The sequence below is a fragment of the Pyrgilauda ruficollis genome, unplaced genomic scaffold (assembly GCF_017590135.1).
Source record: "Pyrgilauda ruficollis isolate IOZ18807 unplaced genomic scaffold, ASM1759013v1 scaffold159, whole genome shotgun sequence".
Taxonomy (NCBI): Eukaryota; Metazoa; Chordata; class Aves; order Passeriformes; family Passeridae; genus Pyrgilauda; species Pyrgilauda ruficollis.
Genome location: NW_024514654.1, coordinates 443,518 through 578,979, shown reverse-complemented (window position 1 = coordinate 578,979; position 135,462 = coordinate 443,518). Strand labels below are relative to the sequence as shown.

At 57.2% G+C, this 135,462-nt stretch overlaps 11 protein-coding genes across 17 annotated transcripts in view; 3 read left to right on the top strand and 8 right to left on the bottom strand.

Moving 5' to 3' along the window:
- Positions 1-5,244, top strand: part of ADAM11 (ADAM metallopeptidase domain 11) — a 12,050-nt gene extending 6,806 nt beyond the window's left edge. The window contains exons 17-27 of the mRNA XM_041462018.1: positions 1-67; positions 172-252; positions 333-383; positions 987-1,050; positions 1,119-1,218; positions 1,292-1,411; positions 1,712-1,880; positions 1,955-2,069; positions 2,523-2,613; positions 3,073-3,303; positions 3,392-5,244. The exon at positions 1-67 is cut by the window's left edge and continues 26 nt beyond it. Coding sequence (XP_041317952.1) covers positions 1-67; positions 172-252; positions 333-383; positions 987-1,050; positions 1,119-1,218; positions 1,292-1,411; positions 1,712-1,880; positions 1,955-2,069; positions 2,523-2,613; positions 3,073-3,118 — 904 coding nt within the window. The 3' untranslated portion in view covers positions 3,119-3,303; positions 3,392-5,244. The remainder of the gene's footprint in view (positions 68-171; positions 253-332; positions 384-986; positions 1,051-1,118; positions 1,219-1,291; positions 1,412-1,711; positions 1,881-1,954; positions 2,070-2,522; positions 2,614-3,072; positions 3,304-3,391) is intronic.
- A 9,642-nt stretch (positions 5,245-14,886) lies between these two features.
- Positions 14,887-40,914, bottom strand: GJC1 (gap junction protein gamma 1). Of its 3 annotated transcripts, none has more exons than XM_041462015.1 (4): positions 40,880-40,914; positions 21,224-21,337; positions 19,144-19,216; positions 14,887-19,013 (listed from the first exon to the last, which is right to left on the bottom strand). In XM_041462015.1, exon 4 carries the CDS (start codon positions 18,992-18,994, stop codon positions 17,813-17,815), a length of 1,182 nt encoding a protein of 393 aa, XP_041317949.1. In that variant the 5' UTR covers positions 18,995-19,013; positions 19,144-19,216; positions 21,224-21,337; positions 40,880-40,914; the 3' UTR covers positions 14,887-17,812. The 3 variants fall into 3 exon arrangements, with proteins under 3 accessions (XP_041317949.1, XP_041317948.1, XP_041317950.1); XM_041462014.1 differs by lacking the exon at positions 40,880-40,914 and adding an exon at positions 38,776-38,900; XM_041462016.1 differs by lacking the exon at positions 40,880-40,914 and adding an exon at positions 38,776-38,900 and having other exon boundaries at positions 19,144-19,213.
- A 3,754-nt stretch (positions 40,915-44,668) lies between these two features.
- Positions 44,669-66,620, bottom strand: EFTUD2 (elongation factor Tu GTP binding domain containing 2). Its single transcript, XM_041461985.1, has 28 exons — positions 66,483-66,620; positions 66,159-66,264; positions 65,356-65,521; positions 64,844-64,922; positions 62,697-62,772; positions 62,094-62,159; positions 61,804-61,839; positions 60,894-60,984; positions 59,944-60,026; positions 59,309-59,475; positions 58,181-58,305; positions 56,539-56,602; positions 56,095-56,185; positions 55,173-55,308; positions 54,766-54,893; positions 53,563-53,756; positions 53,311-53,422; positions 52,928-53,068; positions 52,383-52,484; positions 51,833-51,915; positions 50,098-50,184; positions 49,717-49,843; positions 49,183-49,270; positions 48,719-48,837; positions 48,228-48,322; positions 46,828-46,981; positions 45,788-45,895; positions 44,669-45,222 (listed from the first exon to the last, which is right to left on the bottom strand). The coding sequence occupies exons 2-28, from the start codon at positions 66,261-66,263 to the stop codon at positions 45,127-45,129; spliced, it is 2,919 nt and encodes a 972-aa protein (XP_041317919.1). The 5' UTR covers position 66,264; positions 66,483-66,620; the 3' UTR covers positions 44,669-45,126.
- A 439-nt stretch (positions 66,621-67,059) lies between these two features.
- Positions 67,060-70,323, top strand: CCDC103 (coiled-coil domain containing 103). The gene is made up of 3 exons (XM_041461986.1): positions 67,060-67,315; positions 68,150-68,282; positions 69,773-70,323. Exons 1-3 carry the CDS (start codon positions 67,107-67,109, stop codon positions 70,238-70,240), a joined length of 810 nt encoding a protein of 269 aa, XP_041317920.1. The 5' UTR covers positions 67,060-67,106; the 3' UTR covers positions 70,241-70,323.
- Positions 70,324-72,701: 2,378 nt separating this feature from the next.
- LOC121350567 (glial fibrillary acidic protein) lies at positions 72,702-77,962 on the bottom strand. The gene is made up of 9 exons (XM_041461988.1): positions 77,442-77,962; positions 76,915-76,975; positions 76,469-76,564; positions 76,242-76,403; positions 75,856-75,981; positions 75,439-75,659; positions 75,270-75,313; positions 74,534-74,619; positions 72,702-74,230 (listed from the first exon to the last, which is right to left on the bottom strand). Exons 1-9 carry the CDS (start codon positions 77,891-77,893, stop codon positions 74,189-74,191), a joined length of 1,290 nt encoding a protein of 429 aa, XP_041317922.1. The 5' UTR covers positions 77,894-77,962; the 3' UTR covers positions 72,702-74,188.
- Positions 77,963-82,275: 4,313 nt separating this feature from the next.
- FAM187A (family with sequence similarity 187 member A) lies at positions 82,276-83,520 on the bottom strand. The gene has a single exon (XM_041462007.1). The coding sequence runs from the start codon at positions 83,518-83,520 to the stop codon at positions 82,276-82,278; it is 1,245 nt and encodes a 414-aa protein (XP_041317941.1).
- An 893-nt stretch (positions 83,521-84,413) lies between these two features.
- KIF18B (kinesin family member 18B) lies at positions 84,414-91,836 on the bottom strand. Its single transcript, XM_041462006.1, has 10 exons — positions 91,649-91,836; positions 90,520-90,905; positions 88,928-89,082; positions 88,370-88,474; positions 88,000-88,110; positions 87,207-87,392; positions 86,950-87,126; positions 86,477-86,589; positions 85,824-86,242; positions 84,414-85,069 (listed from the first exon to the last, which is right to left on the bottom strand). Exons 1-10 carry the CDS (start codon positions 91,834-91,836, stop codon positions 84,414-84,416), a joined length of 2,496 nt encoding a protein of 831 aa, XP_041317940.1.
- A 4,405-nt stretch (positions 91,837-96,241) lies between these two features.
- On the bottom strand, positions 96,242-101,932 carry C1QL1 (complement C1q like 1). The gene is made up of 2 exons (XM_041462011.1): positions 101,339-101,932; positions 96,242-96,488 (listed from the first exon to the last, which is right to left on the bottom strand). The coding sequence occupies exons 1-2, from the start codon at positions 101,897-101,899 to the stop codon at positions 96,309-96,311; spliced, it is 741 nt and encodes a 246-aa protein (XP_041317945.1). The 5' UTR covers positions 101,900-101,932; the 3' UTR covers positions 96,242-96,308.
- Positions 101,933-108,105: 6,173 nt separating this feature from the next.
- DCAKD (dephospho-CoA kinase domain containing) lies at positions 108,106-117,307 on the bottom strand. Of its 2 annotated transcripts, XM_041461964.1 has the most exons (6): positions 116,801-116,900; positions 116,514-116,676; positions 113,678-113,795; positions 111,485-111,688; positions 109,600-109,687; positions 108,106-109,176 (listed from the first exon to the last, which is right to left on the bottom strand). In XM_041461964.1, exons 2-6 carry the CDS (start codon positions 116,562-116,564, stop codon positions 108,891-108,893), a joined length of 747 nt encoding a protein of 248 aa, XP_041317898.1. In that variant the 5' UTR covers positions 116,565-116,676; positions 116,801-116,900; the 3' UTR covers positions 108,106-108,890. The 2 variants fall into 2 exon arrangements, with proteins under 2 accessions (XP_041317898.1, XP_041317899.1); XM_041461965.1 differs by lacking the exon at positions 116,514-116,676 and having other exon boundaries at positions 116,801-117,307.
- A 2,583-nt stretch (positions 117,308-119,890) lies between these two features.
- On the top strand, positions 119,891-133,239 carry NMT1 (N-myristoyltransferase 1). The gene is made up of 13 exons (XM_041462005.1): positions 119,891-119,919; positions 120,020-120,032; positions 124,487-124,631; positions 124,688-124,741; positions 126,726-126,844; positions 127,320-127,411; positions 127,999-128,115; positions 128,836-129,006; positions 129,336-129,444; positions 130,436-130,606; positions 130,838-131,005; positions 131,657-131,794; positions 133,219-133,239. Exons 1-13 carry the CDS (start codon positions 119,891-119,893, stop codon positions 133,237-133,239), a joined length of 1,347 nt encoding a protein of 448 aa, XP_041317939.1.
- Position 133,240: 1 nt separating this feature from the next.
- Positions 133,241-135,462, bottom strand: part of PLCD3 (phospholipase C delta 3) — a 12,948-nt gene continuing 10,726 nt past the window's right edge. For 3 of the 4 annotated variants that reach the window (XM_041461963.1, XM_041461960.1, XM_041461962.1), the window contains 2 exons: positions 135,399-135,462; positions 133,241-135,319 (listed from right to left, as the gene is read on the bottom strand). The exon at positions 135,399-135,462 is cut by the window's right edge and continues 86 nt beyond it. In XM_041461963.1, the coding sequence (XP_041317897.1) occupies positions 135,231-135,319; positions 135,399-135,462 (153 nt within the window). In that variant the 3' untranslated portion in view covers positions 133,241-135,230. The remainder of the gene's footprint in view (positions 135,320-135,398) is intronic. The other variant, XM_041461961.1, reaches the window with a different exon arrangement.

Here is a 135,462-nt window from a genome sequence, read left to right as displayed (position 1 = left end):
CTGCAAGAAATGCACCCTGACCCACGACGCCATGTGCAGCGATGGGCTCTGCTGCAAGGGCTGCAAGGTGTGGGGCTGGGAGCGTCCAGTGGGCTCGAGGGGCAGGGTCCAGATGTGGATCCACCGGGGTCCTGTCCCGTTCCTGCTGAGTTGGGTTTGTGTCCCGGGCAGTACGAGCCACGTGGAGTGTCCTGCCGGGAGGCTGTGAACGAGTGTGACATCCCCGAGACCTGCACCGGGGACTCCAGCCAGGTGAGTGGGGCCAGGGGACACGGTGGGACACATTGTGGGGCCTTGTGCCACCACCCAACCTCTTCTCCATGTCCCCACAGTGTCCCCCCAACCTCCACAAGCTGGATGGATACTTCTGTGAGAACGAGCAGGTGAGTTCAGCCCAGCCCGACCTGGGCATATCCCCACAGGCTCCAGCTCTGGGCTTGTGCATGTTAAAAGTGCATTTGGGACTGTCCAAGGCCCTGCTGGACAGGACTTGGAGCAGCCTGGCCTGGTGGGAGCTGTCCCTGCCCATGGCAGGGGATGGAACTGGATGAGCTTTGAGATCCCTTCCAACCCAAACCAGTTTGTGACTTTTTGTCAGCAATCACAGCCACAGCTGAGCCATGCACACACACCTGTATATGGGTTTTGGGGTTTTGGGGGGCCCTGAGCCCCTGGGTGTGGGTTTTGGGGGTCCTGCTGTCCCCTGGCTGTGCACACATGTGGCTTCTGGTCCCTGCACCTCACAGCTGGGGCAGTGCTCCTGGGACCAGGCATGGGGGGGATGTGGGTGGGGGCTCATTGTCCCTGCAGCACCTCCCTGCAGGGCACCTGTGTGAGCCCCTGTCCAGCCTTGTCACCCCTCCCCAGTCCCCTGACTGCTCTCCTGTCCCCTGAACATCCTCCAGGATCCCTGACCCCTCTCCAGCCTTGTCACCGCTCCCCAGTCCCCTGAGCCCCCAGCCCTGACCCCTGTCCCCTCCCCGCAGGGACGATGCTACGGCGGGCGCTGCAAAACTCGGGACCGTCAGTGCAACGCGCTGTGGGGCCGCAGTGAGTGTTGGCCGGGGGCGGGAGGGGACGCAGGGGGTGATGAGCAGGTGACAATCGCTCTCTGCCAGGCTCGGCCGAGCGCTTCTGCTACGAGAAGCTGAACGTGGAGGGGACGGAGCGGGGGAACTGCGGGCGCGAGGGCCTGGGCTGGCTGCAGTGCAACAAGCAGTGAGTGACCCCTGTCCCCGCGGCCCCTCCCGGTGCCACCCGCCGCCCTGGTGACACCACCGCTGCCTTGAAGGGACGTCCTCTGCGGCTTCCTCCTCTGCGCCAACATCTCGGGCTCGCCGCGGCTGGGGGAGCTCAGCGGGGAGATCGCCACCACCACCTTCTACCACCAGAACCGCTACGTGGACTGCAGGTACTGTCACCGCGGGCACTGCCACCGCGGGCACTGCCATCACGGGAACTGCCACCGCGGGTGCTGCCACCGCGGGCACTGCCACCACCGGCACTGCCACCGCGGGCACTGCCACTGCGGGTACTGTCACCGCGGGCACTGCCACCGCGGGCACTGCCACCACCGGCACTGCCACCGCGGGCACTGCCACCACCGGCACTGCCACCACCGGCACTGCCACCGCGGGCACTGCCACCGCGGGCACCGGCACGGCTCGGCCCCCAGCGGTGCCCGTGTCACCGTGCGGCTGTCCTGGCACAGGGGCGGCCACGTGCAGCTGGTGGATGGCTCGGACCTGAGCTACGTGGAGGACGGGACGCCCTGCGGGCCCGGAATGCTCTGTCTCGACCGCAAATGCCTTCCAGCCACCGCCTTTAACTTCAGCTCCTGCCCCGGCAGCTGGGACGGGAAGATCTGCTTCGACCACGGGGTGAGGGGCGCGCCGGGGACAGGGGGACACCCGGGCACTGTCACGGTCGCGGCGGTGACGCCGTCCTCTCACAGGTTTGCAGCAACGAGGGGAAGTGCATCTGCCGGGCGGAGTGGACAGGGAAGGACTGCAGCGTCTACGATCCCATCCCGGAGCCGAAGCCGACGGGGGAGACGGAGCGATACAAGGGTCCGTGTGCCCGCGGGGACGAGGCTCCCTGCTGTCCCCAGGCCACACAGCCCGGGCTGTCCCGCTTTGTCCCCAGCCACACCGCGGCTCCAGAGTGCCCCCACACCCTGGTGCCGCAGCTCAGCTGGGCAGGGCTGGCTTTGTCCCCCCTCCCAGGTCCCCACAGCTCTGGGTCATGCCTGGGGCTGTGTCCCCATGTCCCCGCATCCCGTCCCCACTGAGGTGGGTCCCTGTGTTGGGTTTGCCTCCCTCCCGGGTCCCCACAGCACTGGGACTGCCCTGGGGCTGTGTCCCTGTGTCCCCCTGTCCCCTCCCCACTGACGTGTTCCCTGTGACTGGGTTTGTCCCCTTCCCGACTCCCCGTGGCCCTGGGGCGTCCCTGGGGCTATGTCCCCATGTCCTCTTCCCACTGACGTGTGACCCGTCCCCTCCTCCCTGTCCCGTCTGTCACAGGTCCCAGTGGCACCAATATCATTATCGGCTCCATCGCGGGGGCCGTGCTGGTGGCTGCCATCGTCCTAGGGGGGACAGGCTGGGGATTTAAGTAAGCAGCCACCGCATGGCTCGTCCCCTCTGCTGCTGTCACCGGCCACGTCCCCTCTGCACAGCGTCACCGCGCCAGGGCCGGGCCGTGCCCTGCCGGGGCACTGCAGTCCCCCCGGGGCTGGGCGTCCCCGCGGTGTGGCCTCTGGTCCCCTTGGCCCTGCCTGGCCCCCTGACCCTGCCTGGTCCCTTGTCCCAGCCCCTGCCTGCCCCCCGGCCCTGCCTGCCCTGCCTGCATGTGCCATTGGGGTGTCACTGTCACCCGGACCCCATGGCCGTGTCTGTCCCCAAGCATGGGGTGCTTGGGCGGGGCCCCCCGTGTGTGCTCCTGCCTGGCACTGGGACACTGCTGCTGCCTGTGGGACCAGGGACACGGGGTGGGGGCACGCACCAGGGGGGACAGCGGGGACACGGGGGTGGCACTAATGCTCCTCTCCTCTCCCCCTGCCACCCCCCCAAGGAACATCCGCCGAGGAAGGTACGACCCGGCGCAGCAGGGAGTGTAACCGTGTCCCCCCCATCGTCTCGTCACCGTCCCTGTCACCGTCACCGTCCGGCAGCCTGACGGCGTGGGAGCCCCCGGGCCCGTCTGTCCGTGTGCTGTGTGTCCGGCCGTGCTGTCTCCATCTCTGTGCCCCCAGGGCTGAAGGGCAGCAGCGGCTGGGGGGGCCTGGCAGCAGCCCCTCCCCCGGTGCTGGCTCATTTCAGCTCAGTGTCCCCCCATGTGTCACCCCCCTGTCACAGCCCCCCACTAAACGCACCCCACTTCTGTGTTGCAGGTCCGGGGGGGCCTGAGCGGGGCCGCTCCGCCCCACCCCCCCAGCGCCTCATTAACAGCAATTAAATGGGGCGGCGCTGCCGAGGGTCCGGCCGAGGAGGAGAGCGGGGGGGGCACCCGGGAGCGCCCCCCGGCCCCCCCGCAGCGCCACGAATGTACGGGGACCCCCGGCCCCCCGGGCAGGCGGCACTGGAGGAATGAATGTACCTGCGGGGCCAGCGGGAGCCCCGGCCCACCCCCCCTGCCCTCCAGAGCATCTTCCAGCCGGGGCCCTGGGACCCCAAAAGGCAGCCCAGTGTCCCCAGCACGAGGCCAGTGTCCCCAGGACGAGGCCAGTGTCCCCAGTACCAGGCCAGTGCTCTTCCCCAGTTCAGGGCCTGGAGTCGTGTCCCCCCCACCCAGTGCCTGGGCTGGGTCCCACGGGGGACAGGTCCTGCACCCCCAGATGTGCCTCCCCACCCCCCAAAGCAGCTCAGCAGCCCCGTGTGGGGTTTGTCCCCTCAAATTCTCCCCCCATCCCCCAAGCCATGGGACCCCGAAGTCTCTGGTAGAGAGACAGGCACCCACAGGTGGCAGCTCTGCCTCAAGGCTTCCCCCACGTCCCCAGCTCAGGCAGGTGAGCCCCAAACTGGTGACACTGGGGTTGGGGGGGACAGAAGGGCCCCCAGGGGGACCAGGGTACAGGGTGAGCCCTGGGCTGGGGACACAGGGCTTGCTGGGTGACACTTGTCACCCCAGCCCCAGGGCTTGTGGCACCTGTTCCCCCCGGACTGGCTGTCCCCCACCCCCATGGCAGGTCGGGGGGGACATCACCCTTTCCCTGTGGCACGTGGCACATGTCACCCTGCATGGGGTGGCTCTGCAGAGCCACTCAAAGCACAGCACCTCGGAGCACTGGGGGCCACGCTGGTCCCTTTAACCACTGGTGACACTCAGCATGGAGGGGACATCCCTGGTGACACTTGGTGACACATCGTAGTGTGTGTTTGTATGGATGGGGACACTCCTGGGGACACCCAGCACGGGGACAATGGGGGATGATACCTACTGTCCACGGCAGTGTGGGGGTGTCCCCTCTGTGTCCCCTCCTTGCCCAGAGTCCCTGCCCACCACCAGGTCCCTTTGCCATGGAGACAGAGTGACCAAGGGTGTCCCCAAGCCCAGACATGACCAAAGTGTGGTGGCACCCATCCTGGTGTGACAGCCCCTCTGGACACCCACGGGTGCTGTGGCTGTGGTGGCACCCCAGGGGACAGAGTGGGAGGTGACAGCAGGACAGGGGTGGCTGGACATCCCCTGGCTGGGATCTAGTGGTGGCTGCTTGTGTGACATTGGGCTGGGACACGTGGGGACCTGGGACCACCGTGGGCATCAGAGGTCTGGGATCAGCCCCCATCTCTATCACTGTCACCACAGTGTCCCCACAGCTGCCACAGCCACAGTGCCAGGGTGCTCCCTGCGGCGAGGGGACACCCCCTGTTCAGAGCAAGAAGCCACCATTGTCACTGGGTTTGGGGACATTAATATACATATATATATATATATAAATACTGGGATTTTTCTTAATGATTTTAACGCTGTCAGGGCGGGAGGGCCCGCGGCGGGGCGGGGGGCACCCGGTGCTTCCAGAGTCAAGACAGCAGAGCCCCCCCGGCCCCCGCTGCTCCCACGGGCCCGGCCCGGCCCGGGGACGGGCACAGCGGGGCGGGGTCCCCGTCCCCCGCTCCCCGCACCGCCGCCACCCCGCACCGCCTGCTCCGCTGCCGCCGGCCCGCCCGGCCCGAGCTCCCGCTTTGCACGCGCTGGAGCCGCCGCTCCCGGTTCGGCCCCGGCCGCCTCCTGCAATGTCGCAGAATTTATTTACAATAAAGATTTGGAAAACGATGGGACTCCGCTTGTCAGCCGCGTGGGGAGGGGGGGACGGGGCCAGGATTTCATCTGTGAGGATGCTCCGGTCCTTGCATCCCTCCAGCTCATCCCACTGCTGTCCCCCGTGTCCCACATTCCGCCCTGGCCTGTCCCCCACGACTGCCGTGCTGAGTCTGGCACAGCCGGTATGGCTCCAGCATGGAGAAGATGGCACATGGTGAGTGTCACCCAGCTCCCTCCCTGTCAGCTTTTGCCTGGCTGGGGACCCTGTCCCACCGTGGGGACCCGTGGCTGCTCCTCGTCCCATCACAGGGGTGCTCAGTCCCTGTGCAAGGACAGGACTCCATAGCTGTCCCAGCACGGGGACACGGCTCCATCGCTGTCCCAGCACGGGAACACGGCTCCATCGCTGTCCCAGCACGGGGACACTGCTCCATCCGTGTCCCAGCAAGGGGACACGGCTCCATCCCAGTCCCAGCACGGGGACACGGCTCCACCCCTGTCCCAGCACGGGGACACCGCTCCATCTCTGTCCCAGCGCAGGGACACCGCTCCATCCCTGTCCCAGCGCAGGGACACGGCTCCATCTCTGTCCCAGCACGGGGACACCGCTCCATCTCTGTCCCAGCGCAGGGACACCGCTCCATCCCTGTCCCAGCGCAGGGACACGGCTCCATCTCTGTCCCAGCACGGGGACACCGCTCCATCCCGGGGACACCACCCTCAGCTGAGCGAGCACCCTGGCAGCAGGGGATTGGGGACATGTCCCCAGCCCGCAGAGGGACCCTCGAGGACGGAGCACGGCACCAGCCCGGGGGGAGCTCCGCTGGGCAGCGCGGTCACCGGGCACGGCCGGGCTCGCTCCCCGGCACAGCCGCTCTCCTCGCACACCGGCCAGGAGAGGGCTCTCCCAGCACGGCCCACGGGCGCGCAGGAACCGCTCCGAGCTCCCCAGGACGCTGCAGGGCCACGCGTGTCCCCGCGGTGCCAGCCCCGCACGGGGGGAGCGCATCCCTGCTCGGGGTCCTGCGCTGCTCAGGGGTCACCACACCAGCGTCACCCCCCTGGGGGAGCCCTTCTCTGCCCGCCGGGGACAAGGGGCAGCATTCAGGACAATTCCTGCTGTGCCACCTCCCCCAGAGCCCCCAGAGTGGGGCTGGCGGTGCCCCCTCCCTGCGGGGCCCTGGAGGGACTCGCTCTGGTGTCCCCGGGGGTGGCAGGAGAACGCCCGGCCCCAGCTCCCGGCGGGGATGAGCTGAGCTCCAGCCAGGGCTGCTGGGGGTGCCTGAGCCCCTCGGGGTGCTGGGGGTGACTGGGCACCTCGGGGTGCTGGGGGTCCCTGAGCCCCTCGGGCTGCTGAGGGTGACTGGGCACCTCGGGGTGCTGCTCCCTCGGGAGGACACCCAGCCCTCTCTGGCTCCAGCCCACCTCATTGAAGCCGTCACCATCAGCCTCGTGCTCTGCCCCCGTGGCTGGACAGGGTGAGGGGTGAGCAAGAGGTTGTGGTTCCTCTGGCTGTGGCAGTGACCAGGGGGTGGGGGGGTCTGCACTGGACCTGCTGACCCCTGTGTCCTCCTGGCCAGGCCAAGGCTGGCAGCAAACGGGGCTGCTCCCCCCGGGGTGGCTGCAGGGGCAGCTCTGCACCCCGTGAGGGGTTTGATGCAGTTTTGCTCCATCCACAGCAGAGCTGTGCCACAGCGCGGAGTTATTTTGGGCTGGTGTCGAGATACCAGCGCGATGAGTGAGTCAGAAACATTCCAGATGCACTGGCTGCTTCTGAATCTTGAGTTATTCAAAATCTTCGGGGTCAGGAGGGCAAAAAACAGGAATTCAAGAGGGCCCAGCTGAGCCTGCTGCCCTGCAGGGTCACACAACACCCACAGCTCTTGATCAGGGCAGGGTTCCTCTGCCAGGAGCTGGGACACAAGGACACCACCGTGTGTTGAATGTGCCTGGCAGAAGGGAGATGGTCCTTGGCCAACTGCCCAGGGCCACAAAAGCTGCAGGAGGCAGCAGGTCTGGTGCCCAGAGACACACAACACCCCAGGCTGCCCTTTCTCTGCATCACAAACTTTCTTTTCCAGCTCCCCCCGTGGCTGCTCCAGGCACAGAGCATTCCTGCCTGTCCTCAAGCTCCTTCCTCCTCCTAATTCACTGGTTCTGTCAGGGACAGCCCCTGTGCTCAGCTCTGATCTCCACTCCTCACCCACCTGCCGAAGGTCAACCACAGAGCCCATGGGAGAAGCCACTCTCCTTTTCCTGTGCTGAAATCAGAGAATCGGGGAAGTGTTTAGTTGGAAAAGACCTCTAAGATCATTGAGTTCAACCACTCCCAGCACTGCCAAGGCCACCACTGCCCCCTGTCCCCAAGTGCCACATCCACAGGTTTTTAAACACCCCAGGGACAGTGACTCCACCACTGCCCTGGGAAGATGTGCCAATGCCTCAGCACCTTTCCAAGAAGCAATTTTCCCGAGATCCAGCCTAAACTTCCCCTGGCCCAGCCTGAGGCCATTCCCTCTCCTCCTGTCCCTGTTCCCTGGAGCACAGCCCGACCCCCCGGCTGTCCCCTCCTGTCAGGAGCTGTGCAGAGCCACAAGGGCCCCCTGAGCCTCCTTTGCTCCAGGCTGAGCCCACCCCCAGCTCCCTCAGCCCCTCCTCATCAACTCCTGCTCAAGACCCTGAACTTGAGAAACAGAATCCCAGCAAACCCCTCATTATTAGCAAACCCAAAGCAAGAAGAACCCAATGCCTCCCCCACGCTGTGTCTGTGCCATTGCATAATGGGAAACCCTCGAACCCGAAATATCCCTGCTCCTCTGGTTGTTGAAGCTCATGATTGACCATCTGGCTGCGATTTCCCAGCTCTAATCTGACGAGGCAGGAGCTGTTTTGGGGTGAGCACGAGGACGAAAGGCCCCGAGGAGTCCCCGGGAAGGTGTGGTGTGAGGATGTGCTTGTGGGTCCCAGGACGAGGGAAGAGATGAATCTGACTCCTTATTTCTTAGAAGGCTGATTTATGATATTATGATATTATATGATATTAAAAAGTGCTATACTAAAGCTATACTAAAAGAATAGAAGGAAGGATTTTCATCAGAAGGCTGGAAAGGAATGAATAATAAAAACTCGTGACAGACAGAGTCCAACACAGCTGGCTGTGATTGGTCATTAAGCAAAAACAACTCACATGAGACCAACCAAAGATGCACCTGTTGGTAAACAACCTCCAGACCACATTCCAAAGCAATCAGAGAGGTGATTGTTTACATTTCTTTTCTGGGGCTTCTCAGCTTCTCAGGAGAAAATCCCGGCGAAAGGATTTTCATAAAATATCCCAGTGACAGTGGTTGGCCAGGCTGGGGGTGCTGAGGGGGCTCAGGCTGCTCCCCCATCACAGAGCTGGGGTGTTTGGGGCACCTCAGGAGCACAGGACACATCAGATGGTCGGGAAGCACCTCTGCAGTGTGATGGGAAATGTGAGCCATGGGGGACATCCATGGATCCTCGGGGTTACCTCCCAGGAAAGAGCACCCCAAAAAGAGTTCCACAACCACGATTTGCCATGCAAATAAAAGGAAATTCTGAGCACAGAGAGGACAGTGGGATTGCAGCTGAGAAACCCTCCCAGGGCTGGCACCTGCCTGGCACAGAGCTGCCCCTTGGCCAGAACACTCACACCTGGAGTAACGGGTGCTCCCTGCTCCAGGAATGACCCTGGAACACAGCAGGGCTTCATCCAGCTGTGCCAGCTGTGATCCTGGTGAAAAACGAGAGAAGAGGGAGAGGGAGGGGGAGAGGTCACTCTGGCTCTCTCCAGAGTCCCAGCACAGTGTGCCCTGTGATGGAGCATCTTCACCGAGCCTCTCCAAGTCGAGGCCTTTATTTGAGACATGGAAAATTCAGGGAAATTGATGGGTTTGTCACCATGGAGAAGCTCAGCAGGAGGAGTATGCACACCTCAGGTGGAAGCAGATCTCAGCTCTGTCTCGCCTACGATGGGAATTTTGCTTTTTAGGCTCCAGATGGAAACAAGAAACAAACCCAGGCTTGGGGAAGAGGCCATTTGGGGAAAGAGGCTCTTGGTTCCACACGCCTTACGTGGAGCTGACACTGCACAGGGCACCCCACAATCAGCCAGGGGGGAAGGAGAGAGTCAGCACCCAGCTGCCAAGGCTCTGCCAAGCACAGCACAGCCACAGTGGAGGCGGCTCCACCTCTGGGTGCACCAGGAGGAGCCAGGCAGGCTGGGCTGGAAGGGATTAGGAAGAAGGGTCGCAGGAGCTTTAGCAAGGGCTTGTGGCAGCCTGGCAAACCCAGCAGGTCGTGGTGACTGCAGTGACCTCCCAGGCTTCCCCTGCTGGTTGTGCTGCTGAGCCACTCGGGCTGAGCAGAGACTCAGGAGATCGAGCCCATCTCGCTCCAGCCCCCTGCCAGGGGCAGGAACAACTTCCACTGGCCCAGGCTGCTCAGAGCTCCCCCCAGCCTGGCCTCGGACACTGCAGGGTTGGTGCAGCCACAGCTGCTCTGGGCAAGCTGTGCTGTGCCTTACCACCCCAGTAATAAAAACCTTCTTTCTTAAATTTAGTCTAAATCGATCCTCCTCCAACATAAACCCATCACCCCTCGTCCTGTCCCAACAGGCACCACTGAAGAGTTGGTCCCCATCCTCTTATCCCCTTGAGCACTGAAAATCCTGTGATAACACACCAGAGTTCAGGGAATTTGCAGGGGAAAGCCCAGATTATTCAGCTTTTAGGTAAAGACACCTGAGCTGAAACCTTCTGCTGACCCCTGACTCGATTTCTGCCAGCAGAGGGGATCCCCCAACAGAGAGAATAAGGACACCAGCAGAAACTCGGGCTTGCAAGGCTGCCCACAAAACAGACCCAGGTCCAACCCCAAATCACTTGTAGGGATTCTTGGAGCCTTGAGGAGCTCAGCGGGAGGGACCTGCCGAGGGCAGCCCGGCGTGGGAGGCTGGGGATGGAGCGTCCCGGGGCACTGAACGTCCAGAAAAGAGAAAAGGGAAGAGGAGCCGGGCCCCGAGGGCAGCTCAGGGACTGAGGAGGCGGCAGGAACAGCCCCACGGCACCGGGGACACGGCGGAATCCCAGCGGGAACCCCAGGGGGAATCCCAGCGGGAACCCCAGCGGGAATCCCACGGAGCCGCCCGGGGCCAAGGGGAGCTCAGGGGTCACAGCAGCGCCTGTTGGAGCCCAGGTGACCAGGGAAGGAAGGGAAGGGAAGGATTTCCACCAGCCCATGGCCCGCAAACAGGACTGAAGGCTTTGGTGTCCTTTAGCTCGGGCTGCGCGGATCTCCCGGGGAAAACGGGGGAAACCCAATTCCGCGGCCAGAGCGAGCAGCATTCCCAGTGCCCTTTAAGGAGCTATCTCCCGCTGCCAGGCGCTGCCTGCATCCCTCGTAGGTCTTTTCCAGCTCACAGCCCGTGTCATTCCAGGCGCGGGCCGAGCTCCCGGCTCGGTTTAACCCCTGCGCGGCCGCGGCGGAGCCGGCGTGACCCCAGTGCGAGCTGATGGAGCGGCGCGCTTTGTCACGGCTTGTCACGGTTCAAATCCCGGTCAGCGCAGCTCCGTGCGGTCCCGGGGGCCCCGGGATGCCGGGTTCACCCTGGCAGCCGAGCTCGGGCTCCCAGCGGGGCGGCGGCACCCGCACGGCCCGGCCGGAGGAGCGGCCGGGGAGCGGAGGTCGCCGAGTTAAACTGGCAGCTGACAAAGGGAGGGTTTGTTTTCCCATTTCCTGAGCTTTGCTTCCTAGTCCTTGAGAATTTAAATTCGCAGCTAGAATGAGCAGTTTGTTAAATCAGGTTTGAGGTCTCCCAAGGTCCTGGCTCTCCTCTCTGGGATGTCGGTGGTGCTGCAGCCTCCAGGTCAGAGAATTTTATGTAACTCTCTCCTCACCCTGCTCTGGCTATGGCACCTTCTCTGTGGTCTCCTTTCTTCACAAGGATCCTCCCCTTCCTTCACTGGATAGCCAAATACCCAAAAGGGCTAAATTTGAGCACCGCAGAGCATCCTAATGTAGTGTTCTGTCAAAAACCCAGCAGTGCCTTATGCTGCTGCATCCAGCTGGTCAAAAGGGAAGGCAAGAGGGGAAAAGGAACCAGATTTCAGAGGCAACAATTAAACCAGGATTTCATTTCACAGAGTCATTAATGTTGGAAGAGACCTCTGAGACCACCAAGCCCAACCTTGGACTCATCACCCCCTTGTCACCCAGGCCAGTGGGTGACAGTGTCACCCACCCACGGAGTGCCACTGAATCATTAAATCACACCCTGCTGAGCTCCTCCCCTCGAGCCATGGACTGTCCCCCTCCTCTGAGCACAGGGGACAAGCCCCAGGGACAGTGTGACCTCTTGGAGACACTGCCAAGGCAACTTTGGGGCACCTTGGCAATCCCAGGTTCTGGCTGAGCCGAGGGATAAGGCTCTTCCCCTTCCTGTGTCTCTCACCACAAATCCTTTCGGGTGAGGTGGTTGTTTTATTCCTGCAGAGCACCGTGTTCCCAGCAGCATCCACGAGCTCCTGGCTGCAGCAGGAGGGGATTCACTGCTCAGCATCCCCACCCTGGGCTCATCCTCTGCTCCCCTCTCTGTACCTCTCTCCCTGCACTCCACTCAATACTCATTTTTTCTGAGACACAGAGAGTGCATCTGGGTTTGTAGCACAGGAGGTTCTCAGCACTGCCAGGCTGCCCTGACCTGCCCAGCCCCAATCTCCTCACTCACAACAGTTCTTACCTGTCTGCAGCACAGCACTTCTGGTCACCAGCACCTTTCCTGGCACTGGAAGGGTCCCAAACTTCCCACTAACTCTCTCGAAGGCAGCAGCACCTGCAGGAGACCTGGAGATTATTATATTATGTATATTATGTAGATAGCAGATAAATAAAACCATAAAAATCAGGCTGCTTTGTGTTGAAAAGACCTTTTTAAAGAACATCCAGTGCCACTCCTGCCATGGCAGGCCATTCCCCCTTGCCCTGCCACTCACAAGGGCCCTGGTGTGTTCCCAAAGCTCTTTTCAGCACAGAACAGGCTTTTTTAAAAATTTGTTGGTCATGGTTTTTCAGGTGATTTCAATTTCATCAAAAATGTTATGACAAGTCTGGCAAGCATTCACAAATGGGAACATCAATTTTCTAAGATAAATTGATAATAAATCAATTTTTCAGGGGAGGAAAAAAAGAAATAACTCCCTTCAGCCATTATACATCTTTAAATGAGGGTAAGACAAGAGCTGAGGAGCCACCCTGGTGCCTCCCAGCACTCCCAGCACACCAGTGCTTGTTTGCTGGCTGAAGGAATCCCATCCATCAGCAGGGATCCTGAGTGCCATGGGAGCCCCCCGAGGAGTCTCCTGGCTGAGCACACTCCAGACAGCCCCCAGGAGTGCTTCACCCCGAGATCACTCACCTCTGCTGGGGAAAAGTGCCTTCCCTGCTCTGCTCCTGCTCCTGCTCAGCCACGTTCACCCCACAGGGGGAATCCAGGCTTGGGCAGCCACAGTCACAGCTCAGGCACAGGAGAAGGGCTCGGTGCCCCCTCCCCAGGGTCCGCGTGGAAGCAGCCACGGGGGCTCCACTCCTGTACCCTGTGCAATAAAAACAACAGGGAGGAGGACAGCAAAACCTGGCCTGCACAGAAATGGCTCCTAAGCCCCCAAAAGCCCTGTTCAGATGTCTTTAAATCCTCCTTCCAAGGCGTTTTGCCCAGCTATCAACATGGAATTTACACAACAGCGATAATGTCACGCTGCAGAAAACAAAATGTCATTTCCCCAGCAATGATGAACTGGTATTTGGAGCCTCCTCTGATACACAGAAAATGAATGACAATTTCCCTGGGAGCAGAAGCCTCCAGGCTCCTTCCCCTGGTGCTTTGGAGGGTGGATTACAGCGAGTAATGGATTAACAGAACATCTTTTAACTCAATGCCCTTCAGGAACTGCTCCACAGTGTCCCATTCACAGGCATCAGGCACTGAGCACACCTCAATGAACAGCTCCTTTGGATGGAGCCTCACAGCAGAAAATTGTGTTCCTGAGACCAGGAATTCCTGAATTATTAACAAATCAAGCTACAAGAATGTAACACACCTCTACACAAGCAGCTACAAAAGCGTAGCTGAACTCCAGGTAGGAACACTGAACGTTAACAATATTTAACACCCAACCCATGCCTCCAAAGGGAAAATCACTGTGCAGAGGGCATCTCGTACTGGCAATCCCTTACCCTCAGCTCCCAGCAGAGGAAAGCACGTGGAGCTGTCAGCAGGCACCACAAAGGCTCCTCTGGGATCACGTCTAGACGTGTGCTGCTGGGAGAGCTCCTCAGGCACCCCAGGCATCTGCCCGGGGCTGGCAGATGTGACAGGGACCCCTGGGAGCTGCTTTGCTCCCTCCTGGAGCAGCATCTGGAGGCTACACAGACACCCAGGGGCACCTCCAGCAGCTGTGCACATCTGCCCGGGGCGCTGAGCCGAGCCTGCAGCGCGTGTGTGACCCCAGCTCTGACCTCTGCTGCTTCTCTGGAGCACAGGATCAAACACAACCATCTCAGGAGGGGCTTCTACCAGACCACTGCCCCCCAAATGTGTCACCAGGGCAGGGTACTGGGGCTGGACCCACTTTTTCTCTCACTTTAGCCGTGGTTAAAATAATTTCAGTCCTTCTCACTGTGAATTCGCTGTTCAACAGAAGCTTCTGACCCTAAAACCACCAGGGCAAGGCTGGGCTGGGGCCTGTGGCTGCCTGCAGGGACTCACCCGGGGACAAAACCGTGTGTGTAACGATTGCAGGGGGCCTGGGAGCAGCAGGAGCCCAGATCCCGGTGGTCCCTGCCCTGGAAGCTGTGCTGGCCCAGACCTGGCCCCTGTTATCCCTGCACTGGAAGCCTGGCTCAGGCTGGGGCTGCCCTTCCCAGGCACGGAGCTGGCAGAGGCATTCCCTGGGCAGCCTGTGGGCTGCTCGGGTGCCCTGGCAGCGCAGAAAAGAGAAATTGTTGGTGCTGGAGCTGGCCTGGGTGGCCAGCACCCCTCCTGCCCAGCAGCCCGGGAGCAGGGCAGCCCCGCAGCCCTTTCCTCCCTCCGGACAAACAGCCCTTGTTCCAAGCCCCGGAACAAACCCAGCTCCCTGCCAGCTGCGGGCAGGACAAACACTCCCTGCCTCCTTCCGCAGCCCGAGATCGGGCTGGCAGCGAGGGGACAGCAGGGACACTGAGCGGAGCCACCCTGTGAAGGCACAGCCACCAACTGGGGCAGCAAATCCCGCCCGGGTCACTGGGCACGCCCGCCTGCTCCTTCATATGCAGAAATGCAGATTTCCCTCTTTTCCACCCTTTCCGAGGTCTGACTTCTCAACTTGGTGGGTTTTCCCTTTTCTATTTCCCTCTTTTCCACCCTTTCCGAGGTCTGCCTCCCCAGCTTGGTGGGTTTTCCCTTTTCTAATGCCATTGTTCTCACCCCTGCACAGGTAATTCTGAGCCGACTCTTTATTGACATAAACAAGATCACATCCATAAAAATTCTAAACTGTGGCTCTAAGACAAATTAAATATCCCCCATATTCTATTGCTGGAAAAAAGAAGCCATCTCACTCAGACTGGAGTAATCCACTGCATTTAATATAATTTTTTTTTTTTTCCAAACCCAGAGAATGTCACCACAAATCCAAATTCCATCCAGCATTTTTTGTCCCCAAGTCTCTCCTGGATGTTTATTTCAAAATGGTCTAAATTAAGCCAAAGCAAGAACATTTTAAAGCAAATTATTGTTTCTTCAAAAGGAAAAACAAAGTCTGATATTCCAAAACCAGCCACAGCCAGAACAGAGCTGGGACAGATCTCATGACCAGCAACACACTCTCAGCTTCAACACAAATGTGCACTTTGTACACAATGAAAGCGAAAATAAAAAGCAGCAACAGAAACAACTCCATTACTTGGGATTTTCAGAATGAATCCAGCACTGAGATTGGAATATTGTGGACACTCTGCTCATGAACAGGGATTTACTGGATTTACAGGACTGCCCTGAGGCAGCAGCTTCACACAGGTCATTAACCGGGAAACAACACAAAACCAGGGAGCCACAGGTGGGAGCCTGCTTTAAGTCCTCGATAGGAATTCGCTATAGTTTGGGAAGAGAGCAGTGAGAAGGATTTTCCCTGCTCTCACTGGGGAAAGGCTGTTCCCAAAGCAGCACACGGGGTTAAATGTCAATCTGGGACCCTGAACAGGGAAACTGAAGTGCTGGGGGTGATGGGCACTGTGGCCACCAGCCCTGGCTCTCTCCAGGCTCCAATGTCTCTCCCTTGTATTTTCACACCTGGTTTCCACCCAGCTCCCCGGGCACACTCAGCTCACTCTGCTCATCACTGTGACTTTCTTCAGGCCGGTTCAGTGAGAGGAGCACAACTGCTGAGCTGCCCTGGACCACACAGCCAGTCCCAGCTCACTGGGCCAGCCCTGCCCACATCCACTTGCCACACACGTCCAGGGTCACTCTCACTTCCTTGGAGACACCACCCTGGCTCTCCTCCACCTGCTCCCCGGAGCAGCCAGGGGTCAGTGCCACAGGCCAGGGGGCAATTCCCTTCCCAGAGTCCCCACAGTTCCAGAGGGGCTCCCACGGGGGCTGTGCTGGCTCTGGGCACAGCAGGGGCTCTCCAGGTTGCTCAGGGATAGTCTGGAGCCATGCCTGTCCTGCCTGGTGTCCCAGAGGGAAAACAGCAAAACAGCTCAGCACAACACCCGTTCACAGGAGGTGCTCGGGCAGAGGGGAACAGCAAGGACATGCTCATGTCCCCGGAATGAATTTAATGTGGGTGCTGCCCCTGGATGTTCTGAGGGACAGGAAGAGGGCAGGGATTTATCTGTGTCCTCCATGGAGCCTCACTCTTCATCCCTCACTCCTCCCAGGCTGCCCGGAGTAGCTGTGTCTGCCCCTGCATCCCTGGAAGTGTCCAAAGCCAGGCTGGACATGTCTTGGAGCACCCTGGGATAGAGGAAGGGGTCCTTGCCCATGGCAGGGGGTGGAAGGAGATGCTCTTTAATGTCCCTTCCCACCTCAAACATTCTGGGAGGAATCCTGCTCCTGACTCAGCTCTGATGAGGGACAGAGGTAGCCTTGAAACAGAACAGTCCTGCTTGAAACAGGCCCCCAAAAGATATTAAAATGCATGGAGACCTGAAAAAAGAAAGGGAGCAGAGCAAGGTCCTGAATCCCTTATAAATAGCAGCAGAAAGCAGAGACATTTATCAGTGTCTCTCCCAGCCGAGCCGGCTCCTTGCCAGAAAGACAGAGCCAAAGGCATCAGTCCCTCACTCCCCTTCTGCTAATTGTAAATTCAAGTTTAATGCCAAACCCACAGAATGCCAGATCGGACTGGTCTCTCAAGCAGAAAGCTAAATTATACATATTGCTGTGTCTGAACAAAACTTGGACAGCATGGAAGGAAGAGGGGTCTGGAATAAGGCAGAATCATTGATATTCTGAGGGGCTGAGACTCCCCAGGCAGCTGGTGTGTGCTGCTGCAGGAGAGGGAGGGATTCCACAGTCACACAGACTCCATCTGACCCCATTCGTTTGGAAAGCACAGGAATCCTCCCCAAAAGGTACCACTGCCTGCCCTTGGGCACAGGGTGTTACATAACAGGAGGCCTCACAAAGTTCTCTTCCCTTCACTCTCACAGAAACACGTGGATTTACTGGATCCAGTCATTTCTATTCAGTTTTTTTCTGGATGTTTTGCAGGAATTTGAAGTGTCTCCTCCCTCCTGTTGCACAAGGTGTGTGGGGAGCCCTGAGCCTCCTCTGCCCCACAAGTGGCACTCCTGCTCCCTACACCTACATACACACACACACACACCTACACACACACACATTTTTCCTATTAGTAATTTTCCATAGAGGAAAGAGCCTGTAGGACACAGGAGGTTATGGGATGACACTTCCAGGTTGCAAGCAGCACATTAATTTAGTAAAGAAGCACCATTGACAGAGGTTTCCCAAATCTTTCCCCACCCATGAGCTGCCCGGAGATTCCACTTCTGCATGTTCAAGGCACTTTGGAAACGCAGCAGAGAAAAGTTTTATAAAAAGTTTTACTTGGAAAACAAGGAAGAACAATGACATAACTGCAGACAACAATAATAAAATTAACAAAATGCTAACGGCTATCCATTGCTTTGTCCTTGTTGATATAAAAAGTGTAACATCAGATCCAGTGTACAAATACAAAAAAAATTGTGCATAATAAATGTACTATAATACTGTACATACAGCATAAACCGTTCAATGAGAATGAATTAAATATACCTATTTGTCTCCTGACTTGGAAGACAAAAGAATAAAGTTCTAAAGTCCTAGAGTCAGTGTATAAACCTTTTCTGGGGCTGAATCACGAGCCAACGGTATCCCTGAAAATCAGCAGAGTCAAATATTCCCTTAATGGAAGCCATTATTCATGGGACTGCTGGTTATGATAAACTAGGGGAAAAAAAACACAGCCTATCAACTGAGTCAACGTTAAATCCAGACCGAGTTCTTCCCATCTCCTGACTTGCTACTGGCACTGCTTTTGTTTGAGCCCGCTTTGGATTTCTTCCCTCTGGAACTGCTGGGGTTGTTTTGGTTGTTGTAAGCCTGGATGGCAAGGTCCAGGCGGTCCTGAGCCACTTTGATTTCCCTCTGCAGGATCTCCAGGTCGGTGGGAATGTTGCCTTCATTGCTGCCGTACTGCTGTTCCTGAGCTATGTTGGCTTTGTTCTGCTTGTAGGCCATCTTGGCGTTGGACAGCTCCGTGCACTGCATCTGCTCCGGCTTCAGCGCGATGTTGTAGCCCGGGGGAGCCGACGGCGTGTTCCAGGTGAAGGGGTAGTTAAAGGTCCCAGAGTCAACCAGCTCCTTCTTCTTGGCATTCAGCGTGTCCCGGATGGTGCCAAAGCCCAAGTGCAGCATCTCCCAGACGTTGAGGAGCAGACACATGCAGCTCACCCCGTACATTATCAGCAGGAAAATGGTCTTTTCGGTTGGTCTGGAAATGAAACAATCGACGTTGTGCGGGCAGGGCTTCCTGCTGCACACGAACACGGGGCTCACCTGGAAGCCATACAGGAAATACTGCCCCACCAGGAAGCCAACCTCAAACAGGGCCCTGGCCAGGAGCTGCAGGACGTAAATCCTCATGAGCCCGTCCTCCCGGATCTGCCGCCGGCCGTCGTGCTTGGCTTTGGCAGGGCTCTGCTTCTCTTTACTCTCGCGGGCGCTCTCCACCTCGATCTCCGGGTACATCATCGGGTCTTCCTCGTGGTCACCCTCAGCTTCCTCCAGGCCCCGGTGCTGTTTCCAGCGGATGGGCAAGCTCCTCCTCCTGGCTCTCCTGCTGGCTTCGCTGTGCTCCACCATCCGGGCGATTTTATGGATGGCATAGCCTAAGTACAGCACAGAGGGAGTGGCCACGAGAATGATCTGGAACACCCAGAACCTGACGTGCGAGAGAGGGGCGAAGGAGTCGTAGCAGACGTTCTCGCAGCCGGGCTGCTCCGTGTTGCACACAAACTTGCTTTGTTCGTCATAATAAATGGATTCTCCTCCCACAGCAATTAGGACAATCCGAAACACAATCAACACTGTCAGCCAGATTTTGCCAACAAAGGTTGAGTGGTTCTGGATCTCCTCTAACAGGCGGGTCAGAAAACTCCAACTCATGGTGGTCAAATGAGTTTATCTAAAAAACAAACAGAACCCCCAAATATTTATGAGTTTATCAGCTCGAGCCTAAATGGTTCAAACTCAACCAAGAGAGTCTGAAAACTTGACTTTTACACCCAACACACATCCATGTTTGTGACCACCACCTGCTATCGGGATCCAGCTGCCAGAATTTGCTTGAAGATCCTACGTCTCCTCCGCAGGCTTTTGAGGAATCTGCTGTAAGAAAAAGTAGCAGTTCAGTATAATTTCATTTAAAAAGTGCTCCCAAAGCTACTCCCCAGCCCGAGACAGAGACATGGATGTCACAGGTTGATCAAAACATTTAAAGTGAAAGCTGAAGACTCCAAAACACAGTTGATGGGAAGACAAGCGCCCATGAGATTTTTGGGTGCTGTTGGCCACATTCCACCACTGACAAGAGGATTTATTTTAATTTGTTAAAGCCTGGGCTGGTAACCATGGTCTCAGCCACAACCCATGGGACAGACACACTGTTGTGTCCAAGGGCAGTACCAGCTGTCCTCATTCAGGAAGGGATGGCCCAGCCCGCCTGTGATGCAAAGGCAGGGCAACCTGGTGGCCTGAGCAGTGTCACCCTGCAGGGCCAGCCTAAGGACAGGGCTGGGCCAAGGAATTCCTAACTATGCTCCAACCATCCTGTGGATGGATTTGGGTCCAGCCCCTCTGGGAGGCTCAAAACCTTCCTCCCAGGTTCAGGAAAGATTTCAGTGTGGATTTTGTAATGAAAACCTGGCTAGAAAGAGTTACCTGTCAAAACTTTTAGAAGAGCTGCTCCACAGCAGTGAGTGGTAGGTGGCTGAGGGGAGAAGGGACGGCGCTGGCAGGAGCTGAGCGAGCCCGGAACTGCCGGGGCTGGCCACGCTCCCGAGCGGGGCTGGCACAGCATGCCAGGGGCAACCCTGCCAAATTCCAGTGCCTGCAGATTCCAGGTTGCCCAGAGAAGCTGTGGCTGCCCCTGGATCCCTGGAAGTGTTCAAGTGTTCCAGGTTGGACTGAGCTTGGAGCAACCTGGGGCAGCAGAAGGTGTCCCTGCCATGGCAGGGGTGGCACTGGATGGGCTGCAAGGTCCCTTCCAACCCAAACCATTCCAGGACTCCAGGATAAATCTGCAATCCTAACAGTAAAAATCCCAGCCTTGGAAACTCCTGTCTGGCAACACTTTGAACAAACCCCAGCAACACTGCAGGCCCTCCTGGAGCTCCAAGGAGTGAAACTGATAAAACACAGGAAGAACTGTTGGACACTGTTAGAGCAACAGGGGATGAGGCATCTTTAAGACTTTTGATGATGTCAAGTATCAGTTTGACACAAAGATTATTAAAAGAAATTATTACATCAGAAAAACATTTGGTGACAGATCCTTGTCAAAGCTCCAGTCAAAGCTCCAGCACTCTGATCTTAACCTGAAGAAATTGTTATTCTTCAAGAATTAAAAAGTCTTATTCTTAAGAATTCTTATTCTTAACCTGAAGAAATTCCAGGAGACTGGAGGAAAACCAGTACTTGGAACTATTCAACTTCTTCCACGTAACTACAGAGTTGTTCATAGGCAAAATAATGAAATGTGAGGAGATGCAAGCATGCAGAATTAAAGGATATCAATGTGATCTCCCTCTGGTGGAACTCAGTGTTTCACTGAAAAGCCAAGAGCAGGGATATGGTGTGGATGGGGTGTGCAGGACATTTGATTTATCACTTTATGACAGTGGGAGAAAAAAAATTAGCATAGGAGAGTATTAAAAAAGGCCATATTAAGTGATCAGAAGTAACAAAAGTCTTGACAAATGATTCCCATATTAGGCCCAAGATCAGTTCCACAATTACAGCAGTTCTGAAAATCTCTGGCAGCCAGGCTGATCGTCCTAAGCTCAACTGGGGACTGGCTGCTGACAAAATGGGCTCATGGGACATGAGTTTTCAGGCTGGGAACTGGAGATGAGAGTCACCAGTACAGGAAAACACAGATTGCTGGGGAGGCTGAGGCCTCCGGAACAGCCCCAGTGCCTGAACCACACGCAGGGCAGCTCAGGACCAGCAGAGCAGGGTTTTGTAACAGGGGGAGAGGCTGTGGGTGTCAGTTAACAGGGAAGGGAATGAGGCCCCTGAAGGTTCAGGGTCTCAGGGAGAGCTGCTGACACAGTGCAGGTGATGGATTGAGCCCTGGCTGTGTCACTGCAATCAGCGGCCAGGGGCTGATCTTACCTCCTTGTTAGCGAGACAGCCCCGGGCGCCTGCGGCTGCATCCTTCAGCAGTTGCTCCAGCATCAGAGAGTGGGTACAGGAGGCTCAAAACCAGCTGAGGGACAGGGAAGACGCCTAAAAGTGAGAGATTTACAAAGATCAATTTGTTTAGCTGGGAAACATAGGGGGAAAATGAAAGTGAATCCCAACAGCAACGTGTCAGGATCGTGATGTGCCATCAAAATTACCAATTAGGACAAAAATGCCCAGCCCTCACTCAGGTGGGCAGGCCACCAGCACTCAGCCCTGAAGGACATGTTTGAATCAGATGTGTTCCACAGATAACAGCTTTTAGAGGTGCATGCAATCTTCCCAAGGCTTCCATCCAAGCTCCCCTTCAACACAACCCTGCTGCCATCATTCCAGGGAGCACTGGCTGAAATAACACATTTTTAACAAGCAAAGAGACCAGAGGTTCCAGTCCCATTGCAGCTCCTTTCTGCAGCAAGGGCTTGGCACCCCCATTTCAGAAAGGCACCCAAGAGCAGCTCTGCCACTCAGGTTCTGTGTTCGTGGGAGACAGTGCTTCAGACACCCCACATTCAGCATTTCCCACTCAGATTTGGGGTCCAGATGAGGGGCACATGAATCTGGGGGTCCTGCACGTGCCTGAGAAGGGCAATGGGCAGCAAAGGCAGGTGAACCCCACATCTGGATCAGGAGGTTAACAGAGGAGAGGAACCCCAAAACCCCTCTCCCACCACACTGCTCTGCCCATCTCATCACCCTGGGCACCGACAGGACAGGCATGTCCACACTGACACCTCGTGATTCATCAGCTAAAAAAGAGACAAAACCAAAGGAGTTTAAGAGGCTAATTCTTATTCACTGAAAATGTCAGGGCCACACTTTTCACCGAAAGCAAACTACTAAGTAAATTTGAAATTAATTAAACACTGTTGCCAATGTAAATTTGGAGTAACAGCAGGAACCACCCTTTAAATTTTCATATAGTGTCACATTCCTCAGGAGTTAAGGACAGGGAAGCTTGAAATGAGTGCAGATTTCAGTAAGAGAATCTTTACTTTTAGACAAGCTGCTACCTCCTATCTAAGAAATTTCTTCAAGGTACATGCCAGCTTTTCACAGTGCATTTTCTACCTGCAGACAGGTACCAAAAACAACCCAGGAATCATTCCTGTGATTCCCAACCCAAATTCCACCAGCTGTATCAATGCACAGAGTGCCAGACCTATGTTCAGACATATGCTGGGGCTCCCACAGCCCTGGGATGCAGGAGGATTTACCCAACCTGTGGTTAACAACCAGGACCTGCCAATTAGTGGGTCCTGGCTGTGCAGCTCTGAAGCTGCCCAAGAGTTGATTCTCTTTGCCAAGAAAGTGTCACTTTGTCTATTTAGTCCTAGTCCTGAGCAGAGCTGCTGGGACAAACATGGGACGACCCAGGAGCAGGCAAAGAACTTCCTGGTCTTTAAGGAAATGTTTTGGTTCAAGTAAAATGACAGTCATTAAGTCTTGGAAAGGTTCAGCCCATCCAAATTCAATGCAGTACAAACCCAAGAACTTCCAAGTGGAATTCCGGTGCTGTCCTTCCGTTGTGTGGGATCAGCCAAGGTTAGAGGGGCACATTCTGCCTCTCCTCCACGTGCTGCAGCACCCAGACACATCCCAGTAACCTTCACCCAACGTACACCCACGCGCCTGCATCTGTTGTTTCTGGCAACATTTAACTCAATAATTTTCCAATGTTTGAAAGAAAAGTCTATGGACACTGACACGCATCTGAGAAAGGCAGAATGTCAGCAATTTCAGCTAATTTAAGTCATGCCAGAAAGTGCACTTGAGAGAGACTTTCATTTCTTGTATTTGTCATAAGTTCATTTCAGCACTTCCAGCGGAGGAGGCTCCTTGGAGCGGGCAGGATCCATGATGAAATATCAGGAGGCTTATCTCTGACAGTGGGCTGGCTCCTGAATTAAAGCTTTGCAGGCGCTGACATCCAGAGAGAATGAAGAAGAATTTGGAGCAGGTACATGAGAAAAAAGAAATCAGCTTCAGGTGAAGAATTTCTGGAGTTAACACAGCTGGTGTTCACATACAGCCAGGGAATGGCCCCTCACGTGTGTCGCCTCCTCTTCCCAGCCCATGGGGGGTTGGCTATGAATTTAAACATTTTAACATTCAAATTTTCACCTCCTTTCAGCTTTCTCCTCAAACAGCAACAACCTCCTGCCACCCAGGGTGGGAAGAACTGCACCGTGGAGCAGCAGTTACTGTAAAATGCTCCAAATCCAGCCCTTGGATGGGACAGGGACAGCAGTGGGGCAGGAGGAAACTAAAACACTCCAGCAGTGTCCCCATTCCCCTGAGATGGAGGGCACCTGGAGGGCAGGACAGCCAGCACCAGGTGGGTGTCAAGGCAGCCTCATTCCAGGCTGTCGAATCCCAAACACCTTCGGAACCATCTCCTGGCCTTGTCTTGGCACAGCCTGGGCTCAGCCCAGTGCAAACTGGAGCCCCTTGACTCCAGCCCAGTGCAAACTGGAGCCCCTTGTCTTCATCCCAGTGCAAACTGGAGCCCCTTGACTCCAGCCCAGTGCAAACTGGCAGCTACACCCAAAGCACCTGAGCAGGAGGGTGCAGGGAGTGCTGGTTTGGTTCAGCACTAGGCAGCCTGTGAGGATCATGGAGCTGGACTGCAGATCCATGTGAATCCAGTCCAATCCAATCCAAGCTCTCCTGTGATGTTTCTGTGGTACCAGGACTCAGTTCATGTCATTCCATCAATGCCAGAAGTGGGGCTGGGCACAGCCTCAGCATGTCCAAGGATGGCACCAAGCTGAGGGCACAGCTGATGTCCTGCAGGGAAGGGATGCCATTCCCAGGGATCCTGACAGCCTGGAGAAGCAGGCCCATGGCAACCTCGTGAACTTCCACAAGGCCAAAGGGAGGATCCTGGATCTGGGCTGGGGCAACCCCCAACAGCAGCACAGACCTGGGAGGGGGGATGGAGAGAAACCCCGCATGGAAGGACCTGGGGATACTGGAGGCTGAAGAACAGGATGTAAACCTGCAACAGTCCAGAAATCCAACTGCCCCCCAGGCTGCATCCAAAGCAGCGGTGGCAGCAGGCAGGGGGGAATTCTCTGGAGCCCCCAGCATGGGACAGACATGGAGCTGTTGGTGGGAGTCCACAGAGATGCTCCAAGGGCTGGAGCACCTCTGCTGTGGAGACAGGCTGGGACAACAGGGGTCATTCAGCATGGAGAAGGGGAGACCATCCTGTGACCTTCCAGTACAAATGGAGCTTGTAAGAAAAATGGGGACATTTTATCAATGCCTGTAGTGACAGGACAAAGGATAATGCTTTTAAACTGTGAGTGGGCATGATTAGATGGGATGTTGGAGATACTCTACCATGAGAGTGGGCAGGCCCTGGCACAGGGTGCCCAGAGCAGCTGTGGCTGCCCCTGGATCCCTGGAAATGTCCAAAGCCAGGCTGGATGGAGCTTGTCTAGTGGAAGGTGTCCCTGCCCTTTGATGGTAGGAGTGGTGGAGGGTCCCTAAATTTTTATATTTCACCAGCACCTCCTCAGACAAGGCTTCGTAGCCTCAAGGCAGTTGTTAAGGAAAATGAATATATCTACAGAAGACTTTTTTCCTCCCTAAACTATGTCTTCCCAGGTCATGCTAATAAAATTTGATTAATTTAGTAATGATTTATTTGTTTTGTTTTGTTTTTAAGCAGTTTAAAAAGACATGTGCTGAGCAGGGAAAAAAAGAAGAAATGCATGGCAATTCTGTTGTTAATCAAAAGAGGTTTCATGCTGCATGAAAGTAAAATTGGGCCCACAGGCTAATTAAAATAGTATTTGAATTAGGATGAATGAATAATTAGCATTATTCATTCAGATCTCATTTACATTGAAAAGTAAGAAATTACATGATTTACAAGTACTTTTGAGGAAGCATGGGAGTTCTTTTTTTTTTTTTTTTTTTTTTTTAACCTGGAAAACAAGTAAGACTTTACTGCTCAAGAAAGCAGAGAGCCGTGGTCAGACCTGGCACTGGAATGGGGCCAACACATCCTGAACCCTGGTGAGCGTTGTGAGCGTTGTGCTGATGCCACCTGCATTCCCTGAGCAGCAATTCCAGTGTCCATTGTCCTGAGTGACCCAAGAGCAAGGATGTGGGGATACCCCTGGGATAAGAGAACTCACAGTTAACACCCTTCTATCCTCTGTGAAGGAAGTGAGTTCAATCATCACCAATTTGACTCCTATTTTCAGTAATAAAGATGAAAAGGAATAAGAAGAGTGCACTGAATTTTATTTTTAATCTTATAGAATATTTGTGAAGGAAAAGACTGTGACTTTTTGGAGAGCACACTGCTCTTTCAAGTAAATCCTCTGTCATCTGGCAGGGCTCACGTGGCAACAGCAGAGAATGGTTTGGAAAAAGCCACAATGTCAATGTCAATTTGGAAACCATTTCTGAATGGTGCCTTCCAATCCCAGGCATGCTAACAAGGCTCCGCTGATTCCCAGACCAATCCCCCGAGTCTAAAAAACCCCACGCTGAATTATGAGACCACAGATCCTGTGTGGGATATAAATAGAACAGGAAAATATGGGTAAGAGGTAGGGATATAATAAGATTCTTGCGCTGTCAAAAAAATAAAGATGTCAAGTACGTATCTTTTTGAAAATCAACATATACCCACCCGAGCATTCAGCTTACAGATAAACTGGAATTTGCAGCTAAGACATGAACCTCCGGTCGCCTCGGCGTGCCCTCTAGGTACTGCTAACATGGGAAGCCAAGTGACAATTTTAGCAACACTCCCCCGCAGTGACAAAATTCAAATGAAATCACGACGTGTTTTGTGCTGGCCCAAACCAGCTTTTGCTGCACCTACAGCAAGCGTGCTGCTGCGGGAAGCAGCGTGTGCAGGGCGGGCACCCCGGAACGCGCGGGTCCCGGCGGGGCACAACGAGCACAGGACGAGCTGAGCCTGGCTCGAGTTCATCTGAGAGCAGGAGCCTGCAGTGACAACAGGCTCCATGGGAAATGGACACTGGGCTGTACAGTCTCTGTCACCTCATGAGATTTTTGGAGGCCTGTTGTGGGGTCTGTGTCAGGCTGAATCCCTTCACACACGCTCAGCAATCAGCATCCCTTCCGAAGGATGGGAATGAGGTGTTCCAGCTCAGAGACTGGGAGAATGAGCTCCCAGTTTGGCACTTCTTGGAGCCTAACACCAGCCTGAGGCTGCTCCTCACAGCCATCCTGCAGATCCAGGTATCAGGAGGCAGAAGGAGCCCCCAGGTGATGGCAGCGCTGCGGTGATGTGAAATGTGATCAAGGAGGAAACGAAGTGGTCAGAGACCTGTGTGCTGCTTCAGCCTGCACTGAAACCCCAGTTCCCTGGGCAGCCTGGGCCACACCAACACCAAACCCTGGGGATCAGCACAGTGCTGGCACAGGAGCCTGCAGCAGGAACAAATCCCCTCCTCCACAACCTGCTGGCAGATGAGGAATAGTCCAAGGAAGGGCTACTGCAGCTCAGAACCAACCCAGTGTTTACTCCACCAGTGCTTTCCTCTCCCATCTCCTCCAGCCTCACACATCTCACAGCTCTTCTCCACCACAGTTTAACCCCACTAAGCCCAGATGGTTTGAGCAGTTCCTGCAGGAATGGGCTCCTGCAGCACTGGCAGGTCCAGCAGGACCCACCAGGCTGGGCTTGTTTAGCCTGGAGAGAAGGAGACTCGGGGGTGATCTCATCACTCCCTACAGCTCCCTGAAAGGTGCCTGTGCTCAGGTGGGGTTGGTCTCTTTCTCCAGGCAGCTCTGACAGAAACAGAGGACACAGTCTTCAGCTACATCAAGGGAAATACAGGTTGGATATTAGGAAAAACTTTTTTACAGAAAGAGTGATAAAGTACTGGAATGGCTGCTCGGGGAGGTGGTGCAGTCACCATCCCTGGGTGTGTTTAACAAAGCCTGGATGTGGCACTGGGGGCCAGGGTTCAGTTGAGCTGTTGGGGCTGGGTTGGACTCGATGATCTTGAAGGTGTCTTCCAACCTGGTGAATTCTATGAATTCTGTGAAATCAGTAAAGCACAGGAAAGCTTTCCCTGTGTAATTCAGCTGGATGTTGAAAACAAGGAATTACAGGGTAGGTAATTAATTAAAGACAACTTTAATTTTTTTTTAATAATTTGAATCTGAAGTTCAAGCCATACTAGAGAAAACACCCAACACTGCTGCTCTGAAATCAAGACCAAGTGTTTAACCAGATCCTGAGCTCTTGGACTGCCAGCCCAGGCTGTCTGCAAACAACAGGGCTGGGGACTGATACCCTTAAAATCCAAAGATCCAAAGGGCATCCTTGAGAAAGACTGTTCCTAGCAGCTGAAGTGACCATCAGACTGGGTGAGGGTGGCCTCAGTGGACTCAGGTGCACAGAACACTCCGGAGTGTGAGCTGGCAATTCCCGTTCTCCCACGCCACAGGGATCCTGCAGGCTTTTCCATGGTCACACACAACCAGCACTCATCTCCCAAACACCAGAGCTCTCCTTCCCAGGAGCAGCTCCGGGACCAGGCAAAAACATCTAATGAGACACCACTGCTCCTCAGTCTGGGCTACTAAACCCTGGCTCAGACATACAATGAGACTTCTTGACAAAACATGAGACCAAACATCCCAACACTGACTGCTCTGAGGCTCTGACAGCCCCTTTGTAAGTGACAGAGCTTTATTTCAGTCACTTCTGAAGGTGCTTAACCCCTAAGTTCCCTTGTACCAAATGCATCCCTTTCAGACATGTGCAATGTTCTGATAACTGGTAGTTTAAACCACCATATTTTACACCCCAAAGCAGGGTCAACCACAGCAGGTTGGAAGGCCCATGTCCAGCCAGGTTTTAAATAACTCCACCACAAGCTCTCTGGGCAGCCTGATCCTATTAAACACCTCCAGAGACAGAAGCATTGAAAAGTCAGATTGGGCAGTCTGATCCTACATCTGACCACACTCACAGTAAAAAAAGCTTTTCTTATGTTTAAGTGGAATTTTCTGTGTATCAGTTTTACGTCACCATTCCCTGGGCACCATGGAGAACAGTCTGGGCAACAGCAACAGAAGCAAAGCAATTTAGCAATTCTTCCTGTAAGAATGAACATAATGGAGAGGGGACAAGTTGCAGGGACTTGAGCCACATAAGCAAGTGAAACTGTGGTCTGACATCCTCCCTCCTGCCCGTGCAGGACAACTGCCACACAGTGGTACTGGTACTGGCATGATATAACAATACATTATTAAAATATTAAAAATAATGTACTGCTGCCTATTGGGAACCGTGTTCCCAGCAGTTATTTTAACAAGTATGGCAAATGGAAGGGTAAAGATGGAAAAATTGCAGTGAGGAGAATGACAAAAGGCAGGTCCTGAGTGGCCAACAGCAATTCAAGAGAGAGTGTGATGGATCGGGGCTGGCGTTCCTGCACACACCTGCCAACAAATCCCAGGGCTTCAGCCCCTTTCAGGACATACTCACCAGCCTGGGAACAGCAGAGGGAAAGAAAGAAACAAAGAAAGAAAGGGTAGGAAGAGTGTCCTGCTGCAAAAAAACTCTGCCTGAGGACAGCAGAGGGGAAGAAAGAAAAGGAAGGCAGGAAGGAAGGAAGGAAGGAAGGAGAAAAGAAAGAAAAGAAAGAAAAGAAAGAAAAGAAAGAAAAGAAAGAAAAGAAAGAAAAGAAAGAAAAGAAAGAAAAGAAAGAAAAGAAAGAAAAGAAAGAAAAGAAAGGGCAGGAGAGGGTCCTGCTGCAAACTCTGCCTGTGCAGGCAGGGCAGCACCAGCACTGTCACTCAGGGCTGCACCTGGGGACACTCAGGGGTGAGCAGAGCCTGGACAATGCAAACCCACCTGTGGCACCCAGGGAATGGCAGCACCTAGGCCCACCCAAGACTCAGACTATGACCCCGAGCCCTGCAGCAAGGCAAGGAGGAACAATTCTGTTTCCCCAGACAGACCCACAAGGGTCCAAAGGGAAGAAGGCACAGAACACAGAGCACCTCTGGGTGCTGCATCCCTGGGAAGCACAGAGGAACAGGCACTGCTGGGGAGCAGGAGCCCGGGACAGGCTGCAGCATCCATGTGCTTACCTGGATCCCTCCAGCTCTCTGGCAGCAAGGTCTAGGGAAGGCCATCCTCACTGCCATACTGTTCCAGTCAGGCATGAGAGAGACCTCCCTGCCTTGATGTGATTAGTGATTCAAACAACCACAACACCCCTTTAACTACACCCGATTCCACTGCACCAACAGCTCCACAGCGTTTCCCCACCGGGCTCCTCCTCTGCGCTCAGAGGGATGAGTGTCAAAAGAAAATGACACACTGGAGGCAGCTGACCCAAATATCACTCTCACGGCCATTTCAGGAAAGGAGAGAGAAGCCAAAAGAGAGCAATTCTGTCGGCTCCTGTACATCAAAATCAAAGGCTCTCACTTGGCTGAGCGGGAGGCAATCAATGGGGATGAACACCTAATGCTCCCACCACCATCTTATGACAGTCAAGAGAAACCACAACAGTGTTTGCTTCATAGATAAGCCTCAAAAACTACCATGAACAGCTTGTAAATGAAACAGATACCACGCAGCCCGACGCAGTCTGCCACAACCTCCCCAGTCACCCATCCTGCAACATGGCAGCTGCTTCTCTGTGACCTACATTAAAAAAAAAAAAAAAATAGTTTTATTCCCCAGCTCTGTCTGGTCTAGTGGGAGCCACCGCCTCAGCCTGCAACTCCACCAAATCCACATCACATTTTCTACAACAGCAGCTCTGCAGAGAGGGAAGGATGTTCAGAGAGAGAGGAGGACACTGCAAACCAAAGCCTCACCACTGCAAACCCTCCCCACCGTGCTGGGGCTTTCAGGGCATCCAGCACTTGGAACAGCTCTGCCAGACTGGGCCTGGATTGCTCCCATTGGGACACGGAGGAGAAGAGAGCCTTGCAGCCCCTTGTGACTTCACCAAACTCTGCATGTCCCCAGGTGGAGAGCACCAAGCTGAGCAGGACAGCAGCCAGCTGTGCCAAATGGCACAACAATCCATGAGGATGGCATTGGGACAGCCAGCCAAGGACAGCACCTTGCCAGAGAACAGGTCCACAACAAGCCAGCACATCACTCACTCTACTGCTGCTGCAACTTCTCCCAAGTTGCTGGTAAACCACAGAAACAGCTGAAGAGTTTTGTTTCAATAAAGTTGGTTTTACACACAGTTTATTCTGAGACAAGGAGCAGAGTAAGGCAGCAGATTGCCATACTGGCATTAAAATGTTACTCCAGCTTGAGTTCAACAGGAGTCTTAACAGCTTTATTTTGCCAAAGATAAAATTTAGAATATAAATATGCATGGATTCACTAAGAGACTTATTTGTTGAAAAAAAAAATTCCCTGTAATGAAATAAGAAACATAAAACTGTCCATTTCTGAAAGACTTGAATACTTTGAGACTCCCTTGGGAAGAGACCTGAAGCACTGATGAACTCCCTGTGCTCCATCACTCCAGCTGGGAAACACACACACACCAACTGGGGCTTCTCCCCCTGAGAACAGCTGGAAATAACTCCTATTTTATGAAAGGAGGCCAGAAGCCCTTTTCCCAGTGACAGGCACTCTGCACCAAGCACACAGTGGCAGACGGGTCAGTTTTTCCACCTGACTGCTTTCCCTGGCCAAGGATTTAATCTGACTTATTATCGACACAGATCGGGACAAGTAGCAGCAAACTGAAGGCAGAACAGCCTCCCTGGTGCTTGAGTCAGGCGTGAGACTTGACAGGGGAGCACCAAGGGGACCAGGGGATGGTGTGCACTGTGTTGTGGGGCTGCAGGAGGCACGAAAAACCCACCGAGCCACTGCAGCCACAACTACGGTCAGGGCGACAGTGCCAAGCTTCCCCCAGCTTGTCATTCCCAAGCTTCCAAGATTTTAGGAGGCTGGTGACATCTTGTTAATCACGGAGTGAACTCCATGCTCCAACCAGGAGCCAGCAGATCACCTCTGTTTGGCAGGACCAAGGGCTGGGCCACTTCCTAACACAGAGCCCAGCAGGTCTGCCTGCAAAAACATTCTTAAAACAAAGGGTAATTGAGCATCTCCTGTGTCACAGCTCGTTCACTCTCACAAAGGGGAATTAGCTGCAGATAAGATTGCTCCTGATAAGGAACCACTGGCTGTTTGGTGGATTGCCTCATTAAGGCAATCGCACCCACTCTGCCAAACACAATCACAGACTGGTTTGGGTTGGAAGGGACTTTAAAGCCCTGTCACGGGCAGGGACACCTTCCAGTGTCCCAGGCTGCTCCAAGTCCCGTCCAGCCTGGCCTTGGGCACTGCCAGGGATCCAGGATTGGCGCTGCTCTGGGCACCCTGTGCCAGGTCCTGCCCACCCTCATGGTAAAATATTTCATTTTAATGCCCCATCTAACCCTGTCCTCTCTCAGTTTAAAAGTGTTGTCCCTTGTCCTGGCACTACAGGAGACAGCAGAAAGTCCCCGTTTTTCTTCTAAGTCTCTTTATAAGCTGAAAGGCCGCAATAAAATTTCCTCAGAGCCTTCTCCACCTGAACACCTCCAGCTCTCCCAGCCCATCTCCAGAGCTGTTCCAGCCCTCAGACCATTCCCACTTCAGCTGTTCCATTCCCTCAGACCATTCCCACCTGCACCTTGACAGAGTCCCTGCAGAGAGCCACCATCAGGAACAGGCTCACCTTTATTGTCACTAAAAGACGACAAACCCATCCAGGGAAAACGATGTGAGTCCTTTACACACAATTCACAGCACCAGGAACAGTTCCAGGCTCTTTGCCAGCCCTTTCCCCTGGGACTCAATGGGAAACTGGTTCCCACTGCAGGGACTGGAGGGGAGGTTACAGAGCAAAGAGCCAAACTGAGGAGTCACAGTAGGAAGGGCTGGATGGATCCACCAAGGGGTTAATGGAACATGGAGATGGCCCCTGGCCTCGGCACAACCATTTCTAAAATTGTCTTGGGACAGGGAGGCAACTGCCATGTCAACTCTGCAAGACAGGGGTTGTGAAGAAAATCCTGGCAAAGTGTAGTTCTCCAAACCCAACATTCACACAGGACTAATGCCACAGAGCAGAATTAGTGGGCGTTGATTCTCTGTATAAATACAAGAAGTCAGCGTGGTTTCTGGAAAGGCACCTCCAGCCCCACAGAGGGCTCCAGATCTTCTGTGTTTAAACCTCTGAGAGTCTCTCTCATCTGAGGCTTCCTGTAGGGACCCCAAAAGGCCACTGGAAAAGGGACTGTCCCTGTATGGAGACAGATGGGTGAGAGGCAAGGCAGTAGGAGTAAACAATCATTTCCTGCAAGGGAGGGAAGTCAGAGCAAGGGTCACAGCGAGAGGCTGGCTGTGCCAGACTAGGACACTGTCTGGATGTGACCCAGCAACCTGAAGGAAATATTCAAGGGGGGGTGGAGAAGCAACCATGAAGAGCAGCAAAGGGACCATATGAGTCCATGCAACCTGGAAATAAAATGGCAGATGGAATTCCACATGGATAAAGTGATGCATACATTGAATAAAAATAATAAATCTCAATTTCACCTAAAAATAGATATGCCCTGAGATGGCCTCAGCAAGCAGGAGGTCTTGGGGCTGTCAGGCTGCTCTGTGAATGCTCTGGCACAGCTCAGCACAGCCCAAAACAGTGTTTCACCAGTGTCAGAGGACAAGCACACCCAGCACACGTACTGTGCCACCATGTGCCTGTGACATGCATCCATGGCATGTGGCTCTGGTCACTCTGCCATGTCCCCCCTGAGTGCCCATGGCTCACTCACTGTGTGTGGCTCTGGTCACTCTGCCATGTCCCCCCTGAGTGCCCATGGCTCACTCACTGTGTGTGGCTCTGGTCACTCTGCCCAGCTCCTGTCATGGGAAGAGAGAAGAACAGAAGGAGGTGGGAGAAGAGATATGGAGTGGCTGGTGGGGGAAGGACAGTGAAAAAAAAGCAAGAAGGCAGAGGGGGGAAACAGGCAGGGAGCTATGACACCTGGAGCAGCCTGGAGAAGGAAAACCTCTCAAAAATTGAAAGCTGGAACAGTGCCTCAGGCAAGGGTAAGTCTGTAGGCACAAAGCAGTGCATGTTGACAGAGTCCAGAGCTTCTCCCCTGCTCTGCTGCAGCCCCACATGGGACAGGTCAGAAACAGAACTCTGGAGCAGGCAAGATTCCATCTGATCCATGTGGCTGCTCCGAAGGAGCCAGGAGTGAGTGGCTCCAGGTGCTGGGGAAAAAGCCCCTCCATGAACCAGCTGAAAGAGAGGCACCAGCAGACACCAGAGGGAACAGAACTGGTACAGGGGCTGTTAATCACTGCTCAGTTCCAGCCTCCTGGAACTCTGCATGTGCCAGACGACCCCGGGCAATGGAACACCTGAAGGGCAGCCATGATTTATTCCTGTCCACGGCTCTCCAGGGAATCGGATTCCGCAGACGCCCGGATCGATAGGATTTGGTCACAGATTGCAAAGAGAGCAAGAACAGGCGAGGAATACAAACCAAGCTGGGGACAGCACTGAGGAGGAGGCTCCAAGTCAGCTCCAGAAGGAGCAAAGACTTCACACGAACCATGGAATAAAGATAATTTCCATATGGCTCTGTGGAAGATCGCCATGTGCTTCCTCCCAAACACTTCAATTTTATTTTGCTTTATAATATCTCAGGAATCACAGTTTCCACCATGAAAATTCTTCTCCTTTCAAAATAGTTTAACTCCATATCTGAGCACCAGCTGAGTAACTCCTGTGAATTAATCTGCTGCAAGTAAAATTCAGTCATTTCTCAACGACTTCAATGTTTACCCTGAGAATCAGGAGATTTTTAGATTTTTAGGAGGACATGCTGCATGCAGGGCAGCACAGCTGAAAGACACATTAGGAACTTTAACTATTTTAATTTTATGCTATTAAAAATGCACTGACACCAAGGCCAGCCCCATGTGCACAACCTACACCCACCCCCTTGCCTGCCTACAGACACATCTCTAACCTCAGGACTACGCAGTGCTGGGTGTCATCCTTGTCCCTGCATCCACAGCAGAGCCAGGCTTCCAGGAGTTAACAAGGAGTCAAAACTCCCCCTCAAGGGAACATGGGCACACACAAGACATACAATCACCCTTCCAGGCTCTTGACTATTTTAAGCATGAGAGAGATACAGAACTTCACAGGCAATGGCTTGTTCCGAGTCTGGCAGGGCTGCACCACTCACGCCAGGATGTCACCGCGGGCAGGAGCTCCATCCCCTGCTGCCACCAGCACCATCCCTCATCCTGCAGGAGCTGCATTCCCCAGGCACACCACAGCCAGACCCATGCTCAGACCCAGAAGTAATTTTTCTACACTACTTCATCAGAAAAGCGAAATGGACAGAAGCGTCCCCAAGATATGACACTTTTGGGGAAGACTTTGGGGATGTTCAAAGGAGAGGGAATGCTGTGCACAGCCACTTACAAGGCAAACCCTGCACCCCAGGACAGCAGATTAATGGCTGGGCGGGACACCAGAGTGGGGACTCGATGGAAAATAATCCAATGCAGTTGTCAGCCTCCTCCAGTGCCACCGACTGCGCATTCGACATTGGGACTGGAAAGGACACGAGGCACAATCTGCTGGTCATCCATATGGATGCTCCCTCCCTCCCTCCTTCAGTCCTCCTCAGTATCTCAATCGAGGTCAGGCACGCACACTCAGACTTGTTTTCTGACAAATTTGTAACTAAAAAGCTGGAACTAATAACTGTAAGAGCCCAAAGCTGGTTTCATGGATTTGTTTAGGCAAAAAAGCTGGCTGACTCCACCAATTTCCATCTAGGCAAGGTAATAGAGAGAAATCCTTCACTCCCGTGTAAAAATGTAAATCCCAGCTCAGTGAGTCATTTAAACACATGCCTAATGCAAAGCTGGAAACAAATCCCGCTAATAATCCGGGCTGCTCGCTTATTTACAGCTAGGCATGGCTTAAGTACCTGGATGATCTGGAAATACCCCGGAGCCCCCTGAAAAGAGCCTAAACCAGGCTGGTCTGGGAATTAATCACAGTGGTATGAGCAGAACTGCTAATATGAACCGGGGGAGGACTGTGTGTGTGTGTGTGTGCTGAAGCATCTGTTCAAGTTTAGGCATATAAAACATTTTTCAGCCCAATGACTCCAGAGGGAAATGCTTCATACATCAGCTCATCTGACTCAATTTTTCCATCACATTTCCTTTTATACAGTTTTGTCCATAAATACACTATTTGTTTTTTCCAAATATAGATTTTTTATTTATAGCCAGAAAACCTTGTAACTTGTGTTATTGCTTAAAACCCTAGGTTCTGCTTTGAAATGGAATCATACTCTTCCTTGAAACAGAATCACTGAGGAATTACTGGCCAGTAGTGAGGTATGAAACCAAGTTCTCTATATTTGCAGAAGGAAAAGGGATTTGTTTTTGCCATTCTCAGTATTTCCTTCACCAGGAATCACCAGTAAGGTCACAACTGCCCAGCCACACGCTGAGTATGTCAATTATCCCACATCACATGCAGGAACTTTCACCTGAAATCTTCATTTTATGCCAAAACTAAGTCAAGTTTCTAAAAATCCCAACCAGATCTTCCAGGCAGTCCTGAATTTGGGAAGAACTGTGTGTCACTACCCGTGCAGCAATAACAATTCATATTTATGGTATGAGGAGGTCAGAAAAGGAAATGCTAACATTGCCCTTTCCCCTCCAAGAAGCATTTTGGAGATAAATTCCTCTTTGTAGCTTTTAATGGAAAGCAACGAGCCTCCCAAAACCAGGACCAAGAATGGGCAGTGAATGGGAAATTTGGTGATATTGGCATTTTAAAAACACGGGTTTTTTTCAAGAGCGGAATTTACGTACTGAGCGGTACTGAACACAGCAAGCAAAATGTGATTTAATACATTTTGACCATTATTAACCACAATTTGAGTCAATAAAAAGCACAGCCTGTTATTCCATGGCACAAGCACGGGACAGTGGAATTGCACTCCTGCTGCTCACGGGAACTGCCGAGAGCAGCTGCAAACACTGATAAATGCCAGGGGCTCCTGCAATAAAACCTTCACTCCCTTCCAAAGCAGGGCACACAGGGGTGGCTGTGCAGCCACCCCTGAGGGGCTGGCAGCGGGGTCCAGGGGCCATCTGTAACTCTGGGAGTCTCCCTACTGGCTGGGCAGGGATGTGATTCCCTCCGCATGTCAGCAGGGACAAAGTAGAGCCACCGTAAAAATCAGGGAATTGTAATGGAACTTTTTTAATGGCAATAATTTGCCTCCTATTAAGCAGATTAAAAATACATAAATCTGGAGCACAAGTGAACTCTGTGGAGTGGCAGCACAGAACACAAAGTCTGTGAAGCAGGGTGGGAGCAAAGCATCACCTTCCCCCTAATGAGGCAGCAGTGCCCATCCCCCGGGAGGGACAACAAAGGGGTCCATTATCCACCAGGGTTTCACTCCAAGTGTTTAATGATCACCACCCTTGTCTGAGTTCCTGCTGGGCTTCAGGGAATCCTGTCCTGGCAGGAAGGATGAGGCGCAAAAGAGGCACCTTGTGATTTCCACCTTTAAAAAAGGTGCTGAAAATTGAAGTGGTGTAAGGAAAGAGCCCCAAGATCAGCCCCCTCTCCCCAGCTCCATGCTGGTGGTGAGGCTGCAGCCTGACTTCTGAGAATCACAGAATATCTTGTGCTGGAAAAGACCCACAAAAATCATCCAAGTCCAACTCCTGATTCCATCACTTCTTTACTCAACCAGCACCCCTCTGCAGGTGCCAATGACCACAAATCACCAAAATTCACCCGAGTGAGCAGGGTCTGCCTGGGCTCACACACTCTGTGGGGCTCCAGCAGCTCTCCACGGAAAGCTCACCATTCCATGAGGTCTGCTCACTCTCCATGGAAAGCTCACCATTCCATGAGGTCTGCTCACTCTCCAGCATCACAGGAAGAGGCACCACCAAGCCCTTGTGGCTCTGGATTCTCAGCTCCCCTGAGAAGCACGAAGGCACTGAATTTTCAGTGACCCAATCCATCACACACCCAAGGAAGGCACCTTCTGGATTATCCAGCTCCTAACTGGGTGTTCCTAAGCTGCTCTGTTGATCCTAAGTGGCTGGATCACTCCTAGGTACAACCTCAGGCACTGGATCTCATCCTTTTCTTGGCAAAAGTGGTGGATGAGGAAAGTCTGGGGATTTTTTTGACTCACAGAAGTTGCTGGCAGTCAGCAAATTACTAAATCAACAAATTTAGGTGTTAAATTTCATCACAAACTCTCCATCAGTGATTAGATTTCACAGCTTATAAGAAACTGATTCTTGTAAACTCTGGAACCACCCAAACCCAGAAAAGACTTTTTAATAGAAAGTTTCACCTAAGCAGTATAATTTCCACACCAATTACCTTTAGAACCACTGAATTCTTTAGAAGAACTGTGCCTATAATTAAAACTCTCCAGGGTGTACCAGAATATTTGCTAAATTCTTAAAATTTATCTCAATTTCCCCAGCATCTGAGTTTTAACTTTCCCCCTACCAAGGGCTGGGACTCCTAGAATCCCTCACATTCCCAACCCTCTTGGGGCTCCTCTCTGCCTTGTTCAAAGCAAGCACTGTGCTCTCAGTCCTTGACCCAAATTTTCCAGTTATTTACCAGTATTTACATCACTTGCACATTATCTGTGATGACCTGGGTGTTTGCTGTGAAGTGAGGGGCAAAAAAAGACCCTTAATGAACGGCTGAGGATGGTACACATCTAGAAAAGAGGATTTCATGACAATTCCTTGTCTAGAATCCTGCATTCAGACTTGTGAGTTGTTTTAAAAAACCCAAAAATTGTAATATTGTTCTATAAATAAAGAAAACACTTAGATTTGTAAATGGAAATGTTTTCATTAGCAATAACTCAATAGTCTCCTCCATCAATGGAAGGACAAACTTACAAACTCTAGTCTAAAAGCACCAAAGGCAGTCAGACCCTTAGGTAAGGGAACAGCCTGTCAACAAAACGTTTTTAATAACTTTTCATCATTCCAACTGATCCAAACCTTGATAAACTCATTTCAAACAGACACGACGTGCTGGGTGACAAAATCCAAGGAGCAGCTGTGCTTTAGCACAGTCCAAAAAACAGAGACACTCCTGTAAAACAGGAGTTTTACCCATTTCAAAAAGACAAGAGGTGCTGGGTAACAAACTCCAAGGAGCAGCTGCGCTTCCAGCACAGTCCAAAAAACAGAGACACTCCTGTAAAACAAGTTCCATGCAAAGTGAAACCTCCAAAGGGACCTGTCACCGTGCTCCTGCTGGCATTTCGGTTTGGAAATGCCAGACAAGTTCCTAAATCTGTAGAAATACCCTGCAAAAGGGCTCTTCTCAGCAGAGAAAGGCTCAGAGACCCCTCGCTCAGCCCAGCCCCAGCCCCTCAGCTCTTACCTGGCTGCCTGGGTGCCCGCAGCCATGCCCAGAGCCCCGGCCAGCCGCCGTGCCAGCCGCGGGGACAGCCAGCACTCCACTGCTGCAGCCGGTGTCACCGAGGGCCAGCCCCTCGCTGGAGCTCTCGGCGCATTCGCCAGGCAGCAGCAGAATGTGTGACAGCTCAGCCCACCCCCAGGGAGCCACCAGTGACCACAGAGCTCCGTCCCTGCTGCTCCCCAGTTAATGCAAGCGCTGCTGGAATTGCGGGACTTTCCCTCCGCGTCGAACTGCACAGCAAGACTCAAATTCCCTCTTAAAACTCCTTACCCATCCTGCTTTCCAGCGCCGAGCTGACCTGTTCTCTCAGGAAAGCACAAGCACAACTTTGGAACAGACTTGGAAAGTAGCAAAAATACGGAGAAAGGCACCTTGCGTTTTCCTAAACACGAGTCTTGACAGAAAACAACAACTTTTTCCCTTAAATGACCTGAAGAACGGAGGGTTTGGTAACTGCACTGACAGCTGGTTCATTGAACATCCCCAGGACACAGATTTCTAACAGGAAGGGACAGTTTGGGGTTTTTCTTAACCAATTATCCTTGACTTAGAGCAGGCAGGAGACATGGAAATAGTAACAACAATCAACGGTCTGTCAGATAGAAAGGTTTTTCTCTCCCTCTCATTTCCAAATACCAAACACCCAGTGAAAAATCAGAACCTGGTGGTACCAACTGTTGCTCCAGAATCCATATGGTACATCCATGCCCTAATTAATCCCTATGAACTATCTCCTATTTGTAATTAATTTGACGGTGGAACAAAATCAGCACTTCACTGGGAAGCAAGGTCACACTGACCAGAAAGTGTCAGGACTAATTCCTACCAACAGAAATGAGAATTGCCTTTAAAAGGCCAGTAAAAATAGCTGCACAAATGTCATTCCTGTGAAATTTTATGACGCTGGGTGAAAGTTAGGCCCCACGGAGGCCAAAATTCTCATCTGACACAAGAGCAGGATTCTTCTCATGGTGCGCTGCATTTGGGTCAAGCACAGAGAATCACGGAATGTCCTCGGTGAGAAGGGACACACAAGGCCACCAAGGCAAACTGATGGCCCTACACAGGACACCCCCAACAATCCCCCCACGTGTCTGAGAGCTTTGTCCAAACACTCCTGGAGCTGGAGAAGTATTTCCTCAAGCAATGCCAAACCGCACGGCTGCAGCCCGTCAGCTCCAGGCAGGCTGGCTCCAGCTGCCAGCAGCGCTGTGAGCGTTTATCTGGACAAGGAATTCTGAGCAGGAGCTGCTGCTTCCAGGAGCTGACACTGGGGATCCACCGGGAGCCCCGTCCTGCCCGGAGTCGGGAGGGGGACAGGGGTGACACTGGAGGGGAGGTGGGCATGGGGTGACAAGGGAGGAGAGGTGGGCACTGGCATGACACAGGAGGAGAGGTGGGCACGGGGTGACACCCCGGAGTCGGGAGGGGGACAGGGGTGACACTGGAGGGGAGGTGGGCATGGGGTGACAAGGGAGGAGAGGTGGGCACTGGCATGACACAGGAGGAGAGGTGGGCACGGGGTGACACAGGTGGCGTCTCCCGGTGCGATCGCTCCGTTCCCGCGCTCGGCAGCGCGGGCAGCGCTCCGTTCATCACCGAGGGGCTCGACACGTGCAGCCGCGGGCGGGCACGCGGCGCTCCGGCCGGGAAAGCCCTTCGGGCATCGCTTCCCTCGGGATAAACAGCCCGGAGAGGCCCGTCCCGGAGCGCGGAAGGCAGCGGGGAACGGGGAGGACGCGGGGACCCGGGGGGTGACACCGGCCCCTCGCGGCGGCACCGGCGGCGGAGCGCGCCCGGCTCATCCCGGCGCCTCCGGCTCCCCCCGGAGCGCCCGGCTCGGTCCCTCCGGGCTGCCGCCTCCCTCAGCCCGCCGCGGCTCCGTCCCCTCTGGGCCCGCGGCTGCACTCGGGCTCCCGCCTCCCGGTGCCCCCGGAACGGCCGCTCGGTCCCCTCAGCCCCCCGCCGTCTCCCATGGCTCCGGCCCCTCGGGTGGCGCCGCTCGGTGCCCTCAGGCCCCCGCCCGGCCCGGCCCGGTCCCGCCGCACCCTCAGCCCCCACTCACCGGGTCCGGCCCGTGGCGGCGCCGGGGCCCCTCGGACACGGACTGGGGTCAAGGACAAGGACACGGGACAGGGACACAGCGGGGAACAAGGACACGGACTGGGGTCAAGGACAAGGACACGGGACAGAGGCCATGATGGGGAACAGAGACAAGGACACGGGACTGGTGTCAGGATGGGGACAGGGAAAATTACACTGGACTGGGGTCAGGAGAGGATATAGGAACAAGGACACAGGACTTGGGTCACCAGGGGGACACAGCAGGGGACAGGGACAATGACACGGGACGGGTCAGGATGGGGTATAGGGACAAGGACATGGAGTGGGGTCAGGATGGGGACGCAGCAGGGGGATAGGGACAAGGACACAGCAGGACAGAACATGGGGAGCAGGACAGGAAGAGGGAGGAACACTGGAGCAGGGCTGTGGACAAGGACACCATAAACAGGGTGGGGATGAGGACATAGGGAGCAGAATAGGGACAGGAGCAGAGTGGAATGGGGACACTGAGAGCAAGGTGGGGATGGGCATAGCAAGAATAGGGTGAGGACAGGGACACATGGAGGTGGACAGGGCCTGGGGCGGGGTGGGGATGTGGGGACCAAAACAGGGTGGGATGGAGACATCAGGAGCAGGACAGGGACAAGGACACAGGGAGTAGGACAGTGATGGGGACAGTGGGACAGGGCTGTGGATGGAGACCAGGAGCGGGATGGAGGCAGTGGAAGCAAGAACGGGACAAAGATGTTGGGAGGGGGATGGGGACATAGAGAGTGGGACAAATATGGAGGCACTGGGAGCAAAATGGGGGATGGGGACACTGGGAGCAAGATGGGGATGGGGAGAGCAGGAGCAGGATGAGGACAGGAACTGGGGCAGGGTGGGATGGGGGCATCAGGAGCAGAAGGGGAATGAGAACACAGGAAGTAGGATCAGGACAGAGAGCAGGATAAGAATGGGGACACTGGGACAGCAGGAGCAGGATGGGGACACTGGGCCAGGTGTGGGGATGGGGGCATCTGGAGTAGAATGAGAGCAAGGGCATCAGGAAAAGGGTGGGGACAGGGACATGGAGCACAGGAAAGGGACAGGATGGGGACAAGGGACACCAAGAGCAGGGTGGAGGTCTGGGACAGGGATGAGAGCACTGGGAGCAGGATGGGAACAGGGACATGGGCAGCAGAGCAGGCACACCAGGAACAGGATGGGGATGGGGACATCAGGAGCAGGGAGGAAACCAAGAACGTTGGGAGCAGTTTAGGGACAGGAGAAGGGTGGGATTGGGAAATTAGAAGCAGGGCAGGGACACAGGCACTGCAAGCAGGATGAGGTCAAGGACACAGGGAGCAGGACAGTGATGGGAACAGTGTAAACAGGATGAACAACAGGGGCAGGATGGGGGCAATGGGACCAAGAAGGGGACAAGGACACTGGGACATGGGGAGTAGGAAAATTATGGAGGCACTGGGAGCAGAATGGGTGATGGAGACAATGGGAATGGAGAGAGCAGGAGCAGGGTGGGGACAGGGACATTGAGAAGCAGAACAGGGACTGGGGTAGGATGGAGACAGGGACACCAAAGCAGAGTGGGAATCAGGAGCAGGACAGGGACAAGGACACAGGGAGCAGTGGACAGTGGGAATAGGCTGTGGACAGGGACACCAGGACTAGGGTGGAGGCACTGGGGACAAGACAGGCATGAGGACAGTAGAAGCAGGACTGCAGTCAGGGTCCCCAGGAGCAGGATGGAGGCAGGGACACGGCACAGGGTGAGGACTCATCCCACGAGGAGATGGCTGCTCGAGGCGTCAGATCCTGTGGGACCTCCCAAGTCCCTGGGGATGGGGACAAATGGGAACAACTCGGGGGACAGCACAGCGTCACTCATTGCTGATGGCCCTGCTGGGGGTGGGGGCACATCCCTGGAGCACATCCCAAAACTGAGCCCAGCTCGTGTCACAGATGGAGCCCCCGGTTTCCCAGAGCGTGATACCACGTGCCTCAGTTTACCTGCGCCACGGGCCGGGCAGGCACATCCCTTGGGGCATGCGCACAGATCCTTGTGTGGGGAAATTCCAGCCGCACGACAGGAGCTGGGGGCAGGGTCCAGCCGCAAACCCCCACTGCCAGGGCAGAGCAGTTTCTGCGGAAAATCCCCAGCTCCCGTGCGCAGGGCCAGGTTTGCAGCTGGCGGGTCAGCGTTTTCCAGCTGCTGGGAAGAGCCTGCGTGAGAACCGGCTGCTTCCCACGCTGCCCGGCCGTGTCCCGCCGCCCTGTCCCGGGCTGCCGGCCGGGAAGATGCCCGCACTCGCAGGGACCCACCTGCGATCCACCCCGGGCATCGCAGCCTCGGGGCGCTGCTCTCCCAGGGCGGGTGCGACTGGCAGCGATGCCAATCCGCGGTGTCCCCAGGGCCGTGTCCGGCCCCTTATCCAGCCCTGGAGAGCCCGAGGCTGGGATGATGGATGTCTTCTTCCTACAAACCCGCCTAGAGCAGCCGAGCACCCGGCTCCGGAGGCAGGGCCACCCCCGAGCCCCGGGACGGGCAGGGCAGCACCGAGCACCGCTAAGCTCCGCACGCTGATCCCGCTGCAGCATCCCCGGGTCTGCTCCGGGAGACGCCTGGCCTGGTCTCTGCGGGCCCAGTTTGGTGCTGGGCTGTACTGGGAGGTGACAAGCACCCCCAGTGTGGCCATGGTGGTGCCAGGGTTGTATTCTCCTTGCACCAAGCCAGGATTGAGCCCCCCTTTCCCCCAGGACAGAGGGGGAACATGCCATCGGTGAGGCCACAGTGCCAGGGCAGATGGGGGAGGTGAGGGGGACCCTCCTGGCACTGCCCTGCAGGAAAGGCTGAGCCTGGTGACAGAGCTGGAGAAGCAGGACCACATCCCTGGAAAAGCTGAGCGTGCTGCTAGGGCCGGAGCCCGGCACAGTGCACCCTCCTGCTGGGCCATGGGGTGGGGCAGCAGCATGGCCTGGGGGCTGATGCCGATGTCGGCTGACAGGAAATCCTTCCCCTCCCTGCTTTTGATGCTCCACTGGCCTCAGTTATCCCCCACAACATGCAGTTTCCACAGAGACCCAGCACCTGCTGGGATGGCTGGATGTGCTGTCCCATGGACGTTTCCTATCCTGTGCTTATGTCAGCCCAGTGCCTCCCAGTTTCCACCAGCAGCTGGCAGGTTTTGGGAGTGGGGGAGGAGGCTGTCCTCAGCTTTACCCTCTGCTCATGCTGTGCTGCTGCCCCAGGGCCATCTCAAGCCCCTCTGAGCACAGGGATGCTCTGGGACAGGTTCCCAGAGCTGGGATGAACAAGGCTGTCAGGGCCAAACTCAGCACAGCAGCATCAGGGCAGGGCCAGGCTCGGGGCAGCCAGGGGACAGGGAGGGCAGGAATGTCCCCAGGAGACATTCATCCCTGTAAATCAGCCCTGATTCCACAGCACACACTTGGGACAGAACTGGGGCAGAGTTCAGAGAGAGACAGAGCAGGAGAATGGAGAGGGAGCACCAAAAACCTCTCAGAGGATGAGCAGCTGATGAAATCCCTGAAAACTCAGCAAGACTGAGCAAGAAAGGAAAAAAATAGGCCTGGGGGGCTGGTCCATTCACTGGCACAGGCAGGAGTGGGATAGCTGCGAGACCTTGGGAGGGGTACAGTGCTGGGGCCAGGGGGAACTGGGGCTGAGGGTGGGAGAAATCCTGACAATGTGTACTGGAAGCACTGGGAAAGCAGAGCCTCCCCCAGCACTGCCATGTCTAGGCACAATCAGACCAAGCCCAGCCTGGAAGTTTGTAGTAAACGTTTAAAAGGGTTCAAAAAAAGGGATACAGAAAGGTCAAAGCCACATTCCTCCTCCTGGGGAGGCTGGTAAAGCACTGCCCCACCAGCATCCCCCCTTTCTCAGCTGCCTGAAATGCTCGACACAGTTGAGGCCCAGTCCTCAGGAATCTACACTGACACTGCTCAGCTCTGTGAGCTGGAGGAGCCCATCCAAAAGGAAAACCTCCCTGGAGGCAACAGGAGACCAACAATACAAAATGGATCAGGGCTCTGGCTCTGGGCTGCTCCCCGTATGGAAATGCCCACAATTGGTCCATGGAGACTCCTACAGCCATGGAAGTGACCTGAGGAGCAGCTCCCTGCCTGCCCTGAGCCTCCAGGAGCAGGGCTGAGCAAGCAGGGATGGGGAAGAACCAGCAGGTGCCAGCCAGGGCTCGGGTCAGCCCCCATGCCAGGGCAGCAGGGTTACATGGGGTAGTTGAGAACGACGTCCTGCTTGGCCAGTTCCAGCAACATGGGGTCGTCGAAGAACTTGCTGATGCTCACGTCCTCACTCAGGCCCTGCAGGTAACACAAAGCCAAGGTTATTCCCCACACAGCCACTGCCCAGAGAGCCCACTGAAGAGACCTTGTGATCCACAGTAAGATAAATTTTCTTATTTACGCTCCAAAAAAGGTGCTTCTCTGCAGCGTGAAGGCATCTAGCACTCCTCAGGAACCTGCAAACGTGGTTTCTGCTGCTGAGCACATCTACCAGCTCACTGCCCCCCACAGGGGAGCTTGATTCTCTCTGCTCCTCTGCAGCCTGTCAGTCCAGCTCACTAAACCAGCACAGAAACCAGTTCCTGCTGTTTCTGCTGGACAAGGGGGCTACACCAGGCCACTGAGGGCTCAGAGGGGCTGGGGAGGGAGCAGGGCTCAGCAGAGGCCACAGGATGGTGTTTTGGACTGGGGTCACAGATGGGACTGGCAGGCTCTGATGGGCAGCACAGGGGAGGTCCTGGGGCACAAAGGCCATCAGAGCATTCTGGGAACACAGAGGGGATGTGGCACAGCCAAGGGACAACACTGCAACAGCTCAGCTGCTGGGACAGAGGCACAGCACAGGGATTTGCCCCAGACACACCTTCCTACGCCTGGTCTTGATCATGAACTCCCTGGCCAGGTGTGGGGCTGGCTGCGGCTCCAGCGGCCGGATGACGATGCTCTTGTCCAAGGGGTCCCCAGGCACAATCTGAAACACAGAGCCAGGGTGTGAGAGTGATGTTGGGGCTGCTTCAACCTCCTGGAGACACCAACTGCAACAGGAAACATCCCTGGGTCCCACAGACACCCCAACACCCCACCTGCTCTCCTGGCACACAAACCCATGTCACTGCTGGTGATCATGCCTGTGAGAGGTCAATAATACAGTGCTGAGAACTCAAGCCAAGGACATGTCCCAAGGACATATCCCTTCCCCAGGGAGTACTGCAAGACCCCATAACATCTCCTAACAGAACAATCCATGCAAGTCCTGCTCAGCACAACCCCCTCCACAAACCAGGGAGGCTTATTGTGTCAGAGCTGAGCCTTGGGCTTTGACACATCAGCCCTTAGGCTGGGACTCAGCCTGCAGCTGCTGCTCTCATGGAGCTGTACCCCAAAGCACTGTGCACCTCACAACTGTGGCACCCACAGGACCTGATCTGCCCCAGACACAGAAGTGGCCAGAGAACAGTATTTTGTCCCAAACTTTGCTTCCTACAGGTTTAAAGCACCACCTCTGAGAGGCAAAGCTGAAGTGTGGCACAGATCAAACTTCCTATGGCAGATCAGTGAGGCTGAGCCTCACTCCAAGACTTCTGCTGTCCAAGCTACAGAACATGAAGTGGACCCAAACAGGTTCCCTCCTCCCAAGGGGAATGTCCTCTTCCCAGGCACTGCAGGACCCTGACTCTCAGCCAGCAGCAGCTTCCAGGGCTCCCTCCCTAGGACTGGGAGTGATGGGACTTGGAACAAAGCCCCGGCAGACATGGAACAGCTGGTGCACAAAGCCTCCCCAAGATCCTCCGAGGATGCTCTCCAGAGCTTTCCTGCTCTGTTGGAGCTATGGCACTGGGAGTACCCACCTGGTGCCTGATCCTACCTGTCCCTCTTTCCCATCTCCCCAGGGCATGGACTCACCTGCCAGTGGTGGAAGACAGAGAGAGAGAAGGCTTGTCCCTGCGTGTGGGTCCTCAAGTCTGTCTCAAAGCCAAAGGAATCAATGGCTGGGATGAAGGCTTTGATGGTGTAGAGGGGAGAGCCTGGGATTGGAGCATCCTGGGTCACGTGGCCTCTGCAAACACATCAAAGGATTAGCATTCCTAGGGGTCACAGAATCATGGAAGGGACCTCAAATCTGGGTGAGAAGGGACCTCAAACCCCACACAGTTCCACCCCCTCTACCATGGGCAGGGATAACTTCCACTATCCCCGGCTGCTCCAAGCCCGTCCAACCTGGCCTTGGACACTGCCAGGAATCCAGGGGCAGTCACAGCTGCTCTGGGCACCCTGTGCCAGGGCCTCTCCACCCTCACAGGGAGGAATTTCTTCCCAATACCCCATCTAACCCTGTTCTTTGGCAGTGGGAAGCCATTCCCCCTTGTCCTCGTGTGGCAGCAGCTCTCTGGCCACAGAGAGAAACAGACAACTTTCCCAGGCATTGTTCCTGGAAAAGCTTGAGAAGATCAGAGAAAAGAAAGTTCTTAACTTGCTGCACCTGGTATCATGAACATGTGGAATGTGTTATAGAGATTTGTTTACCAAAGAGTGGTTTCTTAATTAGCCACTGGTGATGGTGTTTTAAGTAAAGGACCAATTAAGTTCACCTGTAGTGAATTAGGGTATAAAAAAGCAATGGGTTTTTTAATAAACAAAATGATACCAAAGAGTGGTTTCTTAAGTAGCCACTGGTGATGGTGTTTTAAGTAAAGGACCAATTAGGTTCACCTGTAGTGAATTAGGGTATAAAAAAGCAATGAGTTTCTTAATAAAGAAAATGATCCGCCTTCTGTAACACATGGAGTCTATGTCAATCATTACCCAGCTGGGGACCCGTTGTGCTGACATCCTGGCACTGCAGGCCCTTTTCCACCTCTCTTGGACCCCCTTTAGGCATTAGAAGGGGCTCTAAGGTTTCCCTGCAGCCTTTTCTTCTCCAGGTTGAACCACCCCAGGTCTCCCAGCCTGTTTTTACAGGGAAGTTGTTCCAGCCCCTGAGCATCTTCCCAGCCTTGTCTGGAGCCACAGAAGGAGGTCCAAGTCCTTCCTGTGCTGGGGCCCGAGGCTGAGCACATCCCCAGTGCTTTGTACATTCTCCTCTCTGACACCCAGGAACAACCAGGCACAACCCAAAGGCTGTGTGCGATCCTGAACATCAACATCCCTCCCCACACTGCTCAGGGCCAGGATCAGTCAGGAAGCTCCCAACTGTCACTTCACAGAGACTTCACCCTCTGCACCAGTGCCAGGAATTCTCCAACAGCCCAGATCCCAACGCTGCTGCTTTGCAAGCCCCACTGCTGGCAGCAGGAGCAGCTCACCTGCGCCGGGCCAGCACCGTGTACACGGCAGACACACAGTCAGCAGGGGCCTGGACCTCCACGAAGTAGTAGGGCTCCATCAGGCGAGGGGTGGCCTGTGAGGGGACAGGGACATGAGCACTGAGCCTCTCGCAGCACCAGCACAGCTCAACAGCACAGTCAAACTCACTGCTTGACGAGATTACAAGGATCCTGCTGCCCCATGGCTGCCCAGACCAACAGCACAAACACTGAAAGGGCCTTTTCTCCCTCTGGGCATGAGTCACATGCCTTCCTCTCCCCCATGCCCACCCTTCCCAGCAAGCCCAGCAGCAGCAAGAAGGGGAGAGTGAGCAGATGCACACCAGTTTCCATCCAGGCTGCAATGCAGGCCTGCAGGACTCGTGTACCAGCCCACAAGGGCACTGCAGACTCTGATGGGTGAATGAGTCAGAGTGCACCCACACCCCGGGCAGGTCCGTGGGGATCAGCCAGCACAGGCAAGGCCTCACCATGAGGAAGGCAGAGTACACCACCCTGCGGGCCGTGGGGATGATCTGCCCTCCACCCCTGTGCAAGGGCTCCTGAGCAATCACTGCATCCAGGATCTTGAACTTCACATTGCGGATCACTGCGGAGGGAGAAATGACAGCCTGTGACCCCGGGGGACATCCTCTGCCAGCACCAACCACATCCCCAGATGTCCAAACACCCAGAGCCACCAGCAGTTCTCCTAAATTTAATTCCAGCAGGGAATGCATCACCACATCATAACCCTGCGTATCACAGAATCATGGAGTGATTCAGGTTGGAAGGAGCCTTAAAGCTGACCTAGTCCAGCTCCTGGCCATGGGCAGGGACACCTTCCACCAGACCAGGCTGCTCCAAGCCTGTTCAGCCTGGAACACCTGAATGCTCAGAGATGGAAGAATTTAACCAATCTCACTGTCTCCATTTCCCTACAGATCCCACTTACATTCATCACAGAGGGGTCCTTCCCTGGTCCCCCATTGGAAGCCCTGCACGATGCTGTCCTTCACTGAACCCAACAGAGACTTGTCCACCTAGAGACAGACAGACAGACAGCTTCAGAGACCACACCTCATCACAGCCAGTAACACCCAGCGTTTAAAAGCCAGTTTCCAAAAGAGCAGCAGTGTTCCCCTATGCCCCCATGTCCACCCCTCCCTCTCACGGCCCAAGAGCATCAGCACTATGCAATTTCTAGAGCACTACAAATTAGGAGCCCACATCTTGGGGATCCTGAAAGACAAGGCCATTAGTTGCAAATTTTGGCAAGTTGAGGACATTGGCCCAAACAGCAACACCTGAAAAATAATAGGTGACCTTGTAACCAGTGTAGGATCATTGTGGGGAAAGTACAGCAGATCTGAGGCAAACAATAAGCACCCCAAAGGCACCAGGGCCTTGCTGAAAGTTCTGGGAGGAGTGGGCACCACCTGGCACCATGGGACAAGGGTCTCACTGAAGACTGGCCCCCACTCCTCACCTCTGAGGGCAGTGTGTCATCTACCAGGATGTTTGGGCCAGTGGCATCTGGCCCAAAGGCCCAGATGGAACGGGCAGCCAGCAAATCCCAGTCGTATTTGGTCTGGAAGAATTCACCCAGCTTCTTTCTGATAGAGAGAAAGGGAAGAAGCTTTAGGAAACAAGAATCTGACCTGCACTCACAATGTATTTACAACCCTGTTCCCTTCAGGCACAAAACAGTCTCAGCCAGAGATGCTCACAGACTGGCTGGCAGGAAAACCAAACCAGGATCCCTGCCTAGAGGCTGCTGCCTGATACTGTGCACCCTGCGGATTCCAGCATTCCCTTTTCCCCAGTTATTTACTTCCAGCTGCATTCCTGCCCTCCCAGATTGCCATACCTGTTCCACGTTATCTGCACCACTTCATTCTCAATGTCCTCTGCCAGTCCCTTCTCCAGGGGCTCAGCAATCATTGTGATCTTGTTCCTGAGGAGAGATGGTCACCATCAGCCACAGTGATGGAAATGGGACTAACTGGGAAGACTGCAGGGACTGGTAGCCCTGGAGGGGCTGGGAGTGTCCAGAGAAGGCTCTGGAGCACCAGGAGCAGCTGAGGAGCTGGGGGAATCAGTCTGGAGAAAAGGAGGCTCAGGGGACACCTTCTGGCTTCCCACAACTCCCTGAAAGGAGGGGGCAGGCAAGCGGGGAGGTCTGACTCTGCTCCCAGGGAACTAAGGACAGGGTGAGAGGAAGAAGCCTCAAGTTGAGCCAGAGGAGGTTTAGGTGAGGTATTAGGGAAAATTTCTACACAGAAAAGGCTGTAAAGGCCTGGCACAGCTGCCCAGGGCAGTGTGGAGTCATCATCCCTGGAACTGTGCAAAAAACATGTGCATGTGGCACTTGTAGATATGGTTTAGTGGTGAACATGACGTGGTGCTGGGTTGACAGCTGGAGTTAATTTAGGGTCTTTTCCAACCTTAATAACTTAATAACATTCTCTGAGTCTCTGACTGCACCCAGCTTGGATGCAGTTGGGTTGATGAAGTCACCTGCATCCACTGCTGCTCCTCTGTCCCTGTGAACACAGCCCAGGTGCTCAGCTGCTGCTCCCCAAAGCCTGCTCAGCCCTAGAAGGAGACAGCTGAGGGACAGCATGGCTCCAGCCCTCCTGTCCCACATCCAGCCCCTGTCCAGGGCTGCAGGAGGGAGCTCATGGGCCAGGCAAGGTGTCTCTGGGAGCTGCATCTCACACACCAGAAGCTGTTTCAGAGAAGCCCCCAATGACTGAAACCTGCCCCAGCACAGGTCATCCCATGTGCCCAGAAGGTCAAAGCCTGACCTGACTGAGAACAACCTGCTCTGGTGGAAGCTGTTCCCACCCACAGGAGGACTTGGAACTGGATGGTTTTTAAGGTTGCTTCCAACCCAAACCACCCTGTGATTTAAGGTCCCTTCCAACCCAAACCCCCCTGTGATTCTGTGAAGACTGGAACCTCTCTGTTCCCAGAAATAAGGCTGCCAAACATGGCGAGATTGTCTCAGAATAAAGGAAGGCAAGAAGAACCAGAAACCACAGGTGAACACAGGAGAGTCAACTTCAGCACGTCATGATTTCTGTGAAAACTCAGGTATGGGAACATCCTGTGCACACAGATTTCCCCCATGTTCCCTCTCAGGCCTCCCTCTTCCAATCACTGTGACGTGCTGGAGGAGGGAGATGAGAGCAGCTGCAAGGCTCCAGGGCATCACCAGGAGAACAAATCCAAGATTACATATGGATTAGAGAACACACAGCTCTTGTTCATGAGACTGTTGGGGGAATTACTGAAGGCAGCACTGGGCTCTTTGGCACCTGCTCCAGGATCCCAGAACACCTCTCAGAACTGCTGAGAAGGTGTGACACTTAGGGAAAAAGGAGGATGTGGATCTGGCTTTATTCCCTCCATTCTCAGAGCTCCTACACAGCACAAGAACATCCCTGGAACTCAGGTGTGTCCCTGAGGAGCTCAGGTCAATGGGACATTGTTCACTCAGGCAGGTGCCACTTGGTGGACAACAGCCAGTGGGAACAGCCCCCCTGGAGGGATGGACCCTCCCTCTGCCCCTCCCATCCCAGCTCACCCAGGGCCCTTACTTCTTGTTGGGTGTCTCAGCAAAGCACTTCAGGGAGGATGTTTCCACCACTGTCTCACAGAATGTCACCACTGGATCAGCCACCTAAAAGAACAAAAGGTTTGTAAGGTTTTCAGTACTTTTTTGTTTGTAAAAAGACTGTTTGAAACCTCTGAACACCTACAAGGAAAAACTGGCAGTGTTTTAATCAGGGTCATGTATGAAGCACTGAGGCTTTCAAATGAGACAGGAAAATTTAAATAAAATTCCAGGTATTAAAAATCCTGCTCAATTTATTTGATGCTAGCCAGGCAATGTCTGAAGAACAGGGAAGGCTGGAACATGGAAAACTCCTCTCCAAGCCAATGTGCCACTCTCAGTCCCACTGGTGTGACAGTCAGGCTGTAAGAGGCCCTTTTACACCCTAACAGCCTTTTTTTTACTTTTACAGGAATGTGACAAAATCCATGCAGTATGTTCAGGCAGGTTTTCTTTTTCTCATCCTTCTGAGAGAGGGGACCAAAACCCTGTCCAGGGTTTCCAGAGGGAAAATCTCTCTCTCACTCCCTCACCTTGATGTCGATCTCGGAGTACATCTTCCGCAGGTCGTGCATCACACAGTCCAGGTACAGCTCTCCTGTTCCCAGGATCACATGTTCCCCAGACTCTTCCACCTGGAAGACAAGAGAGGGATGTAGCTGGCAGCCCCCCTGCTCACAGCTCCTTCCTACTCAAGCCTGAGGAAGGATTAGCCTTAAATACACTTGTTAAGAGTCAGAACACCCCAAGGAAAGCTCCCACAGCCTTTTCCAGGAGGAAGTGCTGCTGGGCTCTGCAGAAAGCTGCTTCCCTGGCACAGCAGGGTGTGTGTTTTTCTGCTGGATTTACACTTTTCTGCTATTTCTACATAATTTATAAGATCAACTGAAACAGCATGAAAAGACCCACAACAAACATTAACAACCTGTGGTAAAAAAATGGATTCTTTTGAAGATCAGCCCAGAGGCTGCCCCCAGCACTGGCTGGAAACAGCCACACACACACAGAGAATCACAGAACAGTTACGGCTGGAAGGGACCTCTGGAAATCATCTAATCCAAGTGGCCCCCAGCAGTACCTTAGTTGTAAGTGAGGGGTAGCTCTTGTTGACTTTGCGGAGACCATCCAACATTTTGGGGAGCTCTGAGGGGTTGACTGGCTCCACAGCTATTTTGATAACAGATGTGGTGTTGAACTTCAAGGGACGGAAGATCTGAGCCTGGAATCAGAGAGGACAAAGAGCTGAAACTGCATCCCTGCATGTCCTCAGGGTAATACACAGCCTGTGAAGCTGCTCTCTTTCCCTCAGTGGCTCTTGTGCCCTGGTACGTCAGACAAGGATTCTTTAGCCTCACCATGGGAGCAGACAGGGATTCTTTAACGCCACTAGAGGAGCTTTTGGGCTGTACCCCATCACCCTGCCTCCCTGGAAGGCTGAGCAATGCCAGCCAGGCCTGGTACCTCCTCATTGCCCCGAGGCTCTGTCACAGTTGCTGTCTTCACTATGGGCTGGTCCACGCCCTCAATCAGCACCCAGTTGCCAGCAGGAACTCTGTTCACCTCAATGTGATACCTGAAAGGCAGGAGAGCACCACTGCAGCCTCAGACCTTCCAGCACCTTCCTCCTCCCTCTCTCTGACAGCTCTCCCTCCCTCCCAGTCCCTCACCAGGTGACTCCTTTCCCAATAAACACATTGCCACAGCTTTCTGTACCTTGCAACTGAGATCCAGAGGCGTCCAACGGTGCAGATCTGGGAATCCTCCTCATCTTCCAGGGTGTAGTTCTCCCCAAGGACCTTCACAGGCTGCCCAGCATGGATGGTGCCACTGAGCACCCTGCCAAAGGCGTGGAACTGGACACCATCATCAGTGCTGTACATTTTGGTTGTGTGACACATCAAGGGACCCTTCCCATGACACAGAGAAACAGAAATGAGCTTCTTTCAAAACACAGTCAAGAAATAGACACAGACCTGGCAGGACTGGACTTTGATGATCCTTGTGGATCTCTTTCAACTCAGAATATTCTATGATTTGTGGATAAAAGGGATAAATGGGCTGGAATTTAGAAACAATTGTTTTGATTTGCCGAGTCCTTCAGTTCCTGCCACCGGCAGCCCCACACCTCCTTGCCCTGTATGGAAAGCCCTGGAATGACCATGGTGGACTGTTCTGGAGCTGCTGTAGAGCTCCTATAGAGCAGCAAATGGTGGCTGGGACAAAGCCATGAGGAAAAATGTCACCTGCTGGCCTGCAAACCTGCTCAGGGCAGAGCACCTGAGCTCCCCAAGATCACAGCTTCCAGTGCCACAAGGTCACTCCACACTGGTGATGTGGTGACAGTCACCACTGTGGAGTTTTATGTGGATAATCACAACTCATTAAAATAATTTTCTCTGCAGACATCAGAGCAAAAGTCACAGGCAAATTTCTCACTCAGCTGCCAGCGTTGGTGGCTCCAGACAACTCCAAATGACAGCTCAGTGCAAGCTGTTGGAGGAGGAAGGGTTGGGAGAGGAAAGGTGCTGACTAACTAACACAGGGTTATTTTTATCAGCACCATGCAGTTTTTTAGAGTTTGGAGAGAGAATTAAACTTCAAGGAAAAGGGACAAAAAGACTGCAAAAGGACACAAAACCACCCTGCAGCTCCCACATGCTCTGGAGTCCTGACCTAGACCTGTTCTTCTCTGAACACAGTGAAACAATTCCCTCTCTCCAGGGCTGCCCTGGCAGGCAGCTGAAGCTCCTTGGAGTGAAGAGATTTGTTCCAGTGTCGGATGAGAGGTTTCAGAGTGCTGCAAGTCAAATCTGTGCAGATAGCTGGCTGGGAGGCAGCTGCCCTGGCAGGGCAGGGGGAGCAGAGCCTGCTGGCCTTGGTTCTGCACACTCAGAACAAACACAGGAGTTTCCTTACGTCAGGGTCGCACTCGCTCATGGCCTCCCCCAGGTCGGAGTCGACACCGCCGGTGTAGGTGTGCTCAATTTTTGTCTTGGCCCCCACTTTTGGGGAGGGAATGTGCTGCACACACATGTCCACAAAGCCTGCAACAAGAACACTTGGTGAGGACAGGGTTAACCAGTGTGGAGGAAAGAAATGGACTCCATAAACACAAGGCAAAGCCAGGGTGACTGCAGCACTCACAGCAGCAGGGGAGAGGTGAGCAGTGTCTCAGGCCATCCTGGTGTCATAGTTTAGATTTGGGAAATTGAGCAGGATCTGTGCAAGTTAGCACTCCTTGGCCAAAATATAACCCTTAACTCTTGGTGTGAGGTACTGGGGATACAAGGAGGATTGTGGAGGGGAAGACAAAGAGCTTGTACCTGTGAACTCCCCAAAGAATTTCTTGCAGACGAGTCGCAGCAGGGGCCGGATGTTCAGTTTCAACTCCTCTTTGGTCAGGTGGATGCCAAGCTCATCCAGAGTCCTGGGCAGGGTTGTGTCCACATCCCCCACCACCTGCAAGACAAGTCCCACTCTCAGGTTCACTGTGGGGGTCCCAGTCAGTAGCTCCCCAGGGCACATCACATACCAGTCACCACCCACAGGGAACCTGCACTGGGTTATAGCTCACACAAGAGCCAGATGGGTCAAAAAATCATAGAATTGTGGAATCATGAAGGCTGGAAAAGCTCTCTAAGATCATTCAGTCCAATTATTTCCCCAGCACTGCCAAGGCCACCATCAAATCATGTTAGTCCCCAAGTGCCACATTTACATGGCTTTTACATCCATCCAGGCACAGTGACTCCACCACTGCCCTGGGCAGCTGTGCCAACAGCTGTGGACAACTCGGGGGAAATTTTTCCTAATCTCCAATCTAAACCTCTTCCTGCACAACGTGAGGCCATTTCCTCTCCTCCTGTCTCTGTTCCCTGGGAGCAGAGCCCAACCTCCCCCAGCTGTCCCATCCTGTCAGGGAGCTGTAGAAAGCAAGAAGGTGCTCCCTAGCCTCCTTTTCTCCAGGCTGAGCCTCCCCAACTCCTCCTCATCCAACTTGTGCTCCAAGACTTTGCTCCAAGTCCAAGCACTGTCACTTGGCTGCTAGTAGAGCACACCAGGAAGGGCAAGGATTGCTCTATTCACTGCAAATACAGCACTGCGCTTGCAGAAATAATGATTACTGTGCGCCCCCAAAGCCACCTTGTGCAGATCCCACTGCAGAACAGGACAGGACCAGACCCAGTGCCCAGCCCCAGCTGCTCCTGCCTGGAGCTGTGGGAGGAACAATGACCCATGACAGACCTGAGCCAAGATCTTGTACAGGGGCTCCAGAATGAACTCCACGAAGCTGCGCTGGGAGCTGCTCGTTGGGGCCTTCTTGGTGAACTTGCGGCTGTTGGAGACCAGAGAGGTGAGGAGCAAGAACTGCAGCCTGCCAGCACCCCTACACAGCCTCTGCTCCTCCCAGCTTCTCCTCTCCTCCCTCCCATCCCCTGCCAAGCTGTCAGGGACACATGGGCCAGGCTTACTCCAAATGAAGGCCAGAGTAGCCTCTCTGCTCCTGCTTGTGGGATTCAGGTGTGAATCCACATGGATTAACATTAGGCAGGAGGGCTGACTCAGCCCTTCCCAGGTACTACACCACAGGATCAGAGGATCAGGAGTCACCCTTGGGTCCACATTTTACAGGGAAAGAAGGGAAAAACCCAGGAATAAAACATTAAAACATTTTAAAAGGGTTCTTACGTCTTCGGGTTGAAGTAGATGTCGCCCCAAAGCCGCTTTGCAAACTCCTGGTAATTGATGTCTCCTAAAGGAAAAAGCAAATGATAAAGCCTCTCAGATGTCACTGCTTTTTTCTTAGCTTAGAAATCTTTATATTTTGGCTTTTAAAACAAGCCTGAGGATTCAATTTAATGAACTGATGCTGATGAGTGAATGCCTCGTCCCAATTCTGAGTGAAAGATTAAGCGCTGTCCTGGGGAGCCCAGGCAGAGATGAGCAGAAAGAGTCCAGTGGGGATGTCCCCAGCAGCCCAGGGACACTGCAGCTCACAGACTGACTTCCCAGGAACACTCCAGCTCTCTGCTACCCACGGGGTCAGAGCTGAGGAGTGCTGCAGGAGCCCAACCTCATCTGCTGCACTTCCAAACAGGAATCTGTGACTGCTGCTGCAGTGTCCAGGTGCTGGCATGGCCTCCACCCCTCAGCCCTGCAGGCTCAGCACCAGCATTTTCTGCCCTGCTGAACATCTCCAGCTCCTTCCTCTTTCTCAGGGAGCACACAGCCAAACACCCAGCACTGAAGGCCCAGTGCAGTGCTGGCTGTCATGGTGAATTTACAAAAACCAGGATAGAATGAGAACCTACAGCAGGTTCCAAACAAGCTTTTGCTGTGGGCAGATGTGTGAACACAAGGAATTGCCTCCTGGTGGCTGCAGTCTGGACACTGATGCTGCTCTAACTCCTGTCAGTGACATGTGGTGGCTGCACACACAATTCCTGGTGACCAGAATCCACTATTCCCAACTCCAAACACCCATTCAGCTCCTGCCTTCCCCACCTAGTTGGCATCTCCTGCCAACTGTGCAGTCCTCAGCTCCCTAAGGAGGGGTCTCACCCCAGCAGGCTCTGAGTTAATGCTCTGACACTCAGGGAGCTCATTTATTGCTCCAAACTCTCAGGACACGTGACAGTCCTGACACCATCAGTCCCTGACCTCAACAACTTCATCCTCCCTCAGGCCAAGTTCTCTGCAAGAGCTGGCCCACCTGCTTTACAACCTCCTTCTTCCCCTGCTCTCAGCTCCTACAGATCCCCAAATTCCCCAGTGGGGGACTTCAAAAACCTGGGCTGTGCAGCTGCTAATGCCAGCACGGAGCCCACTGCTACATGCAGCAGATTGCCTTGAGTGGGCACCTGGGGAGCAGAAAATTAAATCCAGGCCAGAAAAAGAGAGTTTCTTAAAAAAGAAAGAGGGCAAGAGTGCAAAACCTTGTGGGCAAAGCTTGTGCCCAGCTGCAGCTGAGTCTTGGACTTTTGGGAAAAGGCAGGAAGAGCTTAACTGCTTCGTTCCTGAGCTGCTGACAGGGAGGCAAAGCACAACACACACACACCTGCCTTCATTTGCTTGTTATTTCTGCTCAGGGTATGAAAAAAATCTTGGCTTCTGACTCACAAAACATTTATCAGGAGAAAATATCTTGCTAAAACTGTGTTTCTGCTTTTTAACCCCCAAGGTTCAGCTCTGCAGCACCACTCAACTGTCAGCAATTCCAGAACACAAACACTGGCCGTGTGCAGGGGAAGCTGAATGGCTTAGAAAACCCCCACAAGAAAGGTTGGGAAATGAGATGTTGAAGTGTACCAGGTTTCTGGCTAATCCTCACCATATGTGTCTGCATAAATCTTTGCAAAAGACCCCAGTGTGAAGCAGATGCTGTACTGAGAGCTGGAGAAGCACACGTTCCCCAGAAGGGGAGACAGCACGAGGTTCTCATCGGTGGAATACATGCTGAGAGGAGAAAAATAAAATCAAATCAATGTTATGAACCAAAGGAGACACTTCAGCCCACTTCCCACACCCTACAGCAGTGACAGGCAAGGAGCGTGCATTGCCAAAAAGCATCTTTAAACAGGCTGCAGCTTGCTTGCCATCAGAATCTCAGGGTCAGGAACATTTTCTGCCTATAAATTTCAAGCATTAATGCAAAGATTTAAAGATCCTAGAACTAAAAAGTTACCAGCACAAATACTTCAGATTTTTTTATCTGAGATAACTTTTCTTCTTCTAAAAAAGCAGCCAAGTTGGTCAACCAAGTAAGGGAAAAGATAATACAGGGGTATAATTTAATCCAAACAGGTTTAATGAGCTCACAGCCACGCTAGGCAGGATGAATTACCCTGCTCCAGCTGCCTGATGCCAGCACACATCGAGCAGAGACATGCCAGGGAGCTTGTGTGCAAACACACACACACCTGAAGGGCAGAATGCTGTTAAAAAATCCCTGGATGCAGAAGAGCCCACAGAAATGTCTAAGACATCCCTCCCTTTCCTGGGCAGGGCTGGCAAGGAGATTGAACTGTGTCAATATCATAATCCTTGTCCAGGAGTTGAGACAGTAAATCCCCTTTTAGTTTTGTAGCAAGTATTTAGGAGCTTTAAGACATCTCAACCTCCAATTTGGGATACAACCTGGATCATTTCAGTGTATTTGAGACATCTGGGAGCACAGATTCCCTGCTCTGGTCAGATGTCCACTTTCTCTACTTTTTAGTGGAAGAAAAATGAAATGGGGCAGGGGAAATGAAATCCCTGGAGTTTGCCAGGAAAAGCCAATCCTCCTAAATTCAATGTATCAGCTGAGATTAACTCCCAGTGGTTCTTCCTGGCCCATTTTCTATGACTCAACACATCAAGAGACAAACTGATGAGTTTTCAGGCATGTGCAGGGCTCACAGAGAGCCACGGGACAGGGACAGCAGCACTAACAATGCAGCACCCCAAGCAGCCTCACCTGATCAGACCATTAACTTCATCTACAATGTGTCTGAGCTTGTAGTAAGCATCTGTGGGGGGCAGTTTCAGCTCCAGGATGAGTCTGTCAATCTTGTTGATGCACACAGTCACTGCCAGCCTCTCCTGCACGGCGTGCTTGATCAGCCTCTCTGTGTTCAGCATCACCTGCAGGGAGCAGTGAGCTCAGAGCCCCAGGAAAGCCTCCCCAAAATGCTATCTGGGGCGTGAGGGGCAACCAGTGACCCTTACTCTGCTGCCAGGCTGCAGAAAAGCCCAAGCTCAGCAATCAGCTAATTCTCCTGAAATTCAGAAATAGGTGCTAACCCAACCAAATTCCTTGAATCCAAGCCTCTGGACATCTCTGATATAAATAACCTGCTCAGTTTTAGGTATCATGGGGATGGAGATGCACACAAGTCAGACAATCAGCCTGCAGGCCACAGCATCACATCAGTCTGGACACAGCAGCCACAGGCTTGGCTGCCTGTTCAGATGGAAAACACCCTCACTTCCCAAGCTGTCCTCCAAAAACCCTTCACCCCAGAAAGCTGAACCCATCCCAGGCCTCCATGCAAGGCAGCAGCACAGACTCCAAAGGGAGGGATGTGAGCCCCAGGACAAGGTGGCACTCACCCCCTCGGCCGCGTCGATGAAGAGCACGACGCCGTCCGAGATGCGCAGGCCGGCTGTCACCTCGTCAGAGAAATTCACATGACCTTCAAAACCACACAAAGGTGGGCAGTGAGAGGCACAAAGGGCCCTGGTGCAGCAGCAGCAGCACACAGGGTGGGAAGCTCTGGGGTTCTGTGGATTCCTGTGGTTGCTGGTACCCAGAGAGGCAGAAGGGAGATGGTTCCTCCTCACATGGGGACCTGGGAGCAGCTGCCAGAGCTCCCCATGGGGATTTAGCCTCAGCTCTAATGCTGTTTTTTGAGAATGTACACAACTTGTTTTACAGGCACTCTTCCTCACATTTGTGACTGTTTTTCTCACAGCTCTGTGCAAGCACTTCGGGAAAAGGAGGAAGATTTCTTCTCACAGACAACAGATGCTTCTCCCCCCAAGCCTCCTCCTGCGCTCTAACCTCCCTCATCCTGAGCTGTGGCTCAGCAGATGTGTCCCAAGACCCTCTTCCCTAAAGTTTCTTACAAGTTGATCTGTGATTATGTTCCCTTCACAGAAGAGGAACTGTCAGAGGCCTGAGGAACTTGCTGACTCTCACTGTGGAGCACCAGCATTTGAGCAAAGCAGGGTCCCCCTGCACATGGCAATATCTGGGAAGGAAAATTCTACCTGTGCTGCTTGAGAAACACCTCTTCAGCCTCACCAACCCTCAATCAGGCCAGGTAATCACAGACATGAGCCTGACTCGCCCCTGCCCATGGCAGGGAGTTGGAACTGGATGAACTTCCATGTCCCTTCACCCCAAACCATCCTGGGTGATTATGGGTCAGTACTGCTGGAAGTGACTTCACAGGAATGAACTCAGATGAAGACTCAGGACTAGGCTGGAGTCAGCCATAAAAAGTACAAAACACAGCTAAGTGCTTCCCACAGCAGGATTTTCAGGACTGCACAATCACCTGGAGTGTCAATGATGTTGAAGAGGAAAGATTTTCCTTTGGTGTCCGGCAGAACAATTGTCACTGGGGTGCTCTTGATCCCCACCCCCCTCTGAAACACAGGAAACCAGGATTACAGGTTAAAAAAAATAAACAAAAGGATCACCCTGTATAGAAACACAAGGAACACCATGTACAGACATAGAAGAAGATCAAGAAAAAAATCAGGAAGATGGAAAGAAGAAAACACTCATCCTGGAAGAGAGTAATAACCTCAGATCACCAAAGCACCCAGCCTGCTCTCCCATCTGTACTGGTCAGACTGGTGAGCCACCATTGCACCCTCCACACCTGATTTCAGCTGAGGAGGTACTACAGGCAACACCTGAGACAGAATGTGGGTGTTTGTTTGTGCTTTCACCCTCTGCTGCCACCAAGTTACGCCTCAAAGCACAAGATTTGATCACACAGAGTATAAACATTGAGAGGAGAAAAAAAAAATGCTTCAAAGCATTGTTCTGGTCATGACACAAAATAACATTCCCACTCATGCCCAACCACATGGAGTCAGAGCTAAGGAAAACAAGCAGAAATGTATTTATTTCGAAATAATTTTTTTCTCTTCTACCACTACTGCAAATCCCCTCCTCCTTTTTCTCTCAAAAGAAAGTAAAAATTATCCCCAAACTGGGGTGACTCTGCTGTAGATTTAACATTAAACAAGTTATAAAATCATACATGGAGATGAGGGAAGGAAGTTGGATCAGGAATCTTCCTGAGGCAAACAAGAGGAGCAGATTGTTTTACTGATAAAGAAAATAACCAAAATGTGGAAGGCACAAAAAGGCATTAAAATGGACAAGGAAACTGCCTACAACAACTGTGAGTAAAGCATGAGACAACTGGATAAAATCACTACAGGACCACTCACCTCCTGCTCTGTGAACAATATATCAGTGTAGCAGAGCTGCAAAGGCAAAACAAAAATCAGAGAGTCTCACATTTTGGTACCAGATACTCAGTTTGAAGCAGGACACAATAACTCAGGCACATCACTAAGGTGACAAGTAAGGGACAGAAGCAGAACTAGGACTGAGCTCTGGCTTCCCAATCCTACATTCCAGTCACTGAAGCACCCTGTCCCCATGCACAGTCCCCCTCCCTCAGGGTGTAGAAGCCACCCCGTGTCCCCAGGGTGGGAGTTCCCAGCAGCTCACTCACATCCTGATCGTCGCGCTTCCGGATTTCCGGGTGCGTCTGCTCTATCAGGCAGTCAACAAAACAAGTCTGGAAGAGAGCACAGAAAGGAGCTGCCTCTCTTCAGACAGACACAAACACAGCCCCATCCCTCCAGCAGCAGCACAGAGCATGCTGAGCAGGGTATTGTAAAACCTACAAATAAAACCTACAAAAATATCTACGCATTTCACAGGGAAACCTAGTGCCAGGACAAGGGGAAATGGCCTCAAGCTGGAGGGCAGGGTTAGGTGGGATAGTGGGAAAGAATTCCTCTCTGTGAAGGTAGGCAGGTCCTGGCACAGGGTGCCCAGAGCAGCTGTGGCTGCCCCTGGATCCCAGAAGTGTCCAAGGCCAGGCTGGATGGGGCTTGGAGCAGCCTGGGACAGTGGAAGGTATCCCTGCCATGCCAGGGGTGGCTCTGGGTGGGCTTTAAGGTCCCTTCCAACCCAATCCATCCTTGGATTCTATAAATAAGTGCATGAGCAGGAGGAGCAGAAGGTACTGCTGCAGAGAACCAGGGGCCAGGAGGGCTGGCAAAGCAGCAGGTCACCATCCCTACCCCTGCATTTTGGACAGTGACAGCACCTTGCCGTGGTGCAGGTGCCCACACAGAGTCACATTCCGGATCAGCTCCGAGTTGTCCATCAGATCTGCCAGGAAACTGCAGGAACAAAACACAAAAGGCTGTTGGAGGCTTCTGCTGCGTCTAAGAAAAGTAGGTGCTGCTTTTCAGCTACACTTTCTATCCAAGGTGCCCCCTGAATCTTTGCCAAACTTTTATCCTGCCAGTGCCCTGCGGAGGAAGAATCCCACTTTCCAGATGGGGAGGACAAGAGAGTTGGAGTCCCAGACAGATGGCAGTGGGTGGGAGGATACAGAGCTGGTAAAGCTGCCAGCAATTGAATATTATTGAATATTTTTCTTCTCTTCTAGTCAGTACTGGAGCAAAAATCACATCCATAGACTCAGATGATGAAGCACTTCCACTCAAACCACGGCAGGCAGGCAGGTAAATCGTGGTGCTGGATAACAAGCACCCCATGGAGCTCTGAAAGCAGCCAGGGGCTCCACAGACCATTAATTCTGATTTTCAAGCCTTAAAACAGTGACATTCCAGGGACTCAAGGAATTAAGTCTTTTTCAAATTAGCAGCTGAGCTGGGTAATGATGAGCTGGTCACTTCTGGATGGATGCTGGCCAAAAGATAATTGAGATCCTAAATTACCACCCCTAAAAAATAATGGGAGGCAGTAAAACACGCAGTCACTGCCAGAGGCCTGCAGAGAGTAAGTGCTGTCAAATAATTTCCTTTTTAAACAAATTAAATTTTCACTGATGCAATAGACTTCTTAATGTAAAACATTTTGATTAAGAGCTAAAAAATACAGCAATCAATACTAATCCAGATTAAAACCTTCCTAATTGGTCTGAAAATAAGGCTAAACGGGAAATCAATACCAAGCTTGCAGGTTTCTGGCTACATCCCACAAGGAATTTCTCGTGGCCCATCCTAACCATTTATATCAACAAATAGGAGAAAAATGAATTAATTACAGATGGAATGAGCAGAGCACACAGGGATCAGGGAAGTGGTGGATAATGCAGAGCCCAGGTCAGGACTGAGCCAAAGCACGGGCTGAGAAAAGCCAGCCCCAGCAGCTCCTGGGCTCTGCTCCAGCTCTGCTGAAGCCTCCAGGCACTGGGCACAGCCCTGGGCAGCTGAGGGAGCCCTGAGCGAACACCAGCTCCAGGAACATCCTGTCCCCTCTGCAAAACACGAGGTGCTGGATGCCAGGCACTGCCCACCACCAGGGAACTGCTGCTCAGCCACAGCTCACCTGGAGGGGAACATTTAAACTGGGAAAAGCCCTGACAGGCCACGAAGTGGAGAGTGGAGAGATGAGCCCAAGGAGACCCCCACAGCTCCATCTGCTCATCCCAAAGAGAGACAACACACACACACTGCAGGTACAGGGTCACAGACCCCCTGCCCACCACAATACACAGACCAAGAGCAGGCTTCTACAAGAAAAAGCCAAGGATGGTTTTTATTCCACAGAAAACTCATTTGATATACTACATCTCCAATTTTAAATGCATTTGGAATTTTTTCCAGGAGGTTTTCTCCCAGCCCTGGTGTCCAAGAAGCTGCTTTGGGACACAAGGAATAGACCCACCCAGCACAGCTGCAGTGTCCTGCTGACTGCACAGCACTCTGCACTCACCCAGCAGCATAAAAATTAATTCCCAATGGAAACTGGAATAGATGGGACCTAATCTGAGACTGGGATCAACCCAAAATGTCCCAGTATGATGTGTGCTACACACTGACCATGTGGATATTTAACAGGGTGCCCAGAGCAGCTGTGGCTGCTCCACCCCTGGCAGTGTCCAAGGCCAGGTTGGACACTGGGGCTGGGAGCAACCTGGGACAGTGGAAGGTGTCCCTGCCCATGGCAGGGATGGGACTGGATGGGTTTTAAGGTCCCCTGCAACCCAAATCATTCCAAGAAGTTTTCCTGAGCCACAAGCTGTTGCTATGGAGCTTGGCCTCAGCCCCTGAGGTGAGATTCCCCTGTTGTGTCCATCCCTACCCTGTGCCCATTTTCCTTGGGGAGGAAAAATGTCTGTGAAATTGTCCTGCACTTCTCTTGTTTTGGGTTCAGAACCTGGGAACTGGCTGCTCTCAGGTCAGTGAGACCCCCAGACGTGCCCCCCAGCCCCACACTCACTCCATCTCGTAGACAGTGACCGGCAGTGTCTGCTCCATCAGGGAGAACTTCTTGGTTTTCACAGGTTTGATAATGGGCTCTGAAACAAGAGACAGAACAACAAACTGTTCCCAGAGCCCCTGAACCAGCAGGGTCAGGAATAGCCCCCAGGAATGAGGACTTTAGCTGACAACCCCTCAATTTTCTGGCTGACAGATTCTCTCAGCTGTTTGTCAAAGCTGCAGGAGATGGTCACTGCAGGGCCCCTAAAGCTGAGCCATTCCAGTATGGAGGGATCAAGGGAGATCACTTAAATGCATTTACTTCTCCCTTAAATAGCTCTCCTACCTCTGCTGATTCCTGTTCTTCCAAAGATACCTTTGTTTGGGTTTGCAAAAACCACAAGTGCCCAAATCTGCAGAGCTCTTGAGGCTATGAGGGATCTCCAAAGGGGCAGGACAAAAGGGAATATTATTTCCCCTTTCCAAGGATCCATTGAGAGCCTTCTCCTCCCTCCAGCCCCTCCCACTGACCAGTGAGTGGCTGTGTGTCCTCCTCCTGCACGATGGTCTCCACCTCAGGCCCATAGACCTCCTCTGCTGTGGGGTAGTACTTCTTGTCCTCGTGCAGCACCACCTCCATCCCAGCGTGCTCCTCGTCGTGCTCCCCCATGTCATCATCATCATCATCATCCTCCAGCTGCAACCAAGGCTCGCTCTGAGCTGCTGTGGAGCCCCCCAGGGGGCCAGGCCTGGGGTCACCCCCGAGCCAGGGACCCCCAGTGCAGCCCCAGCACCCACAGGGGTGCCCTGGGAGCAGCTCCTGGAGGAGCAGCACGGCTCTTCCCACAGCTCCTGGATCAGCAACAGCCCTGGACTTGCAGGGACCCCACAGCCCAAGGCAAGAACCACACCTGGTAACACAACCCCACCCACGGACCAGCAGGACACGGGAAAGGGTTCCCTCAATTCCCCCCTGGGGCAGCCCCTCTGCCCCCACCGTGTCCGTGGGGTCTTGCTCTGCCTCCCCCGCGGGGATCCCGCTCCTGCAGCAGCCTCAGCTCCCTCCCGAGGGGCTCCCGAGGGGACCCGGACCCGCCATGGGCCTGACACCAAACCCAGCCCAGCCCAGGAGCTGGCGGTTCCCTCTGCCATTCCAGCTAGATCTTTCTCTTTACGCCAGGAAGGGATTTTGTGAATTCTTTAAACACCAGCCCTGCTCGGACCCTCGGCATTCAGGGCCCCGCACGGAGCAGGAGCAGCCGCGGGCCCGTCCCCGCTCCGGGCCCGGGTCAGGATGAGCCCCGCCGGCTCCGGGGGTCGCTGCCCCTCCTCACCTCGTCCAGGTCTTTGGCCTCTCGGCCCAGCTCGTCGTCGTCATCGTCCGAGTCCAACTCGGGCCCGATGTAGTTCCCAAACTCGTCGTACAGGTCGGTGTCCATGCTGGGGGCGGGAAGAGGGTCGGGAGGGTGCAGAGACCGGGGCCCGTGACAGAACCCCCTCAGGGCCCGTGGCACCGGGGCCCTGGCCCCAAGCCCCAGCCCCGGCCCCGGCCCTGCCCGAAGCCCCGGTCCCGGTCCCACTCTCCCTCTCCCTCACCGGCCCCGGCCCCGGCCCCGCTCTCCCTCACCGGTCCCGGTCCTGGCCCCGCTCTCCCTCACCTGCCCCGGCTCCACTCCCGCCGCTGCGCTCGCCGGCGCCGCCGCTGCCGAAGGCCCCGGGCTGCCCTCGCCGCCTGTCGCGACCGAGCGTCCCGCGCCCGCCGCCAGTGCCGCGCCCGCGGGAGGAGGGCCGGGTGTGTGCGGCGCCGGGTCGGGGCCGGTTCCGGAGCGTCCCGGAGGCCGCGGGGTAGCGCGGGGCGGCGGGGCCGGTTCTGTCGGGCGCGGCCGGGGCAGCCCCGGGGGCCTTGCGCGGTCCCGGCGCTCCGACGGCGCGAGCGGCGCTGTCGCGACAGAGCGCGCGGCCCCGGGGCCCAGGTGTTCGTCACCGGCGGGGCTGTCGCGATAGAGAGCGCGGCCGTGGGACGGCGGTGTGTCAGGGCCTGGCGGTTTCGCACAGGGGAGAGGTTCCCAGTTGCCACCCGCGTGCGCGGCCTTGGGCTGCCACAGTGGGGGGTCACAGGGCAGGACTGTCGCGATAAGGTCGGGGCTGTCGGGCCCGCCCGGCAGCGCTGGTGTGACACAAGTGTGTCCTCGAAGCCATCGCAGGCAGGGCTGTTTCGACAGGAGGGGTCCCTGTGCCCCCAGGTCCCGCAGGTGGCGGCGGTGCCTGCCCGCGCCCCGGGCATGGATCCGGGCATGGAGCCGGGAATGGATCCGGGCATGGAGCCGGGAATGGATCCGGGCATGGAGCCGGGAATGGATCCGGCCGGAGCGTTCCCGGTGCTGGAGCGGGAGCTGCGGGCGGCGCTGGCGGAGGACGAGCGGCGGCAGCGGGAGGGCGAGGCCAAGCTGCGGGCGCTGCGCCAGGGCGTCCCCGACTACGGCCAGTTCAGGTCCGGGGCTCCGGGACCGGCCCGAGGGAACCGGGCGGAGCCGGGAACTCGCTCGGGGGCTGCGGGACCCCTCGGGTGTGATGGGCCGAGCACTGCTCGGGGGACCCGAGGGGCAGCAGCCTCCCTCGGGGTGCCCGAACAGCCCCGAGGGCAGAGCCCGCCCGGCCGTGGCTGGGATTTGTCCCAGAACTCCTCCGGTGGCCCCGTGTGCGCTGAGATCTGTCCCTGCTCCGTGGCCGGTCCCTGTGGTGGCCCGGCTGTAGCCAGCAGTGGGATGGCACTGTCCCCTCCCCGGGACACTGTCTCCCCGGGTGCCTGTCCCCTGTGTCATCTGTGCCCTTCCCAGCCTGTCCCAGGTGTGTCACTGCTGTGTCCAGGGGCTGTGAGCAGGCTGGGGTGGCAGGGCTGCCCCACGGGGCAGTGTTGGGCATCCCCAGTCCCCTCCAAACTCCAGGATTCCCCAGGGATCCATCTCGGGGCTCCCTGTCCTTTGACACCCAGGATCCGTGGGTAGATCCAGGACTCTCACCCCTCTTGGGAGGCATTCTGGGACCAGCTCAGATTCCATTCATGGATTCGTGTCTGTCTCATTCCCCCATGCCACCTGATCCCTGAGGGGCAGGAAAACACTTTCAAGTGGCTTCTCCCCAAATATCTTGATGGGATTCCCGAGGGATTTCAGGCTGGTTTATCCTTGTGTTGGTTAGGGTGTGCTCCTCCAGCCCCTCTGGGTGCTCCACACAGCCCAAAGTCAGAAACTGGCCCAGAGCAGCAGCTTGGAGCCTCCAAGTGTTTCCTCTTGCCACGTGTCCCTCCTGTCCCTGTTCCCTTTAGGGAGATTGTGCTGGCTTCTCACCTGAAGCCTCTGGAGAAGAAGGACAGGCTGGGACAGAGGAGGAATGTGCTGTGGAATCCCTGTGCAGCCCCAGCTGAGACAGCACCTGTCTGCACTGTGGAGATCCCACAGGTGAGGGAGAGGCTGCTGGGGCCTCCTGCACAGCTGGAAATGACTCAGGAATCACCTGGGTGTCAATTGCAGTGCAGGAGTTACTCAGGACTCACTCTGGTGTGAGCCAGCCCTCCTGGCCCCTGGAATATCAGCGTTTGGATCAGGCTGGGCCCCTTCAGGAGGAGTCTGCTCCCTTCCTGTGGGAATGGAGGCCTGGCTGCACAGCCTGGACCCAGAGCTCCCACGGTGGCCAGGAGCAGGCTGGGAGCTGTCCCTCCTGGCTGGGAGCAGCTGCAGCCTGCCCAGAGCCAGGGCTGAGCACCGGCATCCTCCCTGGAGCAGCCTCTGGCTGCAGAGATTCCCTGAGCACAGGGAATTGCCCATGGTTTAATGGTCATGGAAAAGAGCTGGCTTGGGTTAATCTGCCTGAGCCTCATGAACTCACTGGGTCCCTCAGCAGTGGGAAAGGGACAGGACATTTTCTGTCCAGGTCATTTGTGGTTGGAGTCACCTCCTGCCCCTGCCCTGGACTCTGTCCATGCTGGGGTGTCCTGGTCACTGGATGTTTCCCATGGATGTTTCCCATGATAAGCAATTTCATGGATTGTCTTGTAAACAATCTCAAGGGTTGTTTATGATGCTGGGTTTCACTGACCTCTGTTTATTATAAGACCTTTTGCAACTCTCCTGAGGAGGGCTGTGTTTGCTTGGACTGAGCAATGATCTCCCCAAGCAAATCCTGCTCCTGGTCCCATCAGCACCAGGCTCAGATCTCCAGAGCTTCTCCAGCTGTGCTCAGCCCCAGCTGATGTCACTTAGCTTTGTTCCCTGGCTGTAGAAAAGCTGCACATCTGCCTCCTCTTTCAGCCTGTGTGTTGGTGAGCCAGCGGGGCTGGGCTCAGCAGTTCATTAGAGCTGGTATAAAATGGGATTTCTTTTACCTGGGAATGCCCCTTGGAGCTCAGCTCTCAGCCTCTGCTCTGCCACAGACCCACCAATGCCAGGTGGTACCAGACAGGGCACCTGCACGTTTTCTGGGGTTTGCATCTCCCACCTTTTCTCTGCCACTCCCTGGTTTTTCCTCTCTGTGCTCAGAGTGTTCCCTGCCCTGATCTCCATGAGATCCCTTCCCAGGCAGTGCTGGTGGATCCAGGCTGGGCAGAGAGTCTGACTGGTTGGGGCTGGGGTCACTCCACAGCCCTCTGTGTTCACACTGGGTGTCACAGCTCATCCTCACTTCCCTTTCCCCCGGTGTTCCCTGGTTTCTCAGGGTTGAAGGCACCTGCCATTTCCTTGTTTTCCCCTTTTCCTCTGGATTTTCCTGGTTTCTCAGGGTTGAAGGCACCTGTCATTTCCTTGCCTTCCCCTTTTCCCCCTCAGCAGCTCCTTGTGCTGCCAAAGCCCCTGGTCAAAACATCTCAGCTGTCCATGGGCTGATTGTGGTGAGGGGATCAAAGTCTTCAAGTGGGACCAAAACAAAAGGACCTGAGTGTCCCTTTCTCCTCCAGGAGCTGGATCAGCTGCCTGGCACCGCTGCAGAATTTCACCGAGATTGGCGCAGGTGCATGAAAAGTGGGACAGAGAAATACCAGTTTTTGCTGGAGCTTGGAGGGGAGGCCTTGGGCAGGATCTTCCAGGCTGATGTGGGCTTTGGCCTGCTGGGGGAATTCCTGACAGTGCTGGCAGAGAACATCCATCCTGGAGACAGAGCTGCCATCCTTCAGATCCTGCAGAGCCTGGCGGGCACCAAGCGCTTCGGGCTGAACGTGGCTCTCCTGAGCCAGGCAGAGAAGGAGAGCAGCCAGGACTTGTTCAGGAAGCTGCAGAGCAGGGATTGGCAGGCTGCTGGCCAGCCTGGCTGCCTGGCCAGCTGTGAGGCTGGGAGGAAAACCCATCCCGTGGAGACCCACCTGGAAAAGGAAAGTGAGGAGGAGAGGACAGTGGTGGAGCTGATGAAGTGTTACCAGGTCAGCTGAGGGAGCAGGAGCACCAGGATTGAGCAGAAACCTCAAAGCTTGACTCTGGCATCAGCCAGGGCACAAGTTGTGCACAATAAAGCTTAACTCCCAGGCTGTGGTGCTGTGGTCTCTGAGCAGGGTGCCCTCACAGATGGGTATGGGAGAGTCTCTTGGATAAGGAGAAATCCAAGGGAAAGAAAACAGGGTGGTGGTTTTGAAGGAGAAACCCAAACCCAGATAGTCCCTTTCCTCTTCCACCCCTGTTCACAGTTACTGAGGGGTTCCAGGAGATGTAATTGATGACAGTGACAACTCAGGTTCATTTTTTCCCCAAACCCAGTGCAGCAAATGGCAGAGTCACCCCAGCAGACTGGAAGCACCTGCTCCCACCTGCCCTGGAGAAACCACCAGGCACCTGATGGCAGGTCCAAGTTCGTCCCTGAGGCCTGGAATGGGAATATTGGCCTTCGTGGCACCCCTTGAGGGGACATGTGTGTCCCTGCACTCTGCTGTGGTGCCATTCCTCCTGCCTTTGCACACCTGACAACAGCTGAGCTCTGGAGACTTCAGCAAAAGAACATCCTGGAGCTACCCAAGATCAGGATGGAGGATTTTGATGCCAGAACAGCCCCAGCAAAAGTGCCACAGCTCTGGTGGGAACAGGCACGCTGCTTGAGTGGTGCCAAGGCTCAGGGTGAGGAGGGCAAGGCTGGGAGCAGCCTGCTGCATCCCCAGCTCTTGGGAAAGGCAAAATCCCTGGGGATTGGTGGGAAGACGGAGGAGAAATGCAGTGGAGCAGAGATTGTGGGAATGGTGACAGAAGATGGGGCTGTGAGACCCACTGGGGCCCTTTCCAGGTCAGCCAGGTCATGGTGTGAGCTGAGCTGCTGAGAGCTGAGCTGAGGGGCCAGATGGGGTCCAGGATACATGATCTTCATCATCATCATCCTCACCCACCTGGGCATCCAGACAGGGTCCACAGGGAGGAAACATGGACATCATCATCATCATCCTTGCCCATGTGGGCACTCAGGGTCTGAGTGCCCTGAGCGGGGAGGAAATATGAGCATCATCATCATCATCCTTGCCCATCTGGGCTTCCAGACAGGATCCACAGGGAACAAACATGGGCATCATCATCATCATCATCCTTGCCCACATGGGCTGCTGCTGGCGGGCATTCAAGACCCCATCCAGGCTGGGACATCATCCCCAGGGGCACTTGGATGCCCTGGGCCCTTCTCCCGTTGGAAATTCCCCTGTTCTGGCCATCAACATTCAAACACTGCCAAATTCCTGCTCTCCCTCCCCTCAGGGCAGGAGTAGGACAGCAAGGACTGATGTGGGAAAGTCCCTGTTTGGGCACAGCTCAGTAGGGACAGGCAGGATTTGACAGTGCCAGGGTTTGCTCCAGGTGGGATTTCACACTGCCAGGATTTGTTCCTGGCTCTCCCTTGGTTGGCAGTGGGGGTTAAAGCTCAATAAAGTCCTTTTCAAAAGAAAACTTGGAGCTGGTGCAAGATGTTCTGGCCAAACTGTAGAGTTCTTGATCTGCACCAGTGATTTATTACAGCTGTTTTTCTAAGAGGCTGCTAAAAACATCCACCAAACTATTTTAATCCAATTAATACTTGCTTTCCTCACCCTTGTTTGCCTTGTTTTCCATGTTGAGAACTGTGTGTCCCAAACCCTTCAGGGTCCCTTTTGAGCTCCTCAACTGGAGCAAACCCATACCTTTTAATTTTTGTTGTTGGTTTTTTTAAACTTGTGAAGGGAAGAATATTTTTCAAACTGATTTGGTGATTTTTTGCAGAAATGGCTGCTTTTGGGGTGCTTTTAACTCACCCAACTCCCCACAGTTGAGAGCCAAAGTCACCTCAAACATCCCCCAAAGGTTGTGACAGCTCTGCAGGGTTTTGGTGGACACTTAATCCTCAGCATGGAGCAGGATGTGCCCTCCAGGCTCATCTCCTTCTTCTGAGGACGTGGCTGAGGAATTCAGCAGAAATCCCTCTGTCCCTCTGTCCAGGAGGGCACGGAGGCTCCCAGTGCTGCTCTGGCCCTTGAACTGTTTGATGATGTGCAGGAGCTCCAATCCACCCTCAGCCCCAAAGCTGCAGCCAACCCTGGCAGCCCCCCAGGAGCTGCAGCCTGGCATTGTGTGGGGAGGGAGCTGGGTTTGAGGGTGAAGAACCCCCAGGAGATCCCTGATTCCCATCAGGGAAGGGATCTCTCCCACCCCACTGCTGGCTGTGTGTGATCCCTGCATCCCCTCCCTCTGCTCAGTCCCTTCTGGCTGTTGGCCCCTGGAGTGTATCCGTGCCCCGGGGCTCAGCCCTGAGCACCTTCTCCTGCAACATTAGGATCGGTTTGGGCTCCCAGAGGTCCCCACCACCCCAGATAATCCCAAAGCCCCACAGTGCTGGCTGCAGAGAGGTGGATGCAGGCACAACCATGGAAGCTCAGTGTGTTTGTTAGCTTTATTCTCATCCTGCAGCAGCATTAGTGCATTAATTCGGCAGCAAGGGAGGCTGCTCCTGGTGTCCCATCCCCCTGCATTCCTGCCCCGGGCACCACCCAGCTCTCCAAAACACCTCCTGCCCTGGGAACGCAGCTCTGGGACTGGGTTGTGTGTCTGGGGTCAGAGCAGAGCTGCTCAGCCCCTGACCGAGGGGACAGAGGGGACAGCGCCCGAGGGCAGCCGTGTGCTCGTCCCAAAGGCTCTCAGGGCACGGGAGGTGCTGCTGGCTCCTCGTTCTGTGTCAGGAGGCACCAGGCAGGTCCTGCTCGTGGTCAGTGGCTGCAGCCAGGGTGGGGTCGGGGCTGTGGCGAGCACCGGGCTGGGCAATGGCCCTGGGGGCGAGTGCTGCTCGGGGGGAGGACAGGTAGGGCCCTGTGCAGCCCAGGGACAAGGGATTTCTTCCAGTCCCTTCCTGAATGCCCATGGAGGGTGGGCTCAGCTGTGTGTGGGGCAGGGACTGTGGCTGGGGCAGCCCCAGAGTCCCTGGCTCCCAGAGTGACGAGACTCCCCCGTCACTCCTTGGTTGCAGGTGGCACCTTGGGCTGTGAGACCCTCACAGGTGCCCTGACACCTTCCTCCTGTTCCTCCTCCTCTGCACCCTTCTTGTCTCCTCTCCATTTTCACCTGCATGAGATTCCCCTGCCACAGGGCCATGGGTCACCCCTCAGGTCTGGTTTTTCCTGTTTTTCCTGTGTTGGGGACACCTTGGTGGCAGTCACCCAGTGGGATCAGGACAGCCCCATGGCTCTGTGCCAGGAGAAGCCCTTGAGGCCACTGTGTAGCCCCACAACCCACCCCAGACACCTCAGGATCCCCTCCTGATGCCCTTTTTGTCACTGCTTGACACCATCCCAAGAGCATCCTGCTCCTCCACTCTCCTCTTTCTCCTGCCCCTGCCTCTCCATCATCCTCCTTCTCCCTCCCTGCCTCTCCATTCTCCCCCCTGCCCTGCCTCTCAGCTGAGCTCACCCAGTGCTTGGTGACAGGGAAATGTCCCTCTCCAGCCGGTACCTCAGCCCTGCGTCCCCCCAGCCGAGGGTGTCAGGGTCCGGGTGCCCTGGGGAGATGCAGGGAGGCCTCCCAGGCCAGAGAGTGGATGCAGGGAGATGCTCTTGGCACCACCGTGTTGTCTGAGGGTGCACGGAGATGAAACAGGACAGAGACTCTCCCTGGAGACCAGGATGAGGCAGGAAGGGCCCCCAAACCTGAGAGCATCCCGGCCCCACCCGGCTCCGCCGGCCTCGCGCGGGTGCTGCCCGGTCCGACCGGAGCTCTGCCGGCTGCCAGCCCCTAACGGGGTGCCACCGGACCCTGGGCACGGGGAGAGGCGAGGGGTGCACGGGAGGGAGGTGCCCCCCAAGCGCCACCGACGCCTCCCGTGCCCCGTGCCCGGCCCGGGGCTCCCGTGGGACCTGCGGGGCTGCGGCTGCTGCGGCTCCCCCGCCCTACGGCCCCTCCTTGGGCTCCTGCTTGGACTCCTTCAGCACCTGCAGGTGGAGGCAGAGGGATCCTCAGCCCCGAATCGGGTTCTGCCACCGGCTGGGCCTGCCTGGGCTCTGAACGAGCTTGGGGACAAGGACAGGGACAGGACAGGACAGCTTTCTCTATCAGCTGCCGGCCTCAGCTCCACCATGACCCGGAGTCAGATCGTGCCACACCCTCAGGGATCACTGGCTCCCTGCCTGGGCTGCCTGTGGGGCTCGGGGATGGTGGCCCCATGTGCAAGTCCCTTGGGGACCCTGTGGGGAGGTGGGGATGGAGCGTGGGTGACACAAATGAGCATTTCCCACCTCTCCATCTCGGGTCTCCACAGTTTTGACCACGATGCTCCTCTTCACGTGAGCTTCTGACACAGATTTGGTGTCCAGGCTGGTCTCTGGGGGACATGGGCAGGACAAGGCAGTGACACCCTGCCTGGGGTATGGCCCTTCCAGCCACACTCAGGAGGAGAAGCTCAAAGAAAACGGATTGGGCTGGAAACCCCTGAACCATGAGAGACAGCATGGAGACACAACCAGCCTCAGGGACAGGGCTGGCCTCAGGGACATGGTTGGCATTGCGGATGTGGCAGGCCGTGGGATCTGATGTGTCCTGGGGACACTGTTAGGCTACGGGGACAGCTGGGGACATTTCTGGCCTTGGAGATGTTGTGGTCCATGGGGACAGGGGTGGCTTTGGGATGTGATTGAGCTTGGGGACAGGCTTGTCCTTGGGGACACAGTTGTCACTGAGGAAGAGAGTTGGCCTTAGGGATGTGGTTGTCATTGAGGACATGATGATGTGATCAGTGCTGGGGACATCATCAGCCTTGGGGACACGTTCAGCCTTGGGGATATGGCCATGGCACCTCCTCCCCCCACCCTGGGAGTACCCAGGAGGTTCCCTGGGATTCAGAGAAAAACCTCCTGATCCCTCTGAATGGGGCAGGGATGGCCGAGGTGGCTTCTCCTGCCTCAGAGCCCCCAGAAGCCCCCCCTGTTTGTGCCACAGCCCACTGCCCCTTCCCCACGTGGGGCACAGCCTCACCTCGGATCTGCAGCTTGGAGAAGCTCTGCACAGGGATGGTGATCCTGCAGAGGCAATGGCAGCATTGGGAAGAGCATGAGGTCCTGCTGGACACCCCAGAGGGACCACGAGGACCTGGGCTGGGTTAGGGACATGGTTGGGTGGGGTGAGGGCAGGATGGAGCTGTCACCTGCTCTCCTCGCCCTCCAGCAGCTTGCGGTACGTGGCGATCTCGATGTCGAGGGCCAGCTTGACATTGAGCAGGTCCTGGTAGTCCTGCAGGTGCTGGGCCATCTCCTGCTTGAGGCTCTGGATGTCCTCCTCCAGCCTCCCCACCGTGTCCTGGTAGCTGGCCGTCTCCAGGGCATAGCGCTCCTCCAGCTCCCGCAGCTGCCTCTCCAGGGACTCGTTCTGGGGTCAAGGGGGCTGTGAACCTCCATGGCCACCTTCTTCCAGGAGCTGGGGCTCTCCCCAGTGTCCATCTATCTCCCACCCTTGGGGACCAGCCGTTCCCCTGGCTGTGGTGGTGGTCCTGCCAGGGAACCCCCGATGCTGGCAGCTCCCTGAGGCCGTGTCCCTGCTCTTGCACCCCACGGCTGTCACCTACCGAGCCCCGCAGAGCCTCCAGGTCGCAGGTGAGGGCCTGGAGCTGGCGCCGGTACTCGTTGGCCTCCTGCTTGGCCGCCCTCAGGGCCTCGGCGTGCCGGGCGGCCGCGTCCGTCAGGTCTGCGAACTGGGACAGGGGACGTGTGCCATGGGAGGGGAGCACGGGGAAGGGATGTGTTCTGGTGGCACACGGTGTGGGAACACAACCCTGCTCTGCTCCACAGCAGGGACATGGCCCCAGAACACGTGGCAAGGAGAAAGATCCCTGGCCCAAGGGGGACAGCAGAGATCCCAGACCCCGCACACCAACCCCAGCCCCGAGATGGTGACACCCCGGGAGGGGACAGCCAGGCCATCCATCCGTGGGGCAACCAGCTCCCACTGCACCTTGGACTTGTACCACTCCTCGGTCTCCTGGGCGTTGCTGGCGGCCATGGCCTCGTACTGGCTGCGGAGGTGGCGCAGCGCGGCTGTCAGGTCCGGCTTGCTCGCGTCCACCTCGACGTGCACCCGCTGCCGGGCCAGCTGCTCCCGCAGCTCCCGCAGCTCCTGTGGGGACAGCAGGGTCAGGGCAGCCCCCTGAGCCCCAGCCCCCAGCCCCAGAGCGGGGTTACCTCCTCGTGGACCTTGTGGAGGAAGGCGATCTCGTCCTGCAGGGTCCCCACGCGCCGCTCCAGGTCCAGGCGAGCCAAGGCAGCATTGTCCACGTCCTGTCACCACAGAGGGACAGGAGGGACTGACTCAGCTGGCCACCCGGGTCCTGAGCTGCCTGCTCATGTCCATTCCCTTCCACTCCCACCCAGCCCTGCCTCTCTCTGCCCAGCCCCGGTCCCTCACTGCCTGCTCCTGCCATTCCTGCCCATCCATGTTCCATGTCTGTCCATCCCTGCCCTTCCCACTCATCCCTGCTCCATTCCCGCTCCTTACCTGCTCATTGTAACACATACCAGTCCCTCAGTTCCTGCTCCTGCCCATCCCTTCCTGTCCCTGCTACCTCCCTGTCCATCCCTACCCCATCCCTGCCCATTCCAAGGGAGGCCAAGCTGGGATCTGCCCTCACCTGTCTGTAGGCAGCCAGGTTGCTCTCGGCCTCCAGCCTCAGGGTCACCTCGTCCTGCAGCCTGTGCCAGAGCAGGGCACAGTTACACATCCAGGACCATGGCTGGTCACTCTCAGCCCACAGACAGACCCTCTGGGCTGACACAGCCCCACAGCATCCCCCCAAACCCAGGTCAGCTCTTGTGCCCACTCCACACCATCCCACACTGTTCCCAGGAGTCACCCATATCCCATCACAATCCTGGTGGACACCAGTCCCTGGTCCCCACGGCCACCCTGCTCCTGTCTCGGGGCCACTCTGACCCCTGGGAACACCTGGCTCCATTCTGGTCCCAGGGGTCACCCTGGTCTTTGTCACCACCATGGTTCCCATCACCAGGAAGGTCCTGATCCCCATCCTGGTGTCCATCCTGTTCCCTGCTGCCACTTTGGTTCCAGTGGCCACCCTGGTCCTGGTAGTCACCTGACACCCATCCCAAGTGGGCCACCCTGGTCCCCGGGGCCACCCCGAGCTGTTCAGTGCCTTACTTCTGCTGGAGGCTGCCGAGCTCCTCGGCCAGGTTGTCCCTCTCCATCTCCAGCCGGGCCTTGGCGGTGGCCAAGTGCTCCCCGCGGCGCCGCAGCTCCCGCAGCTCCTCCCGGTAGCTGTCGGCACGCGAGGGCTCCCGCTCCCGCTGCTGGCTCAGCTCCAGCAGCAGCGCCTTGTTCTGCTGCTCCAGCAGCCGCACCTTCTCGATGAAGCTGGCGAAGCGCTCGTTGAGCTCCATCATCTCCACCTTCTCGTTGGTGCGCGTCTCCCTGAACTCCGAGTTGAGCGCCGCGGCCAGCGAGAAATCCATCCTGCCCGAGCCGGGCCGGGGGCTCAGCTGGGGGCTGCGGGGCGCCCGGAGCCGGCCCGGGGCGCTGCCGAGGAGCAGCCGGTACCCGGGCACCGAGGGGCCGAAGCGGCGGCCGTAGGAGGGCAGGGGCCGGCTCTCCATGCCGGGCGGGTGGGCGCGATGTGCCCGGCCGAGGGTTTTATGGAGCCCGAGCCCCCGTGCCGCCGGCTGCCCGGCGCTGCCCCCGGCCCGGAGCCAGCGGGCGGGCACGGAGCCGGCTCTGGCGCCCGCGGGGGCGGCTGTGCCCTGGCAGCCAGCCCGGGCACCGAGGCACGGCCCCTGCCCAGCGCTGCCCCCGCTCCTGGGCTGGGGATCGCGCCAGGGTGGGGACACAGCGCTGGCCACGGGACCCGTGGGTGGGAGCTGGTGCCAGGCTGGGCGCGGTACATGGGACACTGGGGGTGCTGCTCATGAAGACCAGCTGCTAATTGGGTGACTGGAGCCTCTAAGTCCCCATCCCAATGGGCCTGTGGAAGCACTGGCTGGTGGCCCTGGAGCCCCGGTCCCCGTCCCCAATGTTTCAGGGTCCCCGTGGGAAGGTGTTGACCCCACAGAGCTGAGTGTGCATGCCCGTGGCACTGGCACACATGCACGGAGTCTGGGGGGCCTTTTGCCCCCGGTGGCACACGGCGGGGACTGCCAGGGGCTTTCCGCAGCGGCTGAAAGGGGTTTTGTGCGGAGCCAGAGCCGTGGCACAGCCGGGAGGAGCCTTTGTGCCAGGGCACGGCCCTGCCGGGAAGCGCGGGGGCTGATCCAGGGCACGGGGCCAGCGCCAGCCCCGTCCCTCCCAGTCACAGTCCCAGTAATGGCCACAAACTGGGGCATGGAGGGGACTTGGGCACCGCCCGGGGAGGGGATGGGGGTGTGCTGGGGACACGGGGACATGAGCGACACGTAGTGGCACCGGGTGGGTGCCCCGAGAGGCAGCCGAGGTGAAGCAGGGGACAGGGGTGTCCCTGGGACTCTGCTGCAGGGGCAGGGACAAGGACAGGAACGAGGACAGGGACGGGGACAGGGATGGGACGGGAACAGGGAAAGGGACGGGAACAGGGACAGGGGCAGGGACAAGGACAGGAACGGGGACAGGGACAGGGGCTGGCCCCGCCGCTGGCAGTAGATGGCAGCCGATGGCCGGGAAAGGCTCTTGGCTGCCGTGGGACAGGGACACCCCGCTGGACCACGGCCACCACCACCCACAGTGGCCAGTGGGGAGGGCTGTGGCAATGGCTGCGTCCCTGTGGGTGCAGTCTGGGGAGACCCAGGGCCAGCAGGGACCATACTGGTGAGACTGGTGGGACTGGGACAGCTCCCATCTCCTTCTGTAACCCCCAGAAGCCTCCAGCCAGCCCGGTGCTCCCCCGGCTGTCCTGTGCCGGTGTCACCAGGCGTTGTGCCCACAAAAATTCCAGGTTTGGGGCACGTTCACATCCCCAGTGACTCTTGTGTCCCCAGACAGCAGTGGCATCTCTGGAGACACGTGCTGTGTGACAGCTCTGCTGACAGGACACCCCCCTCCCTGGGGCACTGGGGTGGAGGGGGCACAGAGCGGGGGCTGGGGACCTTTGGGGTCCTGTGTGGGCACCCGCTGCTCCCCGGGGATCGATTCTCTCCCGGCTCCCGCGCAGCGCCGCCAAAGCACGGGGAGCGGCGCTGCCGGCAGCGGCGGGAGGCAGAGAGGGGCTCCCCTCCTCCTCCTCCTCCTCCTCCTCCTCCTCTTCCCCGGCCCCCCTAATGAGACAAACCAACGGGGCTGGCAGTTTTAATTGGAAGCTTCCAGGCTCAAAGGCGAGACCAGCCGGGCAGGGAAGGAGCCGCTGGCCCCGGCCCCGCGGGACAGCAGCGCCCGGGGCTGCCCCGGCACCGGCCCCGCTCCTGCCACCGAGGGCACCGCCGAGGGCGGCTCTGAGGAGCCGGTGCAGGGAGCCAGGTGTGACAGCGCCAGATGTGCCCCGGCACGGCAGGAAAAGGGATCACAGTGGTCCCTGGGTTGGGTGCTTGGGGGTCTCTGTCCCACGGTGGGGGTGTCACAGGGGTGGCAGTGGTGGGGTTGGAGCAGCGGGGAAATAAATACAGAACAAAATACAGAACAAAACCAGAGCAGGACAAATACAGAACAGAATACAGAACAAAACCTTTTCCCCTGTCACTATACAGAGTGTCAGGTCCCAGGAGGGCAGGTGGCTCCCCCAGCCCTCACCTGCACTGTGGGACACTGAGCAGGGTGCCCAGAGCTCCCCCGGCCCACAAGAGGGTGCAGAGGCCCCCCAGGACCCCGGGATGATGGAGATGGGGGAAGCCACAATGGAGCCCAAGTCCAGAGCAAGTGCCCTTTTCAGGCCAGCTCAGCTGGGGACTGCTCCTGAACCCCTGCTCCCCTCATGGGGAGTCCTGTGGGAGCCCAAAGGGGAGCTGGGAGAGGGGCTTTGGGAGCCAAAAATGGCTCTCAAATAACTGGGGAAGCTGTGGTTTTAGGGCGTGTCAGGTTGTGTTTTAGGGGAGGCTGTGGGAGCCTGAAGGGGGTTCAGGCTCACAGGGGGCTCTAAGGGGGCGCTGGCCAGGGTTGGCACAGGGAGGGGGTGGGAAGCAGAGCCCAGGGAGAGTCTCTGAGGCCTCTCCCAGCTGCGGATCTCTGTCTCCCACTGCACCCTCCAGCTGAACCCAGCCCCAGCTCAAGGAGTGCACGAGGACCCAGACATTGGTACTGGAGCCGTGTCCTCCAGCAGCCCTGTGGGAATGGGGAGACACAACAGCAACCCCAAACCACACAGCCTGAAACTGTTCTGTGCCTGCACCCGTGCTGAGAGCAGCTGGGAGTCCTGGGGACACGGGCTGGGGAGGTCCCAGGTGCCTCCTGGCTCCTGGCTGGCAGCAGACGTGGCCCTGAGCTGCCAGGGGCCCGCAGAGCTGCCGGGAGCCCCGGCCCCACTGCCCGGGGCTGCTCGGCCTCGGGGTGCCCGGCTGCCGTGCCCAGGTGCTGATGCAGCCCCTGCCCGCTCTCCCCCAGCCCACGTCACCAGAGCAGCTCCTGCACATGTTGGCCAAAGGCAACAAAAACCGGGCACAGCGTCCCACCAAGGCCAACGCCGCCTCCTCCCGCTCCCACGCCATCTTCCAGGTGAGGGCTGCTGCCTCTGGGATCGCCCCCACTGCTGCTGCAAACGCCGCTGAAAACACACCTGCACACCTGTGCCAGGACCAGCATCCCAGGGCTGTCCCCCTCAGCCCTGAGCTGGGAACGTTGCTCCCCAGGGGCTCTGTTCATGTGCTCTCTGCTGTCTGGGTGCAAAGCTACCTGTGGGTTTCAGTTCCAGCCAGGCCCTTCCCGAATTCCAGGGCTGTCACGGCTGCCTGGGCAGATGGAGGCTCTGGCTGTCACTTCAGCCTGAGCCTGGTACCTCGCTCCTTGCTGCTGGCAGGGGAGCAGCCCAGGTGTCTGTGTGCTTTTCCAGCCAGCTCCCAGCTGGGCTCTTTGGTGGCTCCTGGATTCCTGCCTGCACAAATCCCTGAGCTGTGCTGGAATTCTGCCCTTCCTGCTGCCAGCTCTGCCTCCCAGCAAGCAAACCACGGCTGCAGAGCCTCTGGCCCTGCAGGGGTTAAGCCTGGGGGGCGGGGGAAGAGGGGGTTACAGGGCAGTGGGGGAAGTACTTTGGGTTCTACTGGGATATTTTTAGGGATTCAGAGGGGAAGGCACGGAGCAGTGCTGCCAGGTGAGTCTTGGTGGCTGTGTTCCCCTTGGCCTGCACCAGCCCTGGGCTTGGCACCCACAGCCCTGTCTGGTGCCACCCTGGGGACACGGTCAGGCTCTGTCTGAGGGCTGAGTTTTGTGACAAAGTCCTCAGGGAGAGTCAGGCCTGGAGCTGCCTCTGTGTGTGAGCCCTCCTGCCTCATGCTGGGGATTTGGGTGGGTTTCTTGCCCTTCAAGGACCCAACCAGCTGTACCCTGCTCCATCCCTGAGTGTGGGAGATGCAGATTGTTTTCCATATCTCTGTCCCTCCCTGACTTTGCTTCTCATGTCCTCACCAGGTGTTTGTCTCACCATCATCGACATGGTTCAAGTGCCAGAGCATCACTGGGACCCACAGTTGCCCTCCTGGACAGCAGGATTTGTCTTGGGAATGTTGAAATCCTCAAGTCATGTCCTCAAACAAAGGAGATGAGTCTGGAGGGCACATCCTGCTCCCTGCTGAAACCCTGCAGAGATGCCACCACCTTTGGGGGATGTATAAGATAACTCTGTCAGGCACAAATACTAACTCCCAATTCTGTGCTGAGTTGGGTGAGTTAAGAACACCTCAAAAGCAGAGACAGTTCTGAAGAAAATTGCCAGATTATTTGAACAAAAAAGAAACCCAAAAAACTTTCACTTCAAAAAGTCAAAACCAAACATTGAAAAAAATGTTGAAACTAAAATATACAAAAATGGTCTTCACATTGGAAATTTCCTGTGCCAGGGTGATCCAAGGTGTGTCCTGTGGGGGAGCTGCTATGGCTTGTCCGCTTTCCTGAACACCTGCGAGCTGCAGCGGGACAGGTGGATGAGGAAGAAGATGCCGATGACGATGGCAAAGCTGATGCCCACAGCCCTCATGACGAAGATTGACTCGGGGTCGCTGGGGCTCCGCTGGCGCCGGGGCTGGAAGGTGACACTGAGCTGGAAGCCGGCCACCAGCTCGCCCTCCCGCCAGCAGAAGTAGGTGGCTTTGTCCCTGCTGCGCACTCGCTGGATGTGCAGGTGGTTCCCGTGGTCAATGAAGAGCCTCATGTGCTTCCGGACCCCCAGCAGGTAGTAGGAGCGGTAGAGGCGGACGGAGCCCTTGTCCCAGGCCACGGCGTGCTCTGGCCGCGCTCCCGGGCACGAGATCACCAGGTCAGTTTTGGGGAGCTGGTTGTGGTACTGGATGGGGACGTGGGGCAGCTCGGGCTTCTTGCCCATCTTGTAAACGATGTTGGAGATGGACTGCACGCCCTCCTTGGGGGCTTCCTTCTCCGGGCAAGGGGCCAGGCAGCTCCTGATGGCCACTTCGGGGTTCCGGAGGTGCATGAGGCTCCCGAAGTGTGCAGGCACAGCCCTGGAGCCGCAGGAGGTGACGTTGGGCAGCGTCGTGCGGTAGCGGGGCTTCAGCTGGCCGCTCTGCACGTAGCAGAGCCCGATGCGCCGCTGCTCGCCCCGCACCCCGCAGCGGTCACAGCTGGTCCAGTCCCAGAACATGGTGAAGAGGGTGAAATCCTTCTCTGTGTAGTCCTCCTGGACGTGCTGGTCGTTATCCAGAAAAGCCACCGTGATGTGCCTGGTGGGCTGCACGTCCACGTCGTAGCCGTAGAAGAAGAGCCCTTCCTTGGTGCCGCACAGGTAATGGCCCGAGTCCCTCACCTGGGCTCGGAACACGATCAGGCTGAACATGCGGATGCTGAAGCGCTTCAGGAGGTCGCTGCCCACGCGGATGTCGCTGGAATCCACAATCACGGTTCCGTTGAAGTCTGTCAGCACCGTGGTTTCGTGGCTGTGCAGGTTCTTCTGGAAGTACCAGACCACAGAGGAGATCTCCTCGGGCTTGCACTTGCAGGGCAGCTCGAAGGTCATGTCCGCCAAGTACGCGACGCTCTCGAATACCAGGAAGGCGGGACACGCCGTCTTCTTGAACACATCCCCTTTCTTCTCAATGGCAAAGGCCTGGAGAGCGTCCACCAGGGACAGGAGAATGGTGGCTCCCAGCAGCCTCGTCCCCATCACTCCAGGTGCTCTCTAGCCCAGCAGAACTCACACAGCCCAGGCAGGGATCTGCTGGGAGCATCCTGAAACATGCTCTGAAACAGCCCAGCCTCTGTCACCCACTCTGAAAGCAGCTCTGGAGCGTTGTCACCCACGTGCCTGGCAACAATGGAGCTGTGCTGGAACCCCCAACATCTCATCATGGTTTGAGTTGGGTGGGAACTTAGAGAGGATCTCTAGTGCAGATCAACATCTTCATGGCTGTGCCATTGGGAAAGTATTCACTTTGGAGCAGTGGGTTCTGCTTTAATGATTAGGTCGAAGAGAACCTTCAGCCATGGGCTGGCCTATCTGATGAGAGGGGTTTTAAATAGAAAAACTATTTAAAGGCCTGGGGGGTGGGTTCCAAAGGGGCAATATTTGTGCCATTACTTCTTTCTAGGGAGGAGACCAGGCCAGCCCGTGCAGCCTGATGTTCCTTGGCCCGAGATGAGAATCACAGGGCAAACCCCATCAGTGCTGTGTGTGGCTGTGGAACCTCTCACACCCCACACGGTTTCTTGATTCCCCTCTCTGAAGTGCCTGGGCATGAACAGTCACAGCATGGGGAACAAACAAGAACAAGAAACGTGAGTGTGCAGTGGCAGGGCCATCATCCCACTGCAATGACAGCGGGACAGCTCACCTGACTGGGCTGTTGTCATGGATGGCCATGGCCATTGCCCCCCCCAGCCCTCACCTGCACTCTGGGACACTCAGCAGAGGCCCTGGGGTGATGGAGAAGGGGGTTGGAGCCCAAGCCCCGAGCCAGAACCTTTTCCAGGCTCCCCACACGAGGAGGAGGCAGGAGAGAACAGCCACGTGTTGGCCCTTGGATTTGGGACAGAACAATTTATTAAAAACACAGTAACTTATTTCCTAAACCCACCCATAACCTGCAAACACACGTACAGGACGGAGCCAACGGAGGGAGCACAAACGCGGGCACGCAGCTGGAACCATGGCCAGAAGGGCACCGCGGGGCAGGAGGGGATGCTCGCGGGGCTGCTGGAGGAGCACAGAGGCACAGAGGAACTGCACTTTGGAGTTTGGACGCTGGGAGAGGTGCTGGGAGGTGAGCGCGGGAGGGCTGCCCCGAGCTCTGCCTGCTGCTGCTGCTGCTCGGCGCTTGGGGGAAGCAGCTCTGGAGCCGGCCCGGGCAGGGGGCTGGGGGTCCGTGCAGCCGCTGGTGGCGGGGTGCCAGGGCTTTGGGTGCCGGGGCTTTGGGTGCCCGGCGGCGGGGAGGGCTGGCGGCTGACACAGCGGGGCTCCGGGGACTCAGAGGAGCTCTGCCCGGGGCTCTGCGCTGCCCGGGGAGTCTCTGCTGCCTTCCCACAACTCCGCTGGCGCTTCCTCCGTGTTCGGGAGCTGAGGGAATTTTCTGCTTGGGAATCGCTGCTCGAGTCGAGCATCCTCTTAACCGGCCAGAGAGATATCGGCTTGGGACTGGAGCACGGAGAGAGCTCCCGGGAGCATTCCGGGTAGGTGCTGGGCACAGGGGGATCTGGCATGGTGACAGGAGCCTCGGCTAAAAGAGCAAAGAAGAAACAGTCACCTCCGTGTCTGCAGCTCGGGAGCACCCCCAACCCCCGGGGCACCCCGTGTGCCCCCAGCTCAGTGCAGACCTGCCCTCCCAGCCCCGCAGCAGCCCTTTGCCAGCCGCTGCTCCATCAAAGCGCATCCAGCCCCGAGGAAAAGAGCCGGCACAGGCGCCGGGCCAGTCCCACAGCGAGCACCCCGGGCAGTGCCTGCGCTGTCCCCGGAAAACGGGGTCTGCAGAACCACAGCTCCGCTGCCAGGACCGCGCCTGGCACGGAGGATGAGGAGGAAGAGCTCAGCCCTGCACAGAGCCGGCTGAGGCTCCATCCCGACTGGCTCAGGCAAGGGAATCAGGGAGGAATAACGGAGACGGGAGAAACGCGGCTCAGAGCTGCTGCTTTGGGCTCCTGGGGCAGGGACATCCCTCCCGTGGGAGCTGCCTCGCACACACGAGCTGAGCTCCCCCCGGAGCCCAGGGCTGCTCCCGGCCCCTGCCCAAGGTGCTGCCGAGCTCGGATCGCTCTGCACAGCAAGGCCGGAGCCACGCCGGGGACGACCCGCTTGGTGACACCTGGGGACACGCCCGTTCTCTGCCCCGTGTCCACCGCGGCCAGGAGCTGTGTCCCACTGCAGGCTCCTCCAGCCCCCATCGAGACACAGAAGAGAGGCCAATCTCCACTGTCCCCATCCCAAATCCTCACCTGCACAGCTCAGCTGCATTCCCGGGGCTGGAGCAGCCTCGCTGGGCTCTGCGGGGCTATGGGGAGGTGCAGCTTCCTCCAGTCCTGTGGCCTTCTCCATCCCTGTGATCTCCTCCAGCCCTATGGACTCCTCCAGCCCTGTGGGTTCCTCCATCCCTGTGGTCTCCTCCATCCTTGTGGACTCCTCCAGCCCTTTGAACTCCTCCATCCTTGTGGTCTCCTCCATCCCTGTGGACTCCTCCAGCCCTATGAACTCCTCCATCCCTTCGGGCTCCTCCAGCCCTTTGGGCTCCTCCAGCCCTGTGGGTTCCTCCATCTCTTTGGGCTCCTCCGTCCCTGTTGGCTCCTCCGTCCCTGTGGACTCCTTCAGCCCTTTGGGCTCCTCCATCCCTGTGGACTCCTTCAGCCCTTTGGGCTCCTCCACTTCCTTTGTCTTCACAGTAATTTCATCAGGGCAGAGGCTGTGAGTAGAGATTTAGGGTAAGAGTGTCAAACTTGGAATATGGGACATTCCCAAGCTGTAAATCCCCTCCTGCAGAGCCTGAGCTGTGAGGTGTGTGTGCACCTGTGGGTGACAAGGGACCCAGAGACAGGCCAGCATCTCCAAGCTCAGCCCTGGTCCCACATCCATCCAACCCAGTCTGCCCAGGCCAAGAGGAGGCAGTGGGACACAGGGAGGACACAAGGACACTCACTTCTGCGCCTGCAGGTCCTGCTGAAGGGGACTTGGTGTCCTGGTCTGGAGCTGCAGATCGGGCAGGGAGTCTGTTCTGGAGCTGCAGGGAGATATCCCGGTGTCCTGCGGGGACTGGGATGAGGCAGTGGTTAAACACAACGGTGCAGCACAGACCCATCTCCGGGGCTGGAGCAGGGCAGCTCCTCAGCCTCCTCCAGGCTCCAGGGCCCCCGGGTGGCCGCAGGGGACACGATCTGTGCCCAGAGACCTGCTGCCATGGGCAAAAGCCCTGCGGGGTCTGGGCTGAGCAGCTTTAGCAGCAGAGCAGGCACACACTGCTGAAGCTCCATCAGCAGCTCCTGCCCGCGGCTCACCCCTGGGCTGGGAGATTCCCACGGGACACGCGAGGCACCCACCAATGCACCCCACCACGCGCCCTCCTGCCCGCAGCCGGCAGCTCCCGAGCCCCGGCAGGACCCGCCCGGTGCTCACCAGCAGCAGGATGTGCCTGGCCCGGCTGGCGAAGCGCAGCGTGCTGTAGGTGTCGGGGCCGGCGCTCGCCGTGGGGCTCACGGCCGCGATCACGGTGCTGCGGAAGCTGCCGACCAGCGAGTCCTTCAGCAGCAGCGTCAGTTTGCTGTCCCGGAACGGCACGTGGCTCTGCCCGCCCTGTCCCGAGACAGCGAGGCTCCGCTCAGCTCCGGGCCTGGGGACACCCTCCGGGAGCCGTCCCGGGGAGCCAGACTCACCTTGGCTCCGGCCAGAGCACGGACGACGCTTTTGAAGGCCAGCAGCGAGCGGTTGATGCTGGTGCCCTCCCACAGCCCCTCTCCCCGGCCCGGCGTTTCCCAGGCTCGCTCCGAGCCCGCCAGGTCGATGAAGCTCAGCTTGGCCACGCGCAGGTCCCCGGTGGGGTCCCACTGCTTCACCTGGATCTGCGAGGGCAGAGGGGGCTGAGACTGGCTCCACACGGGAGCTCTGGGGCACAGGGCTCTGTGCTTTCAGGGCAAGAGCCAGGCAATCTTGTGGGGAGATGAGGCAGGAGGAGGAAAGGAACCTGGCATGGGAGGATGAGCCAAACACCTGGTGATGACACAAGGAGCAGAGCCAGGGAAGGGATCTGGCAGGGAGGGACAGCTATGGGAACAATCAGCATCTCCCACACTCAATGATAGAGAGGGGTATGGCTGGGCAGGTCCTCAGAGGGACTGGAAAGTCTTGCAGACACCTGGGCTGCTCCCCTGCCAGCAGCAAGGAGCGAGGTACCAGGCTCAGGCTGAAGTGACAGCCAGAGCCTCCGTCTGCCCAGGCAGCTGTGACAGCCCTGGAATTCGGGAAGGGCCTGGCTGGAACTGAAACCCACAGGTAGCTTTGCACCCAGACAGCAGAGAGCACATGAACAGAGCCCCTGGGGAGCAACGTTCCCAGCTCAGGGCTGAGGGGGACAGCCCTGGGATGCTGGTCCTGGCACAGGTGTGCAGGTGTGTTTTCAGCGGCGTTTGCAGCAGCAGTGGGGGCGATCCCAGAGGCAGCAGCCCTCACCTGGAAGATGGCGTGGGAGCGGGAGGAGGCGGCGTTGGCCTTGGTGGGACGCTGTGCCCGGTTTTTGTTGCCTTTGGCCAACATGTGCAGGAGCTGCTCTGGTGACGTGGGCTGGGGGAGAGCGGGCAGGGGCTGCATCAGCACCTGGGCACGGCAGCCGGGCACCCCGAGGCCGAGCAGCCCCGGGCAGTGGGGCCGGGGCTCCCGGCAGCTCTGCGGGCCCCTGGCAGCTCGGGGCCACGTCTGCTGCCAGCCAGGAGCCAGGAGGCACCTGGGACCTCCCCAGCCCGTGTCCCCAGGACTCCCAGCTGCTCTCAGCACGGGTGCAGATGAGTCTGTCCCAGCCCTTGTGCCTTTTTTGTGCCCAGACCTGGTGGAAGGAGAGGCCCTGTGCCACGGCTCCTTTCCCGGGCTGCTCCCAGACGTTCAGTGGGCCCTGTGGCTTCAGCAGGTCATAGACACGCTCTTTGTACACCTGGAGCAGGAAATCGAGGTCAGGCTGAGGTTTGATTCTCTGGGAGAAGAGCTGGGTACCCCTGCAGGACCTGGCACAGCCAGGGGTTCCCCCTGACTCCACCTCTGGGACTTCATTCCACTGGGAGCAACTGATGGGGCTCAGAAGGCAGGGCCAGCTCCCAGAGCTTTGCTGGGCCATTCCCCCAACCCTGCTCCTCTCCAGCTCTAACAGCCAGGAAGCCCTCACTGCTCTGTGGAGCACAGCAAGGGAGAGAAAAGCCCCCAGCTCCAGCTGGCAGGAAGCAGCAGCAACACTTCTCTCCACCCAGTGGGTGATCCTGCTTCCAGTCAGGCTGCCCTGCCAACCCCAGGCAGGGGACACTGCAGGCGCCCTGAGGGTGGCTCTGGATCAACCCCAAATCTCTTCCTGGGGATTCTGAGGAAGGAGGGAACACACTGGGCCACAGCAAACCTGCAGGTAGGAGACCAGGACCTCCCAGCTCTTGTCCTTCATGGCCTGGAGCCTCCTGTAGAGCTCCACCGTGGCCAGATGCACAATGCCAGGAGTGGTCTTGGAGCCCATCATGGTGTGGGTCTTCCCAACTCCTGAAGCACCATAGGCAAACACTGGAAGGAGAAGGGTGGGTAGTGAGATGATCTATCAGTACTCACCTGGTGCAGCAGAAGGGTCCAAAAGAGGAGAGGGAGGGGGAGGGGAAGAGGAGAGGGAGAGGGAGAGGGAGAGGGAGAGGGAGAGGAGAGGAGAGGAGAGGAGAGGAGAGGAGAGGAGCTTCCCACACAGATAAGACACAAGGTAAAACTCATAACCTTCCCCACTGCTTCTCAGGGCAATTTTTCTCCCTGTTTTCAGCCTCTCTAATACAGCAGGGACAGAAGGAGTCTCCTGATGAGCACTGCTCCCATGCTCAGGTCACCTCTGACCCTCTCCCCACGAGGCATTTCTGCTTCCTCTCTTTTACCCCCATCTTCCAGCACCTCCTCTGAAGCCCCCCATCAGGGTGGGACACACTGATCTGGAGCCTCAGCCCTCCTCCCGACGGCAGCACTCAGTGCTGGGGCCTGGGGACAAGGGCAGCTCTTCAGTGGCTCTCAGGAACCACCAGGAGCTGGAACAGCATCCCCTGGTCTGAGCACCTGGTGCAGGGAGGGCCTGGGGAGTGCTGGCCTCTTCCCACAAATGTGCTTGTGGCACGCAATGCTGGGAATGGCTCGGGGGCTGCAGCAGCAGCAGCGAGGGGCTGTGGGAGCTGTCCAGGACCTGTCAGACCCAGCTCTACGGAGCCATTCAGCCTGGAAAGGGATGACAAAGCCAAGGGGCTTTTTCTCCATGCATCCACCACATTTCTTCCCATCCTTCCTGACCCGGACAGACGAGCAAGTTCCTTGTTCCTCAAAATGCCTGGCCAGCTCCTGCCCAGCCTCACCTCCACCCCAACGCCCATATCCATCCTCTGCACCCCATCTCCCTGAGTGCCAAGCACTGCTGGAACTGTGGTGTTCACATGCTCTCTGAACATAGAGAAATTGTGAGACAAGCAGAGAAAAAGGAAAACATAATTCTTATCTCACTTGCTGCGCCAAAGTAGAATGCAATATTGAGATTGTTTACCCAAAGTGAGGATGTTTTGTTCCCTTGGCCTGTCAGGGCCAAGAAGTGTGTGTGTGTGTCGGGACTGTCACGAGACAGTCACGAGAGAATCAGAGATGAGTGCAGCTCTGTGCAGTTGTGAGCAAGGGTGAGTGCAAGGCAGATTCAGTTTAGATATAATGTACATAGTATAGAATAATAAAGTAATTATTTAGCCTTCTGATGATGGAGTCAGATGCATCATTTTCTCTCCCCTTCGTCGGGGGTCGCCCATGCATCGATATGGAACCAACACCCATCAGGCTGTGTGGTTTTGGGTTGCTGCTGTGTCACCCCATTCCCAGAGATGCATGAGGGTTCCCAAATTAAATTCGGGGCTCTGCTGAGCCCACCCAGCATGGGAGGGGATGGAGCAGGAGCTCCTACACGGATCAGGGGTGTGTGCCAGGACTTACCGGAGCAGTTGTAGCCAGCGAGGAGGGTGTCCAGCAGAGGCAGCGTGGTGTGCTGGAACACCTCCTCCTGCGTGGCCCGCTCGTCGAAAACGTGGTCGAACTCAAATTCGAGGTTCCTGCGGCGGCGGCCGGGGCTGCGGCCGGGCGGTGTGGTGCCGCCGGGGCCGCCGGGCTCCTCGGAGCTGAACCGCACGGTGTGCTCGTTCAGGACGTGCAGGACGGCGGGCGCAGCTCGCTCCCGGGGGTTGGGGGGTCTCACACGCAGCACCACGGTCACGGAGCCCTCCTGGGGCGCGGGCTCTGCCCCCCAGCAGGCACCTGGGGCTGGGGCATCGGGCTGCTCGGGGACAGGGCTCCCGATCCACTGATCCGGGTCCTCTTGTGGTCTGGGGGGGATAGGTTCAGCTGGAGGGTGCAGAGGGGGAGAGAGATCCCCAGGCTGGGCGAGGTCTCAGAGCCTTCCCCCCTCCCCGTGGTCTGCGGCCACCCCCTCCCTGTGCCAGTCCCGCCCGGTGCCCCTTTGGAGCCCCCCCTGAGCCTGAACCCCCTTCTGGCTCCCACAGGCTCTCCCAAAACCTTGGCCTCTCTTCAGGTCTCTTTGGATCCCAAACGACCCTAGAAACCCCTTCATGCTCCTACTGCTCCCCCGGACCCCCACAGACTCCCCAAAGACCCTAAATCCCTTGGAGACACAGCCCCCTCCCACAGCCTCCCCAAGGGTCCCAACATCCTCCTTCCAGCCCACTCAGCATCCCCGCATTTTGGCCCCCACAGCCCCTCTCACGACAGAATCACAGAATAATGAGGTTGGAAGGGACCTCTAAGATCATCGAGTCCAACCCATGCCCTAACACCTCAACCAGACTGTCGCACCAAGTCCAGTCTTTTTTTAAACACATTCAGAGATGGTGATTCTACCACCTCCTTGGGAAGAGCATTCCAGTACTTTATTATTCTTTCGACCCCCCTATCCCTCCTTAGGTCCGCTCAGAGCCCCCTCCCACAGCCCGGCCTCCCTCCCGAGCGGTCCCCCGTGTCCCTGTCCCGCCCCTCCCGCGCCCCGCAGAACTGACCCAGCCACCGCGTCCCCCGCGGGGGCGGCAGCACCCACGAGTGGGGTCGACATTGCCGTGCGAGGGACGAGGCACAGCCTCGGTCACCGAGAGCGGCCTTCGCCCGCGCCGAGAGCGGAGCAGCGACCGGAGCGCGGCTGAGCGGGGCCAGCGCGGCCGGGAGGGACAGCCCGGCCGCTGTCACTCGGGGATCCGCCGGTGCCTGGCAGCCCTGGAACGTTGTCGCTGTGCCGCTGGTGGCCATGGAGCCGTGCTGGGAACAACGGAGCCCCCGAGGATTCATTACCGTGGGACCACGCGTCACTGAGGGGTTTGGGCTGGACGCGACCATAAGAGGTGATCTCGTTACAGCTCCGCAGAGCGGAGGGGCAGCGTCCCCTCTCTCACCCTCCTCTGGCCACTCCTTCTGCTGCAGCCCAGGATGTGTTCAGCCCTCGCTGTTGGCTCGGGTGCAGCTTTTCCTCCACCGGAACCCCCCAGTCCTCTGCAGGGCAGCTCTCAGCTCTTCTCCTACTCTATGCTGCTGCCTGGGACTGTCCCTGCTCAGGTGCAGCCCCTTCCCTTGGCTTTATTGAACTTCACCATGTTCTCTTGGTCCCACTTGTCGAGTTTGGCCAGGTCCCCCTGGATGTCACCTGCACCGCAGCTTCGTGTCAGCTTTGTGAACACGCTGAGGGTGGCCTTGAGCCACTGTCTGTGTCAGTGAGGAAGGGACTGCAGAGCCCCGGTGCCACCCAGAGCTCTCAGGGACACCCTGGTCACCAGCCTCCCCCAGGACAGGGGCCACTGCTCACAGCCTTCTAGCTGCAGCTCATCCCCCAGCCCTCACAGCCGTGTCCCCCAGCTCGGGGATGAGGATGTCCTGTGGCACCGTGGGCTGGGTTTTTGAAGGGGATGCAGGAAGCTCCAGGCAGAGGGTGCAGCTGTGGATTAGAGAGGGGAGGGGGAAGGATGGAGCCACTCCCGTGGTGTGTGTCCCCTGCAGTGTCCCCACGCAGCCTGTCTCTCCTGACCCAGCAGTGGCAGCAGAGCCAGCTCCGGGCTGGGGTGCAGCCCCCCAAAAGCAGGGCAGGATTAGGGTGTCTGGGGGTGTTGCTGTGTCATAGTTTGGGGTGTGTAATGACAGCCCCTCATGTTGAGGAGCACATTTAGTGCAGAAAGCTGGCGGGACAGCTGCCCTGGGAGCTGCAGGGTGAGCTCTGTGGGGAAAATGGCCAGAGCCCCCAGCAAGTGGCCAGGACGTGGCACTGCCCCAAAGGGCCCAGGGCCCTGAGCTCTGTGGGGAAAATGGCCAGAGCCCCCAGCAAGTGGCCCTGGGCCCTTTGGGGCAGTGCCAGGCAGGTAACCGGGCACTCGGACACAGCAGGAGAGGATGGCTCAGCAGGAAGACCCCACTGCCAGGAGGGGATGGAAACCTGGGAGGTTCAATGTTGGGGTCCCTCCCCAGAGGCTCCATCTCAAGCTGTTACTGAGCTGCTGCAGCACGATAAAATTCCTTAAAGGAAGCAGAGTCTGGGACTGCTCTCTGGGAGCCCTGGGGCTGAGCTGCAGAGGAACCCAGGAGCAACTGTGGGATGGGGTGTGGGGGAGCCAGCAGGGACCCCAGGGCACTGCTGAGGGCCTTGGCCCCAGTGCCAGTCTGGGGTGGGAGTGCAGCTGCCAGAGCAGCTCCAGGATGGATGACAGGGAAATTTCCTGAACAGTTTCTGACCCAGATGGGACCCCAGGTCACCTTCCTTCTCCAAACATCCAACTGCCAGCACCAGTGACTGACCCAGTACATCAATATGTAGGGAACAATCAACCCTTTTTTGTGATTTTATGTTGATAATCCTTTCTGGCCTATGGCAACCCTGTTGACCCTAATTTTGTTGTTTGGTAACTGCAGTAATAATGTGTGTCAGGGCAGTGAAGCTTTTTCCCTTTGAGTATATTATCAGGAATGCCCCATTAAGATCAAGGGAGGAATTCCTGTTGAGGAATCTCTGGAGCTGCTGCTGTGAAGGGGCTTCGGTCCCAGCAGTGCCAGTCTGGAGGGGCAGGAATGTGACTGCCAGAGGGGCTCTGGGATGGATGGATGGATGGATGGATGGATGGATGGATGGATGGCCAGAAAGTTTCCTGAACAATTGCTGACCCAAATGGGACCCCAGCCCACCTTCCTTCTCCAAGCACCCAACTGCTGATGCTGGATGAGTTCACCTGGGATCCTTGAAGCAGGGAGGAAACAGAGGGAGAACGTTAAAATTTCCTGAGCAGATTCCACATCAGTTCTTAGAGTGGGTCTGAGTCTCTCCGTGGTGCAGCATTCTGGGGCAGTTACTGCAGTGGGTCGGGTACGGGCCGGGCTGTGCCTGCACTGCTGCGGGCCGGGGGAGCAGGCTCTGAGCCGGGCTGGGCGGGGACACAGCGAGCCCGGAGTCCTTTAACCATTTTGAAGGATGCAGTGGGAAATGTTTACAATCCTGGGCTGTACCGTGTGCTGGACACTGTGCTCAGTGCGCGGTGATTCCTTCCCGAGGCACTTCCACGGCAGATCTCCTGTGCAGCTCCCAGGCCGCCCGTGCCGGGCCGCTGGGCACAAACCCCGGGGAAGGAGCCGCTCCCTCGGGAATGCCGCGGTGCCCACGGAGCCTCCTGGGAAGGGGATCCAGGGCGATCCGCAGGGAGAGGCGCCCCGGCTCCAAGCCGCTCCTGTAACTATTCAGGCCATAGCGGTGGCACCGCCCCCTCAGCCCCTCACAACCTGACGCCCTCTTCAGCCACGGCCTCCTCACTGTACCTGCACCTCCTCTGGGGCCACAAAACCCCTCGCACAGGGCACTGCATCCACTCAGGGCACCCGGCACCGGGCACCCGGCACCGGGGCGGGAGCGGCCCGGCCCCGGCCCCGGCCCCGGCCCCTCCGCTCCAGGCGGGTTCCCGGCCCCCGCGCTGACTTTAAATTGCCCGCGAGGCCCCGCCCTGCTCCCTGAGTGGCTTCGCGCCGCTTTCGGGCTCCCATTGGCTGCGTGCTGCCTGGTGCCTCATGGGGGTTGTAGTCCCGAGCCCCTCGCGAGGCGCCATGGGCGCTGCGGTCTCGTCGCCGCCTGCGCCCCCTGCCGGCGGCAGCAGCAGCAGCAGCTCCGAGCCCGGCGGCGGCGGAGCGTGGGAGGTCCCGGGGGGTCCTGGAAGGTCCCGGGGGTCCCGGGAGTCCCGGGAGGTCCTGGAAGGTCCCGGGGGTCCCGGGGGATCCTGGAAGGTCCCGGGGGGTCCTGGAAGTTTCCAGGGGTCCAGGTGGGCCTTGGAAGGTCCCGGAGCTCCTTGGGAGGTTCCGGAGGTTCCGGAGGTTCCGGAGGGTCCGGGAGGGTCCCCTGGTTGCGCTTAGGCCGCACCGTTCTCGGGGACCTTCTTCTCGAAGCTGCGATCCAGCCCGGCCCCGCCGCCGCCTCCAGCCGGGATCGGTGCTGGGGGACAGCGGCGGGATCCGCCGGGGCTTGGGACACACGCACAGAGCTGGGGGAGGGAGCACACCTGGAACACACACACATACCGGGAACACACACACATCTGGAACAAACACACACATATGGAACACACACACGTGGGGACATGCACACCCCCGTAACACACACACACACACATGTGAGGGACACACAGCCCCATGACACAGACATACACCTGGGGACACACACACACACACACCTGGGGAACACTCATTCTCGGGGACACACACACCCCTAGGACACACACATACAGCCAGGAGGACACCCAGCCCCTAGCTGTCCCCAGGGTCACTCTGTGTCCCCAGGGCTCCCATCCCCTGATCCCAGCACGGCCACTCCGGAGGCGGCCGCTGGCCCCGGGCACCGCTGTCACCTCTAATTGGACCATGTCCTGCCCGTGCCGAGGCAGCGGTGACGGGCGGGTGTGCCCGAGGGTCCCAGCGGCTCTGACCGTGTCCCTCTCCGAGCAGTGCTGTTACTCAGGGGACACCCCGTCTTGGGGCCACCTGGGCTCTGGGGACAGGGCCATGGTAAGGGTGGCACCCCAAGCGGCCCCACTGACGGCGGTGCAGGGACAGGGAGCCTCTCGTGTCTGGGCTGATTTGGTAAATCAAGCGGCGTCGGGGTGGGAGGTGGTGGTGGCAGAAAGACCCCTCCCCGGGTTGGGGACATTGGGGACACACACAGCAGACGGGGAGAGATCACAGCTCTGCTTTACCATGTTGTCACCCGGCGGGGAGGGGCAGGACGGCGGCTCCCCCCGCCCCAGCACAGCCCCCCGGCCCGGGGCCGTGCGGACACCGCGCGTCGGTACAGCCGGACCCCCCCGGGACCCCCGGCAGCGCCCCAGGGCGGGCAGAGAGCAGCGGCGGGACAAGGGAGGCACAGCCGGGGATGGGGGTGCCGTGGGGCAGCGCGGGGGGCACCTCCAGCCTCTTGCCACTCCCAACCCTCTGCAGCCCCGAGCCCTCGACTGGCAGCCCTCGTGTGAGCTGACGGGAAAGGGGGGCTCGGGGCACCGGAGGGAGCACGGGGAGGGGGGATCCGTGGGCTGGGCGGCGGCGGGGGGTGCCGTGGGGCTGGGCAGGAGCGGGGGGGACTGGGGGGCAGCAGGGAACCGAACCACGGCCCAGGGACGCCGTGGGGCTGGGGATCACTGCGGGAGGCCGGGGCGGTGCCGCGGGGCTGGGCGGATGCGGGGGGCGCCGGGGGCGGTGCGGCGGCTCCGGGCTCAGTCCGAGTAGATGATGAAGCCGGAGAAGGTGCTGTACTTGTTGTTGTTGCCGCCGTGGGCTTTGCCCCCGTCCAGCTTGATGAAGACCTCGTCCCCCGCGTCCAGGTGCAGGATGACGCTGTTGCTCGCGTAGTCGTAGTTCTGGTCGGCGTCCTGCGCGATGGCGCTGGCCCGGACCTGCCCAGGGGACAGCGCGGGACCGGCTCAGGGCACGCCTCGGCCCGAGGATCCCACGGGACACGCCGGGTCCCGCCTCACGCACATCAGATCCACCCGCCCCGGGGCAGCGTGGGGTGCCCTGGATCCCCCGCCGCGGGTGAGCGGGCCCCGGCTGGAGGCGGCTCCGCCGAGCACCGCCCGGAGCCCCCCTGACCCGGCGGGCACCGACACGGGACCGCGGCTCTGCGTTTGACGGGGGACGGTGGCACAGGCGTGCGACTGCGGCTCTGGGCTCAGGTGCAGGACTACAGCCCAGACACAGGACCCCAGCGTGATACAGGACCACAGCTCTGACACGGAACCCCAAACCCAGGTTTGGATACAGGACCACAGCTGTGACACGGAACCCCAAACCCAGGTTTGGATACAGGGCCACAGCTCTGACACGGAACCCCAAATCCAGGTTTGGATACAGGGCCACAGCTCTGACACGGAACCCCAAATCCAGGTTTGGATATAGGACCGTGGGACTCTGGGTCAGACACAGCACCACAGCTCCACATGGCACCACGGCTCTCTCACAGGACCCTGACTCCAGATTTGGATGCAGGACCCCAGCTCAGACACAGGACCCCACCTCTGGGTTTGGATACAGGGCCATGCCTGGGACACAGGACCGCATCTCCCAGCCCAGCCCCAAACCAAACCACTGAACTCTGCATCCCGCAGCGCTTCCCAGGAGCTGCACGGGGACCGTGAGCGTGTGGCGAGGGCTGAGTTCACATCCCCCGTGACACGGACCCGCACCCACTGCGGGGCAGGATGCTGCCCCCGGAAAGGTTTCCTGGGTGCCGGCAGAGCCAGAGGAGCCGTCACCGCCTGGATAAGCGGTTCCGTGGCTGGAGCCCGCTGCCGCTGCAGAATTCTTTGGCTAATCAAATCTTCGCCGGCGCCTCGCGGGGAGATCGCGGCGCTGGGTGACAGTGACAAGGCGGCTGCTGAAATCCCAAGTGAAATGCAGAAGCGCTGCGCCGGGAGAAGGTGCCGCTAATTACAGCCGACGAGAATCGGCTCTTAATTGGCTGGCGCGGGGCGGGCAGGCACCGGCGAGAGGCTGCGGTGTCCCGGAGCGCTGGGAGAAGGACGGCTGTCCCCATGCAGTCCTGTCCTTTGCCCCCAGGACAGGAGTCCCGGGGGACCACTCCCCCCCAGCTGCACCCCCCCGAGCCCACCGGCAGCCTGCGGTGCTGGGGTGGGACGCTGTAAACTCTGGAACATACACGCGGCCAGGCTGGTGATCCCACAGGACTTGCCCACGCAGCCGTGTCCCTCATGCCACCAGCAACACTCACCCTGTTAAAAGTCACCCTGTGTCTACCCTGCCACCGCGAGGGTCCCCATTCCCGGCGGGGGACCCTGAATCCCAGTCGGTCACAGCGCCCCACCTCTCCTGGGCACTTGTGCTGCGGAACAGGAGTGAAGGAAGAAGCCGTGAGGAGGGAGAGCCAGGAAAAGCCATTTGGCGCCGGGCTCCCACCATCGTTCCCCCCCCACAGCTGGAGCTGCCCGGTGCCATCCGTCTTCCCTCGTTAAGGAGCCGCCTCATCACGGCGCGCCCGCCAGCCCTCGCTAACCAGGGAAGATAAATGGCAGCGCTGGGCCCGGGCTGAGCCGCTCCAGGCACCGCAGTGGCACAGGAGTGGCGCTGCCATCACGGCCCCCCGCGATGGCCTCACCCCCTTGTCCTGTTCTGTGCCTCAGTTTCCCCATGGCACAGCCGGGAGCTGGGAGTCATGGAGGTGGCATGGCCCCAGCCTGGGCTCTGCTGCAGCTGCTCTCCCTGACCCCAGTGACAATGCTGGGGGTGTCCCCGGTGCTGGGGACACTCTGGAGTGGTGCCCAAGGTGGCTGCAGCCAGGAGCTTTCAAGCGCACAGGGGACAGTGGGGTGCTGCCATGTGCAGTGACACTTGCGGCCTCGGGGACACCACATGCCACCATGGCCCAGCACCCCCGAGGTGAGGCAGCAGCTGCCCCTTGAGACCCCAAATGCAGTGGCAGATGCTCCTCAGGATCCTCGGGCACAGCTCTGGATGCTGTCCCAGCAGCCCCGGGCACAGCTCTGGGTGCCCCCATTCAGATCCCCCTGGGCACGGCAGCAGGTGCCCCCCAGGGCCCCTGGGTAGATCAGCAGATGCTCCCCCGACCCCCAGACAGGGCAGTGGGTGCCCGCAGGACCCCCCAGCATGTCCTTGTGTATCCTTGGGGACTGTCCCCAACAGTCCCCTGGGGCTGTGACCCTCCCTGAGCTGGGGATGGCCTTCTACAGCATGGGGACCCCAAAAACCACCTGGTATCAGCCCTGTCCACCCATCCATTTATAAATCAATCAGTCAATCAATCAATCAGTCCGTCCCTCTGTCCATCCACCTCCTCCCTCCCACTGCTCTCACTTCAGCTACGTGATAATACAAATAATTATTAATGCTAATTAACCACCAGCAGCAGCTCCCCTGGCTCTCATTAACTCCAGCCCCGACCCAACGGTGATGGGCAGCCCCGAAACCGGCAGCACCCAGGGGATTTTTGGGGGCCAGAGGGGGCCCCCCAAGTTCTGACTTGCTCCGATTGTGCCAGGATCGACCTTTGTCTGCTGGGAAGCCCACACCGTGCCAGGGACGGGGGATTTTTGGCAGCAACCCCCTAAATAACCCCATTTTTAAATTATTTGGGCCATTGAGGGGGATCTTCTTTATAGATATTGATGCGGCAATGCCTTGTTAGTAATTAACAAGCAGTTAATTAAGTTGCATCGCCAGCCCGAGCGCAGCTCCTCTTGACAAGGGACTCCATAGCTTCTGGAAATTCATCCAGGAATGTCGATGCCCCGCAGAGCTGGGGGGGGTAGGAAGGTTTGGGGTGGCCCCCCAAAAAGATTTTGGGGAAGGCCAAAGGGATGAGGTGAGTTTTTGGGGTGCTCAGTCCGGAGTTACACGGATGCTGCTTGGGAGAAAGAGCCAGAAGTGCCAAGCGGCGCTGGAACCCCCAAAAATTTAAGGCTGGAGGGCGGGGGAGGACAAAAATAATCTCAGTAAAAGGAAATTTGAACTGTTTGGATGGAGAAAAGCTGCCGAGCGGCTCCTGCTGTGCTCCCGCTCGGAAGGGCTCCGGGAGAGGTGAGGCTCCCACTCCTGCCTCACACCCCGGCTGTTTTTGCGGTGATAACTCAGTTTTGGGTTAATTCGGGCTCCTGCATCCTCAGGACAAGGATGGATCGCGGGCTGTGATGCCGGAGGAAACGCCGGGAAGTGGGAGCAGAGTGGATGAATCCCGCGGGAATGCCGGCTGCGGTGACATCCAGGGGAACTGAGCTCGGGTGGCATCCCGGGGGTCACAGCCACATCTTGTCCCTCGAGTCGTGGCCGGGAGGGGGACATGGCGTGGGAAAGGGGCACCCGAAAAGCGTGTGGATGGCGAGGCTAAGTCTTGGCATTGGGGGTTCCAGCGGGATGAGGTCGGGGGATGCGGGAGAGGGGGGGGGGGAAGGATGGAGCCACCCCCGGGGTGTGTTTCCCCCGCGGTGTCCCCACGCAGCCCGTCTCTCCTGACCCAGCAGCGGCAGCAGAGCCGCTCCGGGCTGGGGGTGCAGCCCCCCAAAAGCGGGGCAGGCACTGCCCCCCTCGAGGTCACCGCGGACACTATCCCTGCCGAGGAGCCCTGTCCCCGCAGGGACCTCCGCGGGGACAATGGCATGGCCGGGGGGGCACCCCGGGGACGCTGTGGGGGTGCCCCAAGGCACCACAAGACATCACGAGGCACCCCAAGGAACATCTCCGTGGCCAAGGAAAGAGCTGAGGGAACCCCCGGGGACACGTCAGGGTGGATGGTGACTGTCCCCAGCACTGGGAGAGGGACAGGGAACACAGAGCAGTGTCTGGGAACGGGAGGAGGAGGATGGGACACCCAGGGGTGCACCCGGAGCCCTGCACTGTCCCTGGGAGAAGGACAGGGCACCCCAGGGGTGCTTCTTGAGGGAGGGGAGCAGGATGGAGCACCCCGGGGACACAACCAGAGCCCGTCATTGTCACTGGAAGCAGGAAGGAGCATCCTGGGGGAGCATCTCCAGCACTGGGAGAAGGATGGGGCACGCTGAGGATGCAGCTCCAGAGATGGGAGCAGGACAGAGCCCCTCGGGGGTGCACCCCGAGTCCATGATGGCACTGTGAGGAGAACAGGGCACCCAGGGGTTACAGCTCCGTGCCCAGGAGAAGGATGTGGCACCCTGGAAACGCACCCAAATCCCATCATTGTCACCGAGAGAGGGACAGAACATCCTGGGGGTACATCTCTGGGGGTAGGAAAAGGACAGGGCATTCTGGGGGGGCACAGAGAGCCCATCTTCACCACTGGGAAAGGATCAAGCACCCCAGGGGTGCATGTCAGTGTCTGGGAGAAGGATGTGGCATGCCAGGGATGAACCCAGAGCCCATCAATGCCACTGGGAGAAGGATGTGACACCCTGGGGATGCATCTCTGGGGAAGGGAAAAGGATGGGGCCCCTGGGGAAGCACCCAGAGCCCGTAATCAGCGCTGGGAGAAGGATGTGGCACCCTGGGGGTGCATCCCTGGGGCCAGGAGAAGGATGGAGCACCCAGGAGTGCACGGATGGGGCCGGGAAAAGGACGGGGCCCCTGGGGAAGCACCCGCGGTCCATCATCAGCACAAAGAGGATGTGGCACCCTGGGGGTGCATTCCCGGGGCCAGGAGAAGGATGGAACACCCCGAGGAAGCACCCATAGCCCTTCTCCCGTGCTTGGGGACAGCAGAGCTCCCGGTCCCGCGGAGGGAGCCGGGACGGGCAGCCCTTACCTGCCCGTTCTTGCAGAGGTCGGCCCACATGCTGGTGCCGTCGCCGCCGCGCATGAGGACGTGGTAGGTGAAGAAGTAGGTGCCGGGGATGGCGCAGGTGAACTTGCCCGAGGCGGCGTCGTAGCTGTTGCCCAGGTTGGTGACCACGTCGTCGAACTTGAGGACCTCGTAGCCCTCGTGGGGGTTCTTGAGGCCGGCGTAGAAGGCGACCCGCGGCACCGTGCTGTAGGTGGCCGCGCTCACCGCGCCCGTAGCCCCCGGTCCCGGTAATCCCGGGGGTCCCGGTCTTCCTGCTTCACCCCGCGCCCCCACCGGCCCCGGCGGTCCCGGTTCTCCGGGCGGTCCCGGTGGTCCCGGTTTCCCCGGTCTCCCCGGTTTGCCTTGGGGACCCTGCACCAGGGTGGAGGGCGGCGAGAGGGGGCCGCGCTCGGCCGGTTGCGGGGGGGCGGCGGGGCCGTAGGGCTCGCAGACCATCCGGCAGGTGCCCAGCATCTCGTACCGGCCGTCGGTACCGGCGGAGCTCACCAGCACCGGGATGAGCACCACCAGCACCAGAACCATCACCACCCCCGCCGCGGCCGCCAGCAAAGTTTTCCGGCCCAGGCTGAGCCGCCGCCCGGCCGGGGCGCGCTGGCGCCCGGGGGAGGGAATGGTGCCGGCGGGGGGGAGCAGGGCGGCGGCGGCGGGGGGGCTCGGGCTGGCGGCGGCGGCGGCGGCTCCGCTGCGCTCCGCTGGCTCCGGTGCGCCCCGCGCCGCACGGGCCACGCCCACCCCGCCGGGACACGCCCATCTCGCAGCCGGACACGCCCCTCGATCCCGCCCATCCATCCCGGACACGCCTCCGTGGTGTTAACCACGCCCACGAGAACGCTCCCGCCCCGCCCACACGCGATGCCCCTCTCCGAGGGAGGGAAACTGAGGCAGGGAGGTGGAACCGGCTGCCCCACTGACCCCCTCCTCCAAGCGCGCGGGATCTCTCGGTGACCCCGGCCCCGAGCCACGCCCTGTCCCCACGCCAGACCCCGAGCACTGCGAGCGCCCCCGTGGAGCTGGGGACACCCCTGGAAGCCGTCACCTGTGTCCCCACAGAAGAACACCCACGGGGGATGGTCCCCAGGGCTCGCCCCTACTCCCTGCCTCAGTTTCTCCTCCCACGAGGGCCCACACTTTGGGACAGCCCAGTGACACCCACGTGGCCAAGCATCCATCGCGGTCAGCCGAGGGTCCGTGAGATGCGATGTCAGCGCTGGTGGCAAAGGCCACAGTGACAACGGGGCACCCGCAGGTGCCACCGCCGGCGTGGCCGGGCTGCGCGAAAGAGCCGTGCCCGGGGCCGAGCACCGGCGGGCTCATGGCATGGGGACACGCGGCTGCGCCCGCTCCGTCGCCTGCCATCTCCATCAGCCTCGGCGGGGACAGCGGGACGCGATGGCAAGTGACAGGCGCCGCCAGCGCCGGGGGTGAGAGAAGGACGCGGGGATGGGGGAGGGCGGCACGGACACACAGGCAGAGAGCGGCCCGGGGCCGCTCCCAGTGCCATCCGCCACAGCGGTGCGGTGACAACACCGAGGTGGCATCAGCCTCAGTGGCACCTGTGAGTCCATAGGGTCATCATCCCTCCTGCCCCCAAAAAAGACCCTGGGGGTGCATCCCCTCATCCCCCTCACGCCTGTGCAATGGCCTCAAACCCCAAGGGACACACGGGGGACAAGCCCCAGCCCCGCCCCAAAAGAAGGGGAACCAAGGGGACTTTTGACAGCCATCGATCGCCCCCGCATGTCCCCCGGCTCCTGCAGAGGCTTTAATCAGCGAGCAGAAATCAATTAGCTACCTTTAAGCAGGCAATTATTCCTGGGGTCTTTACAAGGCTGGGGAGGGGGAGAGTATTTTGGGGGGGGTGCTGCCAGCACCTTATCCCCCCCTCAGAGTTTGTTACGATTATGTCACCAGCTGTTTCCCTGCTTCTTTTCTCCATCATTTTTGTCGCCCCCCCCTTCACACCCCCCTATTCCTCGTTATCTTTCCGTTTTAACAAGCGCCTAAAAATACGCCTTGCGAGGTCACGGGCTGCGTGAGTCACCATCAGCACAGGGACGGGGTGGCCCGGGTGGGCAGGGGGCTCTGTGTGGGGACAGGGTGGCCGTGGTTGGGACACAGAGGGAGGACAGGCCCACACTGGATGCGTCAGGGCATTCGTCTCATCTGGAGGGTCAGGGGACATCCCTGGTCCTGGGTACTGCATCCTCGTGGTGGGGACACAGCCCCAGGTCACCTTGTTGCCACAGGACATTGTGTCCCCTTGGCATAGCCACCACCCCAGGCCACTGCATTGCTCTGAGCCACCCTGTCCCTATGGCAAGGCCACCACCCTCGGCCACCATGTCCCCAAGCTGTGTCCCTACAGCCAGGTGTAGAGCCAGGACAGCCTGTGGGACAGCAGCACTGTATGGGGGATACAACACCCCAGGTGACACTGGCTGGAACCCCTGAGGTGCTCCCTGTCCCCAAGCCCTGCATGGGAAGGGGGTGCAGTGCAGCCCCTCAAACCAGCTCCATCCACCTGGGCACAGGGAAGGGATCGGCAAAGGTCCAAATGGCCACATTTGGGAGTGCAGGAGGTGGGAAAGGGACAGAGGTGGGAGGTGGCAGCAGCAGTGGCTGCCGTGGTTGTGACAGCAGCGATGGCAGCAGTGGTTGCAGTGACAGCAGTGACTCCAGTGGTAGTTCTGGTGGCCACAGTGGCTGTGGTGGCAGTGGTGGCAGCAGCGGTTATGGCTATTGCAGTGGTGGCTGCAGTGGCGGTGGTGACAGCAGCGGTGGCTGCAGCTGTTGCGGTGGTGGCTGCGGCGGTGGCGGTGGCTGCAGCTCCACTCGACGCCCGCCGCTCCTCTGCAAAGGTTAAGCAAACAGCAGCTCCCGCAGAATCGATGCCGGCCGAGCCCTCGGCTGTTTGCTTTGGCAACGCGGCGCGGGGGCGGGTGGGCCATGCTGGGGACGCGGCAGCGGGGACGGGGACAATTGATGCTCCAGGGGTGCAGCTTTGGCCGGGGGTGGCTGTGCCCACCACCTCCCGCTTGCTGTGGAACTCCTGGAGGAGGATTTGGGGAAGGGCAAGGGTGGCCAGGCCAGGGCAGGGGGCTCGTGGAGCCGGCACTGTGCCGTGCCTCAGTTTCCCCTCCTGGCATTGTGGCAGACACTGCCCTTAGACCATGCTTGGCCAGGGGGACAGGAACATTGTGCCCCCACACCTGCCACCTGGCCCTACCGCTGTGGCTCAGCCCAGGCGTGGCTCAGCTGGAATTAAGACAGAGCTGGACACAACCAACGAGCCCAATGTCGGCCCATGGTGACGAGCCTGGGGAGGGAGCGGCCGTTTGCAGGCCCCGATGAGTTTGGATGCTGTCCCCCAAATTCCAGCTGTGTCCTCAGGATGGGCTCTGGAAGGGCCATGGGAGGGGGACGTTCAGCTGTGGGCAGGGAGGGCCAGCTGCCTGCTGGCCTTGAAGGACAAGTGGACGGCTGGTTGGTGAGCTGGTGCTTGGTGGCCAGCTGGCTTACTGGGCTCGTGGGACACCCAGCCGGCTGGCTGGCTGCATGGATGGGTAGATGGCTGGGGGGTGGGCTGGCTGGCCAGTTGGCTAGATGGCTGGTTGGCCAGTAGACCACCAGTCAGGTTGTCTGTCCAGCTGCCTGTCTGCTTGTCTGGCTGGCTGAGCAGTTGGCTGGTGGCCAGCCAGCAGACCCAGGGGCTGGCTAGCTGGCCAGGTCAGCCCTGGCCCCGGGGCCAGCACCATCCTAGCACGTCCAGCCCAACACCAGGCACTGTCCCTTGCCCGGCAGGGGGAGGGCAAGGTGTGGGTGGCACATTCCCCGTCCCTGTCCCTGTCACGCTGCCTCTCATTACGGACACGGCGGGGCCCGTCACCCTCCCACCGCGCGGCAATTAAGGGCTGCCAACACCGGCAGTTAATTAGCGCCGGCGGTGAGTGCTGGGAGGCGACGGCCGCATGGCTGGCGGAGGGGACGGGCTCGGGGACGTGTCCCCCAGGGGGACATGGGGTGGGAGCAGCCGGGATTTGGGCTGGGACCAGCTGTGCTGTCGCGGGGGTGCCCCACGGCCACTGGGGGCGGGGTGTGACACGGACGTGGGGGGCAGTGACAAGTGGGTGCCAGCGATGGGGTGTGCAGGGGTGGCACCGGGGAGTGTCCTGCACGGTGAAGGTATGTGGCACCCCAGGCTGTGCAGTGACAGTGACAGTGGGTGACACCCCGTGGCCCATGCAGTGACAGTGACACTGGGTGATACACTGTGGGCCGGCAGTGACGGTGACAGTGGGTGACACCCCGTGGGCCACGCAGTGACATAGCATTGTGTGACAGCCCCAGCACCAGGCACTGACGGTGACTCTGTGTGACAATCCACGGGAGCTGCAGTGACACTGCGTGGCACCCGGCGGCCCCACAGTGACAGTGACACCCTGTGCACTGCGCGGTGACAGTGACACCATGTGACACTCCAGGGAGCAACAGTGAAGCTGTGCAACACCGCAGGGCTGTGCAGCAGCTCCGTGTGACACGAGTGGGGCTGTGCAGCCATGGTGACACTACGTGCCACCCCAGGGAGGTGTGCAGTGACACTGACACTGTGCCACACCCCGGGGGCCGTGCAGTGACAGTGACACCAGTGCCATGCAGTGACACCACACTCACCCCAGCCCGGCTTGTTCCCCTTGTGGGTATTGAGGCACCCACCCAGTTCACCTGGGGACATGCCCCAAGGGGGACATCACCCTGCACCTGCAGCTTCGTGGGGGGACACCTGACCCCCCCCCCCGCCCCGCCTCAGCGGGGATCCCATGGTAGGTGTCCCAAGGAAGGGGGGCACCAGGAAGGGGTTACCCCAGGGAGGGGGTGCTCTGTGAAGGGGGTGCTCCAGCGATGGAGCTCCAAGAAAGGGCGGTTTCAGGAATGAGGTGCCCTGGGGAAGGGATGCTCTGAGGAAGGGGTGCAGAGGAGAGGGGGTGCCCCAGGAAGGGGGGTCACTGGGGAAGGACGTGCTCCAGGTGGGGCTGCTCCGGCTCGGAAGGGGGTGCAGGAGCAGGGGTGAGGCAGGAGGAGGGTCCGTCTGTCACGAGCCCCCGCCAGCCGCAGCACAATCGATCCAATTTGCACAGTCAAATATTTGGCTTCGCGGCGCGGGGCCGGCTCTGCTCGAGCCGCCCCGGTGGGCGCGGGCCCGCGGTGACGGTGGCGGCTGCTCCGCGATCGATGGCGGGACGTGCGGCGAGCTGGGGCGGCCGCAAGGCGCGGGGCCGGGGCTGTGCCCGGGCTGGGGCCGTGGTGCAGCACCCGCCATCCTCCATCAGCACCCACGGACCTCGGGAGCCCACGTGGAGCCCGCTCAGGGAGCAGAACCTGTGCCAGGAGCGCAGCGGCTCAGCCAGGCTGTCCCCCGAGCCCCCTCCATGGCCACTGATCGCCGACACCGCCCGGTCCGGGGAGCGGAGCCGTCTGTCACCGGCAGGGGATGGCTGAGGCTTGGCCACACGGCCACTGCCACGGCCACAGGTGGCCATGGGCTTGTCCCCCAGGGGGTTTGTCTGGGGCGTGGGATGGGCAGCAGTGGGACTGGTGGTGCTGAGGCAATCCTGGGGCCGCTCCCACGGATGGGCACCACACAGCTCCCGTGGACACAGCTCCATAGCCAAGCTCCAGAGCTCTTCCCCCGCGGGTGCAGCCCACGCAGGGGTCTCAGCCCCCAGCTCAGCCCAGGGCTCCCACAGCAGGCTCTCGCGGCCGTGGGCAGCCCTGTGCCTCACCATGCCCCTGGATCCGCTCGCTTTCCCGGCCCTGCTAAACTCGTTAGCGGCGGGTGAACGTCAGCCGGGCGGGAGCGAAGCGCCAAATGCGATTATGCCCCGTCTCGCTCTCCATCCTTCCACCCCGGGCCCCATTTATCGCGGAGGCGGGCGGGAGGGAGGGAGGCGGAACTGGCTCTTATCTCGGCCGAGAAATCCCGCTCCGGCCCTAATTTATGGCTGGCTGCGAGGGACTCCAGCGGCACTGCACAATTACGGAGCGTTTAGAGCACGGAGGGGTCAGTGCTCGGCTACGGCTGGAAGAGTCGGGGTAGCCAGGTGGGCGCTCCAGCTCAGGGAGGCTCCCTGGGGCCGCACAGGGACCACCATGTCTCTCCAGGTGGGTGAGACATGGGATCTGCGGGTGCACACTGGGGATCAGGGGAGGACAGAGGTAGAAGAGTGCCTGGCCCAAAAAAGGGGCATGTGCTGGCTGGGGAGACCCTGGCTCCATCCTTCCCCCTGCCTAAAGGATGGCACAGGGGACAGGCAGAACACTGCCTCACAGGCCCAAGGCCAGGCAGGAGGGTGGGAACACCCTGGAGGATCCCAGAGATCACCATGTGCAGGGAGGTTCCAGGGGCTGGCAGCACCCACCTTTCTCAGAGTGTGAGGACAAGCAGTGGCACTGGGGACAGGGGTACCCCAGAGGGAACATGCTGGTCACAGAGAGCCACAGCAGGTCCAGGATCACATCCTGGCAAGTCAGACCCAATCCGTGGGGTGCCCAGAGCCAACACTGATCCACAGCCCCCCCAAGGAAGGCATGGCAGGGCTGATGCTCCGAGCAGCTTCTGGAGCAGCTCAGGGATGTTTACTGGGAAAAGCAGGAGCTCTTCCTGCGTGTGCTGAACTTTACAGAGCACAGCCGTGCCCCAGCATAGGAACAGCCTGGGAAGAGCCACGGGATGTGGAGCAGCTGCTTTCAGTGTTTTATTAAAACAAAAGTGAAGGCCCAGCACCCGCCTCGCCCAGGCTTGGCTCTCCCACCGGGAAACTGCCGCCGAAGGAAGCTCAAACAGCAGGAAATGAGTTGGAATGAGGCAGAGCCCAGGTCTCAGCCTGCTCCAGGGTGGATCAGAGCCTTGGATCCAAACCAAGGGTGACCCACGAGTGATGGCCACAGAGGCAGAGGGCAGGGAGGAGGAGCAGCCAGCTGAACACCTGATCCATATGAATGAGGTGCTGTCCTCCCCCTCGCTGATTTAACAAGTTTCCATTAAATCAACATGAAAGAGGGAAAATCCCAAGTCTAAATGTGGATGAGGAGGACTGAGCAATGGGGAATCACCCCAGGGGACACTGCAGGCAATAACAGGGCCTGAGAATTCACCCAGACCTAGGGAGAAGATTGTTCCGGAAGACATTAAAGTGAGATTGTACCTGATTAAAGTGAGATTGTCCCAAATTAAAGTGAGATTGTCCCAGATTAAAGTGCCTCAGCTCACTGAAGTCCCACAACAGAGACCCACAAGGGGACAAGGGCGTCATCCCACAGGCACAGCTGGTGGGTGAGAACCTGAGCAGGGAGAATGTGCCTGAAAAAACCTCTGGCTGTGTTCACCTTGGGAAGTTTGCAAGGAGACGCCACTGTCTGCATTCAGCTGGCAAAGCTCATTAACAGAGGTGGCCTTTCACTGCCCTTTTCAAACGGGGAAATTCAGGCCCCTTCCCTGCCTAAGAGAAAAGGTGAATTAAGAGATGAAATGCCGTATGAGAAGGAACACCAGCCCGCCGAGCCCGACAACAGCCGTGCCCACCGCCAGCCGTGCCCAGAGGAAATCCAGGGAATCCTCGAGGCGGGTGTGCAGCTGCAGGACCTGCCGGCGTGTGCTCTCCCAGTCCCCGGAGTTGTCGATGACGTGGGTCGCCCACCTGCGCTTCTCCTCCAGGGGCAGCTGGGAGCTGATCCGAGCTTCGGCCTCGGCCACGCCCAGCCCGCTCCTCTTCATCAGCCGCGCCAGCTGAGTCTGGGGGTCACTGCCGGGCGGAGCACGGGGCTGAGCTGGGGGTGGGAGGGAACGGGGGATCTGCCTTCCTCGGGCACCAGGGGGAATCACTGGGATAAAGTGGGAACGAGAGAGGTGCCCCCTTGGCATTTCTGACACAGTCAGCCACTGCTGCCCGGGCCGTTCTCAGCATTCACACAGCCTGTAACAGCGCCCCAAATCCTGCCCTGATAGAGCACGGGCTGTGGAAGGCACAAAGGCAGTGAAATCCCCTCTATGATGGTTCCAGGGAAAGCTCAGAAAGGCCCTCATGCACTATAAAGGGAGGTATTGCTTCTCTCAACAGGCTTTGCACCAGGGCTAAGGCTGAACTTTAACCAGAGTGGAGGCACATGATGGTCCCATCTGAGAGAGGTGGCTTTGTCCCTGTCCTCGTGGTTCCCAGAGCACTTACCAGTAAACCAGCACTGTGTATTTCATAAACCTGGTCAATCCACGGGTCTCGAAGAGCAGAGGGATGTCGAGGATCACATAGCGGTAGCCTGTGGAAATGGCAACATTTCCCAAAAAATGGAACAGAGCTAACCCCCATTCCCAAATCCCTCATGCTGCACACACCATGGCCAGGAAAAGCAAAGCAAGCAGGAGTTCTACAGCTCCATGATTACAGCCAAGCAGAGCAGAGCCTGCTGGCCCTCCTCCCTCTCTTAGGGAGGAAATGGTTTCATTCCAAGTTTCCAGAGGTAAAAAAAAAAAAACAACCCTAACCTGGCTGCTCCAGACCAAAGGTGAAACTGCAGAAATATAATGAGGAGCTGAAACGAGGAGCTGAAATGAGAGCAGCAGTGCCTGGCTGGCAGGAGCAGCAGCTGTGTGCTGTGCTGGCCTCTCCTGGGAAGCAGTGCCCACAGCAGGATCTGCTCTCCACTCCTTCTCTTGTCCAAGACTTCACCAGGCTGCAGCCATCTGAGCCAACATTTCCCAGCTCAGCTTTCCTCCCTTTATGAAAAGCTTTGGCTAAATAGCTCCATTTTTCCAAGGGGAGCAAGGAAATCCCTGCAGACCTCCTGCAGCTGTGACACTGAAATGCAGGGGAAGCCTCCAGGCACAGCCCAAGGGCTGAACTCTCACCAAAACTGGCTGTTTGGTTTAAAACCTCTGACATCACAGGAAGCAGAGCTTGTTACAGTCAGTCACTGTCCCCCTGGTTCTCTCCATGCCTCTGCTCTTGGCCAGTGTTTGGGGAGATGGGAGATACCCTGCTGAGTCTGGGGGAGACAGTGAGCAGAGGGAAAAGCTCTAAGTCAAGATTTCACTCCCCTGTGTGTCCCCCAGTCATGGGGACATCTCAGGCTGGTGTCCCCTCTTTATAATCCCCCTAAAACCGAGCTGCCCACAGCAAGTCAAGTCTTGACAAAGACATCATCATCCAAGGAGCCACCATTCCACCAGCACCTCCACCCTGAGAGGCTTGTGCTGCCCTCTGATTTGATCGATCAGAGCTTTCCTTACACAGAGATCCTCAGAGACAACATCCAGCTATCCCAAATCATTAAATCCTGACTAATGAGGACAAAGCAGCCTACTGAAGCCACACAGCACTCTCGCCGAGGGCCAGGACAGCATCCGCCTCCTCAGCCCACAGCCCCGAGTTCAAGACTCCATCTCTGGCTCCTGGCATTCCTGCCTGTTGCTTCCTTTGTGCTTCCTCCTCCTCCTCACCCCGCAGCAGAGCTTGGCCCCGTGGTGCCCCAGCCTGTTCAGCTCTCCCAGGGCTCAGCTCTGATAAGCACCACGACTCCAGACTGACTCTATTAAGGCATCCGTATGGAGACCTCCGGAACAGCTGGTGATCTTATCTGGCATTTCCCCAGCCCAGCCTGACAGCTGCATTTGTTCCATTTATCAGGGGGAATGTGGGACTTTGGAAGCCACAGCTGTCAGCCCATCCCTCACCTTATCGACGCTCAAAGGGCTCCACAGCTTGCAGTGAAGCTGGAGCAGGCTGGGGGCAGGGAGGGATGCGTGGCCATTTCTGGAGTGTGGCATTATCCGGCAGGTAATCTCAGCAAAGCTGCTCCCAGGCCCTACAGATACACTTGAAACCGCAGAGGAAAGCGGTGAAGGGCAGCACTGAAAGGCAGGAGTGAATCAGGAATGAATCCTCCAAACACTGACACCAAAGGCCACCGCAGGCAGAGCACAAAGGCTGTCACTCAACATCCCTTCCCTTCCTCTGTCATCCCTGTCCTTCTCCCCACATTCAAACCAAAGGCAGAGGGAGCAGGGATGGCTCCTGCTCAAGCAGGAGTCCTGGTAGGCTGGACATGGCCTCTTACCACATACAAAATACTTCAGGATCTGCTTCAGCATCTCCTTCAGAATCTCAGGGTGGGTGATGGAGTTCAGCAGCCGCCGTTTCTCTGGCTGGGAGAAGATGATGCTTCCGAGAGCCTCACGATTTATCTCGCCGTTCTCCAGGAGGATCTCGGTGCCAAAGTGCTGCAGGATCTGCTGATGGGCCTTGGAGTGGGGCTGCACCACTGAGAACATCAAACAGCTGGGGGTGAGAGCCAGTTTTACAGCACAGTTGGTGTTTGCATCAGCAATCACCCTCAGATGGGGTTTGCTCATTCACTACAGAGCTGATGCTCGCCATGGCAGCACATCTGCCTCCAGCACATCTGTCCTGGCACCACATCTGCACAGCCCGGCAGCTCCTGCCAGCCCAAGGTCCCTCTGAGGCCTGACACCTGGAAGATGGAAGTCCTGCAGACATTAATTCAGCACCACAACCCTCCTGGCACGTGCTGCTGCTCAGGGTGAGCAGTCAGCAGGGCGGGCAGGAGGACACGGTGATGGCCACATGCCAAGGCTGGGGGAGCAGCTGGCCTGAGCCAATTCCCACCAGGGATGGAGCAGGGAGATCCTAAAGGAACCAGGACCAGCTGAAAACTTCAGCTCTGCGTGGATACTCACTGCTGTTAACTTGGCTCTGGATGCTGCTGAGGTGTTTTTTTAATTGTCTTTCACATCAGTCACTAAATTCTTCAGGAAAATGAACAGAAAAACCTTCTAAAAGCTCAATCCCCAATCAGCCCTTGCAGGGGCTCTGACGTTACAGGAGTGTATAACTTTAAAGCCACCAAAAAAAAAAATCCCCAGCAAAAGGGATGAAGCAATAAAACCATAATTAAGCTCCAGCTGAGGGTAACCACAGCGAAGGACAGACCGCAGATAATCATCTCTCCCAAATCCAGGAACATTGCCACAGGTTGTAACCTCAGGCCAACCTCATAAAAGTCTTTAAGACCAATTTTTTTCTCCTGTGGAATATCACATGGAGGCAGTTTCAGGATGGGTGAAATCCATATAGTAAACAAACACATATAAAAAAGGAATTGGTGCAAAATAAAGTGATTGGCAGAAAACTTTCACAGAGTATCTGTAGTGTTTTCCTACCGTCTCCGAGGGCTTTTAGCACCTCCAGCAAATTTCCTGCACCTCCAGGGGAATTACAGTGCAATAAAATGTTAAAGCATCACAGCTTTGAGTGGCTACACAGTAAGTTCTTCACCAAACAGAAAAGCTCAGGCACTTCCAAATGCCACCATTGTTCAGCAGCAGACCCCAAACCTGCTGCATGCAGGGTCCACAGCCCTCAGCAACCCAGACTGGTTTGGGGGGAAAGCCCACCCAGTGCCACCCCTGCCATGGGCAGGGACACCTTCCACTGTCCCAGGCTGCTCCAATCCCATCCAGCCTGACCTTGGGCACTGCCAGGGATCCAGGGGCAGCCACAGCTGCTCTGGGCACCCTGTGCTCTCCGCATTAGCCTGGTGGGGTGAAGGGATTAAGATCTCACAGGTAATCAGGGAAAACAAGGTGTGCTCTGGTCCTACTGAGTCAACAGATCTGGGATTTTGGGGTTTTTCTCCAGCCCAAGCAGCACAAGCCTTTTGGTTTTTGGTGGTTTTTTTGGTTGTTTTTCGATTGTGGTTTTTTTTTTTGGTTGGTTTTTTTTGGGGTTTTTTTTTTTTTTTTTTGTTTGTTTGTTTGGTTTGTTTTTGTTTTGGGGTGTTTTTTTTGAGCACATTAATTTTGTGGTCTGATCTCTCCATATCACCAGAAAAACAACATCCAGCACAGAGGGACATTCTTTTTCAGCCACCAACGTAACTGAGTGACAGGATGGGTGTCCTGGGGCTCAGGGGGCGTGTTGGACTAGCCAAGGGATCCCATTTTACAGGGAACCACATTTCTTTTCGCCCAGAGCTGGCTTTCAAAGCTGGGAAGCATCACACACCAGGGGATGGAAACTCAGAGTACAATTTCCCCACGGTGTTTATTAGGTCATGATCTTCTTTTTTTCTTTATTAAAAATATATCCCCGTTCCAATCCCCCCCGGGGCAGCCGGGACAGGGAAGCGGGAGCGAAACCCTTCTGCGATGTACCCAGAGCACCCTCTGCCGTCAGCGATCCCGGTTGTCAGGGGAACCTCGGGGAGCAGGAGCAGCTCTGGAAAACTCACCCTGCCTGGCGAGAACATCGGCATCGATCACGGCACAGCCCAGCTCCCGCAGCACCGCCACCACCGTGCTCTTCCCCGACGCGATGCCACCCGAGAGTCCCACCAGGAACATCGTGCTCTGCGAGGGAAAGGGAAGAGTGGAAAACGTGCCAGGAGAGGCCGTTCTGTTCATGCTGAGCACATCAAATATTTAGTCCCAAACAGGCAACTTCATTCAAAGCTCATTTTCCTACTTTCTCAGGGTGTCACGGAGACATCAGCAGGATTTTGGCACCCTCTGAGCTGTGTTTTACAGGCTGGAGGACAGTGCTGGATTAAACAGTGCTTCTCTGGATCCCCCCAGCTCTGGATGTGCCACTTGAGCCAGCCCTAAGTTCCTCCAGCTGCTTTATCTGCAGCTCATTCCCCTTTAGCGTCTCCACTCATCAAACCAGAGCCCCACGTACAGCACCCTGAGCCACGGAATCATGAACGGGTTGGATTGGAAGAGATCTTCAAGCCCATCCAACTCCACCTTCTGGTATGGGCAGGGACACCTCCCGCTGTCCCAGGCTGCTCCAAGCCCTGTCCAACCTGGCCTGGAATGCTTTCAGGGATCCTGGGGCAGCCCCAGCTGCTCTGGGCACCCTGTGCCAGGGCCTCTGCACCCTCACAGGGAGGAATTCCTTCCCAATATCCCATCTGGCAGTGGGAATTCATTTCCCCTTGTCCTGTCACTCCAGGCCCTTGTCTAAAGTCCCTCCTGGAGCCCCTTCAGCCCTGGCAGGGGCTCTGAGCTCTGCCTGGATCCAGGTGAGCACCCCCAGCTCTCTCAGCCTGGATCCAGAGCAGGGGGCTCCAGACCTTCATGTATCTCCATGACCTCCTCTGGATCTGCTCAGAGAAATCAGGAAATTCCTGGCAGGTTTGTTGAGGGTGACCCAGGAGCAGTGAAAAAGGGCAGAATTCAGACAATATTTGAGCCAGGACTGGGACACACGAGGCCTGAGATGAAGAGCTCTGCTCAATCCCTGCAGCCAGGTGTTGGAGCTCAGCCACCTCTGACACCAGCAGAGCCCACAAGGCACTCAGGGAATCCCATTCCCACACCACTGGCAGCCCTAAGGACAGGGAACTCGCAGCTCTGAGCAGCAAACTGGTGTCTGTGAGCTGCCCTGAGCACAGATCTGTGCTGCCCTTGGTCCCCCTGGAGGGGGTTGGTAACACTGCTCCCACACAGACACCCCCCTGCTCAATGCAGACCCTGCAATCCTCTAGATGCTGCTTGTGTGCTCTCAAAAGCAAAAGATTCAGCCACTCAGAGGCAGCTCTGGAGAGCTGAGGAGACTGTGAGTATCTGCATCCCAGAAACACAGCAGCCCAGCAGGGTACAGAGCCAGTGTCCCTGTGCAGCCCAGCCCAGGCAGCTGAGTCCTGCAAACCCCAGGGACAGCAGCTGTGACTTTGCTGTCACCTCATCCAGGGTGACAGCAGGGCTGAGGGGCTGAACCTGCCACAGCCCAGCCTGTTCCAGCTGAGGAGGAATTGGCTCCATCACCTTTGGCAGGAGCCTCAGGCTGCTGGCAGCCACCCTTTGGCTTCCCCTTGCCCCGATCCTGCTCCCTCCTGGTAGCCCAACCCCAGCAATTTCAGTCACCATCGCTCTGCCTAACCTGCCTCTGATCTCCACCCTCCCTCCAGACATCACCAGCCCCCCCAAAACTCTGCCCACAAAGGAACCAGGTCCCTGCTGCCCACAGTGCCCCCCACGAGTGGCACCCCAGGACAGCAGGTGGGCACACGGGGCTGCAGGAGGGCTGCAAACACAGCACTGCCACCCTTTGGCTAGAAAACAACAAAAAAAGACACTTCAGTCACAATTCAGTCCTGCAAACAGGACCCAAACCCACAGTTTGGGGGGGAGGAGGGGGTGGGCAGGTCCTGTGGCAGCTGGAGGCAGAGGGAAGGGGCAGAGCTGGAGCAGCAGCACGAGCTCCTTCCCTTCTCCAGACAACAGACGGGATAGCTCCAGCAGGAACAAGGGGAAATCCAACAGGAATCAGAGAGGGCCAAAATATGAATAGCAAAGAGCAGTGATGGAGAGGCTGATGTACACCCCAAGCAGGACCTGGACCCCACGGGGAGCCTCTCTGGTGTTACAGGGGGCTTGGAGGGACAGAGGGGCTGGTTATTGATCCCAGCAGGTTAAAATCCTGCTTTATCCTCCCAAGGCTGCAGCCTCTGAGGGACAACACTGCACCAGGAGGAGCTGGATCACAGCAGTGGAGGCTCCTGCTTTGTAAAAATGCACTGAAATAAATGCACTTTGTAAAAATACACTGAAAACTCTCCTGCCCTCGTAAACAGGGCTTTAACTGCAGCAAGCCCAGCGTTCTGCCCTCCAGCCTCAGCTGGGACTTGCTCCCAAAACCCTGCTATTTCTGTCCCTCCTCCACAGGAATTACTGCAGGGGAAAGCAGCCCTTGGAAGGGTTATCCTGGAAAGCAGGGCCAGCCAGGGATCTGAACGCTTGTGCTGTCCAAGGGCCTGCACAGATCTCAGGCATCAATATTTAACAAGCTCTGGTTTGAACTGCACACGAGGGGAGAGGGCAGCTTGCTCCTGCAGATGTTACTGGCAGGAGCCAGAACTAGCTTTCCCCCAAATACACCATTTTTGGGGGATGTTTTAGTTCCAACTAAACCAGACATGGGGAAAAACCAGAACACGAGCCACAGAGGCTGATCAGGCTGGAAAACGGTGAGCTGTTCCTGCACTGAGGAATGGGGAGATGCACCCAGAGCACTGAGGAAATGTTTTTCAAAGAATTAAGTGCCCAAAAATTCCCGTGTCCCACCTCCTGGGGGTTTCTGAGCACAGCACAAGCTGCCAGCCTCAATCCATCCATCCTTCAAGCACAGGGAGTGGGGATGGAGCAGGACCTGTCCTCCAGCACCATCCTCACCCGGCCCTCCTCGTCTCTGCTGGGGCTGACAGAGCTGGTGTTTGGCTCGAGGAGGCTGCAGCCAAAGGGAAGAATCACCAACACATGGTTAACTGGCGGGGAAAGAGCCGCCGCAGCAAACACCTTGACCGACCCCGCGGGGCGCCGGGGCCGCCATGGCCCCCGCCCTCACCACTCACCCTCCGCCCGGCTTCACACGCGCCGCAGTGTCCCGCGTGCCTATTGGCTGTCGGGAAGAGGGGGCGTCTCTCCCAGCCAATCGGCGGCACCCTCATTAGACTCGACCCATCCCTCAAGCAGGAAGCGGGCGGAGACGCGAGCACCGCGGCCTCGGCGGGGAACGGGCGAGCGAGGGGACTGGCCGCGGCTCTCCGTCCGCCGGGGCATCCACGCGGCTGCCCGGTGTGAGGGAGGCCTCCCGCCACCGGCGGCCCGCCCCTAAACACCCCCAGAGACTGACGGGAATTGTAGTTCCAGCCCCGGCGCAACCCAGCCCCCTCAAGCCCACGCAGACTACCACTCCCGGCATGCCTCACGGCCCGCCGGCCAATCGCGGCGCGCTTTGTTGCGGGGGTGCGGCACGCGCGGAGGCCCCGTTCAAGATGGCGGACGACAGTGAGACAGCAGTGAGGCGGCCACCGGCGAGGCCTTCGCGGCCGGCGGCGGAGGAGAACGACCACGAGCATTGCAGCGACTGCGAGAACGAGGCGGAGCATGGCTCCAACCGGGGGTGAGCGGCGGCCGGGACCGCGTGCTACGGCGGCGGCCGGGCCCATTGAGGCGAGGAACGGCCGGGAAGTGCGAGGCGCCCCGCCCCTTGGGTGCGCTGATTGGTCGCTGGGCAGCATTCCGGGCAGCCATTGGTCGTGGCGCCGGTCAGTCTGGCGGGGGGGCGGTGCCGCTGGCGCCCATTCACGCCCGCTGCGGGAGCGTGTCCGAAGCTCAGCAGGGTCGGGCGCGGCCGCGGCGTGGATGGGTGACGGCTGCGGTGCCTGCGGGGCGGCCGGCTGGGGCCGCGAGTGCCTTTTTCGGGCAGAAATGAGCCCATTTAGCAGCTCTTCCTGGCCGTGCGTTAGGGCGCGTCTCCGCACATTCCCTCTGCCCTCCCGCAGAAGCCTCAGCCCACTCGTGGCAGCTCCATCCCCGCGGTGACACCCAGGGTGGTGGCACGGTGGCACGCGTGACGCTGCTTTCCGGAGCATGTGGCATCCCCGGAATAATCCCGGGTTTCTGCACACTCATCCCGTCGTTATCCTAAACACAGCCCAGGGTTTTGCAAAGCTCTGCCTACATTGTCTCGTGGTTGGAGGAGCGCAGCCTCCAGGGGTATGGAATGGGGGAATAACAACAACAACAAGGCAGGGAGCGAGCACAGGCAGCGAGGCAGGTCCTTATCTCAGTAGGGAAGAGCTGGAATGCTTAACGTAGCACCCTCATTACTCACTGCCTTAATTAATACGATGCAAAGCTGCCTCACTATGCCTGGGATTTGAAGGAGAGGCTCTGTCCTGGTTCCTGTTGGGAATGGCAGCATCAACGTGTGGCTTTCCAGAGCTTTCCAGCAGTTCTGCACTTTGCTTTTCCTGCACCTGAGCCTCCCTGGGCTCCTCCTGCTCTCCTGGTGCTTCCCCAGCCCTGCAGAGCAGAGACCACAGGCTTGGAGAGCCCTTCTCCCTCCAGCAGCAGCTTTCCATTGGCAATCCCCCCTTCCCAGGAACCAAAGCGAATAAAAGGTCACACAAGAAATATCACAGAGGCTTTTTTTATGACAGCACAGCTGCCCATTTATATTTCATTTGCCTCCCGGGTGTGGCACCGTGTCTCAGTTTAATCGGTTTAGCTGTGCTTGGGGAGATTTTTATTTTCTTTCCCTCTGACATGATTAGGTTTGTGGAAGCCAGAGCTGAGCAGAGGAGACCTGGTGCTCAATCACTGCTGCTCCCCAGCCCAGCAGTTCCTCCTGCCCTTTGCCAGGAAAAGGTGTGTTCTGGAGCCCTCCTGGGGTCCTGGGCATCACTGGCCACCTCGAGGAGCTGGGCCACCACAGGCAGCCTGAGGAATATCCAGTAGGAAATAGTTTGGATAGCTTGGGAAATAACAGCAGAAGCGTGGCTGGTGAGCATGAGGCAGGGAGGCTTTGGAGCTCTCTGGCAAAGCCCCAAAAACCACCAGGGAGAGACCAAGTGGTGGGAAGGAGGATGGTGTTCTTGCTGCATGCACAGTCATTAATTCTGTTGATTCCATAGCATCCATGCCATTGCAGTGGGGTGTGGGAGTGTTTCTGGTCACCCCAGAGACACTGTCCCCAAAAACAGGGCAAGGGAAGGGCTTTGAGCTGCCAGGCTTTGTAGAGCCACACTCTGAGCCCTGCGTGCCAGTTTGTGCTGGGACTCACTGGATCTTGGCCCTGAGGTTTAAAACATGAAAGTATTCCTTAGTGAAAGTGATACTTCCTTTCCTTTTAAGGACAGGAAAGAGGAATTGAGTTTCCTCAGCCTCAGTCCTGTGTCAGCACGGGGAAGTGGCTGCACTGCTCTCTGCTGTGGTTATCCAAGCTGATTTTCCAAAGAAAATAATCCCATTTGGTTATTTTTCGTATTTCCTTTTGTGTGAAGGGGGCTGCTGTGTCCCTGGTGGCTGTGGAGGATTTGTTCCCTGGATTTGGAAAGGCAGGAGCATTGCCTGGGCTCAGCCTGGTGGGGTTTGTCACCTCACAGGCAGCGAGGGCAGTGGTGACAGCATGGGAGTGTCCCGGTCCCTGAAACAGTTCAGAACCACCTGGGGAAGCTGTTCCAGGCAGGAGGAGTTTGGGAGTGCCCTGTGGCACAGCTGGATGGGGTGTGAGGGGACAGAGGGGCTTTTCCAGAGGGGCTGCAGTGGGTTTGGCAATCCCTGCCTGCTCTTGGCCACAAAAAGGGGTTCCTGGGACAGGCACTGAGCTCCAGCACATGGGATCAGTTGTGGGTGTAGGGAGCACACTGGTGGCATGCTGGGCTCTGGGAGCTGAGCTCTGCCATCTGGAGATCCTCCCTTCCTCCCTGCCACAGCCCCTAACGAGATTACAGAGATTACAGCCTAAGCACCGTGCCTGATTAGCCCCTGGGATGGCAGAAGGATTTTCCAGCACCTAAATACAGAGCAGGGATCTACTCCTTCTCATCTGACACTTTCAGCCTCCCACCAGGCTGGGGGGGCTGCCCACAGCTGGAGTTGTTCCCCTTGTGCTTCCTCCCTCAGCTTTGGGAACGCCCATGGTTCAGGGGTGGGTAATGGGTGCTGAGCACCAGTTTGTTACCGGGTGAGTCTGGTGTTTTCCAGCCTCTGGAGGGGCTGAGCTGGTGGAGCAGAGCCAGTCTGAGCAGGTCTCACCCTGAACAAGCCTGGTTGCTGTCTTTAAGTGCTTCCAAAAAGGTAATTTCAAGATCACTCAGGTCACAGGGGTTGTTTTCTGGGCAGTGGTTGGGGCTGGAGCCTTTGCCTTCAACTCAAGGAGACACCTGGAAACAGGAAAGGAGGGATTGGAGTGCCAAGTAATGGCCTTGGTGGTGGGGATGCCTTTCCCAGGAGAAGGGGAAAGTGTTTTCCTTAGCCAGAAGAGAGACCATGGTGATCCCACAGGGAGCTGGGGGATGTTTGCACAGTGCAGTCAAGGTGCCTTTGTCCAGCTGCTCCATCTCTCAGTGCACCTCGGAATGCAAAGGGATATGGGAGGAAAAAAAGGCCTTAAGTGCAGCTGGGAAGGCTGTGGGATGTGGGATGTGAGCTGGGCTGGCAGCTCACCCTTCCTGGGGATGAAACTGCTCCAGCCCTCAGCTTTGCCAGCTGAGATTTTGGGTGGTGGTGGCTTGTCCCAGGACAGTGGTGGGGCATTGTCATTAATGTGGGGAGCATCTGGGGGGTGTAGCTACCCTGGGGAAAGAAGATATTTCCTTTCCTAAATAGATGTAAAATAGAAAATGCCTGCAATTGTTGCTTCTCTGGGTGTAGTGAGTGGAACCTTTGGGTTTTCCAGCATTTTCCCACATGCTGGTGTCTCCTCTGCCAGGTTGGTTTTCATCTCCTGGCTGGAGCAGGGCCCTTCCCGAGGCCATGCCACCTGGAATGCAAAACCTCATCCCACCTTCTGCCACCCTGATTTCTTCCAGGTCACGACAGCTTTGCTCATAAATCAGGGAGGAATTTTCTCAGAGCTTTCAGCTGCGAGCCCGGCGTGGCTGGGCTGAGCTCATTAGCACCAAGCTGGGAGTTGGCAGCTCTGATTTATGAAGCAAAGCAATGCTGACAGAGTATGAGGGGAGCATTTTGTCTGTCACAGCTGACACCTGCAGCATGCCAATGTGCAGGTGAGCTGGGAACGTGTCTCTCCCCTTTGGAAGGGGCAACTTCCAGTGTCAGCCCTTGAGGTGTGCTCAGGAATTCTCCTGGTGCTGTCAGTTTGTAGTGTCAAAATTGATAGGAAACGGTTTGGATGTGTTTATTGCAGCTCCAAGGTGGCTTTGCTCATCCCAGGACTTCAGTGAGGTCAGGATTTGCCTGTGCTCCTCCCCAGAGAGTTAAAAAAGCCATCACACATTTGTCACTAAAATCAATAGTGGTGTCAGCAGCGCTGTGCTGGCATTGCTGCTGCTGTCATGTCCAACAGCATTTCCCAGGTGGAGGCAAAGCCCTTTCCTGGCAGTGGGAGGGAAGGTGAGATTCCCAACAGGGATGGTGCAGCAGCACCACGGGATGCTGGTCCTTGGAGCTGTGGCTTTGCTCCTGCTCCTCTCCCTTCATGTTCTTCTGCAGAAGAAGGAGGGCTTCTCTTCACCCCCTTTTGTGGAGCAGCTTGCCCTGAACCACTGCTTGTTCCCACACCAGGAATGCTTCCATCTCCTGGTGTCCCACACAGGCTCTGCTGATGGATGGGGATCCTTTTCCCCAGCAGGTGCTGTCTGCAGAGGCTCTGCTGCTCTTCAGGTTTTATCCAGAGGAAAAGCTTCCCCAGCCCAGCAGCTCTGTCCTGCAAACCATCCTTCTCTGCTCCCCAGGGCAATGCAGCCCACCACAATTCTACATCCCAGCTTCATCCCTCCAAAAACTTTTCTCCATCCACTTTTCCCCAGTTTCATAACCTTCTTGCTGCTCAGCCCAGGATTGCACAGAGTGGTTGGCTTGGAAGGGACCTTGAAGATCATCCAGTTCCACCCCCTGCCTTGGGCAGGGACAATTTCCACCTTCCAAGCTCTGTTTTCCTCTCAGCTTCTGCTTGTTCTGGCCTTGCTGAAATAAATAGTTGGATGCTGCTCCAATATAGTTTCCAACACTTTTTTTTTTTTCCTGCTCCACCCTCTTCACCACTATCTTGTGTTTGGTAAAGACACTAAACTGTGCTTTTGTGGAGGGATTCCAGGCTGGTGCCTCTGGGCAGCTCAGATCTGTGGGGTTGTCCCTGCTGTGGGAGTTGTTTTGGGGTGCAAGGAGAGGACACCTGTGTTGTAGAATAGAAATGCACTGGCTGTATCCTGACCCTGCTGGGCAGGACAGAGCTGAGCCATGTGCTGGCAGCTGGCAGAGCTCTCCTGGCCCTGTGTCCCTCCCTTTCCCCTCTCATCCTTCCACTCAGACCTGCTCCAGCCTCTCCAGGACTGGATTTCCCCCTGAACCCTGACTGTCTCAGAGGCTCTGGCCAGCTCCCAGCTCCCCCACAGCAGTGACTGTCCTGTGTCAGGTCGTCCCATGCAGGACCACGAGGTCATCATCATGAGTTGCCATTGCCATGCTGGGAGCAGGCACCTCTCCTGGGGTTTGGCACCAGGATGCTGCTGGAGCAAATCCCAGGCTCTGGGAGGGGTTTCACACCAGCAGCTCTTTGGAGATGATCATGATCTGAGTGTCCAGGGCTGCCCTGCAGCTCTGGAAGGAGGAGCTGTGCCCTGGTGTGGGCACTTTCCACCCTGCACTCCCAGAGATTTGCTGCTCACTCTCAGTTTTCCAGTTCCAGCATAACAATGCAGTAATTTTCCAATAAACAGCCTCATCTCCCTAGAGCATCACCTCTGCAGGTGACACTTGGCACAGTGTCCTTGGCCAGTGACCTCTCTGTGGTGCCTGGACCTGCTCTGGGGCCTTATCCCTGGTGCTGGACCAGTCTTTTCTGCTTCCACATCTGTCCTTGGGCTTGGAGAAGAGGAAGAAGCCAAAGCTGAGCACCTCACCACACCACAGGGTGGATATGGGCACGGGTGGCAGAGCAGGGATGTCACTGCAGTACAGGGCACAGTCCCCACTGCCCAGCACACCTGTGGGGTGAGGGGTGTTAGTGCTGGTCCCTTTTTGGGAGCTCCCAGAGAGTTCTGTGCCATGGGGTGGGCGCTTGGCTGTACCCTCTGTGCACAGAGTATTCCCCTTCCTGGAGACTTGGACTCGGCAGGAGCCTGCATTTTCTTTAGAGTGCCTCAGAAACCAAACAAAAGTTCTCCCAAAAGAAAAACCCAAGGCTCCAATGATGTTTCTTTTGTTCCTCAGGGGCCTGAGTCCAGCAAATGACAGTGGAGCCAAAAAGAAGAAAAAGAAACCCAAACGAAAGAAAGAGAAAGGAGGAGGAGACCAGCCTGACCAGGCTCAGGACCAGCCAGTGAAGGTGACCAACCCCTTCCCGGAATCCTGGCCCCCCCACAACAGCCAGCCCCATCCCAAACCTCTCCAGTGTTGCTTAGGGCAAGGAAGGAGTTCCCAGCCCTGGTTTTAGGCACTTGTTTGCTCAAAAACCTTCAGATTCACAGTGATTTCCCAGCCTGGCTCCATGTGTGGGAATTCCTGTTGGTGCAGAAAGTGTTTGCAGAGCCCTCCAGGGATAATGCAGTCCTTGGCTGGATATCCCAGCCAGTTCTAGGGTCAGACTAACACCTCCAAGTTACTCTTCCCAGCCAGCAGCTGCCTGTCACAGGCAGGAGCTGCCACCTGCCAGCTCAGAGTCCTGCCCGCAGCAGCACGGGGGGGGACATCTGGTGGTGTTGATTTTTTGCTTGATGATCCCAAGAACAGCAGCTGGGGAGAGCAAGGTCTGTCTTATCCCTCTGGGCTTTGCCTGATCCTGTCCAGCAGCCAGTGATTGAGGAAGCAGCATGGGACACACAGGTTTGACCCTCCTGGCCCTCTTGTCCCCTCTGGTCCTGTGGCAGAGGGGACACATCAGCAGAGGCTGGTTTCTGTCTGGTGCCAGCTTCTGTCCAAATATTTTGAATATTTTGTCCATCTGACATTGCAGAGGTTTAAACTGGGGCTTTGTGTTTTTCAAACTAAAATCCTCAGGGATCAGAGAGGAGCTGGGGTTGGAAATTCAGTGCAGAGCCATCCACCCTGAGGAAGAGGAGGATGAAAGTGTCTTTCATCTTGACTCAACCTCTCTGCCTTGACCCAATCCCTGGTGTCCAGGGACTCCTCTGGAAGCTGCAGTTTGTGGGTACAGATCTAGCTTAGAGAGAGGAGGCTGAACAATGAGAGAAAAGCCACTGAAAGAATCTCGAGTGCTGGGTGTGGGTTGATCCCTCTGTCTCTGCAGGATGTCAGGTGGGGAGGTTTGCTCCTGGGGCTCACAGCACCCACTTAACTGAAGCTTAAAGCATTTTCAGAAAATTCTTCCATCCCCTTTGTCTGGGGAGTGCCTAGAAGCCAGATCTAGGTGAGGGGCAGCTGGCTGGTGAGAGGGTTCATGCATCCTGTCAAGGACTGAGGATGGGAAGGGAGGTTCCTGCCTGCTCTCCCTTTCCTGGCAGCACCCCATGACAGGACCAGCTCCACATTGCCCTAATGAGGAGCCCACATACAGACCTGCTGGCTCAGCTTACTCATTTTGTCTTTCCACCCTCCTTCTGTGCCCTCAGGTGAACTCTTTACCTGCTGAGAGGATCCAGGAGATTCAAAAAGCCATCGAGCTCTTCTCTGTAGGTCAGGGACCTGCCAAAACCATGGAGGAAGCCAGCAAGAGGAGCTACCAGTTCTGGGACACACAGCCAGTGCCCAAGTTAGGTATGTGTAGCCCCTCAATGTCCTGTGGGCCCTGGGGGAGGCCTTGTGGTCCCCAGGCTGCTCCAGGAAGCCCCCAGAGAAGCCTGGAGGTGCTGATCTGTGGCCACCAGGTGAGTCCCTGCCTGGCCTGGGCTTCAAAGGCACCAAAACCACTTCTCCACCATTCAGCAACGTGAATGCAACGGACTAGGTGGATGGGGAGGGTCTGAAGAGCTGTGCAAGCACTTCAGGGGGTACAGAGGGACAAGGAACCCCTTCAGACATGTGACCTGGTGCCTCCTGCGTTTGGATCCCTTAATCCCCATCCTTAGCCCTGGAGCTGGGTCTCCCCAGCCCTCTGTACCTGAGTTTTGTGTGTGGTGTTGCCACATCCTGAGCTGGCTCAGAGCTGTCCAGATCTCCCCTTCCTGGAGGTTGAAGCTTCCCAGACAGAGATCCTTGGTGTGGGGTGAGCTGGGGCAGGGAGCAGCTCAGGGAAGCAGGTGCAGTGCTGAGCTGCCACATCCTTGTTCTGCTGGGCTCGATCCCTCAGCACAGGCAGGAGCTGCAGCTGAGCCAGGAGAGGGGGAGCACAGACATCAAAGCAGCTCCACCCCAAGCTGCCATGAACAACTAAGGATGGGGAGCCCCATCTCTTGGTCCCCTGTAAACATCCCAGTGGTGCTTCCCAGCTCTGGGCCTTGCTCCAGCCCTTCCTCTTGCTCCTGACAGCCTGTGGCAGTGATCTGCCACTGACACCGTGGCAGGGCTTTCAGAGCAGACATGCCAGGAGAGCTGCCTGTCTGGAAGGCTCATTCCCAGGCTGATTGGGGTGCCAGGGATAACTTTACTTTAGTCTCTCCTCATCTGCATCCCTCAGAGCTCAGGGAACTAGAGAGTGAGTCCAAGCCCAATTTTCTAGATTTATCCAAAACTTGTCATGGCTTCAGACTTGCTGCTCTTCAGTATTTCCCTTCATGGGTTTGTGTCATTTTGCTGCAGATGCAGTGTTTGATTCCCATTCCGTGTGTCCACACCACTGTGAGGCTTTTTTGGGTCTCAAAACCTTTCCTGGGAGCAGCAATCTCAGCTTTAAGTTGGGAAAATCACAGTGAGATGGCATGTGGTCATGTGAGACAGCAGAGTCTTGCATTTGCCCTTTTTTTCCAAGGATACTGAGCATGGGAAACATAATTTCTGCTTGGGAAGACCCTGGGGAAAGGGTGGAGGGTGTCTCCTGGGGAGTGGGAGGCACAAAGCAGCTCGTTCCTCCCAGCACCAGGCTGGTGGCTGTGCCTGGCTGCTGGCCACTCACTGTGTCCCAGCACTCCTCGTGGTCCTGGTGTGCTCTGGCTCATGCCATTATGGGCATGGGGCTATTTAGGGCTGGATAACAGAAGTGCTGTGGGATTTTTGAGGCCAGATCTCAAAACAGTTCAGCACCTGCTCAAAACAGAGAGGGCAGCCAGAGGTGAGTGTTTCTGGAAGCTGCCTGGGGTGGGTGTGATGGGGGAAGTTCTTCCTCTGGGCTTTCATCACCTCACCATTGCTTGGAAACCTTTTCAATGCCTTTTTAAGGGAATTCCTAATTAGCACAACTTGCTTTTCCTGGCAGCACTGAAGTGATGCTGCTGGACTGACATCCCTGAGACAGCCAGAGCTCGAGCTGACATCTCCTGGCTGAATTAGGGCCTTTAGGAGTCAGTGGTTTTACAACAAAAGTTGTGTTGTTCGCTGCAGCTCTCCTTTAGGCACAGTGAGCAGGAAACCCTGACACTTGCCAAGTGGCAGTGGCCAGAGCTGGCAGGAGATCACTGTCCCATGGAGGGCCTCACGGGAAAGTGCTGGCCCAGGCTGGGATTGTGGGGATGGGGAAGGATCAGGCATCACGTGTGGAGCTGGAGGATGCAGCTGTGGCTGTGTTTGGTCACCCAGTGGGCTCCAGCCTTGCTCTGGAAGTTTTGATTCCCTGCCCATTGTCACCTCCCAAACTGGGTGGGTGAAGTGACAATCCCTGTCTGCCACTGCAGGGCTGGGAGACATGAGCAGAGGTGTTGTGGAGGCTTGGCCTCACTTAGCAGAGAACTTCTTCATGCTCCCTGCTGTGTGTTCCAGGAGAAGTGGTGAACACCCACGGCCCGGTGGAGCCAGACAAGGACAATATCCGCCAGGAGCCCTACACCCTGCCCCAGGGCTTCACCTGGGACGCCCTGGACCTGGGGGATAGAGGTGTGGTGAGTACAGGCAGCTCAGCACACTCCTCTTGGAGTGTTTTGGGTGGCACTTCAATGCTTGGAATGTTGGAGGTGGTTTTGGGGATGGAAATGTGTCCTTTACCACAGCAGGTGACTGTGGCTCTGTCACACCTTGGGCTTGGATGGGTCTTTTTACCCATCCCACACTGAGCAGCTTGGCCTGTTTTTTTCAAGGGGATGTAAGGATGCCTGAAGCCTGGAGTTCTCCTGTGGGAACCCCCTTTACAGCATGACCCACCTCCCTGGGAGATGACACAGGGCTTACCTGTGTCCTGCTGTCCCCCTGCTCTGTTGACACTGCTCCAGGACCCCGGAGCAGGGGCATGTGCCAGGAGTAGGGGCACAGCTGCACATGGTGCCCCAGTGCTGTGGCCACACATTAAGTGCTCAGGGTCCTGACTGAGGGCAGTTGATGGCTGAGTAAGCTCCTTAACCTGTGTGCTCTGTGCTGCAGCTGAAGGAGCTGTACACACTGCTCAACGAGAACTACGTGGAGGACGATGACAACATGTTCCGCTTCGATTACTCGCCCGAGTTCCTGCTGTGGTGAGTGGCACCAGGAGTGCAGAGCAGGGGTGTGGGATGCTGACAAGCCTGATCCCGGTGACAGGGCTGCAGCTGCCTTTGCTTATCCCATCTCCCTTCTTCCTGAAATGTCCCTTCCCCATCTGTCACTGTGTACAGTGTCCCAGGGACATGGTGAGAGGGGCTGTCACCCAGCCCTGCCTGCTTCTGGCTCCTTCAAGATATGGGAGCTTAAAGGTGGATTTTTCTCCTCTTTGGTTTGATCCCTCAAGTGTTTGTGAAAATCCCAGTAGCTGAGAGACTCCTCAGTGCCCTGGAGCTGTGGGATGAAGGCAGCTGCCAGCAATTACCCTTGGAGTTCTGTTGCAGCAGAGCTGCTGTTTCCTCAGGGTGTTCCTGAATCCAGGAACAGATGTGTCCCTAGTGAGGACTGGCCATGGGGGGCAGGAATTGCCCTGGATCCCAACAGTCCTTGCCACATCCCTGTCACTCTCATCCTCTTGCTGGCCAGCAGGACTCAGGGTGTCCCAGGGCAGGGTGGGAGGCAGGAGCAGATACACCAGGGACCTTGGGTGGGAGGTGACAGCTGAGGTGTGTCCCCTCCCCAGGGCGCTGCGTCCTCCAGGCTGGCTGCCCCAGTGGCACTGTGGGGTCCGAGTGGTCTCCAGCAAGAAGCTGGTGGGATTCATCAGCGCGATTCCAGCCACCATCCACATCTATGACACGTGAGTGCTGCTGCATTTGTCATCCTGCCCCTTGCTGGGGCTTTGGGAGAGCTCAGGGGGTCTGGCTCCACTGTCTTCCCCAGCACACAGCCAGACCTGCACCCTTCAGCTTTGGAGATGTTTTGCTGCTTGAAGGGGAAGGTGGGGGATATTTAAGGGTTGGCAGGGAGGTTCTGGGCAGGGACATCTGGTAGTTAACCATTGTGAAGGCTGTTTTCCTCAACGAGGTGGGTTAACTTAGGGCTCTGGCTTACAGAAATCATCCACGGTTAGATGGAGATGTAGAATCATAGAATATCCTGAGCTGGAAGGGATCTCCAAGGATCATCCAGTCCAGATCCTATCCCTGCACAGGGCAGCCCAACAATCCACCCTGTCCTTGAGAGCATTGTCCAAACTCTCCTAGAGCTCTGGCAGCCTTGGGGCTGTGACCATTCCCTGGGCAGGAGATTCCCTGGGCGGTGCCCAGCACCCTCTGGGGCAGGAACCTTTCCCTAACATGCAACCCGACCCTCCCCTGAGATATGTTTAGACCATTTTGCCTGGAAATCCCTGGGTAACAGCTTAAGGGAGGGTTCTCCAAAACCTCCTGCCCCTTCCCTGAGGTGTTGACTCCTCATTCCCTTGAAGGGGTTTGGAGGTAGATTGCCCAGGGTGTTGGTCTGATCCTCCCAGGTCAGGACAGCCAAACCTCATGCTCTGCATTGTTTCTTCCCCTAGAGAGAAGAAGATGGTGGAGATAAATTTCCTGTGTGTCCACAAAAAGCTGCGCTCCAAACGGGTGGCTCCGGTTCTGATCCGTGAGATCACACGGAGGGTGCATCTAGAGGGAATCTTCCAGGCTGTTTACACTGCAGGAGTGGTGCTGCCAAAGCCTGTGGGGACTTGCAGGTGAGTGTCTGTGGCTCTCCCAAGATCTCTGCAGACCTTCCCTTCCCGTGGTCCCCTCTGTGGCCGGTAGTGTGGCCAGTGTGGGATTCCCCGGGACAGGGGAGAGTGATCCCAGTCCAGGTCTCTCCTCCCACGCTGTCCTTCCAGGATTAAGTGCAGTGGCTTTGCTCAAGTTGCTCATGTAACACAGGAGAGGAGGCTTTGGCAGCAGGATCACCTCAGAGCCGTGTTGCTCTCTGTGGGGAGCTGCTGGCCTGATGTTCTCACTTGCCCCTGCAGCCCCCCCGCTGCCCCAGAACGAGTCTCCCACTGCCAGTGTGTTTCTGCAGGTATTGGCACCGCTCCCTGAATCCTCGGAAACTCATCGAGGTCAAGTTTTCCCACCTGAGCAGGAACATGACTATGCAACGAACCACGAAGCTGTACCGGCTGCCTGAGGTGGGTGCCAGCCAGAGCAGAGCTCAGGACTTGCTCCTCCCTGGGCAAGACACACAAAGGAGGTGGAGGTCAAGTCCTCTGCCTGGAGACCCAGGGTTTGTTCCACATAGTAAATGACTCTGTCAAGCAGTTGTGCTTTATTTAATCTTTATGTATTTTTGCCTGGGTACCTGCATTTTAAGGGCAAATTCTTGCAGTTAGAGGACCCTGTGAGCTTTTGTTTGCTGGTGACAGTCATAGCCTGTCGTTCTGGTAAAACGAGCAGGCAGATGTGACAGCCTTCATCTGTCCAAACACAGCCTCAGTGTGACCTTGGATCGAGTTAGTCTCTCATTCTTCAGTCACACTGATCAATTCTGGCACTGCAGTTGTCCTGCTGGGGAAGTTCCCCAGCTGGAGATGGAAGAGAAAGAAGCAAACTGCATTAAAATTGCCACCACCTTTCCTGACCTTGTTGGCTCCTTTCTGTCACCCCTTTGGGGTGCAAAGTGCTGCTTTCATGCTGGGCAGCTCCCAGCTCCTGCCTCCCACAGCCACACAGACAGCGGTTGCTGGGCTGGAGCTACTGGTTTTTGCATAGAAACTCAGCCCCAGAGCAGATCTGGGCTTGCTGAGCCATCCCAACCCTAAATTAGTAATTGAGGCCAACTGGGAATAACATCTTGTGGAGCCTGGGACATGTCTCCCAGCCTGTGCCTGCTGTGAGTGGGAACAGGAACCTGCAGGGAAGCAGAGTTTGTGTTGTTAGCGGGTAGGAGCACTTCCAGTGGGACCTGACCTTGCACTTGGGGGTTTGGGACATGCTGTGCTCTCTGTGATCTTTGCCATTGGTGTCACAGCAGATCACATCCATCCTTTGCTGGGCGCACAGGGCTGAGGGGCTGAAAATGGGCTGATGTAAGCAGAGTGTCTCTGTGCTGCTCGTTGGAGAGCCCTTGGGTGATGAAAAGCACTGTGCAAGCCACGAAACAACTTGTCCCACTTTCTGCAGACTCCCAAGACTCCCGGCCTGCGGCCCATGGAGCACAAGGACATCCCTGCTGTGCACAAGCTCTTGACTGAGTACCTGAAGCAGTTCCACCTGACACCCGTGATGAGCAGAGAGGAGGTGGAGCACTGGTTCGTCCCTCAGGAGAACATCATCGACACCTTCGTGGTAGAGGTGAGGGGCAGGAGCAGGATGGGAGGGGTGTTTTCCTGGGCTTTTGCCTCTACTGGAGCTGTGGGAGCAATCAGGGAGGAGCTCCATGCCCCTCCAGGATGGGAATTTGCTGGAGGATGGTGCTTCCATGCTGGGCCCTGCAGCCACCACTCCAACTGGGAGAGCCCCTCTGAGGCTCTGGCCAGGCTTTATCCCAGCCTGACGTGTCATGATGTCCCTTCTGCCTTCCAGAGTGCCCCAGGAGAGGTGACAGACTTCCTGAGCTTTTACACCCTGCCCTCCACCATCATGAACCACCCAACTCACAAGAGCCTGAAAGCTGCTTATTCCTTCTACAACGTCCACACCAAGACGCCTCTCATCGACCTCATGAGCGACGCGCTCATCCTCGCCAAGTCGGTGAGTGCTGCACTCAGCCCTTTCCTGACCCAGACAAGGGGCAGCTGAGAGGTGTTTTAAAAAGCTTTTATTCCATTTTCAGTCTCATGTGAAGGGTGAGACAATGCAGATGTTATAATTCACACCATCACAATCAGAAGCCAATTATTTCCTAATTACAATACACTATAAGTGTATCTTGGCCTATCAGCTTTTGCTACACCATGCTGTAAATGCCTTAAAGCCAATCGTCTCAAATTACCCTTTGTGAGCCTTCTGTCAGGCTTTGAGAATTCTCTACAAATCCATTTCCCACAGGTAAGGGATGCAGGGGTGGGCTGGCACTGTGGGGCATTGGGCAGCTCACAGGAGCTCCCCAGGAAACTCACTGGGCAGCTCACTGCAGGCTGGCCACCCTCGGGTTTGTGGGAAGGGCTTCTTCCCAGGAACTGTAAAAATCCAAATCTAAAAGGATCTGCCACCCAGGAGAGGGATACTGGGGTACCTTGAACCTTCCAGCTTGTGGTGGTTACTCATGTCCTACAGCAGCCTGAGCTCTTGCCTTTTTCTGGGATTCAAAGCCAGGCAGGAAAGGGGGCCAGGCTGCTCACAGGTGGGAGGAACTCCCCAGCACAAAAGCAAGAACTGATGGCTTCATGTCTCCCTGTGCAGAAAGGATTTGACGTCTTCAATGCACTGGATCTCATGGAAAACAAAACCTTCCTGGAGAAGCTGAAGTTTGGGATCGGGGATGGGAACCTGCAGTATTACCTGTACAATTGGAAGTGTCCCAGCATGGCACCAGAGAAGGTCAGTGCTGTGAGGAGGGGTCTCAGCCCCACAGCCCTGGGGACATGGGGTGGCTGTCACCCACAGCTCAGCACTCCAGCCCAGCTGGTGTCCTTGCAGTGTCCCACACAGTGAAGGTGGATCCCTCTGCCATCTCCCATGCCTGCAGAGTGTGTCCCTGGGGAGAACCCTCCACACTCATCTTCCAAAGCTAATTTTACTCCTGGATTAGTGCAGGTTGAGTCCTTCCCCTCACACTAACTCCTTCCCTCTAAGGAAGGGAGGCCAGGCACAGAGGAGACAGCAGAGGGCTGCAGGGTGACAGATGTGACACGGGGGGTTGTGACAGTCACCTGTGATCCCTCATGGGACATGGGTGTCACTGCACAGCCCTGGGTGTCAGTGTGTCCTGGTGGGGTGGGAGGAGCAGCCACTCCTCTGGAGAGAACAGGCAGGCTGGAGCAGGACCTGGGACAGAGGAGCTCTGCCACCACATGCAGGGGGCTGAGCCACAGGATCCTAGGATGTCATTTGTCCCCAGGGCCAGCGGCCTGTTCCCCACTGCTCCCAGAGCTGTGCAGGGTCCCCATCTGCCTGCCCTGGGCCATTCTGAGGCAGCACCTGGTTGCTGCTGTCCCTCCACTCCAGAGAGGTGATTCAGCACCTGTCCACAGCCACCTTGCAGAGGATGGTGCTTGAGAACCAGAATCTACCCGGCTACATTGCAGCTAATTAACAGCTAATTAATGCCTTGATGGCAGTCACAGGGCTTTGGTTCCCTGGTGTGAACCAGGTCTGTCTCTGGGCACAAGCCCTGTGCCCTAAACCAGCCTCACTTGCCTGCTGAGCCTCCTAGGAAGCCCCAGGAGGTTCCCAGGATGTGCCAGCAATTCCTTCTTTAACTGGGAGAACTTGGGGTTGGGAGAGCCTGATGATGGGAATGTTCCTGTGGTGAGGCTGCCTCGGGGTCCACTGGGTCAGAGTGCATGACAGGCCACCAGCACGTCCTGGAGGGTCCCCAGCAGTGCCAGCTGCCTGTGGAGGGACATGTCCAGGGACCAGGCTCTTGGGAAGCAGCTTCTCCCAAGTCACAGAATCATGAAATGGTTTGGGTTGGAAGGGACCTTAAGAGTATCCCACTTCCTAGCAGAGGTGTTCCATCCCTCTACTCATCATGAGCTGACAAACACCCTTGGCTCATGAATCAAGGCTGTCTCATAACCTGATGGGGTTTGTCACACACCAAACATTGGTCACCTCCCCAGGTCAGAGCTGGGCATGGCCCTTGTGCCCACTCAGCCACAAACCCAGGGCTTTGCTGCTCTCAAATACCCCAAAAACAGTGGGGAAACCGACACAGACAGCACCGAGCCCTCCCAGCATGGCTGGGAACGGAGCAGAGGACACCTCCTGATCCCAATTTCTATCCTGATTCCTATTTCCAGGTTGGATTGGTGCTGCAGTAAGGGAGCCCTTGCCAGGAGAGCGTGGAGGAGCCGGGCCTGAGGAGGTGCTGCCCTCATCCTTTCTGCCAAAGCCGGAGCCACGCCGGGAGAGGGGCACCGGAGCCGCCCGCTGCTGTCAGCCACCTCCTTGTTTGATTTAACTGCATCCTCCTAAAGACATGATCAAAGGAATGTAACTGCTGAAACTAGATCATGATTGGCATATAATGGATTTAACGGGTGAATAATAAAAGTATATATTATATATATTTTAAATCTTTCCTGTTCCCCACTGCCATGAGTTACATTCGGCTGCTGAAGGTCATCACTGGGCTGCTGGACTGGGACTTTTCTCCGTGGGGACAGCTGAGGTTGATGCTGTGGCAACATGGTGGCTGCTGGCCAAACCCTCCTGCCTGCCCCGAGGGTGCTTCAGGCTCTCCCCTGCTCGGCTCTTTGTCCCCGGCTTGCTCCTGACTCGGTTAAACAGGGCCTGTCCCCGCGGGCTCGGGAGCACCTCGAGATTCATTTCCAAGGGCTATTTGTGCAAGCGATGCCTTGTCCCACCTCCTGCCCAGCCACAGACTCCAACCTTCCTGCTGGACGCTGACCTGAGGGCCAGCAGTGCCCGAAGATCCGGGGGCTCAGCTCCAGGGCGGGGCTGGCACACCCCGCTCTGCTCGGGCTCCTGCGGCTCCTTCCCCTCAGCCTTCCACGGGGCGGGGGCACTGGGGGTGCTCCACTGCCACTGCCACACCTCCAGCCTCTGCTCAGCTGTTTTTCTCTGGAAGCATGGAAATATGGATACTCCATCAGCATCACCCCGGGGCTTCAGCCTCCCCGGTGCCTCCACACCAGCTCCCGGTGTCACCTCGTGCTGTGGGATCCGCCGAGAGAAAGGAAACGTCACAGCAAACCTTCATCCCACCCAGGAGTGCCCGGACAGCCTCCTGCCACATCACGAACCCAGAGCTCCGAGATGCTCCTGCCTGCCCAGCCAAAGGTTTCCAAAGCTGCACACCAAGGCCAAGACCCCGTCTATGCACTCTCACGCCTCCCTGTCCTCGCGTGTCCCTGTCACCCCCCGTGGCACCACGGACCCTGAGAGCCTGTGCCCGCCCCAGCCTGGACCTGTGGGGCCTCAGTGGGGACCAGGAGCCCATCACATCCCCCTGGCAGTGCCATCACATCCCCCTGCTCGGGGTCCTGTGTCACCTATGCAAGTACCTCTGTGTCCCCTCCTGTGTCCCTGCTGTCCTGGGCTAGGAGAGGCTGGGTGTGGGTGGGGGACACCCCATGGGACCCTCCCTCTGTCCCCATGGCAGGTTTGAGGGCTCTCCAATGAATCCCCCCAGCTTCCATGGGTGCAGTACCCATGGGTGCCTGGCACCCCAGGGCACTGCTGACTTGGGGGTGGGCTCAGCCGTGATCCACCCACAATGGGCTCCGGAGGGTGACAGGGACACTGGGACAGGCTCTGTTAAAATAAAACCTTTATTCGACTGGCTTGATCCCAGGGTGTAAATCTGTGACTGTCGCTGGTGCCAGAGCAGAGGTTGGCAATGTGTCCCCACCCGGGCACAATGGAGTGTGTGGTGGCAGGGGCCCCTCAGGGATTCCAGGGTGACGATGGCACCATCCTTGCACCCAAAGAGGGGCTGGGATCAAGCATGGCCAAGACTGGTGAGATTTGGTGGTTGCTGTCACCCATGTCACCCCTGTGGGGCTGTGCTGGGCTGTCGTTGGCCCAATCAACCCATCCTGGTTGTCACAGCATCTCTGTCCCCTGAAGGACAGGAGTGGGGCACCAGCAGACTGGGTGGCACTGGGTAGGGGAGCCCCCAGCCCTTCGGGTCCTCCCAGCCCTGCTGTCACCACAGACAGCTGAGCAGTGTCCTCGGGCTGTCCCCACGCAGGGTGCCCACCCAGGGAGGAGCCTGCTGTCCCCCACACAGACACAATATCCCCCCATGGGCACCTCGGGGACTCCAGGTTGTCCCTCCTGTGGACCCTCACAGGCTCTTGGATCGAACGTGCACGAAGAGCGTGGCAGGGGACAGGGACGCCCCGTCCTTGGAGAGCAGGTGGATGTGGCGGTACCCTGGGGACAGACGGGGGCTCAGCGGGTGCCAGGGGCTGTCCCCATCCCCGGGGGGCAGCGGGGTGGCACCGGCACCCACCTTGGCGCATGCTGGGCAGGGGCAGCGTGAACTGCCCCACGAAATCATTGCAGGAGGTGCTGTC

Bases quoted from the DNA above. Each gene is read 5' to 3' on its own strand.
- NMT1 (XM_041462005.1), top strand. From the start codon at position 119,891: ATGGGTGCTGAGCACCAGTTTGTTACCGG. The intron at 129,007-129,335 runs GTGAGTGTCTGT...GTGTTTCTGCAG, and splicing joins AAGCCTGTGGGGACTTGCAG to GTATTGGCACCGCTCCCTGA. The intron at 131,006-131,656 runs GTGAGTGCTGCA...CTCCCTGTGCAG, and splicing joins CGCTCATCCTCGCCAAGTCG to AAAGGATTTGACGTCTTCAA.
- KIF18B (XM_041462006.1), bottom strand. From the start codon at position 91,836: ATGGCCACCAGCGGCACAGCGACAACGTTCCAGGGCTGCCAGGCACCG. The intron at 89,083-90,519 runs GTAAGTCCTGGC...TTCTCCTTCCAG, and splicing joins CGCTGGCTACAACTGCTCCG to TGTTTGCCTATGGTGCTTCA. The intron at 85,070-85,823 runs GCGAGGCTGCTC...TTGCTCTTTTAG, and splicing joins CCATAGCCCCGCAGAGCCCA to CCGAGGCTCCTGTCACCATG.
- DCAKD (XM_041461965.1), bottom strand. From the start codon at position 117,307: ATGCTCGTGGTCGTTCTCCTCCGCCGCCGGCCGCGAAGGCCTCGCCGG. The intron at 113,796-116,800 runs GTGAGTGGTGAG...TTTCCCTCGCAG, and splicing joins CGTGTGAAGCCGGGCGGAGG to AGCACGATGTTCCTGGTGGG. The intron at 109,688-111,484 runs GTAAGAGGCCAT...CCATTTCCACAG, and splicing joins CCTGAAGTATTTTGTATGTG to GCTACCGCTATGTGATCCTC.
- FAM187A (XM_041462007.1), bottom strand. From the start codon at position 83,520: ATGGGGACGAGGCTGCTGGGAGCCACCATTCTCCTGTCCCTGGTGGAC.
- C1QL1 (XM_041462011.1), bottom strand. From the start codon at position 101,899: ATGGTTCTGGTGCTGGTGGTGCTCATCCCGGTGCTGGTGAGCTCCGCC. The intron at 96,489-101,338 runs GTAAGGGCTGCC...TCCCCTGGGCAG, and splicing joins ACCTCTGCAAGAACGGGCAG to GTCCGGGCCAGCGCCATCGC.
- CCDC103 (XM_041461986.1), top strand. From the start codon at position 67,107: ATGGATCCGGGCATGGAGCCGGGAATGGATCCGGGCATGGAGCCGGGA. The intron at 67,316-68,149 runs GTCCGGGGCTCC...TGTTCCCTTTAG, and splicing joins CCCGACTACGGCCAGTTCAG to GGAGATTGTGCTGGCTTCTC. The intron at 68,283-69,772 runs GTGAGGGAGAGG...TTTCTCCTCCAG, and splicing joins GCACTGTGGAGATCCCACAG to GAGCTGGATCAGCTGCCTGG.
- LOC121350567 (XM_041461988.1), bottom strand. From the start codon at position 77,893: ATGGAGAGCCGGCCCCTGCCCTCCTACGGCCGCCGCTTCGGCCCCTCG. The intron at 75,660-75,855 runs GTAGGTGACAGC...CCTTGACCCCAG, and splicing joins TGGAGGCTCTGCGGGGCTCG to AACGAGTCCCTGGAGAGGCA. The intron at 74,231-74,533 runs GTGGGAAATGCT...CTCCACCTGCAG, and splicing joins TGGAGACCCGAGATGGAGAG to GTGCTGAAGGAGTCCAAGCA.
- GJC1 (XM_041462015.1), bottom strand. From the start codon at position 18,994: ATGAGTTGGAGTTTTCTGACCCGCCTGTTAGAGGAGATCCAGAACCAC.
- EFTUD2 (XM_041461985.1), bottom strand. From the start codon at position 66,263: ATGGACACCGACCTGTACGACGAGTTTGGGAACTACATCGGGCCCGAG. The intron at 62,160-62,696 runs GTGCTGTCACTG...GCTCTCTTCCAG, and splicing joins GGCACCTGCACCACGGCAAG to ACTTGTTTTGTTGACTGCCT. The intron at 54,894-55,172 runs GTACAAGCTCTT...TTCTTGTTGCAG, and splicing joins ATTCTTTGGGGAGTTCACAG to GCTTTGTGGACATGTGTGTG.